The sequence below is a fragment of the Tenrec ecaudatus genome, chromosome 6 (genome assembly GCF_050624435.1).
Source record: "Tenrec ecaudatus isolate mTenEca1 chromosome 6, mTenEca1.hap1, whole genome shotgun sequence".
Classification (NCBI taxonomy): Eukaryota; Metazoa; Chordata; class Mammalia; order Afrosoricida; family Tenrecidae; genus Tenrec; species Tenrec ecaudatus.
In genome coordinates, this window is record NC_134535.1 from 66,492,909 (window position 1) to 66,637,087 (window position 144,179).

General features: G+C 46.0%; 1 protein-coding gene and 1 pseudogene across 1 annotated transcript; one reads left to right on the forward strand and one right to left on the reverse strand.

Annotated features, from left to right (window-relative positions):
- Positions 1-13,741: 13,741 nt before the first annotated feature.
- On the reverse strand, positions 13,742-101,182 carry RASSF3 (Ras association domain family member 3). The gene is made up of 5 exons (XM_075551338.1): positions 100,888-101,182; positions 25,584-25,691; positions 22,456-22,693; positions 19,392-19,501; positions 13,742-16,379 (listed from the first exon to the last, which is right to left on the reverse strand). Exons 1-5 carry the CDS (start codon positions 100,996-100,998, stop codon positions 16,230-16,232), a joined length of 717 nt encoding a protein of 238 aa, XP_075407453.1. The 5' UTR covers positions 100,999-101,182; the 3' UTR covers positions 13,742-16,229.
- On the forward strand, positions 17,590-17,816 carry LOC142450846 (dolichyl-diphosphooligosaccharide--protein glycosyltransferase subunit TMEM258 pseudogene; annotated as a pseudogene).
- Positions 101,183-144,179: the final 42,997 nt, after the last annotated feature.

A 144,179-nucleotide genomic window follows, 5' to 3' on the forward strand; every position in this document is an offset into this window, starting at 1 on the left:
TTTAATGGGCCCTCTTGGCAGGCAGGGTCCAGCCCCAAATCAAAGCCTTCTTGGTCAGTCGTCCTCCATAACTGGAGCAGCAGCAGCAGCGCGGCTGAGCGCGCGGGGCAGCTGCAACACGCCCAGATTCTGGCTGGGTGGTGAAGGCACCTGTTGCCCAAATCAGGACCATTAGTCACTGACTCCTTTCCTCCTCCCACACTGGGAAAGCAGCTCAGATGGCTGCTTGAGCGTCTAAGGAAGTGGCTGCTTTCCAGGCGTGTCTTTCCCAATCTCCCAGACGAAGCAAGCAACTTGTACCAGGCTTCAGATGAACGTGACCATTTAGAGTGTTTCCAGCAGCCCGGAGGGCAGCCTGGCCACAGACTACACTTCCACGTGGATGCCTCCACAGAGCATGCGCCCCTGGTGCCCGGTCTGGTCCTCTGCACAGCGAGTGAAAGTAAAGCGGGGCCCTGGGTATCCCGGGCCCTCCTCTCCTGCCGCGATGCTACCAGCGACCCTGCTTGCAAGGTTCGGCCAGCGGTGAACACGGAGGGGAAGCTGCTGCTCCGGACTTGCTGCTTCCTTCTCAGGGCCGCCGGAAGTGGCCCTTTACAGACCCCTCTGCGAAATGTTTAGTTCCGCCCGGGTTGTGCCTGCAGCTGGGGTGATACGAACAGCGTCTGAGACTTGAACATGTCTCCAAAGCTGAGGGGGGAGAGTCCGCATGCATGGAAACGACCAGAAGCCAAGGCCCTCAAGTGTGGCGCTCCTCGTGTAGAGGGAAGAAAGAGAATGCTTTTCGAGGGACTCATTGGAAACAAGGCACGGACTGGAGATCGCTTGGTTTGTCAGTAAACTGTGGAACTTGGGTGTTTCACTTTCAACGACGGTTCCTCCCCTCAGCATGACGTTAAGGGACTCTTAACAATAATGGAAGCCACTCGATGGCAGGGAGTTTTCGTTTTTAAGCAGACCAACAACAAACCCTGTTCGGCTGCTCAGGCCCCTCTTGGAAATGAGCATCGTCTTAGTTCCTAGCCCTGCGATAACAAAGACCACGTAACGAGCACATTTATTCGCTTGCAGTTTGGGAGGCTAGAAGGTCCATTTCGCGTGATGGCTTTTGCTGTTGGCTTACTTTTCTCCTATTAGCATCGGTGGGCCCTTAGAGAGGGCCACGAGTCTTGGCATCAATCTTGCTCTGGGCCTCGTGTAAGTTTTCAGGGCAGGGACCCTGGATCCAAAGGACACGCTCTGTTTCCAGCCTTTTCCTCCTCGGTGGTAGATCCCTCTCTCACTGCTTGCTTGTTGAGTCCTTTTTTCTATCTCAAGAGATTGGCTCCAAAGGCAACCTAATCCTGAAGATCGTTATCCCACGTCACAAACATAGCTGCTTCTAATCCTGCCACCTTAACATGGGAGAGGTGAGGATTTACAGTGCATTGTACACATACATCATGAGAAGAGCCAAATTGACTCATGTTTTGAGAGGGACACAATTCAAGCTTTAGATGAATTTTAGTGTCAACGTGATGCGTAGGCAGCTTGACCCATTAGGAAAGCCACCATACCGCCACGGTAGGAATAAGAGCTTGGAAAACAGGACTGTTCACCAGCCCCACAGAATTCCTTCCTACTTACTAGCTAATTTGGTCCTCAAAACACACCTGTGAAGCTAGCAAGCAAGTCATGTTATAACCTCAACTCCAATTCTCAGGATAGAAATTGGATTTGATCCAGAGTAACTGCCATTGTAAAATTCACCTTTATACTTGCCAAAGATGAGCTTTTAAAGTCAGAGCATACTTAGCCTGTTAAAGCTCTTTAATCATGAGGAAAATTAAAAAATCAAGAAGTGGCCCTGATAGATTACGGTGCCAGCACAAATTGGTGTCCTATCATGTCGAAAATTTTCACGTAGAGAAGCTATGAATTCTGCTGGGTAGAATCCACTTATCTTTACCAGGTTAGCGCTATGTTATTTTATTAAAGCCTCCTTGGGCTTCGTAGATCACACACTCTCCCAGCACCCTTAACTCTACACCTTCATGCCACTTGTCCGCTTGCATTCCTCACTGGGGCCTGAATTCCAAGAGCTCAAGGACCCATAATGTTTGTTCTCACCTTAATCTAGACAGTGCCTAACAGCTCTGGGTTGTTGCATTAATTCGGGCCCCTGAGTGGTACACAGAGTGAAGCACGACCTGCTGAAAGGAGAGTAGTTCACAGGCACCCAGAGGCCCGTTGGAAGACAGGCCTGGCATTCTGCCTCTGGAGTATAATGTCACAGCTCCACGGGGCACAGTGCACCAGTGACCTGCGTGAGCTTGCCGAGTCAGGGTGCTAGACATACAAACGGTTAAATATAATGTTCATGGGAATCACTAAGAAAATATTGTTAAACCATCCCCAAAAAGGAAAGAAAGGAACCCAAAAGGCTCCCTGCAACAAGCAAACAAAACACAACATCAAGCAGTGCAAACAGCAAAAGGCAGAAAGCAGCAATATGGAAGGTGTCACGTGAATATAAATGGACTACCTGCGCCCATCAAACAGCCACGAGTGGCACTGTGCATTAAAAACATGATCCAAGTCTAGCAGCAGTTCTCAACCTGTGGGTCGTGTCCCCTTTCTCAGAGGTCGCCTGATTCATAACAGTAGCAAAATGAGTTATGAAGTAGCAACAAAAATAATTTTATGGCTGGGGGGTCACATGAGGAGCTGTATGAAAGGGCTGCAGCATTCGGAAGGTTGACCTAGAGCATGGTGTTTCCAAGTGACACACCTTAAACCCAAGGGCAGTAGGAGGTTGAAAGTGAAAGGATGGAAGAATAATATTCCATACAAACTAACTAAGACCCGGGATGCAACCATTATATTAAACATATACACAGAATCTGTCAGAAGAGAGAAAGTAAAACAAAACCCAAAAAAGGATGAATTGGTGAAAAAGTTGTGTGATATATTTACATCAACAACCAAAATAAAGAGCTGCTGTACAGCCAAACCCCTTCTGGGAGTGGACTCCTAGCAGTGGACTCCTGGGAGTGGACTCCTAGCAGTGGACTCCTGGCAGTGGACTCCAGGGAGTGGGCTCCTGGCAGTGGACTCCAGCGAGTGGGCTCCTGGCAGTGAACTCCTAGGCTGTGGACTCCAGGGAGTGGGCTCCTGGCAGTGGACTCCTGGCAGTGGACTCCTAGCAGTGGACTCCTGGCAGTGGACTCCTAGCAGTGGACTCCTGGGCTGTGGACTCCTGGCAGTGGACTCCAGGGAGTGGACTCCTGGCAGTGGACTCCTGGCAGTGGACTCCTGGCAGTGGACTCCTGGGAGTGGACTCCTGGGCTGTGGACTCCTGGGAGTGGACTCCTGGGCTGTGGACTCCTGGGAGTGGACTCCTGGGCTGTGGCGGTTAAATTTTATGCACTTGGGGAGAGGTGGACTCCAACCTGTCAAACAGGTGACAGCCTGGTGATGCCTCCTGAGGTGTGGCCTTTTTATAACAGGGACACAGGTCCCTCCCCCCTCCCCTCTGCCCCTTCAACTTCCTGCTCGTGTTTTCACTGACCTTGAACCCACGTGACTCTGTGCCCAGCCCTGTGATCTTCCTGCATCCGCTTCCCCTTTCTGTGACATCAGCCTGCAGCTGTGTGAGTCTGAAGAAGGCTCTGGGTAGCATCGGACCCACAAACTTAAGTTGGGGTGGGCTGGGCTGCCTTCTTGACATAAGATGACGTCAGAATTTGAAGCTCTTTCTTCTATATACACGAGTATCACTGGTTTTGTTTCTCTAGACAACCCAGCCTATTACATGGGGTGTCACAGGTAATTGGTCTAATAACCTGTTCATTGCTTTTGTTCTACCTCCAATTTCACTGTGTAGCGTCTGGCATCTAAAAAACTTGTAAGAAGCCATTGAAGGTACAATTGGTCTCTAATCCACAGGAGTAGCAGAAGAGTCAAGAATGGGAGACTGGTATCGACCATATGACTCACTGCCTCCACGAACAACTCTCTCTTTGCCAGGAGACCCTCACTGAACACCGTTATTCATGATTCCATAGGACAATCCTGCCCAGAGGGTGGAAATACAAACACCAAATCTTCATGATCCCAACTTTCTGGAGCCATGTCAGACAGATGTAGCCCTGAAACTGTATCCGGGAGATCATTTTAAAACACATGACGTGGAAGTAACCGCTGAAAGTCATCTTAAAGAGTCACCTGAATAACTGAGCTTCACTATTAAAAGTCTTCCTTGAGTATTGTTTTTTTAAAATAACTACCTATGTGGGACCAAAGTGACTACAACTAAAAAAATTAAAGAGGCACCGTAGGGAAGCAGTGGACTGATGGTAGTGAAGGGGGGGCACTCCGAATAGGAAGCTGAGCATGGCCACTCATAGAACGTCACAAAACTGTGCACGTACAACTGGTGGACTGGTCGGTGTTGTGCTGTGTATATGTCTCCAGCCACAAAATACACTTTGGAAAACACTTTAAAAGTGTATGTGCATATAGCTATTAAAGAATCCCAGGGCATTATTCATCAGGATATCCTCATCCCTCGTATGATTACAACCAGTTTCCCCCAAATGTTGGCTGCCATACACTCTCCTAAAATATTATGTATCCATAATCATTTTAATAAATATAAATTTTACAGTTTAAAAAAAAAGAAAGAAAAAGACATGTGTAGCAGGAGAACAGGGCACTAACCCACCCAAGGGGAGGGTATTGTCTATATCTCCACAGGGAAAGAGGGACCAGACTTCAACCCAGTTCTCCAAGATGTGAATGCAACATGCTGGCGTGGAGTAGAGAACCAGTGGAGAGATTTGAGGGACCGGCCCCAATCCCAACTATGTGGACACCTGCCTCCCCGCAGAACAATTCACTTCAGATGACAGCACTGAAGCTACCGTTCAGGGAGAAGGACATGTCTAATCAGACCACAAGGGAGCAAATGAAGGCCTAAATATAGGCATGTACATATGTAAATATATATACATATAACAAGAGGGGAATAGAACTATGTACTCATATCTATATGTTAAGAATTAAGGTTGCAGATGAACATTGGGCCTCTACTCAAGTACTCCCATAACACAAGAACACTTTGTTCTAACAATCCAGCATTCCATGATGCTCACCTTCCCGACATGATCGCTGAAGATAAAGCAGGTGCATAAGCAAAAGTGGTGAAGAAAGCTGATGAAGCCCGGCTATCAAAAGATATAGTGTCTGGGGTCTTAAAGGCTTGAAGATAAACAAGCAGCCATCTAGCTTAGAAGCAACAAAGTCCACATAGAAGAAGCACACCAGCCTGTGCGATCATGAGGTGTCATTAGGATAGGCATTAGACCAAAAAGTCATTATCATTGTGAATAAGGGGGAGTGTGGAGTGGAGACCCAAAGCCCATTTGTAGGCAACTGGACATCCCTTTACAGAAGGGTCTCTGGGAGGAGACGAGCCAGTCATGATGCATATAGCACCAATGAAACATACAACTTTCCTCTAGTTCTTTAATGCTTCCTCCCCCACCACTTTCACGATCCCAATTCTACCTTACAAATCTGGCTAGACCAGAGGATATTACACCAGTACAGACAAGAGCTGCAAACACAGGGAATCCAGGACAGATAAACCCCTTAGGATCAATAGTGTGAGTAGAGATTCCAAGAGGGTAAGGGGAAGGTAGGGGAGAAAGGGGAACCAATCACAATGATCTACATATAACCTCCTCCTTGGGGGACTGACAACAGAAAAGTGGGTGAAACGAGATATTGGACAGTGTAAGACATGAAAAAATGATTAATTTATAAATTATCGAGGATTCGTGAGGGAGGGAGGGTAGGGGAAAAAATGAGGAGCCGATACCAAGGGCTCAAGTAGAAAGAAAATGTTTTGAAAATGATGGTGGCGACAAATGTACAAATATGCTTGACACAATGGATGGATGGATGGATGGATTGTGATCAGAGCTGTATGAGTCCCCAATAAAATGAATTTTTTAATTCTACAGTTTTCAATGATATAAAAAAGTGAGCTTATATGTCAAATGAGAATTGTATTGATCATTCGCATTAAAATCACACACCACAAACCATAAATCCCTATAAATCCCTGAAGAAAGCAGTAACATTAACACTTGTCATTTAGCAAGCTTTTCGGTAGGTAGGCAAAATTAAGACTGTTATAAAACCAAAGAGCTCATGTGGCGCCGTGGTCAAGTGCTCAGCAGCTAACCTAAAGTTTCTTGGTTCAAACCTACTAGCTGCTCGGCCTGAGAGAGATGTCGTAGTCTTGTCTGTAAAGATTTACCATCATGAAAAACCCAATGCTTGTCCTATTGTGTCCTATGCAGTCACTGTGAGTTGAAAGTGGATCCATGGTTTTGGTTCAGTAACTTCTTTGCACTAAAACAGCAGTAATTTTAAGGGAACTTCTTATAAGAACCTCAAATATGAACACATTAAACCAGTGGTTCTTGATCTTCCTAATGCCGCAACCCTTTAATACAGTTCATGCTGTGGTGACCCCCCAACCATAAAATTTTTGTTGCTACTTTCTAACTGTAATTTTCCTACTGCTTGAAGTGGGCAACTACTGTGAAAAGGTCGTTCAACCCCCAAAGGGGTCGCGACCCACAGGTTGAGAACCGCTGCATTAAATGTATCTGTAAAAATAAATAAATGTATCTGTATAGACTGTTGTGATGACTACTCATTTCTAATGAGAAATTTGCATCATTTCTTTCCTGATGAATTTTTCTAGAGGTTTATCAATTCCGCTAATCTTCTCAGAGATCCTGCGCTTTTGGTTTCATTGATTTCTACTATGTCTGTGATTTCCTTACTTTGTGTTTATATATATATGTGTGTGTGTGTGTGTGTGTGTGTGCGTATTTTTAATTTTGGGAGACAAAGCACTGACTTGAGACCTTTCATTCTTTCCCTAATACAGGTATTTTAACGATATAAATTTACTTTTAATTACTTCTTTAGCTATTAGCTCATGTTTTGATGTTTTTATTCAGTTAAGAAAACTTTATAATGTCCTTTCTGGCTTATTATTTTATCCATAGGTTATTAATAAGTATAAACAAAACAAAATAAGCTTGCTGTCATCAAGTTTATCCTGACTCACAGTAACCCCCTAAAACAAAGTAGAACTGCTCCTGTGGGTTTCCGAGACTTTATGGGAATAGAAAGCCTCATCTTTCTCCAGTGACGCCACTAGTAGTTTTGAACCTCTGACTTTGTAGTTAGAAACCCAACTCATACTCTACTATGCCACCAAGACTTTGCTTCTAAGTATACTCTCCAAATATTTTAGGATTTTTCTGTTATGAACTTTTTAATTTGTGGTCCGATTTAAATGTATGTGTGTGATTTAAATGTATTGATTTTGTTTTATATCCCAGAATGCGTCCTATAGTATTATGTGTTTTACATGCACTTGAAAGAATGTGTACAAGGCTAAGGGAAACAGTATTGCTCCTCCAGATTGAGCTCATACATTCATGGGTTTATTCCCAACGTTGGAAGATGGATGTCCTTAAAGTCTGTGGAGGGCTGCACGGTCTCTTGGGATGACATGTGTCTTAGACTCAGCAGGGTGCAGTGGGGACCGAGGGGAAGTCATGGCTAATGTCAAACTGTCACTCTCAGGTGGACATCTCCCCAAATAATCACAGCTTTGCAATATGTGAAGTGCCCCACATAAAGCAAGAGCTTTCAGATGGACCAAGTGTTTTAAAGAAGACATCAACGATGAGCCAAGAGCCCTGATCTAGCTCCTGCAGACTTTGGTCCTGAAACTCAAAAGAACATGATCTGAGTCCTTCAGGGAAGGCCCGATCTGCCATTTTGAAAGGGCGCAATCAAAGAGCGCCAAGAAGCCTTTGAAGATGGGCTACAGATAGCCACTCCAAGGCTACATCGAGGACCAGTCGTTTTCTTTACATGTTGATGCTTTCCTGAAGTCAAGGCTTCTACGTAGGATTTTGTGAGGGCAGCTTTTCACTCGCTCCCCGCTCTTCCGCTGCCTCTGGAAGGAGCGTTCTATGTCGATGAGGTTGAATTATTTACAAAGTGGTTCAAATCCTATTCTTTCTGATGTTCTGTCTACTATTTCTATAAAGCAGCAGTCAGCCAGGAGCAGTAATGGTGTGTTGCATTGGGCAAATCTGCTACAACAGACCTCTTTACTGTCTAAAACAACTAAGACATCGTTTTGAGGACCCAGGTGCACCTGGCCCAAGCTAGGGTATTTCCAATCACTTTGTATGCGTGCAATTAAGGACGATGGAGCATTAGTAAATGCATCATGAATTAATGTGCTGGTGAAAAATAGTAAAGTACCAGGGAGCACCGGAAGAACAAACAAAGCTGTCTTCAAGGAAGTATCGCCAGAACGCCCCTTAGGAAGCAGGCGTGCCAGGCTTCACCTCACTCACTTTGGACACGTTGTCAGGAGGGCACCAGGCTTGGTGCAGGGTCAGCAAGAAAAAAAATGAGACACAAGGTGAGTTGACATCGTTGCTGTCCACAGTGGGCTCAGAGATACCAGTAACTGAGGGTAGAGCGGGATTGGGAAGTGCCTCCCTGTCACACGAGGCCACAATGCGTCCAATCCCACTCAACAGCACCTAGCAACAACAATTCTATTAATCGCGGAGAGAATGGTGTTGAAATCACAATACTTGTGGAATGGCCCATTTCTCCATGCCGGTTTGCTTTCCATATCTGAAGCTCTATTATTAGGCGCATTAGCACGCTGAGTTATTCTGTCCGCTTAATGAATTGACCCCTTAATGAAATGACCTTTTTTATTCCTGGTGACATAATAGTCTTGCTTTGAAATCGAGCAGAAATTTGCCAAGCCATTCCAGCGTCCTTGTGATTTCTGCCACCTGAGGGCTCCTGCCGAAATGCTTTCATCTCTATGGTTGACTTTAACACGGCAGCAAACAGCTTTTACTGAGAGAGCTTTGATGGCCTGCCCACTTTTCCTTTGCTGCGAGCACACGTGGTACGGGGACTTCTTGCCATTGTAAAAAGGACACATGACTTATATTCTGCCATTAATACGAGGTTTTTAATGTAAGCTGTTGGCTCCCTGGGCTGCAATAGAAATTCAGCCCCCAAATCCAACTTTTGGCGAGATACCCGTGTTTGCCACTCCAGAATTCCGAGAACCAACGAACAAATGTCCTTGCACTTGCAACGGGGGAACACTCTCACAAACTTCTAAAGAGTGTGTATGTGTGTGTGTGTGTGTGTGTGTGTTGGGAGGGGGGTGTTCGAGAAAAACTTGGCAACAGTACAAGGTTTCTGAAAGCACAAGGACCGAAAAAGAATTAAAATCTCATGTAACAAACCCCAGGTGTTTCTGGCAGTACTTTGCCCATGTTGCAGGAGTCTCAAGTGGAAAAAAACAGTGCTGCCAACTCCACTGACCCCACGCCCCCACACCTGAACACTGCTCCCCAGAGGCAGCATCTGGCTCTTCCTGCGTCCCATGGAGAGAAGAGTGGCGCTGTCCGGCCAACGCACACCAGATACATGCCTTCAAATACCAAAGGGCACTGTCAGTTAAGATGCACAGCAAACTCACCTAGTTAATGTCCTCCCCAAACACAGCTAAATCCAAACTCGACATTTACAAAGTGTCCTAATGTTTGACTGTTTGTAAGCCCTGGAATGTTCCAATGCCGAATTTTCTCCACAATGTTAAGCCAAGCAATGGCCTCGGGGTTCCAATACTGCCAAGTGCTGCCTCAGCATAAGAATCAAGAGTATTCAAGTACTCCCTTAACACGAGAACACTTTGTTCTAACAATCCGGCATTCTGCGAGGCTCGCCTTCCCTCCACCATCACTGAAGACAAATGGGTGCATAAGCAAATGTGGTGAAGAAAGCTGATGGTGCCTGGCTATCAAAAGATATAGCATCTGGGGTCTTAAAGGCTTAAAGATAAAACAAGTGGCCATCTAGCTCAGAAGCAACAAAGCCCACATGGAAGAAGCACACCAGCCTGTGTGATCATGAGGTGTCAATGGGATCAGGTATCGGGCATCTAAGACCCAGAATAAAACCATACCCAAGGTGAACTGGATTGGGGGGGAAGGGCGGCATGGAGTGGAGACCCAATGTCCATCTGTAGATAATTGGACATCCCCTCAGAGTGGTCACAGGGAAGAGATGAGCCAGTCAGGGTGCAGTATAGCACCCATGAAACACACAACTTGCCTCTAGCTCTTTGGTGCTTCCTCCACCCCACTATCATCATCTCAATTCTACCTTACAAATCGGATTATCCCAGAACATGCACACCACTACAGATAAGAGCTTGCAACACAAGGAATCCAGGATCGATAAACCCCTCAGGGCCAAGAAGGAGAGTAGATAACAGGAGGATGAGGGGAGGGTAGGGGGGAGAAAGTGGAAATTGATCACAAGGATCAAACTAGAACCCCATCCCAGGGGAACGAATAACAGAAAAGTGTGTGAGGGGCAATGGAGGACGATGTAAGATATGGAAAAAATAATTTAACTAATCAAAGGTTCGTGATGGAGGACGGGCAGGGGAGGGGAGGGAGAAAAAATGGGGAGCTAAATGTCAGGGGTTCAAGCGGGAAGAAAATGCTTTGAAAACGATGATGGCATATGTACAAATGTGCTTGACACATTGGATGTATGGATTGTGATAAGACATGTAAGAGCCCCCAATAAAATTATTTTTTTTAAAGAATCAAGAGTATTAAAGGGCCTGCCCTCTACTCAGCCACCCTAACCTCTTAATCAGGAGTTACCATGAGAAAGCATAACAAAAAAATACAGGTGAAATGAATAGCATTTAACACAAAAGATGTGTTTGTTTTTTCCAAACTCTGCCCTGCCCTACCTCTTTCTAAGCTGTTTCGAGAGTGCCACCAGACAAGAGGTAAACTGCAGCCTTGAACACTCATCCCCTTTGGAGAGGGTGAAGCTTCATGGACAGAAATAAATGAGTCAAACCTTCGGCAGCATCTGGCGGCTCCGTCACTGCCTCCTCCCTTAATGAAGCTGGTCACCTTACTCGTCACCCTGGCTCCGTCTCAGCAGAGCGGTGCAAAGGCGGTGCTGACGCTCACGCAGCTGAGCCAGAGAGCACGCAGGGAGGCAGGCGTCTGTAACTTAGTATCATCACGGAAATGGAAAGGCAAATGGGCGGCCGTGAAAAGAACGCAGGGGAGGGTCCTGGGGGCATGAAGACGGTCCTCTCATTTCCCACGAATCCCAACTGTACCTGAACAGGTCCGCTTTCGGGAGGCCTGTTCGTCGGAGGCAATCTGCCCGGCCTTTAATTAGCAACGGATGTGAAAAACCTGATGCGAGCCTGGGAGAGTGGCCTTGGGCAGGTCATTGAATGTCACTGGGCTGTTCCCCCATCTACGAAAGGGGGACGTCCACACTGGTACCCCACAGGGAAGAACACTCATTGACCTCTGATGCGCGCTTCAGGGCGGGCCTCCTGCATGCTCAGCACTCCGCAGGTGCGCTGCCGAGTGCTGTTGATGCTGACCCATCACAGCCCCTTGTGTGCAGGAGGGAATTAACTAGTAAGCAACGTTGAGCACAGGTTTACTTGCGGTTCTTTATTAAACTGCACTGAATACCAAAAAAGCAAGTCCATTGCCACTGAGTCAAAGCCAAGTCATAGTGACCCTGTAGGGCAGGACAGAAGTCAAGTGCTCCTGTGGGTTCTTGAGACTAACTCTTTACAGGAGCAGAAAGCCTCCTCTTTCTCCGGATCAGTGGCTGCTGGTCTTGAACTGCTGACCTTATCGTTAGCAGCCCAAAGTACCAAACACATCACCAGGGCTCCAGCCAAGGTGACACACCACCTTAACCCTCACAGCCAGTATAGCTCTCCCATCACACCTGAGTTACTGCCAGGTGTATGCTGGCAAAGGACAAATTACTGGGATACTTTTACTATTGTCATTCGATGTCAGACTCGGGGATAACAGGTAAGGAGCAGGCGTACCTACATTTGCTATGTAGAATGCAGATGTGTCCCCTGTAAAAAAAAAATGAAAGCTTAGGATCATCTGACAGTATCCCAAATACAATTCAAAATTCCTACATGCAGTAAACTCCCTTTGCCAGACAAAAATCTGGGCAGTAACCCAAAGCTGAATTCCCTAATTGGGTTCTTCTGCATATTTCAAAGAATGCAAAGATTTTTCTAGAGCCATAATTCTCTAGCTTAATATTTTCACCGAAAAGCACTCACTGACTTGTAATGAGTTCCCTCCCCAGCTGCGGGCAGCCGTTTCCATTCCCTAGTCCCATTAGGGGGCAGTCTAGCGTAAGAGCCGCAGCAAAACTCCAGCCTGAGACTAAGGGGTCTCCTTCAGGCCAGGGAGGTTCACACCAAATACTCCCATCCCTAGTCAGTCAGGTGCATGGGCCAGAATGTTGAAAGCTGCCCATTGGGATGTGCAGGGGGCCCCAGGCCAATAACTGTGGGGTGGAGGTGGAGCAGATCCCTCAGGAATGGGCAATGCTGTTTTGGTAGGGCCCACGGGAGGTTCTCCTTGTAATAGTTCTGTAAGCTGTTTTCACATGTCTCTGGGTGGCCCGAACTATTCCTAACTGTAAGCCTGGTGACTGGAGCCCACCCAGAGGTGCCGGCGGAGATGGGCTTGGGCACCAGCTTCCAAAGAAGTCACAGCCCTGACACCCTCCTCCACATGCAGGGCATGAGGTGGCAGGACCCAGTCAACTCCAGGGGACGGAGCCACAATTCCTGGGCTTTATGTATATGCAAATGAGAGATACATACTTCACAATTAAAATAGCTATTCTCAAACTGAAAGGTGTCATGTGAGTAGACACTTGGCTAAGGTTATTAAGAAGACAACTAAAACTCACTGGTACTGAGTCCAGCGTATAGGGATTCTATATAGGGTCCCTGAGATTCTACATCTCTATGGGAGCAGTCTCATCTTTCTCCCAAGGAGCAGAGAATGGGTTGGAACCATCTACCTTGAGGCTAGCAGCTGAAGCCGCACCCACAGAGAATAAGACAGGTGCTAGAAATGACCTCTTGTTGTACACTGGCGCATATGGGAGCTGGAGGCACAGGGAATCCAGGGTAGACGATACCTCCAGGACCAGGCATATGAGGGGCGATGCTGGGAGAGTGGAGGGTGAGTGGGTTGGAAAAAGGAAACTGATTACAAGGATTCACATGTGACCTCCTCCCTGGGAGATGGACGGCAGAGAAGGGGGGAAGGGAGATTCCGGATAGGGCAAGATATGACAAAATAACAATCCATAAATTATCAAGGGCTCTTACGGAAGGGGGGAGCGGGGAGGGAGGGGGGAAAAAAGAGGACCTGATGCAAAGGGCTTAAGTGGAGAGCAAATGCTTTGAAAATGATCAGGGCAAAGAATGTATGATATGCTTTATACAATTAATGTATGTATATGTATGGATTGTGATAAGAGTTGTATGAGCCCGTAATAAAATGTAAAAAATAAATTAATTTTTAAAAAAAAGAAAAGACATGACCTCTTGGGGAATAGATGTGCCTCCTGGACCCCAAACTTGGTCCAAGAAGTCTCAACCTGGCACATGCCCCCTTGCCCGCCCCACCCCTCCTCCACCCCGGCCACGGAACTGCAAGAGCAGCTCAGTCTCCTTTCCGTGACCTCCTTGGATCGGAATATTGTTAGAAATGAAACACACCAGCACCAAGTAACAACTGCAGTTTTTAATGGAAACAATGTGACATTCCAGAAACAATTTGAAGGGGGGGAAAAAATCTTCCCTATAAAAATAAATCTCAGAAATTATAAATATTATAACTTTACTTCTGCGACTTAAAATGCTTACCCATCTCTCCCCATACCATCGCCTGTACCATCAAACTGAAACCAGCCACGCTTAAGTTTCATGGCACCCCAGAACTTGTAAACCCGATTCCAGCCCTCATTCTTGGCCTTCGTGCCCTCTTGCTGCTGTTTCCAAGCACTTAAGCATCTGCTACTACGGTGACTGGGGTCTGCGAGAGCTACCAGTTTTTAGAAGAACTATGAGCGGACAACTTCAGCACAGCAAATTCTCCGAACTGCCACTTGTAGTGCGTGTGACAGCGAAGTTCTGGATGATACACATGAGGAGGAGGATGCCTCCCACCTAGACCAGCTACTTCAAGTAAAAAAAAAAGAATTTTTTTTAAAATTCACAGATAGCTATCTGCTATGTCTTACAGTTTCTAACAGTGTCTTTATCTAAGAAACAGATGCTTCACACAATATAAGCTTACAGCTGAGCTGGGATGGGTTCTTAAAAAGACCAGGTGGTGGATAGCAGGATACTCAAACCCAAGCCTTAGTCTGGATCAGTAAAACCAGGATCAAAATCATGAAAGCATTCCCTGAACAATAAAAAGGAATATATTGGGTGACAGTGTCACCCAAAACTCATTGATACGCTAAAACCTTCCATGCAAAATTAAACAAAATGTGCCATAGATATATATATATACATTTTTTAATCGCTAGTTCTACTTTTCTTTTTCCAATTTTCCTTAAAAGCAAAGGAAGGTAAGATTGTCTCGGTAACTGCGTGGCCCTCAACAGCCAGCATGAGGAACTCTGCCTCCAACATGGTCAGCAGGGCCACCCAGGGAGAGCCTCAGAACTGCAATAAAAGGCACCATTCACTTATGAAGCAAAGAGCTGAAGCACCTTGGAATTTCAAAAAGAATCCATTAGGTGTCACCAAAGTGTTAATAATTCCTTGGGAATTCATAATCAAGAATTGCCTACCGCTCACTACGACCGGGCAGGCAGGCCTCCGGCACCAGCACACGTCTCCAGGCCCTGGGTACTGTGATCACCCATCAGGAGGGCACCGCGGTGCAACTGAAGGAAGGCGGCTGTTGTGCAGGCCTTTCTTTGGCTGGTAGCATAGGGCACTTCTGGGAAAAGATACTAGTTCCATGGAAAATAAAAACCTTGCCCTGTGGTACGACTTCCTCGCTGCCTTCTACTTCACAGTCCTGCAAACGAAGGACGTGGGAATGGATTGGGTTTTTAACCAATACCCCTGTGGTATATGATGTCGGATTTATAAATGAAAGCGAAGGAAAGGCGGTAGGAAGGGGAAAGGAAGGCTGGAGGGAAGGAAGGGGGAGAATGTAAAGAGGAGGAGGAAGACTCGTGGAAAAGGAAGAGAGGGAGGGGAGAAGTGGAGGGGAGAAAAGAGTGCCGGCCAGACATAGTCACACGGCCCTCTGCTGTGGGCCCTCTCCCAGATACATCACCTGGCCAGCAGCCAGAAGAACAGCTGCCCCACTACTCGCCCAAACCCCTTTTAATCTTGAAAACCATCTCTGGAAAAACTACAGCTGAACAGGTTGGGGACTGCCCCACCTCCCCCGAGAAACTCCACCAATTATACCTTCCACTCCAGGAGGACAGACTTGGGGACAAAAGGTCCCCTCTGACCAAGTTTCCACTTCTCCAGTCAGCTCCGGTCACAGGCCCTCTGCGGCTCCGTCCCTACATTCTGCCCAATCAATCCTACAATATGAGCGTTGCAAAGCCAGTTTACAAACGCACCTCGACACCACAAGCTTATTAACTAAGCCCCTTTCTGTCTCCCTTTCTCCACCCGCACCTCTACCCTTCTTCCAAACTTGCTCTTTGCGTTCTGTGCCCAACGCCTACAGTATCCTTCACAAACTCCACACTGTTCCTGGGCTCCTGGGCCTTTCCATTCTCATGGATAGTTTCCTTTGACATAAAAACCAAACCAAAAAAAAAAAAAGGTAGTTTCAACATAAAACAAGCATTCAGATTCCTAGTTGAGCTTAAAAAATCATTTGCACATCCTTAAGCTTAATATCATCATCGTGAACATCATCAACATAATTAAAATAACTACAAGAGGAAAAATAAAATAACCCAGAGTCCATGCCACAAAGCACTCTAGAATGCTGCCCGATGACCACTCTCAGAGCGTCACAGCTTGTCGAGAGGTAATGTCGCGGTGTGGACAGAACAAGCTTGCAGTGCCCCTTACGCAGGCCAAGGCAGGCACGGGGTGCGGTGTGAGAACTACGTCTGGAGATAAGGAGAGGGGGACACGCCGCTGGAGAAGGGCGCTCGCTGCTGTCCTGCGCAGGCTCCCCCCGCTCTGAGCAGCCCGCACGGTCCCTGAGTGGCTGTGGGCTCTCGTGCTAATCCGGCTTCCACACCTCCCTGAGGGCCTCCTCCAGCCTCTGCCTGTAGGCCGTGTAGCGCTTCTTCAGGTTCTGAAGCTGCTCATCCTCCTCCTTGTCCAAGATGCGCAGGAAATTCTGGAGTTCAGGAAGGCTGAAGGCTTCCCACTGTGGAGGAACACACGAGAGAGAAAACAAAAAGGCCAGGATCTTAGGCAGGGTCAGAACTCAGGGGTGCCAAGAGGGAGGCGAGGCTGCCCTCACCCTCCCTCCGCTCACAGCCCAGCACCTGAAAAGCAGTGTTTAAACGAGCAGGTTATTGATGAGCACGTTACCGGCGATACGTGGCTGTCAGGAGGCACCTCGTCTGTTGACGTGAAGCTGCCTGGGTACCAGAGAAGAAAACACCGCTGGGGTCTGCTTGAGCTCACTGCGCGGCATGGTGCCAATCCACCGGGTCGAGGGTCTTCCTGTGTCTCCCTGGACTTCTATTTAACTCTCTGGTTCCTTTGAACTCCCTCCCCCCCAACCCCTCAGCACATGGCAATCAGCCTTCAGTGCACAAGGTTCCTCTCTCGGGGCCTAAGACTCCCCGTCCCCAACGCCAGTGCACCTATCCCTTTCCTGACAGGAAGCTCAGCAGCCGCCCCAGCTCTTCCTTCCACTTGGATTCACCGGAGTCACCTTCTTCTACAATCAGCCGTCACTGCACTGGGTGAACACGAACCTTCAACGTTTCCGCAGCAGTTGAACAAACTGCACCACCCAGAGACACAATCTTAGCTCCTCTTCAAGTCTTCTAGTCCACCTTCTTCTCTTCACTGCCCTCTAGTGGCAGCAGCCACCATTGTATGATTTCTTCTGGACCCCCTTAAGACCCTCCCCACTTTGTTTTTCACATGTTAAGTTCTCCAAATAAACCATAACCCCACACCCACTGCCATAGAATCAATTCTGAATCGCAGTGTAGAGCTGCTCTTTGGGGTTTCTGAAACTGTATCTCCACAGGTGCAGATGGCCTCAGCCTTCTCCCTGGGAGCAGCTGGTGGGTTTGAACCACCAACCTTGTGGTTAGCAGCACAATGTGTAGCCCACAGCACTACTGGGGCCCCATTTTCAATAGAAAGACTTGGAAAACTCTGCTTCCACTCCGACAACCACAGAAGACTTGTGTTCAGTTAGCCTTTAGGCTTTGAAGGCAATGTAAGATTTGAAACTAGGTTGACAGGTTTGTGCCAATAGTTCAATAACAAAGAAAGTAAAACTTCAAGAACACTATGCTAACCTATTTGTTGACACTCAGGGGAAATGCTCCTCATATAAAGGGGCTTCAAAACGTTCACAGAAGAAATGGAATGGATGGTCAAAGTGTTCTTCCATGAGCAGGTATACCAGCTCCGTGAACCCGGCTGTCTTCCCCCATCTGACTGTGGTGCTGCTCCTGGCCATTGGCATGTTCTTCATCACCTGGTTCTTCGTTTACAAGGTGACCTCCACCAAGTGCGCTTGGGACATCTACAAAGAGCTCCTCATCTCCCTGGTGGCCTCATTTTGGGGGGCTTTGGGGTCCTCTTCCTGCTGCTCTGGGTGGGCATCTACATATGACAGTCAACCCCCACCCCCTCGGGGCACCAACCAGGGCTTCACTGGATCCCTCCTTTTGTAAGTTACACTTTGGGTCTTTTTTTACTCTTTCTGAAAGAGGTTCCCCTGTGCTCACAATAAAGGCAGAGGTGTGACCCCCCCCCCCAAAAAAAAAAAAAGGAATGGAAAAACCATGGGATTTTCCTTTTGGAAGCTGCCCCATAACACATTTCCAGCACCCAACCTCTCTTCCCAAAATGAGTTTGACTTTAAAAAAAAAACCAACTCCAAACATTGATAGTTAAAAAAAAAAACTTTCAGAAGTGTCTTTCCAAGATAGGTAGATTTATAGATAGTAACCAGATGGAGAACTGCCTGGTGGCGTGGGGATGGGGGAACATGAGGAGCTGAGGAGCTAACTACTACGAATCAGAAAATGTTCTGATTCTGATTGTAGTGATGATTATACAAATCTTAGTAATTATTCATATTAATTTATATAGTTAATCCATATTAATGACCGAAAGATTAAACTATAGGATGTGAAAAGTAGATGCCAATAAAACATGACGTGCATTTCACATTGTTGAGTCTAAACCACTCTTTAGCCTTTAGTCCCACTCTTTCCAGATTTTAAAGCTGAGAGCAGAGGGATTAGAAGCAAGAAGTTATACCATTTCCCGCTCCAGACGCACACTGGGACCCCCGCACACTGGGACCCCCCGGTGGAGAGATTTGCTCAAGAGGCGTCTAAAGCTGACATCGGATCTAGAGGCAGGGCTTCGAACTGCTTTGGTCCGACTGCCTGCTGAGACCCTCCCCATTCTGGGTATACTGAGCCAGAGTCTACATTTTAACATGGACTCGGATCTGTAAGAATTGCCTGGGAATCTCCCGGGTGGAAAGGGAAATTTTCAGCAGGGGGCCAAACCAGAAAGAATGGACTCCAAGCCCTGTCTAAAATGCCCTTTCCTGGAAACTGACAGGCCTAACACCCTCATCCCTGGAGAGAAACTGACATGTGATGCACATGTGAACAGTTTCATGCTCATCCAACCAGGCAAGGGGAGGTAACAAAATACACAGAGGGTCTTGCGAAGTAAGAAGACAGAATTTCTCTATTCCCCATTAGAACAGCTGGCTTGGAGACTTTTGTAAGGAGCAAGCACATGGAGGGTGTTGCCTCTCCCCCCTCCCCCCCCAGGTGGAAGCGCGAGACTGCCCTCTGGGTGGGATCAGTGTAAAAAAAAAAAAGGGGGGGGGGGTAAATTGTCTCACAACTCTGCAAATTACAGACCAGCATCATGCTGTAGGAGAATTATACTTAAGACTAACTTTGGGATCATTTCTGACCATTAAAAAACACACAATCCCAGCAGGGGCAAAAAATAAATAAATAAATAAATAAATGGATGGATGAATGAATAAATAAATAAATAAAAACACACAGGAAGCCATCTTCCACAGGACCGCCTCTCACAGCAGACAGACCCAGGCTCCCCACCGACACCCCCCCCCACCCCCCAGCGGCACCATCACCAGATGACAGCAATAAAGCTGGATCAGCTGCTCTGAAGGCAATCAATGAACACTCACCTCTCCGATTTCATGTTCACGAAGAACAAAACTAAGAGTGTCCGTCTTGGGCCCTGCCACCAAGCGCAGGTAGAGCGGATGTTCCCGATCCGAGAGCTTGCAGGCATAGACTGAGGAAGGAAACAAGGAGCCCATTACCTACGAGCAGGCACACCCTCCCCTCCCCACCCCACCAGACCAGGGTGTAGCCTGCTACACTCAGTCCAACTCCAATTCATAGGACCTCATGTGGCAGAGAACCTGTCCCAGGGGGTAATTCTGTAATCTTTATGGGACCAAATGGCCTGTTCTTCCTCTCAGAGCAGATGGTGGTTTTGAACCATTGACCTCTCCTCTTAGCAGCCACACTTGTAACCATTATGCTACAGGGCTCCCCTCTTATTCAGCATCCTGTCTCGTCTTTTCACTAGCTGTCCAAGGCGGGAAGAAATCGGCGCTATTTCTTTTCTACCTGGCCAGTATAAACTGTGCCTTTAGTAAGGACATAATGTTCAAGAATGGATTTAAATGGGCAGGTGTCCTTGAGTAGTGCCAACAATTCAGATGCTTGGCTGCTAACAAAGTGTAACGGTTTGAATCTGTCCAAAGGGGCCTCAGAAGAAAGGCCTGGCACGGATAAGAACTGGCAACACGAGAATCCAGGACAGATAAACCCTCAGGACCAATAATGAGAGTAGTGATTCCAGGAGTGGGAGGAGAAGGTGGGGGGGATCAAGGGGGGGAACGATCACAATGATTGAAATTTAACCTCCTCCCAGGGATTCTATGAACAATGGAAAAGTGGGTGAAGGGAGACAGTGGATGATGTAAGATATGAAAATAATAATAATTTATCAAGGATTCATGAGGGAGGGTGAGAGGGTGAGGAAGGGAGGGGGGAAATGAGGAGTTGATATCAAGGGGTTAAGTAGAAAGAAAATGTTTTGAAAATGATGGCAGCATATATACACATGTGCTTGACAGTGGATGGATGGGTAGATTGCGATAAGAGCTGTAAGAGCCCCCAATAAAATGATTTTTTAAATAAAGAAGAAAGGCCTGGCAAGTCCCTCCCACCCCCTGAAAAAATCAGCCACTGCCAATCCCAAGGAGACTGTCAATACACGGGATCACAAGGAGCCAGGGTCAACTCAACAGCCACCAGTTTGTCCCCAAACAAGCTTTTAATTAGTTCTATTCCTCCCTTTCAGAAAACAAGACAAGCAGCTAAATGTCAGCTCCTTTAATGAACGTATAAAGGCGCCTCTGCACAGCCTGAAAACAGAGCTCTGGGAGCCAATCTCTCCATTCGGATCCTCACACAAACTCGGCAAAGAGCTGGCCTCGCGAAGAGCTGTCTCCCCTGCTTGCTGCACACACACTGGGTACCGACCCCGCTGACGCCGGCGAAGGTTGGCCAGCCCAAAAGAAAGACGTCCCACTGTCGTGAAGTCAATTCTGACTCACGGTGACACCGGAGGAAAGCGCAGCACGCTCCACAGGGGGCTCCAAGGCTGGTGACCATCACGGAAGCCGACCGCCATGCCTTCCTCCCACAGCCGCTTCGGGGGTTAGAACTGCACACCTTCGGCTTGCAGCCGAGTGCTTAACTACCTGTGCCACTGGGGCTCCTGAGGGAGGGGTTCACTGGGACACAATTCCTGTCGGGGTGTGCAGCTGACATCCAGGAAGGGAGACAGAGAAGCTGGCGAGATGAACATGCCACTGGGGCATCTCGACATGCGGGTGTCGTTTCCAGCTACAAACACATACCTCTAGGGCCAGCTTGTCGGAGCTTCCCGGACCACACAAACTTCCCCACCCAGCTAAGCCCGTGGCCTCTTGGGGACAGGAGCGCTGGCCTCCTCATCTGTGCACTCCAGGATGAGGCGGACAGCAGCCTAAGGCAGGCTCTCCGTCAACGTCTGCAGGCTGGGTTCGTTCCGCAGTAACTGCAAGGGCATCGCCCTTGGTCGAGGGCAGCCTACCTTCTCCTCCAGCTACTTTAGCTCCAGACAGGAAAGCCAAGCACACTTAAAACGGCTTACTGCTCCCACGCAGATACCATCTCCACGCTGGCACATAAAGCACAGCCCCATCACTGCTACCTACCACTGGCGTCGACTTCTGCTCGACAGCCTGGCCTGCGGGAGAGAGCTGGGGCTTCAGGGGCAGCTAGTTCTAGGCTATCCTACCGAGCAGCTAGGGGTCCGCGCTGGCGTGACGGCACGGAGTTTGGTTGGCCTGGCCTGCAGGATCTTGGTTGGCAGCATGCCATAATCGGATTTTTTCTTTCTGAATGTGAGTATTCCATGCAGGCAGACAGAAAAGACTCCAGATGAACTTGTCATTCTCCCGCTGTAGGTGCCTCTGGGGGGTAAGGACCCAAGGGCCCCAAGGCAACACCATGCAAGATAAACTTTGGAAACAGAAGCACTTAGAGCTGTACCATTTACACAGGCAGTCTGAGACAGACACACGCATCTCCCATCTTTAAGAACTCATGTTTCCCCCATCCCCACACCAGGAACTGACACAGATCAAGTGTGCAACCTGCTCTTGGCAATGCCAAGCACACAGGCATTCATGTGCGCCACACTGAGACTTAAAATCAAAAAACTACACATACATACACACAAACACACACGAAACGACCCCCAGGTACACTTCCCCACACCTTCCATAACCGCCCACCACATGTGGATGCCTTTGCTGCCCGCAGCCCCACAGCTGTCCATCTCAAAGTGTGGACAGCCAGGAAGCACTCAGACCTGCGCTGTCAGATGGTGTCCCTGAGGCGCTGACTCAGTGGTCAGACACACCCACAAGTGGCCTTCTGTGAAGGACAAAGGGCGGAAGTAAAAGCAGAAAGCTGCAAACATTTTCAGCCCAGACCTAGAACAGCAGTTCTCAGGAGTCACCCGATTTGTAGCAGTAGCAAATGGCAGTTATGAGGTAGTAACGAAAATAACTTTATGGTTAGGGGGGGGGGTCACCACAACATGAGGAACTGTATGAAAGGGTCACAGCATCAGGAAGGTTGAGAGCCACTGACCTAGAAGGATGCCTTCTGCACCAAGCCTACCTTGATCTTCCCTGTGACAGCGCTTATAAAGTGCAAACTTGGCAGGGCTATCAGTCACCAGGAACTTCTTGAGCAGGGCCTCGATCACCTCCCCGGCCGTGTTTGTGCTGCTGATGTGGAGCGTATTCACGCAGCCATTGCCACCGGGCGCCAGTTTCCCGGGACTCTGAGAAGCCTGGGGAGGCTTGCAGAGCTCCATCTGAACTTTAATGAAACCAGTGTAAATCCCATTCGAATTCTGAAGTGGGAAGAAAAAGCACACACAGGTGGGGTGAGAGCGGCTCATCAGGGCAAGAGGGGGGCCTGCTTTTCTTGGTGCTACTGCAACCCCAATACCTCACATGGGTGGGGCTGTCATACATGGGGCCTTGTGTCCTCACAGCCGGGGAGGCTGGACATCCGAGTTCAGAAAGCATGCACTGTCAGCTCGGGAGCATCTTTGTGCCTCAGTTTCTCCAGCCCCTGTGTTTCTAGGTTCCTGGGTGGTCTCCAAGTGGCAATAACTCCCCCCAGTTGTGTTTCCTAGCTCCTCTCGGGGTCTAATCTGCTTTGTTCATATTTCAAAGGAGGGTAGGTTTAAGACTAAACCAAAGTCCCTACCAGCTGGTCAGCTGGGCTCACAGTGACTCTATAGGACAGGGTAGATCTGCCCCCATGGGTTTCCGAGACTGGAACTGGGAGTCGCACGCCTGGTCTTTGTCCCGAGGATCAGCTGGTGGTTTCGGACTGCTGAGTTCGTGGTTAGAAGCCTAACTACTCCACCACCAGGGCCCCTTCTAGGTTTAAGACACCCCAAGATTGAGATGGGTTCATTAACATAACAAAGAAAACCTGACTCCCCAATGGGGTACCACAGGGTTAGGGTTTTTAACACATATTAGGAGGTGGGGGGGGCACAGTTCAATCCATAACAGGGTGTTCGTATCAACACAAATTAGGAAGATTAAACTCTTCCCCAGGAATGAACTCAGATGGAGAGCGACACACCACAGCTGTGGTGACCCAAAGGACCCTCCCCCCCCCCCCCACGCCTGGTGGCAGCCTTGAAAGGCCAGGCCCTGTTGTGAAGGTCCAGCTCCTTGGAGCCCATGCCAGCCAAACCACAGCACCCAGTGAGGCTTGGGGACTCCTCATCCTCAGCTGATGCCCGGCTCTGACACAAAAAGGCAGGTCACAATTAGGACCTGAAATGCCTGCGTAATCAGTGAGCGGAAGGGCAGTAAGAAGGCAGGCTATGCTCATTTCCGGGGGGCTACTATGATGCACACTGGGTTGCAAGCTTGCCTTACACTTAAAGAGCAACCAAATGCACATCACAGACTGGGCTTCAAGATGTTAGTGAAAAAATGGAATGAAAAGATAAAGGATGTTTTGAAAATGATGACAGCAACATATGTACAAAGGTGCTGACAATTGACGTATGGATTGTTCTAAGAACCCCTAATAAAATGATTTTTTTAAAAAAGAAGATAATGGAATTTTCCCATAAACTTTTTGAGGTGACCTCATACAGCCCCCTGTATATGGTGGCAGAGTGGGTTGGTTACACACTGGGTTGCAAACTCCCAGGTTGGCAGTTCAAATGCACCAGGGAGCAAGAGGAGGCTTTGGGCTCCTATAAAAAGTTGCAGCCTCAGAAACCATAGGGAGCGGTTCAACTCTGCCTGATCCGGTTCTGAGAGTCAGAGTGGACTCCCATGGTCCTTATCGCATGGGATACATAATAATACATTTCAGGCATTGCAAACAACAGAATTTTTAAGGCTAACCCTTGCTACAATGTGAATCAGAGCTATCAAAAGCACTTGTCCTAACTGAAGATAGAACAAGAATTTTGAGAGTGCCAAAAGGCGCAATAAATGGTTCTGTTTTCACAGCCTCTCCCCCTTGCCCTCACGTCTCAGGTAGTCGGTGCGGTGGGAATCACTGCAGTGCTGGGTGAAAACAACTTCTCCTGGGCTCTAAGAGCCTGCGTTACAGAAGACCATGAAAGAGGGTTTTGGTCCCTTATTTCCCTTCTTTTCCAAAAGACCAGTTTACAATATTAATTCATTTGTCCAGTCATATAGGAAGTACTGTACAAATACTTCAACATTTCTCCGTGTTACACTATATGGAAATATGTGTCTGCTTCAATCTGTATGTGGGGGGTAGGGGCAGGTAGAGCAGGCAGCATTGTTCTCCTTGGATATAAAACGTAAGTCTGAAGAAAGAACTACCCCTGTGGAACAGTGGGGCACTGACGCCTGAGGAAGAAGTGGGTTATCCGGGCCCCGCCCACCTCGGGACGAGCCCCTCTGGGCAGGAAAGGGGCTTTCACCAGGTTTATACTGAACGGCTCTTCCCTGGAGAGTCATGGCATTCAGTAGAGCCTTTTTTAAACAGGCCGCCCTGCCAGTTCACAGAACACCAACTGAGCAGCAGCGGTTCGGGGCTCCTGGACACTCACACCAAGAGTGGGCTGGCACCACGTAGAAGGTCAGCAAGTGGGCGGACAAGGCACAAGCGCAGCTCAGTTCAGAGGGACATGAATACTCGATCTTTGTTGTCAGCTCTTGTTTCACTGTCCCCAAGGCCGGTCTCCTTCTCCCTCCTACACCTTCACTCCCCACGGTGCTTCCAACAGTGTGGTGGATTGTTGTGGAAACAGGTGGGCAGCTGCACATCACACACCTCAGCTTACAATGGCACCAGGCTGAGGAAAATCCCAGCCTGGCTGTATTTCAATCCACGGGCACAAAATCCCTCCAGAACACTCCCCAAGTTTTGCACAGACGAGATCAAAGGTCTCTGGGATCTGATGAGAATCTCTGAGTAACTCTAGATACATAGACCCATGCTTGCTAAATTGGCAGAGACTGCACTCAATACTAAAACTCTTCTGGGGTCCCAAATATGTTTCTAAATCCATTTGCAGGGAGTTATGCTTTTTAGGGCCAACCTAGCCACTGGGTATGAGATAAAGGTATTTGTAAACACAGGTTCCATTTTAATCATGCATTTTCCATCCTGCATACCTTGACCACTGCAAACGTTACTCGGAGATTTAACACCGCACAAGCCGTGGCGCCTGCAGCTCACAGCCGCCTTTCCACGAGAGTCAGCCCAACAGCACCGGGAGCGCTTACCAGGGTCATCTTCAATTTGTCTGTGACAGCTAAGTTGTACTCCTGAACCTTCTCTTTGATTTCCTCTTCGCTGAGGTAATTGTGGGTTGCCTTCTCCTTCTCTACATCCTAGAAGAAAAACAAGCCACGCCACACATGAGCAATCGTAGGAAAAAGAAGCGATAAGCCAGGTTCTTTTTACATTCCGCACAGGAGGGACCACGGTGCCTTTCACCTCCAAACACTCTCTCTCCCCGCCCCCAACTCTTCTCTTTCAAGATCTCTGAGCTCACCCTCAAATTACGGTTTCATTCAGGATTATACGCTTCCTGGGTGTGATGGGTAATGCTCTGTGTCCGAGTGGCTAGGCAATGGCTCCCTGGGGTTTGGCAGAGGCTGGATGGCTGCTTTTGCACAACATACTGTAAGGAGGCCACCCTCCACCTGTGATCCTGTGTGAGCAGTCTATCCATTGGGAAAAGCTAACCACAGCTGATATCTAACCTTGTTTCCTTGAAGATGTCCAATAGACAAGGGGGTTTCCAAAAGCTTTCGGGAAAATGAAACTAAAAGACAATGGGACTTTCCCATGAGCCTTTGAAGCCCATCCTAGATGGATGCTCTGGCAAAGCTCTCTCCCTACATATATGGGTTCCCCATCTGACTGCTCACCCTCCAATTGGAACTCTGCTCCTTAGGACACTGTCAGAAGCCTGCCATCTGACCTGACAATTTGGGGTCCATCAGTTCCTGTAATCATGAGTCAGAAGTCTGACCTATACATTTGGGACTTGAAGGTCTCCACAATCTTTGAAATAAGTCTCTATCAGAGGAGGCGGGACTTAAAAATGTTTATGCCAACAATCCATTATCTTTCAAAGTTATTTTTCCATGAACTATGTGAAGCCGTGTGTGTGTGTGTGTGTGTGTGTGTGTGTGTGTGTCTCTTCACTGGTTTTGCTCCTCTAAAGAAACTCTCGAGAAACAGGGACATAGCAAATAAATTTATCAGCAACTAAATGTAATGCTTTGTTAAATATCACTTTGGAAATCTCTCTGGCTAAATCTCCCTCCTGCAAAAACACCATTCCCACAGAATGCCTGCTCAGCTGACCATTTCTGCTTTAAGCAATATTTAGACACATACCAAAGGTTTTCACTTTCTACTAACTTTATGGTCTTTATAGCTTTACAATATCTATCAGCAGATAGTGGGGTTAAAAACGTTTTTGTTTTTTCCCCCATAGCTGTCAAGTTCGTTCTGACAGGGCAGCTCCATGGTCCCGGCTGGAGTAGAAGGGCATTCCACAGGCGCGGTAAATGGCCAAGTGCTCAACTATGAGCTGCAAGGGTGTCAGTTCAAACCCACGTGGATGGTAAGGCTCGCGATATTCTTTATTAAGGCCCCCGTGAATCTGAATAGACTACAGCAACTAGCCACAGTCTCATGGAAGAAGATGACCAGCCTTTCCTTCCACGGTGTCTCAACGTGGACTCAAACGACCGACCTTTGGGTCGTAGACAAATGGAAGCCATCTGCGCCACCCGGGGGTCCAAAAATTATGGCACAAAACCCAATCAAACCCATTGCCACCGAGTCAATACCCACTTGGCAACTCTATAGTACAGTAGTTCATAAAAGACATGGGACTGTAACTGACTACAGACCAAACCACACACACAAGTATCAGAGGGTCATTTTAGCTTCCAACCAACTCCCCATGTGAAAATGCCAGGAAATGCAGGTACATTGTCCCTACCTCTCCTCCTCCACACATACCCGGGCATTGTGTGGGCAGTGAGCTGGGGAGGTATTTCCTAAATGCTCTGTTAAAAAAATCATTTTATTGGGGGCTCATACAACTCTTATCACAATGCATACATACATCAATTGCATAAAGAACATTTGTACATTCGTTGCCCTCATTATTCTCAAAACATTTGCTTTCTACTTGAGCCCTTGGCATCAGCTCCTCGTTTTTCCCCCTCCCTCCCCTAAATACTCTTTTCGTGGTGCAGAATCCACTGGTCATTTACTATCTAGCACTCACCGAGACGAACCAGCTATGGCTAGCCTGGGACCACAGTGGCCGGGGTGCCAGGAGGGGCATCCTGATAATCACAAGTACACACATTTAATCACCCAACAGCACAGCCAACTGGGAATTGTTGCTCCAAGTTTCCGAAAGAGAAGATCAACTTCTAAGGAGTAGTACAAAGAAACTTCGCTGTTAGGGGGTAGTTATGGAAGTTCACTGCAATCTGACCCCCACAGCCCACGTGCCCTCACAAACCAACCCTCACCACAATGAGCTAATCAGCACCCCCAATTCACAGGTGGGGTTGCTGCGCTTTACAGAGGCCCAGTGGCTTCTCCAAGGACAACCTAAGTAGCTCAAAACCTCAAACTCCATGTTAATTCAGACCCTGTATGTTCTTTCCACTAAATCAATGAAGTCGCCAAGGTTGTGGGTATGGAAGGGTGTCGGAAAACTGAGATAAGTAAGATTAGAATCTGAGTGGAAACTCCGAGAAGGGTCTTTTCCATATCTTGAAGAGCAAGTGAGGAAGCGAGATTACAATCTGATGATGTACGTTCCCAGCTCCCAGCCCCAAGTAAAACTCTTTAAAGCAGCGGTTCTCGATCTGTGAGTCAAGACTCCTTTGGGGGGGTTGAACAACCCTTTCACAGGGGTCACCAGATTCATAACAGTAGCAAAAGTACAGTAATGAAGTGCAGAAAATGATTTTATGGTTGGGGGTCACCACAATCTGAGGAAGTGTATTAAAGGGTCGCGGCGTTGGGAAGGTGGAGAACCACTGAAGCATTCCTCCTCTGGCCCGACACACCATACCCCATCCTCCCAGCTGCTCATTATCCAAGTCAGCATGGGTCCCACTACCTTACCACTGCGGCCTGAAGTAGAAATACACACAGAATGGCTACTTCTGAACCTGCAAGCGCACCACATGGAGTATAAAACCGCTCTTGATCCTCTAAGTGTCTGGTATATTGAGCTTAGACTCTGAGGAGGGTGTACTGATTATGAATGTTTTCGTTTGTGATGTTTTTGTTTCAGTCTTGTCCTGGGAAGTCTGTCAGGTCAGTTTATAAAGTAATCCCGGAGGGACGTCAGCACAAACTAAGAAGTGTGTCTGCTGGCTATGGGGCAGGACTTCAAGTCCTTTGTCCATCCTGCCAATGTAAACCCCCAGATGAATCTATTTTTTTATGTCACTGGTTTAGGGAGGCGGGGGGGGGGGAGGGGGAACCCAACATGAAAGAAAAGCTGTGGATTAAAATAATCTGTCAGAAGCCTCAATGACTATTTTCAAAGGAACCTGAAATATACACTGCATCCCTCTGCGTGCCCTGCTCTTTTCTAATCTACAATTAGCCAGCTAGCAGCCACACCGAGAGACAAAGATGAGGTAGTTTCTGTTTTCATGTTCAAGTATTAATTGTCCGAAGACTATATGCTAAACACCCACAAGAAGAGACTTGGGAGTTCACAGATGTGCAATGTGAAGAAAGTAGCAGGGCCAAAGGGTGCTTGAAACACCCCTTGTAAGACTCAGGCCCTGTTCCTCAAGTCTCACCACTCACCCTGTGCCCTGGAGCTTACGAACCTTCCTCACTTCCTGCACTAAAACCCAAACCCACCATCACCCAGTCATTTCCAACTCACAGTACCCCTAAGGACAGAGCACAGCTGCTCCTTAGGGCTTCTGAGACTGAAGTCCTCTTGGGAGCAGACAACCTTGTCTTACCCACAAGGAGCAGCTGGTGGTTTTGAACCATCGACCTTGCTATTAGCAACCCAAGCTGTTATTCCACTGTGTCAGTGCTTCCTGTCTAAGAGGATCTGGCTGCAAAGGGCCAGATCCTTTCACTGTTGTGAAGGAAGAAAAGCCTGGAGACTGACTTCCCCAAACTAGCTAATGAAAACCTTAGAGATCACAAGAGAAGGCTGCCCAGCTTGCTTGCGTTGGACACATCACTGGGAGACAAACAGCTGACCAACAAAGGCTAAGGAGCCCCTGGGTGAGTCGGGTGGGCAGAATCATGTAGGACCAGCCAACATCCCTTTCTGTTGTACTAAATGTCACCAGGAGTCTAGACACAACCATTCTTCCACCCCTCTCAGCAGTAGGCCAGACACAATAGTTCCAGAGACTCGGAGGCAAATCAAGACAGCGGCTTTCCCTGGATCCCTCTTAAGTAACCATGGCAGGTTACCTAGCAGTGATGCTTCCACCTGGGGCTGAAACCCAAGGAAGCGGGAGCAGAAAAGCGGTGAACCCCAGGCTCTACAAAGACCCCTTTCTGAGCCGAACATGTCCTTATTAAGAGAGCAAATAAAGAACGACCTTCCAGAGAGGCACTGAAACCCTAGGGGCTGTGATCCTGCATTTCTCAGTCAATTAATTAGTCATCCCACACCAGGCCACAGACCACGGTCTGTTCATTCCACAACGAACAATTCCTGCTGAGCTCCTGCAGCACGCCAGGCAGGTGTTATCCAAAGCAGGGATTCAAGATCTAGCAAGGCAGCTGTCACCCCACCCTCCTAGTGCTTCCTGTCTAACACAGGTTGAGTATGCATGAGCACCAAGACCAAACTCCCGGCCCTGGAGCCGATGCCAACTCATAGCAACTCTACCGGACAGGGTAGAAATGCCCCCAGTGAGCTTCCGAGACTCCTCCTTGCCTTTCTCCAACTACACTGGGTGAAAATGGAAACCAGGGTGGTGAGGTTTTCGAGCACCTCCAACTCTTGCTGACCCTGCGCACAAGTGAACAAACCACTGCCCGGTTCTGCCCTGACCCTGTGATTGGTTGCAGATCAAATCGTTGCACTCCATGGAATTTTCATGACTGATTTCCGAAGCAGGTTGCCAAGTGTTTCTTCCTAGCCTGTCTCAGTCTGGAGACTGCACGGAAACCTGTTGGGCACCCTTAACAATGTACAAGCCCCCAATGGCAGGCGGGTGGTAGCTGTTTGGGGGTGCACCACCGGGAATCAGCTCTCCACACATGGAAGACGAGGCTTCTATCCATGAACCACTGCTGTCCCCCACAAGGGAGCCATGGCCTTTGGGGGCTTGGTTGTATGACCTGGAAGAAAGGGGAATGCAGAAGGCGTGATACTTCGGTTGAAGGGGAAAAGCAGAGACGACAGGTGCCGAGGGTGAAAAAGCCAGAAGAGCTCGGTTATCAAAACTGTGCGGTGGGCGTGGAAGAGATAAAGCCGAGTATAAATATGCCTCTTTGGCTGTGCCAGTGGGTGGCACAAGGTGCAGCAGCTGGCGAGTGACACACACGGTATTGTTCTTAGAGGCCAGTGAGGGTGCAAGGCCTCGCCCAAGAGTGTCTGTCCCTTGGGAAAGTGTGTTAGTCTGGTTTGCCTAGAGAAACAAACTCATAGACACTTGTGTGTACCAGAAAGCGCTTTATGTAAAAGAGCAATTGTATATTGAGAAAACACCCCAGTCAAATCCAGGTCAAGTCCCTAAGTCTTATATTAGCCCACCTATCCAAAACTATTCCACATGTCTCCTCTAGCTCTCCGAGTGTCAACGGGAAGAAAGGGAAGGCACAGACTGGGTCTGGCCTCCAGTGAGCTATTTATCTCTGTGGCACCTCCAAATGAGGTCATCAAGCTGCAACTTGAAAGGCTGGACTCCGCCCCTTTGCCCAAGTTTCAGGCTATTATGTAAATGCCACAGTAAGCTACAAGTCACTTTCCTTTGATATTGCCCATACTCTCAAATTTCTCAGTGGGAACGTTCTTCCAGGCACAATTATAAACCCTATACTCTTCTCCCATATTTTCATGCAGCAAGCCGCTGAGAGATGCTGGTGGGGAGCAGTGGTTCCTGGGTGGGTCCTGTGTCTGCCCTCCTCCCCTGTGACCCTCCCCTAGAGCAAAGGCACATTAGTCCTCGAGTCTTGTGAACGGGGCATGGTCTGACCCCCTCACACAAATCAAACTCTCCAAGGACAGATCCCTGCCCTTCAGGGTCAAAGGAGCGAGAGGAGCAGAGGAGGTATGGTTAAGCGTCTGGCTGCTACCAGAAGAGGGTGGGTGGCACCTGGGCATCTTCTCCTGCAGGACCACGGACGGAGCAGCAAGCCCTACTCCACAGGGCCAGTTCCGGTCTGTCGTATAGGGTGCCTACGAGCAGGGCCCCACCCGACGGGCACACCCAGCAGTAATCTGAGAGTACAGTTATCAGTGTCTGCGTTATTTTTGCAACTTTTCTGTAATTCTGAAGTTATACAGAATACACACTCCATGGAGTCCTGATGATACACGGGTTATGCACTGATTGGACTGCTAACCGAAAGGTTAACATTTTGGGGAAAATAAAAAAACAAAACAGGTGCTCCAGGGAGAAAAGGTTAGTATCTCAGAAACAGGGATGGCGCAGCTCTACCCTGTCCTATACGGTCTGCACGAGTCGGCATCCCCTTGATGGTAGTGAGGGTTTTTGGTTTATTCTGCTTGGTGTTAGTGTAAGCAGGAGGGCCACTAATCACAAGGGGGGTGGTCCAGCGCCTCTCTGAGGAAGTGAGATGAAGCTGTCTGCTCCCATAACGAGTGACAGGCTCAAAACCCTCTTCAGGGCCACTCCGACTCAGTGATAATGGGAGGTCTGAGTCACCTTCTAGCTGCGGGACCAGAGGCAGCTATTAACCCGTCTCCATTTCCTCATATCTGTAAAATGTGCAAAACAATACCCTTTAACGGGCTGCTACAAGCCATTACTCACCAGCCATTTATTGAGCGCCAACTGGTACCAAGCTCTATGCCAAGTACTAAGGCTACGAGAGACCACCAGGGTCCAGGGTCCCTGCCTCCCCACTTTCCTTGGCTGACAGCCTAGTAATCTTTACTCCCCATAGGTGGGGACCTGTGCCGGGCCATCACATCGCAGCCTCCCTAGGAAACAAGCTATGTGCTCAGTAGGGGCACACATGCACCGTGCCTGAGACCAGGGTGTGACAGACAGGAAACTGTCTTCATCCCTCTCTGCTGAGGGGAGGCCCAGGCTTTCAAGCACAGCTGCTTTGCCCCCTGGCCAGTTGGGGTCCAGTCTGTGTCAGAGAAAAGTCAACTGACCAAGGCAAATGGTGCCTTTTCCAGGTGAAGGTGGACTCTGTGAGTCTAACTTTTCTAAAAAGTCTCATCTCCCTTCAGCCCAGCCTTGTCCTGCATACAGAATAAGGCTCCCACTGCCATGAGTGCATTCTGACTCACAGAGACGCCATGTAGGATTTCTGAGACTAGAAATCTCAGGAGCAGGGCTAGTGGATTTGAACCCCTGACCAGTAGTTCCCAGCCCCCTGCTTATCCCTCAGTGGCATCAGGTCGTCAGGTGCTCCAAAGCCAGCGTAAAATAAGTGGGGGAGGGGGTGGGGAGGTAGACGGCTCTGTGATTTCTTTGGGGGATGCAGTGTGGACAGCCTCTCTGATGAAGACCAAGGTGAAAAGGCTCAACCTGTGAAGCCCCACTGGGTGTCCGCCTTGCTCAACTCTAGCCAATGCACTTAACCTCTGGGGGCAGAGGCTTATTTACACTGAACAGCTAACATTCACTCACCCTCTCAGATGTTGAGTCAGGTGGTGACTAGCACCTGAAATGAAGAACTGAATTCTTTACCTGTAGCAAGCCACAGGTGGTCCTGTACTGGGCGGTGCAAACCCAGACTGTGATGTAACTGTCAAGAAGTCCATTCCACACCACACCCCAAACTCATGCACAATGGAACATATTGCTGCCTGGGCTGCCCCACCCACTGCGCTAGGGGCTACAGATCAGACCAATACTGGTCACAGGGTTTGCATTGGCTGTTTGAGTAGATAAATCACCAGTCTTTCTTCCGGATCCATCCGTGAGCCTGTGGGTCTCTGAAATCCTCAGAGGTGGCTGTGCCTGTGCGTGACGTCTATTTGTTCCAGAAGCAGGGAAGGTGAGGGGACAGGAGGGGAGGGAAGTTCCCCGATGGAAGCAAGAATGCTGTCAGAATCACCAAGGTCACAGTCCTGTGCCCTGGCGTGCATGAAGACTAAGGGCGAGAACCCCCGCAAGGAAACCATTTTAAACACAATGTTAAAAGTGAAAACACAACTAACTGTTCTAGAACCCACAAGAACACATCCTGGGGGCTCATAGTTGATGGCTCAGGCTCCACCTTGCTGGCTCTCCCAGCCCAGCGCTGACGAGTCGCTGGGTGCCACGTCTGGACACTGCGCACTACTCTTGGTGTGATTCACCCTGAACTGGTCACTCAGGGGTGGGGGATTCCCCCCACAGGCAGGAGAATATTTTTAAATGGCAGGATACGTGCTGAGGCTTTCTTTCCACTGATGTGGGAGTGCTGAGGTTTGTCTTGGCCATGTGCAGGGCGAGGCATGTCTTCAAATGCAGTCTCACCAGTGGCCATTCAGTTGGTGTGCCCACTGGCAGAGGCAGAGAAGCCCCTTTGGTCCCCGTGCACCAACAGGCTCATCATTGCTATCTCAGGCAGAAAAGTAAGAGGATGAGTGTGGGGCATCGGGAGGGCACGAGGCCTAGGGCAGGGCATCGCTGAGCAACAGTGCCCTGTAGGAGACTCCTCCTCCTCCCCCAGCTTCCTTTGGAGATTCCAATGCTCCTTAAAATACAAGAAGCCTGCCATTTGGAAACCTGGATGAGCAGAGCCAGGACACCCTAACAGATTCCTATTGTCACAAACGTGACTTCATTAATTATGAGCAAATGAGTACATGTGCACAAAGGCTATTTTTTCCCGCCTATTAATGATTTACCCAAGGAGTGCATTCTGTATTCGTTTAGGGGATATCGGAATACCCAGCCCCCCTCTGCGGGACTCAATGGCTTTAAAGCACCTCTTCCTTCCCAAGGCTCCGTGTGAAGTGATGAAAAGAACCGCAGAGGGAGAGTCACCTCCTCCAGGGCACCTTGGAAGAAAGGCCGGATGATCTTCTCCCAAAAATTCTGCCACTGAAAACTCCACGGCCTACAGTTCTACTCGGACACACACGGGGTTGCCGTGAGTTAGAATCAACCTGACAGCAGCTGGTACTGTTTAAAAAAAAAAAAAGGGGGGGGGGAGAACACACTCCAAAAATAGAACTCAGAAGCAGCCTTATAAGGTCGAAGCACTGCACTAGCCCTCTCTTAAATGCACTTGTAAGACGGGGCGGGGCGAGGAGAAGGCCTAGCACGCCGTCCACACCCTCTTCTCACAGCCCCTCCAAGAAGCCCTGGTGGCACGGCCATCACGAGCTGGGCATCTGGAACCCACCGAGGCTTTCTGCCACGTAGCTACAGTGTCCAAGACCCACAGGGGCCGTTCTTCCCTGTCCCACAGGGTCGGTGAGTCGCCCTCGGCTCTATGGCAGCAAGTTCAGAACCTTACCTCCCACCACTGTTCCACCCTGCCAGCACCCCCAGGCAGTGTGTTCACCTCTCACCCTGCTGCTCACTGCCTCCCCTTCACTTAGAACATTTCACCCCCTTTCCATCAGTCCTGTGTACTTTCAGATCCACCCCACCCAGGAAGCCGGCCTGCCCACAACAGCCCTCACTCACCTCCCTGTGCATGGTTGGCCATTTTCTGAATTTCCATTGGCCCTCAACCACCCCCGGTTCCACAATCCTTCACAGAGACACTGTGCTGGCACTAGCCTGCTGCTGGGCTCTGAGCAGGGGCAGCTCTGTTCCTATTCGCCACAACCTGGGGACAGCACTGTGACTGTCCTCTTCCGTGCCTCTCATCCATCCACGGAAGCTCTCTGATCACTTCTCAAAACTGAGTCCCTCTGCAGAGCGCCTCATAATGCCAGACTCAAGGCTATACACGCTTCTGTGATTTATCTGCATCATCAAAGAAGCAGAGTCCTTCAAAGCAGGCCCAAAGACCCTGGCCCACCCAGGGGCAGTGAGCACAGGCCCAGGCCCGGCACATTAATGAGATTGATTGCACTGGTGATGCACAGTTAAAGAGCTGCATCTGGGCCTACCATGACCTCACTTTTTAAACTGCCTGCCTACCAATCCGCCCTACCCTATATGGATGTACTTTTAAAAACTGGGTCACAGGCCAATAGTCTAGCAGCCACTCTGTTTGGAGCCAGAAAACACATTCAGAGGGGGACCAGTTTCCCCAGAGCACCCCTGCTCCAGGTCCCAACAGTGCGATGTACCAGGTTACACAGGGACTTAAAATCTCCCTTTGACATGTTTTCAAAGGGGCCAATTAAGATGCTATTCGTTTCTGAAAGGTGATACATTTCACACGTGGCTTAACTCTGAGGATTCTAGGGAAGCTAGGTGAGAGATTACCAAAGGTCTCAGAGTGATGCCCATCCAAACCCAGCTCACCTGTTTGATTCGAAAAAGAATGTGGCTGCAGGTGAGTCAGTACTCTTGCCCAGCCTGAATGAATGGCAGAGGCAGGTGGTACTTCCTTAGGGGTTCCCAAAGGAAGGGCAGTACTCAAGTTTCCCCAATTAGTGACTGTGGGTTGGACACTCACTCATTGCCCTGAGTCGATGCTGACTCTAGAGCAGGGCAGAACTTCCCCTGTGAGTTTCCGAGACTGTAATGGTTTACAGGAAGATAAAAAATCCTGTCTACCATGGAGCGGCGGGTGGTTTTGAACTGCAGACCTTGTGGGTCACAGGCCACAGGTAACCACTATGTCACCAGGACTCTTGAACACTGGTTCCTGCTAATAGCTTATAACCCACCGCTGGCAAGTGGGTTCTGGGTCAGAGCAACTCTAGAGGGCACACTAGAACTACCCCACAGGGTCTGCAACGCTGTAGGTATTTATGGAAGCCGCTGGTATCATCCAATGCTCTGGCTAGCAATCCAGCTCACTGTGCGATCAGGACTCCCTTCGGTGGCATAGCCCTTCTACCAAACCTGTTGCCGTTGCATTGGCTGGAACACATGGTGGCCCACGTGTGTCACAGCAGACCCACGTTCCATAGGGTTTCCAGTAGTTGTTCTCCAGGCCTTCCTTCCAACTCGCCCCTGGGTGAACTAGAACCTCTGACTTTATGGTTACCACTGAAGGGTTCTTATCTATCAATGCCATGGAATCAAGTCTGAGTCCCAATGACCCCATATCGTTCCCAAGGCCGTGAATCATTATGGAAGCAGAGAGCCTCATCTTTCTGGTTGGCAGTACCCTAAACCAAGTACCTACAAAAAGAAATTCACTGGACATTGGGGAAATTAGTGAAAAAGAAATACATACGTAAGAGATCACTGAATGCCAAGAAGGAAGTAAGACTGGCAGGCCGAGTGTAACACAACCTGACTCCAAATTCCAGACCAGAACATCTGCCGATGGCGCTCTATGGGCCACTCAGCAGCCTCCACGACCACAGCAAGGAGTGTGGCTTCGGAGCTGTACCAGAGGCCTATCCATGGGATTGGCAGGAAGGGCATGTGCCCTGGACGCCACTTGATGAGAGGGGGCGCCAGCGAGCAGTTTCTATCAGCCATTGCAGTTTCCTCTGCCAGCTAGGACAGCCAACACTTTCATACTGGAGAGCCTCCCCGGGGCAAGGCAGGCTGTGATCCTGCTCTGCTGAGAACAAACAGAAAAGGAACTTTGGGGGGTGGGGAGACTTTGATCACATCACATCACAGACCCATTTTCATCTGTGAACGCTGAGAAAGTGCCTTTGTAACTTTCACGCAGTGCCATCATGTGTAAGTAAAAAATTAACAAAGCTGACGTATCTTTTTCTGACCTCTTGAGCTGCTACTGTGGTGGCGTTGTCTAACAGGTGGGTGCCGGGGGCGCACAGGGCACAATTTCAGTGCTTGCTCGGAGGTGCTGGGTAGACCTGCCTCTGGCTCGGTCAAGGATAAGGCGATTTGAATCTTGGCACAGGGGCAGCTCCAGAGACAGGAACTGAGGTGGCTGGTTTGGAGTACAGCCAAGCAGGAAGCAGGGAGGAGTGCAGCAGCAACCAGGGCAGGTGGAGCCCCATCTGGGAGACGCAGCAGCAGCCTCCAGGCCAGCCCTCCAACCCCACCAGCTGGAACCTCGCAGATTGGGGTAGAGGCTTGCAAACAAGCCTCACCGACTGAAACCTAATTGGAACACAGAACAGAGCCTGGAGAAAAGCAGACATTTCAGTGGACCCGAAAAATTGAAGCAAGCTCATCGGAATGACGCTTGGTGTCTTCCCCCTGGCTTATGGTTATAACATAGCCACCATGTGATAAAGGATACAGAGTCCCGGTGGGGCTGTGGCCAAGTGCTCAGTGGCTCTGCAGGTGCTCACCCAACTCAGACTAATGTTTTCAGGCAACACAAATCCCTCTGTTGACAGCGTGGGGCAGAGAGTTTAAGGAGCAGGTGGTAACAAAGACAATGTTCAGGAGGAAAGTCGTGTTTAACTCCTGTGAGGCCCAGATTCAGAAATCCTCCACTCTTATTTATTGCAGCCTTACGAATACACTCGTCCAAACATGTTTGCACAGCTACCATCTGACACACGGAGAGGCCACCACGAGCTTGGAGAACTGACAGCCCCTCCATGGCCGACTACAGGATCAACGTCACAAGGGGCCTGGCCAAACCAAGCCGGTTGCCTTCTAGTCAATTCCCACGCTAGGCGACGTAACAGGGCACAGAGCTTCAAAATTTGTGAGCGTTACTGAAGTAGACTCTCAGGTCTTTCTCCTGCAGACGGCTGCAACCAAGTACTTAAGCCACTCCTCTACCAGGGCGCCAATCCAAAAAACCAAACTCCTGCCATCAAGTCAATACTGAGTTGTAGCGACCCTCAGACAGGGAAGAACTGCAACCTTTTATGGAGGTACAAAGTCTGGTCTTTGCATGGAGCTGGCTGCTGGTTTTATATCACTTTTTGTTCCTGTTAATTGAATGCATCGCATCTTTCTGAATTCTCCTCCCCTCTGCCCCATATTCAAGATGGTTCCTTTGATAAGTGTTCATAACCCTTAAAAGGCACGGCTGAAGAATGGATCAAATGTGCAAGGAAGGACTCGTGCTTCTGACACTAAACACCCCACGTGGTACTCCCATCTGCCGGCCTTCTCACAAAGACGCTGACTGAGACGTACAGGGCACCGGGCATCTACCCATCAGCTCTGCCTTACCACCATTTCCTTTGGGACTGCAGCTCCAGGTGTAAATTTTAACAGAGCCCTCACCACCCTCCTCCTACCAAGGAGATAATAGTCTGGAGTAATTAACATAAGTTCGAGCCATTCAAATTAAACTCAGGCAACCTGCTGCCTTGAAGAGCCTCACATCAGCAACTACTAAAAGCTTTTCTACCAAAATCCTTCCTTGTCTTCCGGCTTAGAAAGGGATGAGAAACACATGGATCACTGGGAGAATGTCAGGAACACAAGGCGGGGTTGAGTCAAGCTGGTTTGGAGTGAGACCATAGAAGTTCATAGAAAACAGAAAACCTCTCTCCCACCTCACTGACCCTGGTCAGAGTTCAGGTACTGCCTGATACACTTAAATTTTCTCAGTACCTCCAAGGAAAAACAGTATGTCTCCTCAACTAAGCCTCCTCCGATTCTGGGTCCCTTTCCTTTCTGGTCCTGATTTAAAACCACACCAGGCAGCGTTAGCTGGACTCAGTCCCTGGGAAGGGTTAGGGTGGGGAGAGGACAATGGCAGCAAGCCCTTGCTAAGTGCCCGTTGCCACCAGGTCCTTCCCAGTCAGCCCGAGTGGGGTAACAGTTCTATAATCGGGTGCTGCCATGATCCAATTTGGCAAATGAGTACCTGGTGGAGGGGCTAGTCCACTGCTCAAGGCAAGGTGGGCAGTTGGAACCCACCAGCCACTCTACACGCTTGGGAGAAGGACATGGCGTCGGTTTCTGTACCAAGCAAAGCCCTGGAGGCCCTCTGGGGCACGTCTGCAGACACTCCACACTCCGCATTTGGTTTCCCGACTTACTCTTGCCAGGACGAATCCCTGGGGGAGCCATGCCAACGGAAAGGTCGGTGGTTCAAACCCCTCACCATCTACAGGAGAAAAGGCCTGGTGCTGTGCTTCCACCAATCCAATGCCACCCAGTCGCTCCCACTTACGGCCGCCCTGTAAGGCAGCAGAACAGCTTCCTAGGGCTTCGGAGGGTTGACGTCTTCATGGAAGCTAGCTGCCTCCTCTCTCTCTGACAGAGCGTCTTCTGGGCCGGAGCCACCTTTCGGGGCCCAGCCCAACACTGACCCTCCCTCTGCCCCATCACAGCGTAGGAAACACCATGGCCCACTTCCATTCTTGCCCCCAGAACCACGATGAAGTGGAATCGACTCGGGCATGCACTAACACCAACAGCAAATCTGGCCAAGACCACAGAGAACTCGTTTGACATTTAGGACAGCGAAAGAGACCCCTTCCTACCACCAGAGGCGCATCAGGTGCTGCTGATATGAAGCCCCCTGCGTGTTGGTGGGAGTGGGGAAGAAACACGGAGTAGAAACTCTTCATCCAAGGAGGTCCGGTCAAGAGGTACCTGGAGCCCACTTGGGATGGAAATATGCGGAACTGCTTACAGTGTGGCAGGTGGGCGTGGTGGGATTTGGGATGCTTTTGGAAATTGCTGCCCCCTCTCTTTTCTTTCTCAAATTCTAATAACACCCCCCCCCACACACACACACACACACGTTTAAGCTTCTCTATGAGGTCCACATGATTTTAATCCCTCGGGAACAAAAGGTAAAACGCAGGGCTGAGAGGGATTTGCTAAAAAGAATGAGGGAAGGGGGGAAAAGCCTTGGAAACAAAAATAAAACTCAAAGCAAATCAGTCGGTTGCCAGCCTCAGGGGGCACGGCTTTGATGTGCTCACAGGCCGGCGGGCCCCCTGCAAATAAAGCACCCTAACTATGAGAGAGGTGCCCCAGCTCACAGGGCCCCCTGTGCAGCAGAGAGCAGCACGGAGGCTGCCCCCAAAAGTGAGATTGGGCCTTGTGAGCTGGGAGGAAAGATCAAACTACTTTTTTACTTCATCCGATCTGTGGACTGATTCCTACAGGAAACCTACCCATTGCTTAGGCTAGAACCTGGACTGGGGGGAGGAGGTTTATTCACAGGCAGGGTGTGTCTAGCCCAGGCAGGGTTCACAAGCCCGCCCTGCCAGGGGCGCTTTCCTCCGGCTGCGTGAAGCAGGAAGGGGAGGCCGGCAGAGGAAGCACCCTGACACCCCACCTTTCCTCCGAGCAGGCTCATCAGCCCGTCCTGTAGGGGGGGAGGGGAGCGGAGAGCAGCAGTGCCCTGAGGAATCTGGACAGGAAATGGACTCCAAGCAGAACGCCCATTTCAAAGTGGGAATTAAAGAAAGCGAATGCCGCCCAGTGAGCCGCAGGGAGGGTTCTGAGGCAGCCCGTGGGCACAGCGGGCGCGGGTCACATGGCACTTCGTCTGGGAGGAAAGCACTGGACAGGAAGCTCTGGACCAGACACAGGAGGAGGTCACTGTGCCCCGCACTAAACACAGGATATGCGTCTGCCTGGAGGACATCCTCATCCCCACGTGTAGCATCGCCTGAAACAACAGTGTCCCAGGGGGCCTGGGCCTGGGGCGCTGCTTTTATCCAGCACAAGGAAGGACACACCCGCAGAAGAAGGACAATGTCACAGTGACCACTTCTGGGGCCAGATAATTAATACAAAGATGGGAATGGTTTATCTTTTTCACTCCTTGACCTAAGGCATCAATCACACCCCCAAGAACACTTTCATAGGCCTCTAAAATAGAGAGGAAATAAAGAAAACAAAAATATTTTCAAACAGGCCTTTAACTGACCCCAGAAATGGGAATATTAGAATCAAAAGGCATTTGTTCCCCAAGGCTAGACAGGAGGAGGCAGCGTTGTTCAACTCCTGGCAACAAAACTAACTCCAGGCATGACTCGAGCTGGTCTAGAGTGTGTATTCTTTTGATTCATGACTTTTATTTCCTAACAAAACAAAAACAAAACTTACAAACCATCACCTTTCAAGTCCCGCTCTGCTGAAACTCCCCAGCCCTGGGTTCCGGAGCGCAGGCCAGAGTGAAGACACAGAATAAAGGAAGGGCACCCGCCTGGCAGGGGTCGTTTACATGACTCACTGAGGAAATGGCAGGCCAAGCTCTGGCCAGGTGCTTTCTAAGCTCCATGTGTCGGCCCCCCAGGAGCCCCATTGCAGGAGTGCTTTGAAGCAGCCCGAGCAGCGCACAGGTTCTGACCTGGGGTGCCAGTTCAGCGCCACTGCACAAGAGGAAGATAGGGCGGTGGACTGCTTCTGTACAGACCGCAGCCTTGGAAACCTTTGTAAAAGGGCAGCACCACTATCTGCCCTCCAGGGTCACTCACGATGAGCTGGCATCGACGTGTTAGCTACAGATTTGGTGTATTAGCCAAGGCTGAGAAGGCCACAGAAGCAGGATGTGAACCCCAAGCCTGGCCTGCTCCAAACCCTGCCCTTTGGACTTTCTCAGGAGAGAACACTGTTGCCAACTGGCTGTGGAACCCTGACCAAGTATATAACCTCTTCATTCTCTTCCATCCTGAGGAAGAGTGGCTTCCTCTCCATCCCCCCTCCCCCCTTCCCATTCATGGGAGAACTAACAATACAGATGGAGTCTGCAAGGCGCAAGTAGGCATTCAGGAACAGTTGGCCAGGTCTGTCTTGGGAGGTGGGGGGGCAGCACTGTGGTCTGCCCTGGGGTGGGGGGTGTTTCTGTCCCTTGCCCAGCACCTCAGCAAAGCTCTCCATCAGCTTCGTCTATTATATAATGAATGCCTCCATCTATCTGCCTGACTACTCTCTTCCATCCACCAGTGACTGCAGAATGTAGGCAGGGAAGAACCGTGGGGGTCTGCTTTCAGGACCTTGACTCTTAAAGGTAGGAAACGCCCCAAGGCAGTTTCCAAGGTAGACTAAATCTGTTAACCTAAAGTAAAAATATGGCCTCTTTCTCCACCAAACTGCAAACCAAACGTACTCATGGCAATCCCCATAGGTCAAGGCAGCACTGCCCTGGTGGGCTTCCAGGGCTGTAACTCTACGGGAGCAGAAGGCCTCATCTTTCCTCCCAGGTGAGGCTCGGGGTTTCTAACCGCCGGCCTTGCGGATGGCAGCCCAGCAAGTGAGTAACCGCTACTCGGCCAGAGTGCCCCTGCTTTCTCCACAGATGGGCACTAACTGAGGAAGAACACAAACAGAAATGAGCCACAGGAAACCGCTGACGAGCTGTGCTTACACTCGCAAAAGAAGCGTGTTCCCCAGTTGTAAATATTAACCACATGTTTGAAAACACGGGCACTGTTTTAAAAATAAAAACCCACCTCAGAGTCGTGGGTGCCAACCACACAGAGCGGTGGAGCCCCCCTCCTTACCTCCCCCTTCTTCATGTCCTCCAGATGGGTCCCTGCCCCCACCCCACCCCCACCCGTGGTGGAGTATCCCCCCTCAGAGGCCCCTTATCTGGCTCTCTGTGCACAGAAACCAGCCTCTCCCACACCCTGCATGTCAACACTTCAGAACTCCAGGCCACTCCAATCTCAAATGGTTTCTCTTCCACTTCCTGGCTTCTCTCTCTCCACTCACCTCTGAATTTCCATGGGGAAAGACCAGCAACGCTTTCCCCCCTTTTTCTCTTTCTGCGTAGTACATGGACTGATTTGGGCATTCATTCAGCTAATAGTTGGGTGGGGTGCTGGCACACCCCAGTGGACAGAGCACGGGTGGGTGCTTCACGGACACAGCGTGGGGCTAGCAGAGGAAGACAAGCGGCAGGTGGCATTAGGAGGAGCACAGGAAGGAAGCACACTGAGAAGGGCTTGTGGAGCTGGGAGGCTGGAGTTGGAGCTGCTTCCCCATCAAAGGCTCCTGGCTGACTAGAAAGAGAGGTCGCTCGAGCATCCAAGGGAGCTTTGGGAAGCCCACAGGCAGCTGGAACCTGCTCATTTCAGAAGGCACTGCGGCACAGGGAAGGGTATTTTTAGAATCTGTTTTAGTAAACTTTCAGGGCAGCAGAAGAGAAAGTCTGGGGAAAGAGAGAGAGGAGAAAAGAAACAGACTCCTTAGGAAAATGACTAACCTATCACGTGTAAAAACCCAACCCTTTTCTTTCTCTGTACCTCATTCCATCTGAAAATACAAATGGAATAGCATCCTGTATTAGTTCTGCTCTATGCCTAATTATAAAAAAAACGTATACAACTCTTCTTGATGTGACTGAACCATTGAATTATATGTGAATAATAAGCCAATAAAACCATTGGGAAAAGGTGGGGGGTGGGGAGGTGGGGGGAGGTGCGGGCTCAATCAATCCCCACTCATCACAACCCTCCCAGACACAGCAGAACTGTCCTTGAGGGCTTCTGCTGGGATGAATCTCCATGGGGGCGGCAGCCTCGTCTTTCTCCCACAGAGCAGTGGTGGGTTCAAACTGCTGACCTTGTGGTTAGCAGCCCAACTCATAACCCACCAGGGCTCCTTACTTTATGCCTAAATATTGTAAATATTTGCTTATTAGTAGAAGGTGGGGGGACTACGGCTGTTATTTTTGCTGCATTATTTTGAGAAACACTAAACCCTGTAACACTAAACACTAAAGCCATAACTAATAATTAAGCACAGAATGTTGTTTTCTCACCCTTCACAATACTGTCTGTCAACGAACCATATTTTACAAACTGAGCATAGTCATGCCATGCCTGCTTTGGCCTTTTAAAACCACTCTCTGTTGGCAAGACCGGGACCAAACCAAATTCCAATGTTAGGGCTGGACGTTCCAGGGCGTCTGGCATCTGTCTTGGTGGCTCTCGCTGTGTATGCATCCTGGCACCACCTGCTTATTTGCTGCAGACATCTGTTTGGGGAGATTTCAGCAGGCCTGTCCAGTGTCCCTCCTCTCCTTTTCTAGATCTGTTACTAACTCAACTCATGGTCCCATGGAACAAGCCAGGCACCCCCTCATCCTTGGCTGTCAGCCAGCCAGTCTGCACCAAAATGACACAAAGTCACACATTCCCAAAATAACACAAATTCACACAATCCCTGCTATCATGACAGCTGTGCTGTTCGGTTTTCCCATTGAGTCAACAGAGATGGATGAATAACCAGGAGACTTTGTAGGGTAGCGTATTATATGTTGGGCTGCTAACCAAAACATCTCTAGTTCGAACCCACCAGCTGCTGCACAGGAGAAAGATGATGCTTTCTATTCTCTCAAGAGTTCATGTAAACTCCTAGGGGCAGCTCCACCCTGTCCTACAGGTTATGAGTCGGAGCCAACTCCAGGGCAGTGAATAGGGTGTTTGATTTTTACACTGTGTAAGGTGTTTTGGGGTAGGTAGAGATGAGAGCTGGAAACACTGGGAATCCAGGACAGATAACCCCTCAGGACCAATAATGAGAGTAATGATACCAGGAGAGGAAGGTGGGAGGAGAGAGGGTGAACCGATCACAACCCCCTCCCTGGGGGACAGACAGCAGAAAAGTGGGTGAACAGAAACATCAGTCAGTGTAAGACATGAAAAAATAATCATTTATAAATTATCAAGGACTCATGAGGGAGGGAAGGTGGGGGAAGGAGGGGTGGGGGAAAAATGAGGAGACCATACCAAGGGTTCAAGTTGAAAGAAAATGTTTTAAAAATGATGATGGCAACAAATGTAAAAATGTGCTTGACACAATGGATGGATGTATGGATGGATGTATAAGAGCTATATGAGACCCTAATAAAATGATTTTAAAAAATAAAAACATAAGATGCTATGGGAAGATTCAAAGATAAACCCTGGCCTCTTGAGGAACTCACTCTAGGGAGTGGAGGAATGGGGTGGGGTGGGGGGCAGTGTCAGGGTTTGGAGCAAAAACAAAACCAGACTCACTGCCATGAGGTGACGCTGGCTCGTGGTGCCCCTACAGGACAGGGCAGAAGTGCCCCTGCGAGTGTCCAAGACGGTCACTCTCTCCAAGGCACAGAAAACACCAGCCTTCTCCCTCAGGGCGGCTGGTGGTTTTGAACTGCTGGTCTTGTAATTAGCAGCCCAAGAAGAAGAAACAGGCAATGTTGCACTGTAGCATTCTTTTCATTTCCAGGTAACTGGAGTACTAGTATATCAAATGTTTTAAACCACTAAGCATAAAAACTGCCAGCTGCTGATCCAGAGCAAGGTAACAGCTGCCTGCGTGGCTCCGACACCAGGAATTCCGAAAGGACGAGTGAGTGTGATACAAATCCCAGTCTTGCCAGGGTGTCTGGGGACAAGCATATATGCGGGGGGCTTTCCAGCCTGGCTTCTCATTCCTGTGGGGACTAACAGTAATCAGTAGTGACCAGTTGTTGCTCAAGTAAACAGATCAACTAAGAAGGCAGAGAAGTTAGGAACTTCCTAGGAATGTTCTTGCAGACTAAGCAGACACATCAGATGTGCAAGCCATTTCAGTTAGCATGTGTGAGCTGGAACTATGGCCGGGAGTGGGGGGAGAGGGGGGAAGCAAAGAAGGAACAGACCAAAAGTGCATCCAGCGACCTGGGAAGAAGTGCCTGGAGGTATGTTTCTAAAAAGCAGCCAAGGAAAATGCGACAGAACCCAGCTCTGCTGGCAACACATAGTATGGCATGAGTCCGAATATTTGCCATGAGTCAGAATTAACTCAGCCACCAACGGCTAAATCCCTTTATTCAAATATACCTTTGAACACCTGCCTATGTCCTCAAAGACCTACAGACCCGACAATCCCACTCCTAGGTAGATGCCCCAAAGTCTTGAGAGCAGAGACTCAAACACAGCAGTTCACAAAAGCCAAGAGGTAGAAACAACCAAAGTGGCCACCAAGAGATGAATGAACAGCCAGATGTGTGACATACATACATACATACATACATACCGTGGGCCAGGAGAAGAAACGTTCTTGATCCATGGACAGAGCTGGAAGTCATGTTGAGTGAAAGACAAAGATACTTCCAAAAGTTAACAGAGGAAAAAAATGTCTCTTAATTTGATTTTCCTACAAACTTCTTGAAGCCAATCATGAAAGGACAGGTGTCTGTCGGATGAAAAGCCAAGAAAGAGTCAATGTAAGATAGACGTGGAATGGCGTTTATGAGAGGCTACCAGGAGCTGGGAAGGAGGAAAGAGAGGGTGACATGAACACTGTGTTGATTAAGGGTAGAGGTTGTATGCTAGGTATCGTAACTGTTGTTAGTAACTTACACACCTGTAAAAAGTGGAACTGGCAAAAGTCGTGTGATAGATGTATTCACAACCCCAAAGAAGAAACGCAAGGGGGAGAGAGCAGCTCCTGAGGCTGCTTACGTGCAACTAAAAACCTCCTCGGATTTGGTTCCGGTTTGGAAATCAAGGATCATAGTTACGTGGCTATCCTAGTTACTCTATTGCGCTCTACTTTCTAATTCATTGCATAGTACCTAAGGGTCTTAAAAGCTTGCAAGCTGCTGCCCAGGACACAACAATTGCTCTCTGGTCACCTGGCGCAACAGAGGAAGAAAGAGAAGCAAGAACAGGAAGACAGAATGTGTGGCCAATTGCCTAAACAAACCACGGCCAAAGTATTGGAAGAAGGGGATGGTGCCCGGCTTCTTCTACAGAACATTTGAATAAGAAATTCCACAGACGAATCCTAATCAAAAGGAGGAAGATGTAGAACAGATTTTCAAATCCGCATAAACTTGAAACTGTCAAACACAACGGAGGGTTCAAACCCTGGAACGATTCCTCCAAGATCATCTTTAAACCTTCAACCAAAAATATCCCCTGAAATCTTAAAACTAAAAATAGCTGAACAAGTTAAAAAGATCTGCCATGAACAATATTCCCTTTTACGAACAATCTATATAGGATTGAGTTGACAAGAGGATGTTACACAACTGTCTTGTAAAATCAAGGTCACTAAATTATGTATGTAAAAACTATTGAATTGGTTTTTCAGTGCATATTCAATCAGAGCAAGATAAATGTAACTTTTTTAAAGGCAATGTTTCAAGAATATTATTTCTTCTTTGCTAGTGATTCATAGACAGTCACTTTTAAAAAGTCTGTTTTTAAAACTGTGGTTTCTGCCTTAAAACCTAGTCCTCCAAGTTGGGGATAGAAATGGGGAGGGGAAAAGAAGGGGAATTTAAAGAGAGCCGGACTGGGAAATTTGGGCATGGGTAGGGGTCTCAACTTGATGCCTGCCTATGTGCCAAATTTGGTGGGCTGAGCAAACTGCTGTTTCTGACACTGGGAGAAGTGGTCCCTCTGGCTTCTTTTTAAAGCTTTTTGGGTTTCTTATCACAGAAAATGCTACAAGGTACGAAGTACTTTGGCGCTGTTCTAAGCCTTCTTCATCTATCGTATATACTTGAGTATAGGCCCACCCGAAAATCAGCCAAGGCACCTAATTTTACCACAATAACTGCATTAAAAATGTGCTGGAAAACTCGGCGTAGACACGAGTGTATACGGTATACCACGGTTAACATTCAACATAAAGCTCCTCCTGTGCTTGGGGGAGGGAGGTAAAAAGGCAGAGAGATCATTAAGTGGGGAGGAAAACCCAGACGACTCCCGACTGCCCCTGACAAGCCTTCCACAGCTGGTCCTCCAAGAGGCTGAAGGCTGAGATACGGGACCCACGTCCGCAGGTCCAATGTTTGCTTCTCCTTTCAAAGCATAACCAACAGTTATCTTGGGAAAGATGGCCTAAACTGTTTTTGTTTCTTCTTTAGTTCTCCATTCCTTCTCAATTCCAAGTTTCCGCATTGCCTCTGTATTGTTTTAGGCCTTGGAGGGGGCGGGGGAGGAAAATAAACATGTTTTTAAAAATATTTATTTACTTTGAATAAGGAAAAAGTAAGTATGGGGGTCATCACTGCCCGCCACCACCAAAAAAAACAAAGATGCATGACTGTCTACGTAAGGGCAAAGAGCCCAACACCAAACCGCTGCCATCAAGCCAATTCTGACTCACAGCAACTCACCATGTTGTTTTGTTTTCACGTCCCTATTACAATAGCTCTGAAATGCACTGGTTATGTGCATAATAAAATTGTGAGCAGGTGGGGAAAAAGAAGCATCACTTTTTGCAGAATAATTTCTGGGTTTCCTTTTCTTGTTGAAAAACCCCACCAAAAAAGAAAACACTTCTTTGCAGCTACATTCTGTTAATTCATTCTTCCTGTTTTGACGTTTATAAACTTCATCTCAAAACGACCTGTGTCAAGAACTGCCACAGCCCCTCAGTGTTGTAGACAGCTACAGCAGAGTAAGGACCGGTTTACTGTACAAAATTCACCAACAAACCTCAACCGTACCCCAGGGTTCTCCTGACACTGAAGGCCCAGTTTTCGGAGTGTGCTTTGGACCCAGTCTCGGAATTCAATACAAGAGCTAGGAGCTCAGTTCTTCCAAGTCTGTCCAGTTTGCTGGGACTTTTTTGGTTTTTGTTTTTCCATTAGTAAGAGAATGCTCTCAGTCCTAGCTTCACTTAGGAGGAAACTAATCTAATCAGGAAATTACTTTGAATCTAAAACTGCTCCAAAAATATCACATCTTTACCTCATTTCACCTCTACTCCATCTGCTCACCTCTTCTTCAGCTGTAAGAAAGTTTATTTAACAGAGGGAGACTGCCTCTGAGAAAGGGCCCTTTCTAAGCAGTCTCAACCAGTACTGACCATGGAGTTTTTGAAACTGAAAATGCTGGGGGGCTTGCTACCTTCTCTTCCACGACTTTCATTGGTTCATTTGTACTTGTTCGGTAGGCATCCACTGGGCGACAGCAACAACAATGTGAAGCGTCACGTTTTTGTCTGGTCCCGTCTACTTATGTTGCCTCAGCCAAGGGAGCCAGACGATCCTTCCTGCTGGTGGCTCCTTAGGAAATGTGCACATTCCTCTGGCACCCTGTGGATTTCTTCCCCCCCCCCCCTCCCGTTTTAGGTTCTAGGTAAGTCTCAGTTCTTCTAGAGCAGGTGTCCTCAAACTACGGCCCGCGGGCCACATGTGGCCCACCGAGGACATTTATCCGGCCCACCGGGTGTTTTTGCCCCATTTGTTTTTTTTTACTTCAAAATAAGATATGTGCCGTGTGCATGGGAATTTGCTCATAGTTTGTTTTTTTTTTTAAACTATAGTCCGGCCCTCCAACAGGTCTGAGGGACCGTGAACTGGCCCCCTGTTTAAAAAGTTTGAGGACCGCTATTCTAGAGACACCATATCTTTTAGAGAATACTTTCCAGGGCATCAAATTTCCCCACACAGTGATTGGACTAGAAATTGGGTTTCCAGACATCTCACCATCAACCCCAAGCTACCTAAACAGTGCCACCCGTACTTCTACCACAGATGGGCAACAAAGCAACGTGTCTACTCTTTTTAAAAAGTAAGTCCATCTCCTCCAGCCTCCCCTGTTATAAATGCCTCGGGGTACGTTTTTATCCTCACATCCTGAGATCAGTGATTGGCATTGGCACCGCGGGTGGAAGGGCGGCACACCCCACACTTCCACACCGCGGGTGGAAGATGATGCCATCTCCTGCCCCAGACTGCCGCTCTTCAGCCACAGGCAGCCTGCTCCGTATGTACATATGGCTCTGAAGTAAAACCGAAAATGATCATAAAACTATCACAGTTGCATTTATAACATTTTTAAAAGATATGACTCAGACGATGGTGATTTCATCTGCTCGTAAAAATATACTTATGGCTCTTGAACATTTTTAAATAGTTGAGGGACAGGATTGGTGATCTCAAAAGTTTGCCAACCCCGCCCCACACCATTGCGCACACATGGGGCAATGGAGAGGCAAGCCATCAAGGGAGGGCTCATCTCTTTCCCCGAGTGATTTCACCTTAGAACATTAGCTTGTTTGGGATCTAAAATGGTCTATAAACTAAGGGTTCAAATCGGGAAATCCTAGATTTCCCATCAAATGGACAGGCCTAGGCTGTGCTTGAGTGGGCCTATAGCATGGAATTCTCTTATCTCTGAGCTTACAGACTCAGGCTCATGTAAACAACTTTCACTGCACAAATTAAGGGTCACCGGGCATTTCCCCACCACCGAGAGATTAATGCGTTTGCTGTTCTTTATCTTTCTTTGCAAATGCTTCGAGAGATCTGGGGAAAGAAGCGAAGGAAGCAGAAAATCACAAGCAACTTTGAAAACTTTCTTTCCTTAGTATCAGATCATGCTTCTTGAGATTGTACGACCCTTTTTAATAATTTAAACCATTGAATGTATGGCATGTGAATTATATGTCAATAAAACTGTTAAAAATGTGCTTACTGAGACATGATTCATACACCAGGAGATGTATTCTTTTAAAGTATACAATTCAATGGTTTCAGTATATTCAGCCTCATGCAACCATCCCCATCATCTAAATTTAGACCATTTTAAACAGCCCCACAAGAAACTCCATATCCATTAGTAGTCACCCCCATGCCATTAATGAGATCTCATACTGTTGAATTGTGGTGCTGGCCAAGAATATGGAAAGTACCATGGGCTGCCAGAGGAACAAGCAAACCTGACTTTGAGGAAGTACAGCAGAATGTGCCTTAGAAGACAAGACAGCGAGACTTCCTCTCACACACTCAGGCAGGTCAGTCCCTGGGGGGAAAGATCATGCTTAGTAAAGTGGGGGGACAGCGAAAAAGATGATGACCCTCAATGAGAACGACTGGCACCATGGCTGCAAGAATGGGCTCAGATATCGAGGTGGCTTCATGGCCCCTGTAGACCCGGCAGCTGCACATGGAGTTGCTATGTAGAACTTGGAATTAATTCATCACAGTTAACCACTAGGCTTATATACCAGCTGAAGAACAGTCTCTCTCCTCTAGATCTCAGCAAGGACCTGGGAGTCTAATACATACTTCCACTGTCACCAAATGCATGCATACAAATATAGCAGAGGACCTTGAAAATAATTTCTTCCAGTAAACATGTTCAGAAACTCTGCTCCTAGCCTATCCCAAGAGCTCCTCCTCAACCAATAATTTAAGATTCCAGTTAAAATTAGGAAAAATTAGGATACTTTAGAAATAAGAGGTATGGTCCAAAAAGCAGTAACATTTTGCAGTTATTGTCTTGAAGTTTGGGTTGTTTTACAATAAAAAAATCTTTTAAAAATAGCGACTCCTCTCTTCGCCTGCCTCACCGCCCCTGTGATCAGACTAGATCTTCCCACCTGCTTATCCACAAAACATCACTCAGTTAAACAACTAGTTGAACCCATCACTGTCCCAAAGGAAGTCCTCTCCAAAGTGAATTAAGTGTATGGGAGGTCTTTAATATTCAAAACTGTCTCATAGATGAAGCCAGTAAATCATAACAAGAAGAAATTTTTAATAGCATTCACAAATGTTAATTCAATGACCAAAGGAGACAACAACAGAAACCATTTACTGGGGAGATGAGAGGACTAGTTCTAGAGGAAACAGAGTTTTATTAGGAGGCTGGCAAAGAATACTGAAAGTATCTTGGACTGCCTAAAGAATCAACAAATCTCTCTTGGAAGAAGTACAGCCAAAATGATCTTTGGAGGCATGGATGGCAAGATTTGGTCTCACCGATTTTGGACATGCGGTCAGAAGAGAGTGATCCCTGGAGAAGGACATCCTGCTTGGTAAAGAGGAGAGGCAGCAAAATAAGGATGCTCCTTGACAAGATGGACTGACGGCAGTGGCTGCACAATGATGGGCTCGGGGCTGACAAGGGCTGTGAGGATGGTGCCTCCTTTCTGTTGTCAGCTGACACCTGAGAGGGAGTGTGGGCAGACGCACAGCCTGAGAGCCTCTTCTTCTATTGTTAGATTATTATTATTAATGTGTCTGAAATCCAGTGACACCGCTTCGATAAATAAGTTCAGTACATGGTTATATGCCTTTTTCGAAGTCGTTAAGCATTCCATTGCTAAGAGAAAGGTCAGCTTGTTCCACCAACAAGTCATTCCTTGGGAGAGGGGTAGCAGCAGGTTTCCGTAGAGAGGGCAGTTGTAGGGAGCAGTTCAGAGTAGACTTCAAACTTGGATTTAAGAGTTAGGGGATGATGGGAAAGAGTGTGTATGTGGGAAAGCATTGAATTGGGAGGGAGGGCACGAAAAAGATGAAATGTGTGGATTACATTGAGTTCAAAAATGTGTAGTCAATCCTAATCTTTATGCCTATGGTTATAATCCCATTTGGAAGCAGTTGTCTTTGTTATATTAATGAGGCAGGATTCGTGTAGGGTGTGTCTGGGATCCATCTCTTCTGATACACAAATAAGATTAACCAAGTAAGTGAACTAGCAGAGATGGGAGAAGAGACTTAGCAACTCACGTGGAATCTCCAAAGAACCTGGAAAGAGAAGATGAAGAAGAGAGACTTTCCTCCAAACCCCACCAAACTCAATATCCCTGTGAATCTCCAAGACTGTGTACGGGAGTAGAAAGCCCGGTCTCTCTTCCTGGGAGAGGCTGGCGGTTGAGAACTGCAGACCTAGATCATTGCAGTCTAATGCGTAACCACTACACCACCAGGCTCCCGTGAGGGAAGCCTTACCCAAAGCCAGCACCCTGACTTTAAACTTCTGGCCTTCTCAACTGAGAGAAAATACTTATTTGAAGCCACTGGCTTGCGGTAATTTTACTAGAGCAATGCTAGAGAAATTATGTATGTGTGTAACCGCGATCCTAATCTATTTACGTCAAACAGCAAAGCATATCTAGCAAAATAACATCTTGGCAACCATAATATAAGGATATAAGTCAGAGCTACTAACAGTAGAGGTAAAAACCCAAGAGAATCTGCCACACAATCTCACAAATCATCACGCTGACAGGGCAGTGTGATAAAGTAATTAGGCAGTGCAGGTACCTGTCACTGAATGGAATATAGTTTAAGCAAATGAAGTAAAAAATGTGTAAGAATCAATATGAAAAAAAGTCACAACTGCAGATCACTTTGGTGAGCCCAAAGCAAACTCACTGATGGGTTGTGAAAACCGTGTTTGCAACCATAGAGAGTCCTATGTGGGATGAATCTACCTTGTGCTCCCTGCAAGACCTAGTGGGTGAAAGCTGTGTAGGTAACAGTTGGGTTTATTTCACACACACAAAAATGTTCTGATCTACAAAACATCCAGCAAGTGCTTCCTTGGAAGTGGGCAGGCTCTTTATTCTATAACATTTGTTAGTCCGGGTTGACTAGAAAATAAAATTCATAGACTCATATAGGTATAAGAAAGAGCTTTATATAAAAGAGCAATTGCATATTGAGAAAATGCCCCAGCCCAGTCCAGATCAAGTCTGCTATTAGCCCATATGTCTGATACCAATCTATAAATTCCTCTTCAGACTCACGAAACACATGCAATGGCACCGCTGAATGCAGGAAGAGCACAGGCCAGTAGGTGGAAAGTCTTGTGGATCCATTGGTGATGGAAGCATCTCAGCGCTGGCAGGGGTCTCCTTGTGGCTCCTCCAGCTCCAGGGCACTAGGGTAGTTCCATGTGTCTGGTCAGCAGGAATGTCTCTCAGTGACTGAGCTTGTGTCCTGCCTCCAGCGAGCTATTTAATCTCCTTCATGCCTCAACATGAGGTCATCAAACCGTGTGACCTGACTTACAAGCTCAAGTGCACTCTTAATAGTCTCGAATTGACAACAGATGATATAACGACCACAGCATTTAAACAGAAACAGCATGATCACTTTGAAAACAAGACCTGCTCAAGGCAATTAGCACTGCTGTCTGGGGAGTGAAAATGCTTCTGATTCTACTGGCCCTGAGATGTGAATCTCTCTCCTAGATAAGGTTACCAGATTTTAACATTGGTAACGCGGGACACCATTGATAAAACTCATATCCTGGCGAAATAGCCACATGGCAGCCGAAAACCGTGTACCCTAGCTTGTCGTGCATTCTTTCCAAAAATCGGGACTTTTTAAAAATGCTGCGGGACATGGGAAAAATTGTTAAAAAGCGGGACGTCTGGTCACCTTATCCTAGGAGGATGCTCTGGACCTTTTTCTTCATTGCTTCTTATCTTTGGAATGGGGAGGGACTATATGCTAAATAAATGGAGGTGCTTTTAAAATCCTGATGTCTGGAACAGGACCACTGATCAGAAACTTTAAGGTCAGGCTCTGCCTGGTACTTTCCAGTACTTTTGATAAGCAATTCTGAAACCCACATTTGGCTTCCATTCGAGCTGTACCAAAGAGGCCCTGTCCACTCCCAGTTCCCATACCAGTTCTACAGCTCACACGTTTGTTGTCTTCAGCTCACCCCTCCTCCTACTCATCCACCGCCTCTCCTCCTCTTCCCAAAGCATGAAAAGCCTCAAAAGTGGGACAGCCGGTGATTAGACAGCCTCTTTGATCTGCTCAGCATCTGGGGACCACCTATTTGCCAAGTTTTTGCTTGTCACATATCCCAAACTCAAGTACCGGCGATTTGGAGCAGAGTCCAAACTTCCTGGACTAGCCCATCCTCCCATGTCCACAGGCCCGTGGTCCAGCCACAGTGCAAAAGACAGTTCCAGGAGGGGGAAGGGAGCACTAGAACTGACCGTGACTACACAACTCATTTTAAAGGTGTCTTAACCATGGGAGTTGGGAGGATGTTCTAAACCTGATATGGTCATGATTGCACAATTCTCCTTGATATGATTGAACGCCTGAAGTGTATGACACGTAAATTATATGCCAATAAAACTTTAAGAGTAAAATCATCATAAAAAAAGACAATTCAAATATGAGAGGGCTTCAAAAAGTTTAAGCAAAGATTTCAGTATCTTTTCATTCCACTTTTTCAAGCCTCCTCTTCCACGCAGAGCCTCGTGCCTCGGCTAGTCAGAGCCATCTGTGGCTTTCCCTGCTGTGTAAGTCACGCTTGGCCTTGCACATTTCCAAGTCATGTGGACTACGTGCTGTTCTCCAGAAGATGGGGCCTGTTTTCCATTCATTCCGTTTCATGCCCTTTGAAGGGTCTCGGGGACCTTCTCTGAAGTCACAATTAAAAACAACCTTGGGAGTAAAACATGGACTTCATTTCTCTTTTGCCGTGGAGGAGAGAGACGTTCAGTTAAAAAAAAAATCAAAAGAAATCAGTTTGGTAAATCTAAACTATGTAGAGATTAAACATTGGGTTACTTACTGACAAACTAATAATCATGAGAAGGTAACTAATTTTATCCTTTACAATTAGGGAGCTCTAGATTAAAATTCCAGTCTCCTCACTACTTGCTGAAAGAAATTAGGCAAAGTATTTACCCTCTCAGAGCTTGATCTTCCTCATCTATAAAATGGGAATCATATAACACACATGCACCCGGAGGAGCTCTGGTGGCACGTGGGTTCCGAGCTGGGCTACTGATTGCAGGCCTGCTGGAAACCAACAGCCCTGCCGGAGAACGATGAGGCTTTCTGTAAACATGGAGAGTTACAGCCTCTGAAATCCCCAGGGGCAGCTCTGCCATCCTATCAGGTGGCTGTGAGTCAAAAGCAACTCAACAACAGTAAATACCTCATTGGATTAGGATGAAGTGTCAATGAGCTGTAGGTTGGTGCAGAAGCCTTCATGATTTCTAAAGGTTCTAAAGGTTCAAAGCCTTCATGATTTCTAAAGGCGGCTGGTGCAGCAAGTGACAGTGACTGTGACAGAGACTGTTAAGAGGAAGGGGTTACAGACCTGCCTTTCCGTTCTGGCTAGACCGGCTGTACACACGTACAGCCAAGAGCTCACAACACACGGAATCCAGGTCAGATAAACCCCTCAGGTACAGAGATGGGACACTGAACTCTCAGACACCATAGGTAGGCATGTAAAACTTTTTTTTAAGAGTCAAATCAATCATTAAAAACAAAAAACAACTCAAATAGAAGGCTTCAAAAAGTTTATGGGAAGATTCCACGCATGCAAATTAGTTCATCTTTACGAGAAATGTGTTGTCTCTGCGAAAGCTGAAAGTATGCCTACTTTATGGCGTGGCAATTCTACTCCCAAATATATAAACCAAATAAATGAGGATGTAGGCCCACCAAAAGAGGTGTACGATAAGAATCTCAAAGCATCTGGAGACCATTCAAATGTTCATCGAACAAATGGACACACTGGTACATTCGCACAATGGGATACTGCCCAGTACTAAGAGAGCCCTGGTGGTGGGTTGTTAACCACAGCCGCTCCTTGGGGGAAGGATGAAGTTTGCTACTCCTCTAAGCACTACAGACAAAGAAACCCACAAGGGCAGTTCTGCCCTGTCTGACAGGGTGACTATGAGTCGGAATGGACTCTCTGGCAGTGGGTGATTTGGGGGGTGGGTACTCAGAAACAAAGAAGTGCTGACACATGAAACATGTAGGGCTCACATGACGCCGCTCTGAGGAAAAGGCGTGGACTGTGAAAGAGTCCGGACGGAATGCCTCCACTGACGTGAGGTTGAAGAACAGGCAGAATTAACTTATGATGACAGGAGTCAGTAGGGATGGAGAAATTACTGGATAGCAAAGAGCACAGGAAATGTTCGGGGTGACAAGTGTACACTTGTGATGTGTGCCTTTTACTGCATGTAAGTTATATTTCAATTTGTAAATTTCAAACGCCTACACAAACAAAGATGCCCGAGTCTGAAGACACAATGTGCCGTTCTTCACTCAAGAAATCAATGATTTTCTTTTCCCTTGATATGAAGGTTTAGAAGTGGGCCTATGTGGAGAGGGGGCAATTTTGAATGCATTAGCAATAGAGAATTTAAAATATTTAAAATATTTCTGGCTCCTTTAAGTTATTGTAAACACTAATCAAAGTGCTCCTGTCTTTTTGTTGTTGTTGTTTTCAAATGTGCTGGTTTTAATGGAAGCTGTGTACAAGATATTTATTTTACTCTTGCATCTTCTCAAATGATTCTTCCTTGTATTTACCCTTTTCCTTTCCTACTTGGAGAGATTTGGCTTTCCGCTCCAGGATCTTTTTGCGGTCTTTGTCCAGTTTTAACCTCGTAATCACCACCTTGCTGGGGGGAATGCCCACATGGACAGTGGTGCCGTTAGCTTGATCTTGCCGCAGGCACTCAGGGTAGATGACGTATTTCTTCCGGCAAACCTGGACCACTTTGCCAATCTGCTGACCTTTGTAGCGTCCTCGCACAACCTGAATTTCATCATCCTTGCGGACAGGCATGGACCGAACATGGTGTTTCTGTCTCAGTTCCTTGGAAAGAACGGAAGAAGACATAATCTTCCTGCATACCTGGGAAGGTGCATTGAAATGCCTTTTCCAGTTTTTGCTCTGGTCAGAAGTCACAAAGGGATTGAACTTCATTTTGGCTCTTCCAGTTCTCGCTCCTGTCTTTTAACACAAGTTTTACTGTTGGAAGTTGAGGCTACTTCCTCGAATTATAAACACTCTCCACCTTGCCTACTAACCTAGGCAAGTAAAACATTTGTTTTCAGCAATGTTGACACACAAAAGCAACAGAACAGGAAGCAGTAGTTGAGAAAAACAGAACCCCACAATAAGATTAACAAGCTACACACAATTTTTAAGAGCGCCCTTAGGAATTTCCCTTTCTCTGACATGTGTTTTCAACACAACTGTATACATGCCACCATGAGTTTTTATTTTATTTACATAACTAGTCAAGAGCCAAGGGGGAAATGAAACTGAGATGAAATCTTAGCTTATCCGTTTAAAGATTAACCTGTAGGTGTAACCTCTGGGCATTTTTACAGAGCCACGAAAAACCTCAGAATAAAATCTGTACGCATTTTTTTTTTCAATTTTAAAAGCAAAACGAAACAGATAATGGGTGCATGTGTGTATATGGGATGGGGGAGAAGGTGAGGCTGGAGTATTACACAAGAATCCTTCTTTAACCAGGGAAATCCTTCCAGGTTTTTTAATCGTATGTTATACATACTGCTTGGCCATTTAAAAATATTTTGTGGATATCTGGGCATCAAATAAGGAGCCCTGGTGGTTATAAACATGTCACCCATTGGCCGCTGTCAGAGGTTCAAAACCACTGAAAAGATAAGGCTTTCTGCTCTCATAAAGATTTATAGCCTGGAAATCCAAAGAGGCAGTGCTAATATATCCTACAGTGTCGCTATGAGTCAGAACCGACTAGATGGCAATGAGTGTGTGTGTGTGTACACAAATGCCCACGAGCATGATGAACTTTAGTAACAATAATGACTAATATTTATTGAGCATCTGCTATGAACTTTGTAGTATGAAGCATTTTGCATGCATCAACTTATTTCTATTCCAAATAATCCAAGAACTATTAACAGTTACAATCATCAGCTCCATTTAAGAAAATTCCCTTAGGTCACACAGCTCTAAGTTGCAATAGGAAGATTACAGGCTATACGGTCTGGGATCCAGAAATCATATTTTTAACCACTGTACTCTACAAGTAATTCTGAATACTTGAATGCCTATTCATCTGGCCTTACGTTACATGTAGGTTTAAAGCTGTACCTTTAAATTATTTCCAAATGTTCCACTACTAAAAACAATGCTTTGAAGAAAATGAAAATAAATAAATAAATAGATAGGCGCTGGGGTGCTTTGATAAGTTTTTTGTGAGATTTTCCCCAAACACTCTAAATTTCTTTGGCCCTTAGGATAAATTTTTTTAAGTAGAATTGCTAGGTCGGAAGAAATAGTAAACAGTTCGAATAACCAGATAAACTGTCAACTAGAATATATTTTCATCCGCTTCTAAGGGGGCCCTAACACAGTAGAAAAGACAATACGCCAGAGGTCACTGTACGTAAGTAGCTCCATGTATAGGAATAAGAATCGCTAGGTGCATCTGAGAGTGAAAAGAAAGGTTAGACATGACTAAAGAAATACTGATAATTCAAGAACAGATGGCCTGTTTGTAAGTGTCTCTTGAAGCCCATGATTCCTCAAGTCCGGTCTGAACAACTGTATAGACTCACAAGTCCCCACAGTCATGCAGTTATTCGTTTGCTTTCAGCTTTTATATGTTATAGGCTCTAATGTCCTAGTGACAATTAGCAGGAGAGGAGAGAAGATCTACCTATACTAAGTCTGCATGCATGAAAAGTTTATTCTTTATTCCTCTGTCATCACTCCCTGCCATCAAGTAAATTCTGATAACCCTGTGGGGCAGAGTAGAACTCGGAAACAAGAGAGAGAATGCCTACAGAACTCAGAATAAAATCAATGTCACTGGCCCTACTCGGTGCTCACCCTCATGAAGAAATCACTGAAGATCTGGGTGTGCTATAGCAAAGTGTGGTGGTGGTGGGGGGGGACAACAGATAGTGCCTAACTACCATACAGAATAGCAGTCAGGGTCTTAAAGGCTTGTGCTCAAACCAGCAGCCATCTAAAGGAGGTATCCACTAAGTCCACATGGAAGAAGCACACTAGCCTGTGGGATCCAAGGGCTGCAAATAAAATCAAAATCTGAAAGAGGGAACGGTGTCAGAGCATAAATTCTCAACACCTGGTTTTGCTAAGGATGACAGCGGAAGTCCAAAGTCCATTTGTAGGCCCCGCCTGGTAAAACCCTTTCGACCAGTCCAGGATATGAAAGCCTATCTATCAGGCGGACTCTGTGGATAATGGCAAATGCAGTGAGGTTAAAATCTAACACCGTATCATTTGCTCTCCCTATTGCCCCTTCTTAAAGTTGTTTCAGTTTCTAATATTTTCTGCTTTCTTTTCTATTGAGATTTTTTCCCTCTGTTTTGTCAATGTTGTTGGCTTTTTGTTTGCTTGTTTGCTTCCTGTTTGTGTGTTAAGTGATTTTCTCTGTATGAAATCCAAGATAGGTAACTCTAGAGCTAGCACCGGGACACCACAGAGGAGGTTGGGGAAAAGGGGAGCTAACAACAACGAGCAGACAAAGGAAATGCTCTGAAAATGATTGTGGTTTTGACTGCACAACTATCCTTAATGGGAACAAACAATTAAATGATGTGATATGTGGATATATACCAGTAAAATTACTTTTAAAAATAAAAGTTAAAAAATTAATGTCACACATATATAGTTAAACATGTAGAAACGAATTGATGTATGCTTTGCTTTGTATATTCCCCAAAACAAAATAAAGTTTGGGGGCAGGAGGGAGATTCCTATTTAGGAAGCTCTGTGAGGCAACTCTACTTTATCATATGGAGTCATTTTGTGACGGAATTGACTCAACAGAATATAACTAATAGAATAAACAGTGACATAAAATTTAAATGACCATGAATGTCTTGTTTTTTGACCTGCCCCCTTACAGAAGGCAGGTTTCCATTTCCTTGTGACAGAATTTTAAGGGTCAGTCAGTCATCTTGCTAGTTTAATGACCATAGCACCATAGCTTTAGCTTAACTTTGTATGAAAGCATAATATAAATTAAAATGTACCTTTTAAAAATAGGGCAGAAAAACTAATGTAATTCCATCACCTAACAACTACATATGATAGAATAGAACTGACCCATGGCGCTTTCTTAATACGAATCTCCCTCCAGCCCCCAAATTCTATGTATTTTGTTGATGTATGCAAAATATACATCAGAAGTCTCCAAAGAATCCACTATTGGCTTTCCCCCCATCATCTGGTGTCACCAGCAATCCTTGGCTTGTAGACAGTATCACTCGGATCCCTGCCTCTGCTGTCATGTGGCATTCTCCACGTGAGTCTCTCTTCTTACACTGAATTAGATGACCTCGCTTTAACTTGATTACATCTGCAAAGGTCCTGTTTCCAATAAGGTCACATTCACAAGTCCTGGCATATATCCTTTAAGGGGAGGGAAGTGAACCCACAAAAGATGGCAAGGAGATTTTCCATGTTGGCATTCTCTTAACAGATCTTTGCCAAGGACACATCACAGAGCTTGTGTCCGAGTCCCAGGAAAAGTGGCTCCTTTATTGATTTCTGCCAGTAGGTAATGAAACCTGCGCTTATCAAAACATGGCTGTGTTTGGAGAAGCAACTCCACCATAATAGTAAATTGTTTAAGACCTTTTTGAAGATGTTTTAAAGAAGATATGGAGGAAATGTGAAGGAACTGACATTATTGGTCTAAAGCAAATCCAACGGGTATCTTGGAAACCACAAATGAAACCAGGGCAACTTGGGCAGAGGGAGAGGACGATAAGGAGACAGAACCCTCTTGCACCGGAAAGGAGCAGCCGAGGCCATTTCAGAAACACCTGTGTCAGGGTTTAGGCCATGCCTCACAATTCATACACACTTTTCCTTCTGTTTCATTACTGTGAGACTTCATGAGCGTTGCCAGAGATTTGAAAAGAAACTGTATAAATCGAAAATGCTACAATATCACATCACACGCTCCAAAGCCTCGTCTGTCCACCAAGCCACGCTTACAGTAAGAAGTAATTCAGAGAGTGTGGGAAAATTACATTAATTTTTAATTCCATTTTCCCAACTTTTTGCAGCCTCCCTTACAATGTCAAGTTTCCAGTGGGCCCTGCGATGACCAAAAAATGAGTTTAGGAGTTTCTTCTTTTTTAGCAGTTTCTTGTTGTGGTCTTAGGAGAAGCTAAGCAACAAAGTATTATTCAGTTAAAGGGTGCCGTTTTCTGTTCCTTGCTGTCAAGTTGATTCCAACTCATACAACTCAGTGTGCACCTGAGTAAAATTTAAAAATTGCTCCAATGATTTTTCAGGCTTTCAGGGCCTACTGCCAGGCCTGTCTGGGTGCAAAGATCAGACGGCTGTTGAGTACTTCACCAACTGCAGTGCCCTGGGACTCATCAATCAAACGGTACTGGCTGCGGAGTGGTTACACATTGGGCTGCAATCCTCAAGGTCTGCAGTTCAAACACCACACCTCCTTGGGAGAAAGATGGGGTTTGCTACTCACGTAAATAGCTACAGTCTCAGAAACTCACAGGGGCAGTATCACCCTGTCCTATAGGGTCACTATGAGTCAGGCCAAGACTCGATGGCAAGGGAATTTTTACATAAATGTGAGACATTAAAAATACTTACAAAAGATATTACCAATTCTGTATTCCCCTTTTTCCAAACCCATAATTTCTTCGAGTTCCATTATAGTTTCAATAAAACACTAGAATACTATATTAAAAAATAACTCATTTCTAAATGCATGTTACCCATTTCAGAGTCAAAACAGAAGACCCTACCTAAGGCAGTAGCCAATGAACACAATGATGTGCATTCTCTTCCCATGAGTGAGCAACTCTACTTCTAGGATAATAAGTCGCTCTCGCACATAAGGCCACGTAGAGATGTTTACTGCAGTATACTTTATTGTTGAGGAAAATGGATACACTGGCATGTTCAACAGGTAAAAAGAATGAAGGAGAACAAGAATTAATCTCACAAAAAACGAGGAGCAACAAGAAACAACCTTCAGTGTAGGTAATAAGTCACTTGTACAACTTTTTAAAATGCATGGCACTATCAATATATGCATAAGAACCCCGAGTGAAAGTACGTAATACATGAGTGGCAATGATAAAAATGAAAACTCCTAATAGTGGCGAGCACTGGAGAAAAAGAGGGTGGGTAGTGGGTAGAGAGCGGGAAGTGAGCTTCAAGGGCTTCAACTTTTATGTTTTATCTCTTAAGGTGAGTGGTGGCTAAAAAGGTAGTAAAAGCTTGTCATAATTTCTGTACATATAAATTACTTTGTAATAAGAAAAAGTCTTACCGATTTTCACCTGCTTCAAGAAATGTATCTGTTCTGACAATACAACAATCGAAAATTAACGGAATTCCTATTGCAATCTTAAATTCTCCAGTGTAAGCACTGAATGTGATCCTAGAGAGTAGTGTAAAGGGATCTCCTAGGTGTAGAGCTACCCCAGTCTTATGGATATACTTTGCAAAGCTTCTAAAAAGTAGCTGAATAGAACTTGGCTGGTTGTGTGGCCACAAGGTGCTGAAGGGATCAGTTATCAGGCATCAAAGAACAAAAAAATCATAATTATTTTGGGTTCACCTCCCTGATACAATCGCTGAAGACAAATGGGTGCATAAGCAAATGTGGCGAAGAAAGCTGATGGTGCCCGGCTATCAAAAGATATATCGTCTGGGGTCTTAGAGGCTTGAAGGTAAACAAGTGGCCATCTAGCTCAGAAGCAACAAAGCCCACATGGAAGAAGCACACCAGCCTGTGTGATCACAAGGTGTCAAGGGATCAGGTATCAGGCATCATCAGAACAAAAATCTTACCATAGTGAATGAGCGGGGGAGTGCGGAGTGGAGACCCAAAGCCCACTTGAAGGTCATTGGACATCCCCTTACAGAAGGGTCTTGGGGAGGAGACGAGACAGTCAGGGTGCCATATAGCAACTATGAAAAATACAACTTTCCTCTAGTTCCTAAATGCTTCCTCCGCCCCCTCCCACTGTCATGATCCGAATCCTACCTTGCAAGTCTGGCTACACCAGAGGATGTACACTGGTACAGATGGGAACTGGAAACACAGGGAACCAGGGCAGATGATCTCTTCAGTACCAGTGGCAATACTGGAGGGCATAGGGAGGGTGGGTTGGAAAGGGGGAACCTATTTCAAGGATCTACATGTGACCTCCTCCCTGGGGGACATACAACAGAAAAGTGGGGGAAGGGAGACGTGGGACAGGGCAAGATATGAGAAAATAATAATTTATAAATTATCAAGGGTTCATGAGGGAGGGGGGAGTGAGGAAGGAGGGGCAAAAATGAGGACCTGATGCCAGGGGCTTGGGTGGCGAGCAAATGTTTTGAGAATGATGATGGCAACAAACACACAATTGTGCTTGATACATGGATGTATATATAGATTGTGATAAGAGTTGTATGAGCCCCCAATAAAATGATTGGGGGGGAAAAATGAAAGAACTTGGCTGTTTGTTTTCCTCTCAGATGAGAAAGGAAATTTAATGGACCTGGAAGAGTTCCAAAAATTAAAATAGGTCACACCCACCCTCACTGGCACACGAGGATTACTCAACTGTTGCAGTAAGCATTACTGAGCATAGACCATAAGCAGAGGCTTTGTGCTACTTACAATTGGGTTATTACCAAAGAATCCTGCTTCCTCCCCGTGGGGAGTTCTCTTGGTTTAAGTCAGAACACCAACATAATTTGATACAACCTGATAACAGCTATCAAAAGCTGCATAAAACAACTCAGAAGTTAAATTAAATTAGGTAAATTTAGTGGATCCATAATAATACTGTGAAGTGTCATTGAGTTAGCTTTGGCTCCTAGTGGCCCCATGGGCAAAGGCGTGAGACCCTGCCAGGCTCTGTACAGTTCTCCTAATTGTCGCTAGGCTTGGGTCTACTGTTGCAGTCATTGTGCCAATCCGTCTCGTTGAGAGCTTTCCTCTCTTTCAGTGACCCTCTGCTTTACCAAACATGCTGTCCTCCAAGGGCTGGCCCTCCTGCTGAGTCCGTGTTGCTGCGCCCATGAATAACCTCCATCCCTGTGACCATGTCCACTTTGTTCATGTGCCCCATTGGTCAGTGAAAGGAGTGGCAGAGGAAAGAAGAGAACTAGTCTCCACAGCATGTGTCATCTTATCCACTTCATTGTTAAAGTCCTCCTCTTCAGAGGTAACCCTTTGGTGAGGATTCACAGAGACCCGAGTCTCTTTACTTTTGTGGTCTATTCAGAGAGGTGTATCCACATACCTCTTCCCCACACCTCCATGCCACCAATTTTCCAGTCATGTTCCTTCCAATTCCCTGGCCATCCAGCCAAACCATTAGCCACAGTCCTTGAATCAGTATACATTTACACATTTGGCCATTGATCCTTCCAGGCAAACTGACCAAACAGATGGATGCACTGCTTGAAGTTCTGCCCATTGGGAGGATTTCCCTTCACCACTGTCCTACAAGGAGATCCCAGAATGGGGCTGTAAAGCTGCTGCTGTCCACTTATGAGTGGGAACTGCAAATTGTGCAGAGCCATCAGTAAACCAAGCATTTTCTGTTGGTCAGTTAAATTATCATAAGGAACTCTCCAGGAGGCCATAGGTGCAGAAGGAAGGTACTGTGACAGGAGTGGAGACCGCGGGCATTTGGGCCCTTCTTCATGAAGCTTACTGGTATCTTCAGGTCCTGCTCTAGACCGATCTCATATATATGCTTCCATTTAACAATGGAGTACTGCTGGGCACGTCCAACTTCATGACTCTGTGGGTCAGACAATACCCAGTAATGATGGCCTGGTGGCCCATGGTGACGGCGTTCAGTCTCCCACAAGGCTCAGTAACAGGCTAAAAGCTGTTTTTCAAAAGGGGAATAGTTGTTTGTAGAGGATGGCATGACTTTACTCCAAAATTCCTAGGGTCTATCCTGCGATTCGCCAATAAGGGCCTGCTCAAGACTCCACACTGCATCTCTATCTACAACTGACACCTCTAGCACCATCAGGTCAGCTGGATCACATGGTCCCAGTGGCAAAGCAGATTGCACGGCAGCCTGAACCTGTTGCAGAGCCTTTTCTTGTTCTGGGCCCCATTCAAAATTGGCTGCCCTTCACATCACTTGATAAATAGGTTGGAGTAAAACACCCAAATGAGGATATGTTGACCACAAAATCCCAGGGCAGGTAGGGGAGGGAGGGGGAAGAAATGGGGAGCTAATATCAGGGACTCAAGTGGGAAGAGAATGCTTTGAAAATGATGACAGTGGCATATGTGAAAATGTGCTTGAGACACTAGAGAAATGTGTGGATTGTAATAAGAAATGTAAGAGCCCCCAATGAAAGTTTTTTTTAAAAAAATCCGGAAAGGTCCACTAGGTGTTGTGCCTCCAGTAGTTGTTGGGGTGGGGGTGGGGCAGATGCAACAGCTTATGCTTCACATCTTGGCATGCCCCACAGCACTTGGCATGCCCCACAGCACCCCTAGAAATTTTATTGAGGTGGAGGGTGCCTGAATCTTTGTTGGGTTGATTTCCCACCATCTTGCACTCAGACATTGTACCAATGAATCTAGCTAGAGTCTGATACATCTTCCTCAATGGGTCCAATCAGCATAATGTCATCAATATAATGGACCAGTATGACATTCTGTGGAAGAGACAGGCAATCGAGGTCCCTTTGGACTAACTTATGGCACAGGGCCAAAGAGATGATATACTCCTGGGGGAGAATTGTAAGAGTGTATTGTTGTCCCTGTCAGTTGAAGGCAAACTGTTTCTGGTGGCCCTTCGATACTGGTATTGAGAAGGCAATGGCTAGATCAATAGCTGCGTACCAAGTACCAGGAGAAGGTATTAATTTTCTCAAGCAGTGAGACCACGTCTGGAACAGCAGCTGCAATTGGAGTCACCACCTGGTTAAGTTTACAATAATCTACCATCATTCTCCAAGATCCATCTGTTTTGTTGGGTTTTTTTAACGTGAATGGGGTGTAGGAGTTACCACCCTTTAACCTTCCAGTTTTGTTTTTGATGGCGGCACTGATCTCTGCAACCTTTCCAGGAACGCGGTATTGCACCTTAACTAAGCCCTGGTGGTGTAGTGGTTATGCACTGGGCTGCATTTCACATGGTAGCAGTTAGAAACCACCAGCAGCAACACCAAGGGCTCAAACAGAAAGGAAATGTTTTGAAACCAATGATGGCAACACGTGTACAAATGTGCTTGACATGATGGATGGATGGATGGATGGATGGATGGATGGATGATAAGAGCTGTATGAGCCCCCAATATAATGATTTTTTAAAAGAAGAAAGAAAGAATCCACCAGCAGCTCCCAGGAAGACTGGCTTTCTACTCCCACAGCAGCTAAAGCCTCAGAATTCCACAGTGAGTTGCTATCTGCTGACTCAGTGACAGAGCGTGTGGTTTGGGTTTGGAACTTCACCTGAAGAACCTGTCACAAGGTTATTATGTGGATGAGTCAATGGAGCTTTGTACAAGGCACTGTGTATGTGCCGAATCTGTGAACCTTGACTGTTATCAACTGTGTGCTTCTGATGGGTACATCCATCCAGGGTCTGTATCTGGCTCCATCTTTCTACTACACTGCATGCCCTTGAGAGTAGGGAAACCGGCTTATTCCTTTTTTAATTGCCTGCACCAAGCATCGCACTGGGGGCAAAGCAGGTATTCACAATAAGTGCTGGCTGAACTGATACCCTAACCACACAAGTGATAAACTCTATAGCAGTCATTCAAAACAAAGTACTGCAGAGGGTTCAACTGAGTCGCCTGGAGTAGAGAACAAACTACATCACTCCCATCACGGCACAGATTCTAGAACGCCCACCACACTGTGGAGGATTCCAGAATTTGAGGAATTTACTTCTGTTTTCATATTTCCACATAATAGTAGTACTATTGCTTGTGCATTCTAGGAAGGAAGGGAGGGACGAGAAATGTAGATTTTAAGGCAGATCCACGGCAAAGTTCTGAAAATTAGTACTTAGATAAATATAAACTGTAATCAGCCTATTTCTCCAAAAGAGATACAAACCACTTAGGTTTGTGGTTGTTTTTTAAATCCCCCTCGAGACATTGCATTAGATTACTGCACTATTAGGAATCTGTTGTGCCAAAGGCAGAGGACTACATTACGATGTCCCCCTTGTGAACGAGTCAATTCTGACTCATAGTGGCCCTGCATACGATTAGAGATGTTATAAATCTTTACGGAAGCAGATACTCATCTATGCCCTGTGAAGAGGCTGGGGGTTTGAACCACAGGCCTAGAGTCAGCAGCTCAATGCTTACAGACAGTGCCACACTTAAAATAGCGTGCTTCATCCTCAAAGATGTTCAGAAATGCAACCAGCTAATCCTCATCAGCCTGTGAAAGCCTCCACAGCATAAACAAGAAGGATTTTGACCCAAGACGAAAAAGAACTAACCAAAAATAAATATAGATAAATAAATAGATAGCACTTTTTAAAAATAAAAAGAACAAAGCCAAATCAAGATATTGGCATTTTTACTGAAAATTTCTACTGAAAATTTTATTTCCTAATTTATTCTTGGGTCAGTTTTTTTAGATATCTGGGATGGGATGGGGTGGGGTCTATTGTGGTCATCAAAGGCTTTTCTTAGAAAGTTAAAAATATACTCAAATGGTGTGCAGAGTTTCTTTTTTTTTCATGACAATGGGTTTATTAAGGATGTAAAAGATTGCAATTCAGAGCAGGGAGGACTTAGGATGCACAGAACAGACTCTTAGCCATGCCCATAAGCAAGCCGATCACTGACCCTTGGTCTCTTGGCCCAAAGCCCCTGGGGCCTCTTGAACCATCTGGGTCTCCGGCCTGCTTGAGAAGTCTTACAAAGCCCCTTGGCTCCACTTTGCCAGCAAGCCTCCTGCTCAAAGGCACTGGGCATTTTTACTCTCTGGATAGTGCCTTCCTGCACTGGTCTCTTGCTTCTGCAGCTCTCTCTGCCTCTGCTTCTTGCCATCTTTAGAGTTTATTCTTATACTCCATGGCCACATCAAGATTCTTCTCTCTTATCCCTTCACAGAAATCTTAACCTTACCCAGTTCAAGGACGATAATCTTTTGCTTCAAGATCTTTATCTCCAGCCTTGACTTGTGTCCTGGGCGCCAGACCCCAGATTCTACCTGCTGGCTGGATGTTACACAAACACTCTGTAAATGTGTCTAATGTACTGTTTCACACATTCCACCTATGTACTCTCTCTGCACGATGGCATCGCCGCCATCTTAGCCAACTTCCTCACCTTTTTTACCACTTTTCCTGTCTGTCTCTACCTCAGCCTGATCTAGCAGGTGCTTATGTGCCCAGTCAGCTTCCCCCATGTCTATCCCTAATGTCCTTCCCCAGGTTACTGCAATGACCTCCCCCACCCATTGTCTTGCCTTGCTCTCTCTAAACCATGCCATATACTGCTCGATCTCAACATCATCAATTTACCCACATTACTTATTCCTAAATAGCCCCTCCTTAGGCACAAAATAAAATTCAAAGTCCTCAGGCTGGTGGGCCAGGCTTCTGAAACCTGCCTAAACACCCTCCCTCCCTTTCTAGTCTACTCTCCCAGCACCCCCACAGGGTGACACCCTGTGCTCCCAAGGACTCTCCTGGTCCACGAGCAATTCCTCCTCACCCGTGCCTTTGTGGGTTTCTCTCCACAAACGCTTAACACATCTGCGTATCCACTTCAATATCCAGTCGGCCACCAGCTCCTCAAAACCCAAAATCACACGCACTGCCATCAAGTCAATGCTGACTCTTGGCGACCCTCGGTGGGTATCCGAGACTGTTTACAGGAGTAGAAAGCCCAGTTTTTCTCCTGTGGAGCTGCTGGTGGTTGTGAACTGTTGACCATGCGGATCACAGCCCAATGTGTAACCACTACACCACCAGGGCTCCACATCACCAACTCCTACAACTCAACATCTGGGTATTCAAGCTATGCCTGTCCCACACACTCCCAACTCTCCCCTCCTGTAGTATGGCCCTGCTTCCAGGCTGAAGTGCTCCTCTGCTCTCTACCACGGGCCCTTCTTGGCAGCTAGGAGCCAGATGCCAGCACTGCCACTATGATGGTGGCATCTCCTCCCTTCACATGCCAATCTCGTCATCAGAGGGAAAATGATGAGACAACCCCACGAGCTCCCTCAATGTTACAGCGTCTTCATTTCACTGCACCACCCTTTCCTTCCCAGCCAAACTACATAGAACAGTTTATACTCAGTTTCCCCATTACCTCATCTTGCCCCTCCTTCAACTCACCAAAGAGGCTCTCCCCAAGGTCTCCAGAAACCTCCTGACCGCTCAACCCCAATTCTTACCAGTACTCATCCCAACTGATCAGCGCTAGATTCTTGAGGTGAACCTCAGCCTCTACCACCCAGGATGCAGCCCGCTTGATTGTCCTCCTACCGCTCCAGCCATTCCGCTTGGGCTCCCTCCATGGCTGCATCCTTCTTTGCCTACTCCCTAATGCAGGTACTTCTGTCTGAAGATGCTCCTTGCTTCACACACACTCCAGGTAGCTGCATCCCAAAACTATCAAGGCCATATCTTCTCTCACTTCTAGCCAAGTCCAGCACACTTTGGCATCACAAGATTGATGCATTAATTCAACATCTGCGTGCCTCTGGATGTATCTTTGAATAAACCTTTTAAAGACTGTGTGCGAAGGATGTGGCATGAATGGATGTCATTTGGTCAAGCCCGACTAACAAAAGGAGGAAATCTCATGAAGCCTGCCTGACATAGAGTTAATAGCAAAGTGGGTTCGAGATGCATGGGAAGACATTCCAGAAGACATGGTGTGACGTGCCTTCCAGAAATGTAGTATTAGTAATGCTATGGATGGCAGTGAAGACTGCGCTTTGTATGAAGATGACAGCAGTGATGGTGATGACGGCGATCTCAGTGAGGACAGCGTCTATGATGACCTCACACCAGCTGAAGCTCTGCATTGGGATACGGATGAGGAGGAATCCAATTTTGAAGGATTTTAACTCTTTATATTTTAGCTTGGTTGCTGATTGAGCTCAGGGAATAGTACTCTTAAGGGAGCAGTGTTGATACCTTATTGTTTTTATTGAACCTATTTTCCACTTACTGTGTTTGTTTACTAATGTTAAATGACTTGTTGTCCTTTTATTTATTTTATTTTAAATAAATATTTAAATACATTACCCCACCGATGTCTCAATTTTTAGTAATTTTATTTTCATTTGTTTTGATTATTGAAACTCACCAATAGCTTCTGCATTTTCCACCCTAGGCTTATACTCGAGTCAATCAGTTTTTTCTGGTTTCGCACATAATAATTAGGTACCTCGACTTATACTCAGGTCGGCTTATATTCGAGCGTATATGGTACTCCTTCCTTCCTTGCTCGCTTCAACGGCTACCCTCCCAGGAGGCACCCGAACACCCAGTCCTTAGCAGCTGAAAAACTGGGGTTCAGCTTATACATGGGTCAGTGGTACCCCAGCAAGGTGTAACATCTCCTGGGCATCCTGGGAGACCCCCCCCGAAGGGAACGAGCGTCCATTATCTCGCGGGTGATTGCCGTTTTTCCACCATTCCATTCAAAGCCTCGCAATGGACGGCTTCAATTCACAGAAGCACCTGTAGTGATTCACTTACGCCAGCAGCTGAACTGGTAAGGATGTATCTGTGACTGCGCTCCATCTCTCCCCTCTGGTCTCTGTTAATTCATATCCTGCATCCCCTGCCTGCACGGACTCCCCCCCCTTCTCCCAGCTGACACGTCCTGGGGGGGGCGGGGGGGGGGCATTACCATCAAAGTTCTTTTTTCAACATCTTGTTTTTTTATCCTATTGTAAATGGATACTCTTGAACCAAAACAAAAACGCCTGTCATATAAGGCTGGTTTCAAAATGAAGGTTGTGTCAAGAGCAGAAGAGAGCAATAACAGTATTGCAAGTAGGGAATTCTGTGTTGATGAAAAGCAAGTGAGGGAGTGGCAGAAAATGAAGGCTGACTGAGAACAGATTCCAAAAGGTAAAAAAACTCATAGTAGTTTAACGTCTTTTTATGGGGCTCTAGAGAGTGAATTGCATAAATGGGCTATAGAGTGTCGTCAAAATGGTTACTGCGTAACACGCATGGGAATCCACACATGTGCTCTACAAATGGCTAAGGATGACAACTATAAAGCACCAGGCATTGAAAAATTTGCTGCGTCAGCAGGATGGTGTACCTGCTTCATGAATAGGTTTGGCATACTATGTTTGAGACAAAGAACAAAGATTTCCCAGAAATTGCCACAAGACCTTGAAGGAAAATTATGTCATTCCAGTCATTTATTACAAAACAAAGAAGGATTTATAATTATGACCTGGCAGATATTGGGAATATGGATGAAACTGCTATGACTTTTGATCTTCCAAGCAACAGAACTGTGGCAAGTTTAGGAGAAAAAAACATTTTTCTCAAAACCACAGAAGATGAAAAAAAAAACACTTTACAGTTGTTCTATCATGTTTGGCTAATGGAACGAAGCTATGTCCTGTCATTATTTTAAAAAAAAGAAACCTTGTCTAAAAAGATCAATTTCCCACCAAGAATTACTGTGCATGCACATGTTAAAGGCTGGATGGATGAAGATGGAACAAAATAATGGATGGAAGAAATTTGGAGCCAACGACCAGGAGCAGCCTTAAAGAAAAAGCCATTGTTACTTGTTTGGGATATGTTCAGAGCCCACCTATCAGATGACATAAAAACAATTGGCAAAATTTAGTAAAGTTAATTTAGCCGTTATTCCAGGTGGGCTTACATCTATACTGCAGCCTCTGGATGTATTGCTGAATAAGCCTTTTAAAGATCATGTGCGAAGGATGTGGCATGAATGGATGTCATCTGGTCAAGCCCAACTAACAAAAGGAGGAAATCTCATGAAGCCTGACATAGAGTTAATAGCAAAGTGGGTTCGAGATGCATGGAAAGACATTCCAGAAGACATGGTGCGACGTGCCTTCCAGAAATATAGTATTAGTAATACTATGGATGGCAGTGAAGACTGCGCTTTGTATGAAGATGACAGCAGTGATGGTGATGACGGCGATCTCAGTGAGGACAGCGTCTATGATGACCTCACACCAGCTGAAGCTCTGCATTGGGATACGGATGAGGAGGAATCCAATTTTGAAGGATTTTAACTCTTTATATTTTAGCTTGGTTGCTGATTGAGCTCAGGGAATAGTACTCTTAAGGGAGCAGTGTTGATACCTTATTGTTTTTATTGAACCTATTTTCCACTTACTGTGTTTGTTTACTAATGTTAAATGACTTGTTGTCCTTTTATTTATTTTATTTTAAATAAATATTTAAATACATTACCCCACCGATGTCTCAATTTTTAGTAATTTTATTTTCATTTGTTTTGATTATTGAAACTCACCAATAGCTTCTGCATTTTCCACCCTAGGCTTATACTCGAGTCAATCAGTTTTTTCTGGTTTCGCACATAATAATTAGGTACCTCGACTTATACTCAGGTCGGCTTATATTCGAGCGTATATGGTACTCCTTCCTTCCTTGCTCGCTTCAACGGCTACCCTCCCAGGAGGCACCCGAACACCCAGTCCTTAGCAGCTGAAAAACTGGGGTTCAGCTTATACATGGGTCAGTGGTACCCCAGCAAGGTGTAACATCTCCTGGGCATCCTGGGAGACCCCCCCCGAAGGGAACGAGCGTCCATTATCTCGCGGGTGATTGCCGTTTTTCCACCATTCCATTCAAAGCCTCGCAATGGACGGCTTCAATTCACAGAAGCACCTGTAGTGATTCACTTACGCCAGCAGCTGAACTGGTAAGGATGTATCTGTGACTGCGCTCCATCTCTCCCCTCTGGTCTCTGTTAATTCATATCCTGCATCCCCTGCCTGCACGGACTCCCCCCCCTTCTCCCAGCTGACACGTCCTGGGGGGGGCGGGGGGGGGCATTACCATCAAAGTTCTTTTTTCAACATCTTGTTTTTTTATCCTATTGTAAATGGATACTCTTGAACCAAAACAAAAACGCCTGTCATATAAGGCTGGTTTCAAAATGAAGGTTGTGTCAAGAGCAGAAGAGAGCAATAACAGTATTGCAAGTAGGGAATTCTGTGTTGATGAAAAGCAAGTGAGGGAGTGGCAGAAAATGAAGGCTGACTGAGAACAGATTCCAAAAGGTAAAAAAACTCATAGTAGTTTAACGTCTTTTTATGGGGCTCTAGAGAGTGAATTGCATAAATGGGCTATAGAGTGTCGTCAAAATGGTTACTGCGTAACACGCATGGGAATCCACACATGTGCTCTACAAATGGCTAAGGATGACAACTATAAAGCACCAGGCATTGAAAAATTTGCTGCGTCAGCAGGATGGTGTACCTGCTTCATGAATAGGTTTGGCATACTATGTTTGAGACAAAGAACAAAGATTTCCCAGAAATTGCCACAAGACCTTGAAGGAAAATTATGTCATTCCAGTCATTTATTACAAAACAAAGAAGGATTTATAATTATGACCTGGCAGATATTGGGAATATGGATGAAACTGCTATGACTTTTGATCTTCCAAGCAACAGAACTGTGGCAAGTTTAGGAGAAAAAAACATTTTTCTCAAAACCACAGAAGATGAAAAAAAAAACACTTTACAGTTGTTCTATCATGTTTGGCTAATGGAACGAAGCTATGTCCTGTCATTATTTTAAAAAAAAGAAACCTTGTCTAAAAAGATCAATTTCCCACCAAGAATTACTGTGCATGCACATGTTAAAGGCTGGATGGATGAAGATGGAACAAAATAATGGATGGAAGAAATTTGGAGCCAACGACCAGGAGCAGCCTTAAAGAAAAAGCCATTGTTACTTGTTTGGGATATGTTCAGAGCCCACCTATCAGATGACATAAAAACAATTGGCAAAATTTAGTAAAGTTAATTTAGCCGTTATTCCAGGTGGGCTTACATCTATACTGCAGCCTCTGGATGTATTGCTGAATAAGCCTTTTAAAGATCATGTGCGAAGGATGTGGCATGAATGGATGTCATCTGGTCAAGCCCAACTAACAAAAGGAGGAAATCTCATGAAGCCTGACATAGAGTTAATAGCAAAGTGGGTTCGAGATGCATGGAAAGACATTCCAGAAGACATGGTGCGACGTGCCTTCCAGAAATATAGTATTAGTAATACTATGGATGGCAGTGAAGACTGCGCTTTGTATGAAGATGACAGCAGTGATGGTGATGACGGCGATCTCAGTGAGGACAGCGTCTATGATGACCTCACACCAGCTGAAGCTCTGCATTGGGATACGGATGAGGAGGAATCCAATTTTGAAGGATTTTAACTCTTTATATTTTAGCTTGGTTGCTGATTGAGCTCAGGGAATAGTACTCTTAAGGGAGCAGTGTTGATACCTTATTGTTTTTATTGAACCTATTTTCCACTTACTGTGTTTGTTTACTAATGTTAAATGACTTGTTGTCCTTTTATTTATTTTATTTTAAATAAATATTTAAATACATTACCCCACCGATGTCTCAATTTTTAGTAATTTTATTTTCATTTGTTTTGATTATTGAAACTCACCAATAGCTTCTGCATTTTCCACCCTAGGCTTATACTCGAGTCAATCAGTTTTTTCTGGTTTCGCACATAATAATTAGGTACCTCGACTTATACTCAGGTCGGCTTATATTCGAGCGTATATGGTACTCCTTCCTTCCTTGCTCGCTTCAACGGCTACCCTCCCAGGAGGCACCCGAACACCCAGTCCTTAGCAGCTCTGCCAGCAGCCATGACAAGGACACTGCACGTGGACTCTCCTAGAGCTCAAACTGGTGTTCGCACGGTGTCCACATCACATAAGAGCCAAGGGCTCAAGTAGAAAGGAAATGTTTTGAAAATGATGCTGGCAACATATGTACAAACATGTTTGAATACAATGGATGTATGGGATTGTTACAAGAGCTGTAAGAGCCCCCAGTAAAATGATTTCTAAAAAGTAAAATAACTTGTTTTATTTTAAATCACATACTATGCTATTTCACAGACCATATTGTGGGTGTTACACTAAGTATACCAGCACTTCAAAAAATGTTTGCTAATCATTATATCCAGGCTTTGGAAACCTGGGGCTATGCTTTCCACTTAAGGGCTAGCATCAGAGTTTAGCTCCCATAAGACCACGTTAACACAGTACTCATTGTCTCACTGCCAACATTTAAACTGAAAATGAACACAATGTGAGGGCAGCTAGCTTATCAGCCGTCTCTTCCCACTTATCTCTCCATTTTGCCAAATCCAAAATACCCCACAGTATTCCAGAGATACTGGGATGTCTTCAATGAAAAGAGGAAGCGAGAAAGGGAATCCTGGGCTCTTCAGATTAACAGGAACCAGTCTCTGAGCATTCATTTCTTTGCAATTATATTGTTTCCCAGAATAAATAATCTCACAAATGTCTAAAATATCAATTCCAAAATACTGCCTTTCTCCATAGGTTCTTGCTGAAACAACTCCTAGTGTTACAATGGGCAGGGAGGAAATTCTCAGTAAATTATTCAGAGTAAAAATAATCTTCCTCTGGAAAAACAATGTCTCAATGAATCAAGTTAAGCGTGGCATCCATGAAACATCTGACGTACTGGGGAAAAACCTCACCCGATGGACTCATGCCCTCTGTACATAAAGCGAAAGTCCTTAGCCTCAAAGCCCCTTTCGGAACAGAAAGGAACACTGGCCTACATCTGTACCAGTCAGAGGACAGGACAGTGTAAGACATGGGCCTGGAACTGGGTATTCCTGAGGTTTGGAACAAGTGTTCGCTTTGGCTTGCATGAGGCCCGCTGTTGTTGGTACTACATAGGGTTTAATTAAACTTATCATTATGACCTCCTCGATTTCTTTTCTGCATCATTAGCTCCTTGGAGTGGGGGTGAGGGCTCTACAAAACTCATTTCTCAAACCCTAATAACCGCAAGGTCAGCAACTCCAGTCTACCAGCCCCTCTAAAGAAGAACGATGAGGCTGCCTTTCTTTTCTCATTAAGAGTTACAGACCTGGAAACCAATAGGGGCGGTTCTTTCTACTCTACAGGGGTCCTTATGAGTCAGAATTGACTCTAGGCAGTGTCTTTGGTATGGGAATTAACTAATCAAAGCACTTAAATAGTCTCTACCCAAGTGTGTATGGCCTCATATAGCTGTTTCAAAACTAATTCATTCAGCACCTCAATCCCCTTCAATGAAATCCCTTTCCAAGTACTACAGTCACTTTCCCACCAATCAGTAATTCAGCTCCAGAATCAAGGAATCATGGGTCAAAGAACAGCTCGAAGGGAACGAAACCCAAAGTGGTTCAGTAATTCACACGACGTGACCACGGCTGAGTTAACAAAGGATAAGGGCAAGAACCCAGGTCCCCACATGTCCAGTCCAGTCCACTTTTCATTTCTCTCAATGTCTCACTTCCACATAAATACAGGAACTAGTACCATGGCTTACTTGTATTATCATTCTCTCTGAAACCAAAAGAACTCACATCAACGCTCCAACCCAACTTCTCTGTCTCTAATAGAATTCTGCCGCTCATCGATGCAGATGAAAACCAGCTGGTCAGTTAACAAACATGGACGGGGCACCCCTGTGTGCCAAGCACAGTGCTAGCACTGAAGCCATGATGAGCAAGGTGCATATGGTCTGTTCTCATAAGCTCACAGGCGGCACAATCAGCAAGGCACGGAGTTAAATTTACTGATCCCCCAGCAATGAGCTAGATAATGCCCCTTTCTCGAAAGCATCGGCTTGCCTCCAAAACACCACCATCAATTCAAAGAGCAACTTAAACTTGCTGCAGAGATACGAATTGCTCAGGCCCTCAAGCACAAGTTGCCACTTGGCACATAATATAATTAGACATCTATTGAAGAGATGGGGGGCAAACTCATTTCCTGACAGCTATATGTCAAGTGTCACCTCCAAAACTGTGATGGGCTTAGAAATGGTAATCAACTTACAAGAACCAAGACACACACTGAAAACGAAAGAACATACATTTATAGTATTTAAACCATTTAGAGTTTAAACCTCTAAACACACCTTCTGAGCCCTGGTGGCATACTGGATTATGTGTTGGGCTGCAAACTATATGGTCAGTAGTTTGAAAGCACCAGCTGCTCCAAGAGAGAAGGTGAGGCTTTCTACTCCCCCAAACAGTCACAGTCTTGGAAACTCATAGGGGCAGCTCTACCTGTCCTATACGGTCACTGTATGTCAAAACTGACTCAATGCCAGTGAGTTTGATTTTGGAAACACACCTTGCAACTGTGAAGCAATTTCTAATCTAGAAATAATTTCCACAAAGATCTTCATTTAAACCTCGTATAATATCTGTTTTAAAGACGAACAAGGTGATATTCAAGGAAGTTAAGGAATATGCTCAAGTGCCCTGCACTGGTAAGTAACTTCCTTCTATGTCCCCACTGCTGTCTGCTACACCACCATACTACTATCTAGTAGAAGCTCCCACAAAGTTGTTTTTCTTTAATAATACAAATACCACTAAAAATTACAACCTTTATTTAACATTGACCTATATGCTACGTGCTGTTTCAATTCTTTTACACAGCTAGTTAATTCATATGCTTGTTAAAGTTGGAAAATGAATAAAGAATACAGAAGAATTTTTATACGTGAATTACGGTGCTGGCAAAGAATAGTAAAAGGTGCCCTGGCCTTCAAGAAGAAAAAACAAATCTGTCTTGTATAAAGCACAGTCAGAATGCCCCGTGGAAGGAAGGCAAGACTTCCTCTCATGTATGTTAGACATGTTATCAGAAGAGACTAGACCCTGGAAAAGGGCATCAGGCTTGGTAAAGTGGAGGGGCAGTTAAAGAGGAAAACTTTCCATGAGACAGACTGACATCGTGGCTGCAACAAGGGGCTCCAACATCAAAGCCGCGGTAAGGATGGCATGAGACTGGGCGGTGCTGCATTCATCCTGCGGTGCAGGGTTGCTATGAGTCACAACCAAGTGGATGGCAGCCAACAACCAATTGATTCATAACACAATTTACATCGGCATACATTAGTAATACTGCTGTTAAGTAGGTTGAGGCTGGCAAAGGGAGAAGAGGTGGTGATGGCAAGAATCTGGCAGAAATTGTAACCAAAGGGAGTAAGATCCATTTCTTGTACATACCTTTCCAACACAAAGGAAGGTGACGGGAAGATAAGACACATCTCCTTATCGATAGAAGAGACCAGAGAAGGGAATGGCTAGGTGCTGAAAGACAAGTATTCAAACTACTCTCCCCTCTCCCCGACCCCTACTGACCCCCCCAATGACTAGATTCCAAAAATAAGTCACTGTTGTCGGGTCATGCCAACTCAACGTGACTCTAAAGGACAGGGTGGAACTGCCGCTGTGAGTTTCTGAAGCTGTAACTCTTTACAGGGGTAGAAAGGCCGTGTGCTTCCAGAAGAGCAGCTGGTAGGTTTGAACTGCAGGTCTTGTGGAGAGCAGCCAGACTACATATCCACTTTGCTAGCAGAGCTCCCTATGACTGGAGAGACTCTTGGATTTAGAATCGGAGAGAAGGGCACAGCATGAGGTCTGGAGTGACCTGAGGAGGATCCACCAATAAGAACCACTGGAAAGCCAGCCTATGGCGGGAAGCCCACATTAGCTCAATATAACGTTTGACTCTACATTCTGCTGGGTCTTTTAGACTAGGTAAGGGGCCCTTTGGTCTTCTTTTCCAAAGTATCCCCTTCAATGAACTCACCCTTTCCGTTCAAACCTTTTCTCTGACTCTGGTCTATATTTTGTCCCTTGCCTGAAATCTGAAAGGTGTGAAACTCTAAGCCTCCTTCAGGTAACATTACCTTGAGTATTATTAGTAATACTACATTGAGTTGACCTTGATTCATAGCAATCCATGTGTATCAGACTGACACATATCCCATAGTTTTCGATGGCTCACTTTCGGGTCTAGATCACCAGGCCTTTCTTCCCAGGCAACTCTAGGTAAATGCAAACCTCCAACCTTTCAACTCATTTGAACTATAGCTCAAACCAAAAACATTCTTGAAAGTAGTTAAAAGGACTCATAAAAGCATTTGAATTCATATAAATGCTAAAGCCAGTTTTAGGCACACGATTTACTTTAATGCAACCAAGGGAAGAAGAAATTAGGAAGCTCATTTTATCCACGGGCAGAGATTTCCCATCAGATTCCAAAACTAACGTAAGTTTGTATAATTATCAGCAAACTCTAAAGAGTTAATCAATCAAATCACATGACTCAATGTGTCTCTAATGCCTACATTCCAATTCTGCACCAGCAAGCTTGTCCCCAAAGTGTCCCGCACCCTAAAATCCCTTACAGTGAGACAGACCTTCTAGGTAGGAAGCCAGCGTTGGGGATCCCAGGCCACACAGGGGCCACATGAAGGAACTGGATCCTAAAGGGAGCAGGTTATACAAGTCATACATACATGGTGCCCCTTACCAGTAACCTGACCTTTTGACTAGACACCAGCCCCTGAAGGAAACAGGAAAACCCCCTGGGAAGAAGCAAAACCGGTCCAGGAAGCAGCCCTGGGCAAAACCATCCAGCCAGATTCCTGCAGTCAGAGGCAGATAAGAGAATGCCAAAGTAACTATTTGTTTACACAAGTCCTCTAAAACCTGGGACACAAGGTAACTTCAACATAGACTTATTTTTATTATTATTAATTGGTATTAATGCATATATCAAACCATACCATAGTTTAATCATGTCCAGCAGAATTGTATATTTGCTACCACACTGTTTCCAAACATTCTTTTTCTATATGGACCCCTTGACGTCATCACCCCTTCACTCCACCATTGCCTCTGTGTGGCCCCTCCGCAAAAACAAAACAAAAAAACCCTTATTCCACTTTCTAATTCTATGGGTTCATCAGTCCTGGTTTTCATACTCCCCTCCAAAAATGAAAAAACATAGACCAGAACTTCAAGAGGGTAACCCCAATGATATAACTCTCCCAAGATACCCTTTAGTATGTACAATCAAAATCCAAACAAAACAATGCAACCCCCAAATATGTAAGATTTTGGAAACCAGATCAGGTCCAGCATGCATGCTAGGGGGAATCTGTTGACACAAGTTTTAACTATTCAAGTCAGGCTTCTGCCTTTGACGTTCTATATTCAACTTATCAATGCACTCCACTTAGTGAGCACTTCCCTCCTACCCCTCAATTGTGGGTGGAGGGAGTGCACCGGAGGTTTGTTTCCTGTGTAGCTCCACTAATGACTCTTTGGCTCCCACCGTCATCCATCCCCTTATGCAAACCAGATTCTCAGACTTCAGGGTCTGACACTAAGCCCTCCCTCCAACTTCGTATTATATGCTTCCTAATCCTTCGGTGACTAATGATGGTGTGCTTCTTCCATGTGGACTTAGTTGACATCTCACTTAGATAGCTGCTTGTTCAGAGACAAGCCTTTAAGACCCAGATTCTATTTGATCCGATAGCCGCACACCATCTAATTCCTTCACCACATTTTGTATAGCACCTGTCTCCTCTGCGTTCCCTTCCTGGAAGTGAGTACAGAGCGGGGCCAAACTTACTGTTTTTACATTGGACCTGGGATTTAGTGAGTCCCAAACCCATTCCTGGATCTATGTTTGTTTGGTCTTTCAACTTATTCTAACTTGGGAATTAACCCAAATGCCCTATCACTGCATCGTTCAATTTTGTCCAGCAGAATTGCTTCCAAAATCAGTTCCCAAACATCTTATTTCTTCCTGGGTATCTTGACATCTTCTCCCTTTTATTGCACCCCTTCCTGGCCACCTTGTTCTAAACAATGAACTCTTGAGCAAAACAATCCCACATTCTAAGGGCTTGCTCATCCTCTTTCAGCAGGGATGAAAAACTTAGAAGCAAAGGCTTGTTTGTGATAGGTGGCCTGGGGCTGGGTCAGGAGGAAACTTCACTGAAACAAAGGAGGCACAGTGATGTGGCAAGCATTAAAAAAAAGAGCCAAGCCTCTCTGAATAACTGAAGAGTCTTCCTAATCCAGTGGTTCTCAACCTTCCTAATGCCACGACCCTTTAATCAGTTCCTCAAATTGTGGTGTCCCCCAACCATAAAATTATTTCCATTGCTACTTCATAGCTGTAACTGTGCTACTGTTATGAATTGGGTGACCCCTGTGAAAGGGTCATTCGACCCCCAAAGGGGTCATGACCCACAGGTTGAGAACTGCTATCCTAATCAATTCCACGGAGATGACCAGTTCCTCCCAGTTCCTTTGGGTCAACAAAGCCTTCAAAGAGTCACAGCTCATTTCCTACCATCTTTCACTCTTTGGCAGAATGATTACCAAAACCAAACCAGATGCCTCCTGTGCACCCTGACTCAAGGGCCACTTCTTCAAAGGATGATCACCAGCTCTTTCTTCTGAGGTTCCTCCTGGGGGGGAGACTTGAACCTCCAGCCTTCATCAGCGGCAAAACTCTTAACCATTTTCACCATTCAAGGCCTTCTGACTTCATGATTGTTGTTGTTAGGTGCTGTGGGGTTGGTTCTTATCCTTAGTGACCCTATGAACAACAGAACACAGCACTGCCTGGTCCTGACCATCTTCACAATTGTTGTAATTGAGGCCATTGTTTCAGCCACTGAGTCAATCAATTACATCAAAGGTCTTCCTTTTCTCCCTGCCCCTTTACTTTACCAAACATGATGTTCTTCAACCACTGTCAGTTCCCCATGCTGTCCAGGGCCCTCCAATGCACAGAGGACCATGATTGTCTAGCGTGTAATCTTTTTTTTCCTTTAAATCATTTTATTGGGGGGGGTTGTACAACCCTTATCACAATCTATACATGCATCCATTGTGTCAAGCACATTTGTACATATGTTGGCATTATCACTCTCAAAACATTTTCCGACTTAAGCCCTTAATATCTGCTCATCTTTCCCCTCCCTCTCGCCCCCACTCCCTCATGAACCCTTAATAATTTATAAATTATTATCTTGTTATGTCTTATAATGTCCGACATCTCCCTTCACCCACTTTTCTGTTGTCCATCATTCAGGGAGGGGGTTACATATAGATCCTTGTGATAAGTTCCCCCTTTCTACCCCACCTTCCCCTTAGCCTCCTAGTATCACTACTCTCATTAGTCCTGAGGAGTTTATCTGTCCTGGATTCCCTGTGTTTCCAGTTCTTATCTGTACCAGTGTACATCCTCTGGTCTAGCTGGATTTGTAAGTTAGGATTGGGATCATGATAGTGGGACGGGAGAAGAGGAAGCATTTAACAAGTAGAGGAAAGTTATATGTTTCATAGTTGCTACAATGCACCCCGACTGGCTTGTCTCCTCCCTGAGACCCTTCTGTAAGAGAATGTCCAGTTGCCTTAAGATGGGCTTTGGGTCCCCACTCTGCACTCCCCCTCATTCACAATGGTAAGATTTTTTGTTCTTTGATACCTGATCCTATCAACACCTTGTGATCAGAAGGCTGGTGTGCTTATTCCATGTGGGCTTTGTTGCTTCTCAGCTAGATGGCCACTTGTTTACCTTCAAGCGTTTAAGACCCCAGACACTACATCTTTTGATCAGCTTTCTTCACCACTTTTGCTTATGCACCCGCTTTGTCTTCAGCAATCATGTCGGGAAGGTGAGCCTCATGGAATGCCAGGTTAATAGAACAAAGTGTTTTTACATAGAGGGAGAACTTAAGTAGAGGCCCAATGTCCATCTGCTACCTTAATACTAAGCCTATAAATATATGTACATAGATCTATTTCCCCATCCTTATATATAAACATATTTACATAAGTACATGCCTGTATTTAGACCTCTATAAAATGCCCTTTGCCTCCTAGTTCTTTCCTCTACTTCCTTTTACTTTCCTCTTTTCCCACTATCATGTTCAGCATTCATTTTAGCAATTCCTCTTAGTTACATTGCCCTTGATCAAGCCCTACCAGGCCTCTTACACTTTCCTCCCTTGGATCACTTGTTTTCCCTTCGCCCTGAGTTTGTTAACACCCTATAGTGGAATCTCTTAAAGGCAACCATTAAGCCTTTGTTTGTTACAAGCCAGGCTTGCAGATAAATCACAGATGAGGAAAAATAAGCTTTCGATTTCTTTTTAAAAAGTGTACTTTACAAAGTTGCTTGAAATCAATCAAGACCATGTAGACCAGTGGTTCTCAACCTTCCTAATGCCATGACCCTTTAACAGTTACTCATGTTATGGTGACCCCAACCATACAATTATTTTCATTGCTACTTCATAACTGTGACTTTGCTACGGTTATGAATCGGGCGACCTCTTTGAAAGGGTCATTTGACCTCCAAAGGGGTCGTGACCCACAGGCTGAGAACTCCTAGCTTACCTCAAAATATTCTGACCCATGTGATATTGTTTACACTAACACAACAGAGATCTACCTCCACTGGTGTGGACTGTATATTGTTGTCCATTTGAAAAGTAACCCTCTCTTGCCCTACATGACCCAGCGACTCAGCACTGATTACAGTCCGGGAAACAGCCACAGAACAAAACTCCCACAGCAGCGTCTACCAGCAGCCCAGCCTCAGCAGAGGTGACCACAGCTAGTCATTACCAAAAGCAAGAAAGCCACCTTCCACCAATTTCAGAAAGATCCTAGAGGGCAGTACTTCTCCTAAAGGGAAACTGGTAAGATGAGGGGAAGGGGAAGGTGGGGTTGAAAGGGGGAACTGAACGCAATGATTGACGTATGACCCTCCCCACCCCCCACCCAAAATGAACAACAGAAACATGGGTGAAGGGAGACAGCGGATGGTATAAGATATGAAAATAATAATAATTTATATTTTATCAAGGGTTCATGAGGGTGGGTGGGGGGAATGAGGAGCTGATACCAAGAGCTCAAGTAGAAAGAAAATGTTTTGAAAAGGATGATGGCAACATATACACAATGTGCTTTGTACAATGGATGTATGGGTTGATATAAGAGCTGTAAGAGTCCCCAATAAAACAATTTTTTAAAAGAGAGAAACTGTTAAGAAAAAGCAAGTCCTAAGCCTGTTGAATCTAACAGAAACCAGCCTAAAATGACAAGTCATATGACTGCTTCTTAAAGCCAGCTACACAACATGAGGGTGTGTCCTAAAGTACACTTACAACATCACAGAAACCCGTATTAAACAAAAATAACAAAATGTGAAGTGATTATTAATCGACATATCCTCCACCCGGGTCCACACACCTCTGAAAGTGGTGTTCCATCTCTTCAATCCTGGAAGGCCTCCGTGCTCTTCAACTTGCAGCCACGTCAAAACAGCAGTTTTTACATCCTCCAGGGACCCCATGGGGGGCTCTTTTGAGTTTGGAGAACCAAAAGGAGTGTGAAGGGGATGAGACGAGGGCTGTAGGGTGGATGGGGTGAAATCTCCCACAGAACTGTTTCTAGGACAACCCGGGCTAGCCTTGTAGAACGAGCAGATGCACTGCAATGATGGGGGCCAGGCCTTGGCACAACTTTCCTGCCCTTTTCCTCACGGATGCAATGTTGGTTTTCCGAATCCTTTGAGAAAGTCCATCAGGACGACTGACCCCTCTGGAATCCAAAAGGACAGTTGCCACAACCTTCTGAGCTGACCTCTCGGCCTTGGATTTAACTGGCCACCCTCTGCCCTGAACAGCCACTATTTTTGACTGGATTTTTTTTTTTTTTCTTGAAGACACCTTAGTTAGACTCAGAGAAGTATTCTACTCAGAGAACTTCTCTGCAGCCATCTGCTGACGGGAGAGACAGTTTAAACTCATTTTATTTGGAATAAACCTGTGCGTGTATGAACTAGAAACCTAGTAGCGATCCATTTTGACTTACCCTCCCTTTTTACACCTCTACCAGGCCATTAAACCTGGATCTGCTAAAGGTCGAAACCTAGAAAAACGTTTGCTAGGTTGACCTCACGGAATGCTGACCTTCGCTTCTGTACTGGCACTTTTCTTCCTCTGTAAGACAACTGTACGTAGCTGGGTCAATTTCTAGTTTCATCTTTTGTTTGTTTAATTTGCAGTTTGGGAATTATACACACATTCTATGACTTCATAAGCAAAATATCAAGAAAACGATTCCTTAATTCAAGCATCTGTAGGAAGTTTGCATTTGCACACTTGACTGGGTTGTCCAAAAAATTGGGGGATCTGGGAGGGATTTTACATGATTTCTTATCGAAACAGAAGGTAACTCTTCACATCTTTCTGAAAGATTCACTTGATAAAAACCATTAGGATAAATAAATTAAAGCAGAGTTGATAAGCTAGAAATCACAGTATAAGGTTAATCAACAATTTGTAACAAAGATGCCAACAAGGCTTAAAGCGATGCCCGTTTTACTCTAGCTGCAATTTCCCAACTGTTAAGCTTATAAGTAAACAGCACAAAGATACTCTTTGGAGGGTGGAGTTTCGGGCAGTTTGTTCAAGCAGCTGTTTTTCCACCACCTACTTTATTTTTCAAGAAGCCTTGGCGGCCCAGCAGGGTAAGCAGATAATTGCAAGACCCAGGGCCGCAACCCACTGGCAGTTCCACACAAGAAAGACGAGGCTGTCTGTTCCTGCAGAGCAGCGGCTCTCAACCTTCCTCACGCCACCACCCTTTCCTACAGGTCCTCCTGTGGTGACCACCAACCATAAAATCATTTTCGTTGCAACTTCCTGTCATTTTGCTACTGCTATGATTCGGGGGACCCCGTGAAAGGATCGTTCGACCCCCAAAGGCGCCGTGCCCCCAGGATGAGAACCGTGCCCCCAGGATGAGAACCGTGGCTGTAAGACTTACCCTTTTGGAGACCTTTTGCAACAGTGCTACTCTGCTCTAGGGCCACTGGGAGCCGGATTCTACTTAATGAGAGTGGGTTTAGTTTAGTCTATTTTCAAGTTTACGTAAGATTCCTCTGAAGTCTTCAGATTCTAAGATTCCTCTGAAGTCTACTGGGGTAATTAGAAAACTAAACTCAGGAGAGAAAAAAAATCAAAGATAAACAGGAACTTCCAGTCACACACCCCCCCACCCCACCTTTTTTGTGTGTGTTTTAAGCACAGTTTACTCCGCAGCTTGTTCACAGGACGGACGGTTGTGCGTCTCAGCAATGCCTTTCCTATGTCGTAATGAGAGGAGTAACAAGTATTTTGCCACAGGGTTTCAGTGATGTCAGCCTGAAACACATTCTAAAGTATTCCAAAATACCAGGGGAATATGTAATGTCCCTTTAGAACAAACAGTAAGTCAAAAAATAACCTGATGCTCAGCCGACCACAAAAAAGGGGAAGCATCTGCCCCACTCGCTATGTTTGGGGCCCACAAGGAGCCCGCCCACTCAAGGGCATTACCTAAGAGGCAAAGGGCCAAAGGTCAGGAGCAACGGCCACACAAAGAGGAAGCGGCACACACAAGTGTAGGAAAACACTGTGACCTGCAGAAATGTAACTTAAAGGACAACAAAGCATAGCTGTTTTCCTCCTTCTGTTTTAATTAATACCTGTACTCCGATGAGGCGCAGAGTACCATGAGACTAATGTTAAAACTTGGCAGTGTCACCAGTGCTGTTAAAATAGTTACAAGCCTCGTACTCAGCAACATTCCATCCCCCCAAATTAATCAACAATGGAAAAGGCTTTGTGTTCAAACATTGACAACAATGCTATTTGCAGTGGCAAAATTAGAAAATTCCACATTTTCCAATAATGGGTAAACAAAAGTATTCCTAAGCAATAAAATACTCCGGAGATGTCAAAATGAGTACGACGGTCATGTGGCAATACCCCACAGCTCAAGGTTTAGATGGCACAGAGTCAGACTGGTAAGCTGCTGTTAGGTGAGCAGGTTGGCCCAGCGCACAGCAACCCTATCTCCGTAGAACAGAAGAAAACACGGTCCCATCCTACGCCATCCTCGCGGGGTTGTTAGGTCCGACTCCACGGTTGCAGCCACTCTGGCAATGCATCTCGTTAAGAGTCTTCCTTGTATTCACCGACCCTCTACCAAGCATGATGGGCCGTTTCCAGGGTCTGGTCCAAGCCTCGACATCCTAGCTTCTAAAGAGCATTCATGATAGCTGAACCTTTCCCGAGACAGATTTGTTTGTTCCTCTGGCTCTTTAACATCTTAAATCTGGCTTGTGTGGCAGATCTGCTCGATGCAATATGTCATTAGATTTCCTGATTGCAGCGTTCATGAGCATAATTGTGGATCCAAGTAAAGCGACATCCATGGCATCTTTTCTCCATCTATCGTGATGATGCCCATTGGTCCAGTTGGGAGGATTTTTGTTTTCTTTAAAAGGAGCCCTGGTGGCAGTGTGGGTTAGCCACCAGGCTGCTGTCAGCAGGTCACTAGTTCAAATCTTCTGCCAGCCGTTCCTCAGGGGAAAATTCAGGTTGCTCTAATAAAGATTTACTCTTGAAAACCCTACGTACAGGGGTTGCTATGAGTTGGAATTGACTCATGGGCAGTGGGTAAAGTAAGTTTCTTGGGTACACTGAGCTATAATCCATAAGGGAGTATAGACTATATGTACCATATATACAAGTATAAGCTGACCCTGACTATCAGCCAAGTCACCTAATTTTACCATAAAGACTACATTAAAAATGTGCTGAAAAACTCAGCTTATACACAAGTATATAAAGTATGTATATCAGAGCTTAATTTCTGAGCACCCCAGTTTGCAGATGGCTATGGATGGCAGTGACAGCTCAAAATCCACTTGTAAGGTCCCTACATAGACTCAACTTCCACTGAATCTGATCATTAACTAGGCATGGAGATAAGCTTGCCCTCGGAGTGAGAGCCTTGGAAAGTAGATTACTGCCAGCTTCTCTCTTTGGGGTTTGCCTGGGTGTGTCCTTGATGGAGGTCATTGTACTGGGGACAGTCTCCCCTTCTCCCACCCCCCACCCCACACACACAAAAACTCACTGCCATCGAGTCAACCCCAACTCATAGCAACTCTAACGGGCAGGGTAGAAACGCCCCTGTGGGTTTCTTAACCGGTGACTACATAGAAGTAGAAAGCCTCATCTTTCTCCCTTGGGGTAGCTGGTGGTTTTGAATTACCATTCTAGTGATTAGCAGATTAGCAATATAAACAACAGGCTGCCAGGGAACAGTACAAAGGATCCCAAAATCATGAATCATGGTCCATCAGTCACACCCTGACTGCCGAGGGTGGAGAGCCTGGTCCTGTCTTGCAAGCCCTTTTATCAAACATGTGTTCCAATTAGGGTCCCATTGCTGCTTCTGTAGTCCCACCAATAACTGTGATGCATTGATCTGACACCCATTCTGAATCTGTGGCCGTTCCCTGCGTTCCCTGTTTTATCTACTGTGATTCCTCAAACGCCACTCTGATCTCCTGCTAATGGGCTCCCTTGGGTCTCTTTGGCACCCTAAAACAACGCAAAGCAGACAAAGTAAAAAATTCTCAGAAACAGTTAAACAAATATACAAATGTGCTTGACACAATGGATGGATGGATGGATTGTGGTAAGAGCTGTACCAGCCCCCAATAAAATGATTTTTTAAAAACAATTCAGCAATATGATCATTATACTAGCAGTTTCAGTCCAGTGGAGCTTAACTCATGGTGACATCCCCACCCCTCCCCAACCCCTTGGATCAGAAAACTGCTCCACAGCTTCTCCATTGGCCGCTTGTTTTTATTTTTCAGTTGACCCCCAGGCCTTCCTTCAAGCTATCTCAGGCTAGCTGACCCTATATCAGCTAGTTGCATTAATTGTCTGCTTGCACCACCCCCAGAGGCTCCCACAACTGTAAATAATCTAAAAGAAAACACACTAACTGTTACTGAGTGATTCTAACTCATAGTGACCCTATACGACTGGAAAATACTACCCCCATGTGTTTCTCAGGCTGTCAATTTCCACAGGAGTAGGAAGTCTCATCTTTCTTCCAAGGAGTAGTTTGAACCACCAACTAGCAACAAGAAGTCCAACAATAACCCATTACACAGCCAAACGCAAACACTCCAACTCACGGCCATCAAGTCAATGCTGACTCAGCAACCCAATAGGGCAGGGTAGGCTTCCCCTGTGGGCCCCTTACTACACCAATAATAGTGTAGTAATAGCTCCTTATAATAGTAAATGCCAACCAGCCAGCTGTCATCTGGTCAATTCTGACGTGAGAGAGGCGAGGAGAGAGTAGAACTACTCCCTGGAGTTTCTGTAACCCTTCTATAAAAGCTATAGATATATTTTTTCTTTCTTTTTTAAACTCATTTTATTGGGGCTCACACAATTCTTTTCACAATCCATACATACATCCATTGTGTCAAGCACATTTGTACATTTGTTGCCCTCATCATTCTCAAAACATTTGCTTTCTACTTGAACTCTTGGTATCAGCTCATTTTTTTTTAAGCTATAAATAATCAACAGTTGCTGAAAACCTCTTCTTTCTCCCTTGGAGTGGCTGATGGATTTGAACCATTTTTAGTAGCTCAGGAGCCCTGGTGGTATAGCAGTTATGAGTTGGGTTGCAATCCAAATGGTCAGCAGTTCAAAACCACCAGCAGCTCCTTAGGAGAAAGCCTGGGCTTTCTATTCTCCTCAAGAGCTGCAGCCTCAGCATTGGCACACTAGCAATGAGTTTGGCTTTTTTTTTTTAAGAGTTAGCAGCCTCCTCTATCAGTAAATTACTTCCTATTCACTGCCATCAGGTCCATTCTGATTTGTGGCAAACCTACGGGACAGGGTAGAACTGTGTGTCCTGTGATTCTTGACGGGAGTAGAAAGCCTCATCTTTTCCCCAAGGAGCAACTAACTGGTGGTTTCGAACTGTTATTCTCTTGATCAGCAGCCCAGCACGTAAACCACTACACCACCAGAGCTCCTAAAATAGTAAACAGAAGAGTAAAGTTATTTTCCCCAAACTTACTTCATGTTATGTTTCATGGCACGGCTCTTACTGGTTAAAAATGAAAGAAAATACGACTTTAGCAATCCACAAAACCCAAAGCTTAAAATCTTCCCGGTAAATAATGGCCTGCTGATGAGAAAGTGATGATTCTTCTACAAGCTACTTGGCAAAGCTGGAGCCGACTTTTGAACTAAGATCCTGCACAGTGAGAGAAGCCCCATAGAGACTTACACAGGAGCCACGAGGGCAAGTTTCACCTGTTTTCTTCACCCACGAATCCCTAGCACCTAGGAGTTCTCAGGATACCATCAATACTCAATAAACATGTGAGGACTCAATGCAGAAAACTGCACTCACCAACACTAAAATACACTTTGCGCAAACTGCATTGATTTCACATAAACACGCTGATTACATTCTATCATTCTTAAATCAAGATCGGCTCCCTCCATTCTTTGAGTCACCCCTTCCCAAATCTATCCTTCTCCTACCCCTCTAATTATCTCCATCTGTCTCACATCTGGAAAAAGGCCCCAAAGTGCTGCAATACATAATTAGTAAACTGTTCTAGCTGACTGAAGCATGGAGCAGCAGTCAGCAATTACAGTCCATAAAATGTGTATTAACTTATTGTTTTCATAGTCTATGAAATAACGAGCCCTATTATCTCTCCAGGTGGGAGGCAGGAGGTACCGTTTGAATGCCATCAGGGCAGTTTTCAACCTATCAGCTGGCATGTGAAGATAAAAAGAGGGAAGTTCCCCACACACACATTTCACAACCCCAAAATGCTGATCCCCGTAACCAAGGGTAGGCTGAGAAGGAGGACTGACAACAGTGAGGGGTGATTTCCCTTAAGGATGGAAAATCTCCCCAGTGTGGGGGCTGCTTACCCAATCAGCCAATCTGTAACCCCCACAGGATAGAGACCCAAACCAAACCCTGGTGCGGGCTCCCAGCTCAGCTTTACCATGGCCCTAGGTGAGCCACATTCCATTACCTTCCCGTCCCTTTCTGACTAGGAAAATTTGAAGCTTACAGTTATGTAATTCTTAATTTTCCAACAGCCATGTTAAAAACAGGTTAAAATTGTTTAATTAATTATTTTTACGAAACCAGGCAGATGAGAACATTATGCTCTTTTAAAGAACTCTCCATGCAACTGAACTGACAAGAGCAACAGGGAGAGAGAAGCACAGGGAGGGACTATGTCAAAGAGCATGAGAGGTGGTATGACTTGAATGGGAGCGATATTCACTAAACTGTACACATAGAAATCGTCAGATTGGTATATGTTCTATTTTAAATATTTTCAGTAATAGGGATATAAATTATTTTTTTTAAACCTGACAATGTTATTTACCCCAATGTGTACCATATATTGTCACTTCTGTAAGTGAAGTAAAATATGATGAGATTTAAGGCTTCCTGGTGGCACGGCTGGATGAAACACTGAGCCAAGCGCTCTGTGGGGGCAAGATGAGGCAGCCTGCTCCCAGGAAGATTTACAGCCTCGGAAACCCTCCCCGCGGTCTGAGTCAGAATTGACTTGAGAGCAGTGGATGAGATAGTTTACTTTTTTTTCTCCCATACCCCACAAAACTAAACCCACTGCCACTGAGTCAATTCTGACTCATAGCAACCCTTGAAAGCATTTCCAAGACTATACATCTTCCTGGATGCAGAGAGCCTCATCTTTCTCCAAGAAGCAGCTGGTGGATTTGAATTGCCAATCTTGCAGTTGGGAGTCTAAAGCGTACCCGACAGCACTGTGCCCAAGACCGAGTATGCGCTTCACACTTGCGGCATCTTGATATCCCCACTAGCCACACTGCAGTGCTCAGTAGTCACGGTTGGCTAGTCACTAGCGTACTGGGCAGTGTGGCTCTAGAGCAGTGGGTCTCAACCTTCCTAATGCCGTGACCCTTTCATACATTTCCTCATGTTGTGGTGACCCCCCCCCAGCCATAAAATTATTTTCGTTGCTAGTTCATAACTGTAATATTGCTACTGTTATGAACCGAGCAACCCCTATGAAAGGGTCATTCGACACCTGCCCTAAAGGGATCGTGACCCACAGGTTGAGAACCACTGCTTTAAGCACTTCTTAGTCAACGATGTAGGTAGCTTCTTAGTCAAATAGATGTAGGTAGCTTTCCCACACTTTACACGATATATGTGTTCCCAAAAAGCCGTAATCAAGTAGACATTTCCTTTAAATACGCTAAGGAAGCAAGTTTTTCAAAGGAAATTATGTTCTCCTCTGTCCACTTAGTAAACTTTATTGGGGGGAGTGGGGCTAAAGACTGTTCCGTTCACTGTTGGGTTCTCAGAGCCTAGAACCGTGTCAGGCAGCAAGTGGCTGCTGCTGTTCTGATTAGTGCCCTTCAAGTCATTCCAACTCATGGCGACCCTCCAGTGCAGAACTGCTCCATCGAGTTGTTTTGTTTCTTTTTTAGCTTTTTATTGTGACTTGGAGGAAGGTTACAGAGCAGATCTCAACTCTACATTTCCAGAAAGTGTTCAAGGCTGTGTGTGACCATCAGAAGATCACTAGGCTTGTTTTCCAACGTACCTCTCTGAGTGGTCAGCACTCAATCAATTGTTGAATTAATGAATAAGTAGTTATGAAGAAAGAAATGAAAGTTCACTGCTACCGAATCGATTTCTATTCATGGGGACCCAAGAGGAGAGAGCAGAACTGCCCTCGTGAGTTTCTAAGGCTAAATCTTTACTGGAGTAGAAAGTCTCATCTTTCTCCCCAGGATTGGCTAGTGGTTTTGAACTATGGATCTTGCTGTTAGTAGCTCAAAGCATAAACCATTACACCATCAAGGTTCCTGGAATGAATGATAGGCGGGGAGTGAATTACACCTATCTACTTGCTAACCCAAAGGTAACATTTCTAACCCACCAAGTCACACAGTTCTTACTGCTCCGTGGAAGGAAGAGGAGGTACCCTGTGTCTGGGAATAGTCGCAGTCTTAGTAACACTATGGGACACTTACACAGTCTTTGGGGGGCTCTAGGAGTCAGAATCACACAACATCTCCACCTAGTTAGTAAAAACATATCACTATCGCTCATTTTTAAAGTTTATAAGTGTTAAGTCATTGTGAAGGCTTAAGGTTTGGTTGGAGGGAGAGAAAAAACGTGTATACTTATATATAATAGAAACCAACAGCACAAGGTATTAGGATATCTGTCCAAAATGAGCAGATTTTTATTCATTCAACAAACTTCAGTGAGTGTCTACTATGCGCTGGACATTGGGTTGGGTAAATAGCAGTGAATACAATGAGCCCAGCCATTCTCTGTTCATGTCTCCTGAGAAAGATATGACATTACACGAAATATTATTACAACTTGTAATTACTGTTTTGAAGAGAAAGAACAGAAAGCTTTAGGAGGGTAGAGACTGACTACTTTAGACTGAAGAAACGTTTGGAAGATGATTCTGAAAAAGTGAGAGTAGTTTGCATATGAGGAAGACCAGAAGGAGGCAGTCCCCTGAAAAGGTGCAGAATGGTGGATCACTTGGCCCCCAGGGAAGGATAAGGTGACTAGAGCCCTAGTCAGATTCTACTCTCTAAAGCAGAGGTTCTCAACCTTCTTAATACTGTGACCCTTTCACACAGTTCCTCATGTTGTAGTGATCCCAACCATAAAATTATTTTCATTGTTACTTCATAACTATAATTTTGCGACTGTTATGAATCGGGAGACCTCTGTGAAAGGGTCCTTCGAGCCACAAAGGGACTGTGACCCACAGGTTGAGAACTGCTGCTCTAAAGGTTGTTATATCAGAGGGTGAACAGTATGCTGGCCTTCTAAGACAAGTTTGATTAACCACATTTAGAATAAAAAGTTCTTAGTAGGCAATGCAGATGGCTTTGGTGGTCCTTGCATTAAGCATTAGGCTGCTAAATGCAGGGTGAGTGGTTCAAATCCAGCAGCTGCCCCTTAAGGGAAAGGTGAGGCTGTCTGCTCCCATAAAGATGTGTACACTTGGAAATCCCATATGGGGACATTATGAGTCTGAAAAAACTCGGTGACAGTGGGCTTACTTTAGGGGTTCAGTAGATACTGTACACACACACACAGTAGGTACTGTACACACACACACACAAAACTTTTCAATGAGACAACAAAACAAGCAGTCTACATTAAGTAAGCTATGGGGCAGTTTCAAAAAGTTAATGGAAAATATACATTGTCTTTCAATTCCACTTTTTCTTGAACTTTTGAAGCCCTCGTGTAAATCAAATAACTCTGGTAAGCACCCACTGCCAACTGAAAAACTGGAACTCTGAACCCAACTCTCATACTCATCGTGTTTGGAGGGACAGCAAAGAGGAAGGCCCTTGATGGGATGGATTGACACAGCGACTACATGGATGGGCTCGGCAATAGGAACAATTGTGATGATGGCACAGGACCATGCAGTACTTCATTGTGCACAGGGTCGCTACGGGTCAGAGTCCACTCGATGGCACCTAGCAACATCACACTCACAGGGCCCTTATTTTGCCATTTCACCATCCTCTTGGAAGGGCTGCCTAGCTACAATGGCCTTAGGCCAAGGTAGGAGTGAACTCAAAATGTGCGCTCAAACTGGGGGCTTTATCAAAAGGAGGCAACTAATGGGGGATGGTGGAAGGGGATAGCTGGGGAGGACACAGACTGATGCTCAGGGCTGAGTTGGTAATGAAGCCACACTAAAAAGCATTTGGTCAGTTTCTTTTTTTTTTCTTCCAGAAAAAGAATGTTTACAGTATGACATGCACTGACTGCCAAAGGAAGTCTAAAAAGAATAACCACATTATTGGATATTTTTAGCCTTTCTTTTCATAAATGTTTTGTGTCAGTGCTTTCCAAATAATTCCAAATCTTGCAAGCTAACCAGAAGGAGGAATTGGGGTAAAGAGTATATTGTTCAGATATGAGGGTATATAAGATCAGTAGCTAATTTCCTTTTGAAATTCAGTTGATGGAATATGACTCTGAGTTCTCACTACTCACACAAAATCCCAAAGAATCAGTACTGTATAAAAAGAAGAGATGTGCAAATTATCTTTAAAAACCAATAATAACCAAACCCTTCTGACTCATAGCGACCCTCCAGCAACCCAAATCACCCTAAGAGGGGTAATAGAAGATTGAATCCAATAACGTAAGGATTCGAAGTTAATCCTTTGTGAATATTTGTCCCCGGTGACCTGCACCCAAAATTTCTAATGGAAATACTGAGCCACACAGTACAACTCACGGCTATCGATCCCAACAGTAAGACGGAACCGGAGAGTCATAAAAAATATCTATGCTAAGGAGAAAACCCCAAGGACAAAGCTTGAGGCCCATTACACGGACTCCCGCAGGCTTGCCTTACGAAACAGTTCCTCAATAAAATAAAACAAACCCAGTGCATGGCTCACACAATTACTTCAAACTTCTCAACCACTGTGCTTTACATCAAAATTATTGTCTCACGTCTTTATTCTCAGTAACTACCAGCGGCTCAGGAAGAAAAGGCTGTGGGACAAGACATGTTCCAATAGATTACATGAATAATTCTCGACTGTTTCCATGTGTGTGCTCAGTTATTTGCAGTTTGCCTTTATGAGAAAATCATAATATGCAAGTCATGCTGAGTTACGGAACTCTTACCTGTGATTCTCTTCTATTACAGACGCTTCTGTAATTGCTTCAAAAAGAAAATGGATGTCTTAAACGCTTTGCAAACCACTTTAAAGATGGTGTTTAAATCTGAAGACCGGAGTTCTGTCACCTTAAATGTGGGCCTTTTATGGCAGATAGGTACCTCACCTTTCAATAGATTGTTACTGAGGATAATTGGAAGAACCTTGAGATTTTTTTTAAAACAATAAAGAGCCAATTATTAGCAAGCCAGGAAAGCAGGAATTCATTCACTAGGTTCCATGGAGCAACTCCAGTGCTTCAGCTACAGACCCAGGCCCTCAGGACACAACTGACAAATGTGGCATTCAACCTGCTACACAAAGGCCATGTATCCACTCACCGATATAGCCTTGAAGGACTATTTGCTTTCCTTTTTGTTTTTTCAAAGACCAAAATATGAAAGAAAAGGATAATGTTTTCTTTACTTCTGAATTATATGATGATTTTTTTTAATTGTTGGAGACAGACAGAAGTTGGATGCGTTTCTTGGCCTGGCAAGACAAGAGAGAAGTTTCTCATGCCCTCAACCTGTCTCCCCAGCCTGTATTTACCACAAACAGCTTGCCCTCTCTAGAGTTTCAAGAGTTCCTTAAAAAAAAAAAAAATCACATTTTCATAGCTTTTCCTCCAGATGGTAAAGCACACACCACCACCAAACAAACCACTGAAGCACAAGGATGGTGAGACTTTGTCTCATATACTTTGGACTTCTGATCAGTAGAGACTAGACTCTGAAAAAGGGCATATGCTTGGTGAAGTGGACAAAAAAGTGGACAGCCCTCAAGAGATGAATTGACAACAGGCTGAAACCTAACCATTGTAAAGATGGGGCCGGGCTTGGCGGTGTTTCTTCTGCTGTACATAGACTGGATGAGTCAGAGCCAAGTGCACAACGCCTAGCATTAGCAGTAACAGCTCCTATGACAATTCTCTCCATCTCTCTCGAGAAAAGACAGGAAGTCAGGCACGCTTATCTCTCATCATCACCAGCATAAAATACCTAACCTTCCACCGCCCACTGCCATAGAGTTGATGCCGATTCATGGCGACCCTACAGGACAAGGTAGAACTGCCCCTGTGGGTTTCTGAGACTGTAACAAAAGTAGAAAGGCACATCTTTCTTCAGAGAAGCAACTAATGGTTTTGAACTGCTGAAACTGCAGCTAGCAGCCCAACACAGGCATAACTACTACACCATCATGGCTCCCTTTACCGAACCTTAGGAGAAATAAATGCTCTACATCACAGGTTCCAAAACTTATTTGACCTATTTGCTCTTTTTCAGGAAAATAAAAAAATTACTCAGTGCCCTCTTGCCAATTAAAAACCTTGTATCATAGCCCACAATCCAAGATAAAGTATAGATATTTGTGTTAGTCCAGGTAGACTAGAGAAACAAATTCATAGAGACCAGTATGTGTATAAAAAAGAGGCTTCTATACAAGAGCAACTGTACATTAAGTATCCCAACCCAGTCCAGTCCAAGCCCATAAGCCCAATATTAGCCTCTATGTCTGATACCAATCTAGAAAGTCCTCTTCAGACTCAAGAAGCACATGCAATGTGCTGCCAATGATGCCGAATGCAGAACGATACAGGTCAGTGGGTAGAAAGTCTTTGGATCCAGTGGTATTGTAAGCATCTCAGCGCTGGCAGGGAGACGTCTCTACGTGGCTTCTCCGGCTTCAGAGGTCTGGTTGCATCAGGGTAGGTCCATGTGGCTTCTCCAGCTCAGGGCACTAACGCAGTTCCTCTGTCTTGCCAGCCGCAATGTCTCCGAGAAGTGAGCCAAGAGAGAAACAGTGTCTCCGCCTCCAAGAAGGAAAACAGGATTTCCCAGAATTCTCAGGAGAAGGCCACACCCACATAGAGGTCTCATTGGCTATGATCCAATTGAAAGAGTAGACTCCACCTCTTCGCTCTTAATCCTCAATTTGACAAATGACCATACAATTACCACATTATCTGTTTAAGCAGACACACACACACACACACACACACACACGACCCAGGGCCCCCCAGCAAGAGCAACACCACTCTGGGAAACTGCTATGAAGAGTGCCTGGCTGGAGGAATGGGACCAGGAAAGGCAGGGGAGTGTTATTAGCATGTGACAAGTGCACTCGGCGCCATGAAACAAACTGTATGAACTGTTGAATGGAAACATGATTTGATCTGTAAACTTGCACCAGCATCACAATGAAGAATTTTTTACAGTGACTTGCTTTGTATTTATGATGTTTGAGCTCACAAATTTTATAAGGAATTTTGCAGAGTCCGTCACTTCTAAGAAACCAAAATTCCCAGCTAAGGTGCAAAACTGAAAACCCTGTCTTCACCTGCCAAATCCTGCATCTGTGCAGTTTGAATGTGTTATGTTAAAAAGGGAAGTAAAACAAAGGGTGTTGTTTTTTTTCTTTAAAATGAAAGGGGGGCAAAGGGCAACAGAGCTTTAAGGTACCTGTACTTCTACTTGATTTTCAGAACGCTTGAAAATACTTGTTAACGTAGATGAGTTCTAAATGCTAGATGAATAATAGTACGTGAATACATATGTTAAATGAATGTTACAGGTAACTTAAGGACACTCTTGTGCGTATCTTAAAGCACTGAAGAATATTCCAAAGGTTCAAACCTGGCCACTGGCCCTGGGACGCTGCATGTCTTCCAGCAGCCACTAGCTACTTCTAGAAATCAACTTCACACCAGTATCATTCCTCTCTGACATATGGTAACAGCGAAAACAGCAGGAAAAGGATGGGAACCAATGGGCAAGCAATGCAATTTTTCTACAAGCAACAGGGGTCTGAGGTGGGGAAAGGGTAGTGGTCGTTTCTGACTTCCAAACTTCAAGGCAACGTCATGCCATTAGAATAAGACATCACTCAAAGTGACACAGCGTGAGGCCAAAACAATGAAGGCAGGGAAGCTACCACAGCAGAATGTCACGTAGGATTAACTGCTGTTACAGGAGTGAGCGCACTTGACAATGCACTCTGCCCTTCTCCCTGTCCTTCTGGTTTGGAACTTAAGAGGCTGAAAAGACTAGAACTTCCGAATCCTGAAGCGAAATCTGAGCTCAGAATGTAGTTAAATAAACTTAAAAGGTCTGGCAAGGAAACGCTCCTAGATTACTGCCTCCCCATGCGCGGAAACCCATCACCCGGGCCCCTGCACGATTTCTCTCCTCATCTTCCAGAACTAAGTCTGTTAGAAACGTTTGGTGCACGCCTGCTGTTTTTGAAAAGCAACGAATTTGTTCCATTCCAGACTTCTCTAATCTGATGTGAGAGAGGCTGGGTTGGCAGGGTTCCCGGGTGCGGCTCCCAGGGCCGGGAGGGCACGGATGGGGTCAAGCGCCACACTGGCTCAGGAGTCCAGCCGAAGTGCTCCGTTTGGGGGAAAGCCTCTCGGAGAAAACACGGTCACGGTCAGCGAAACCGGCCCCAGTTCCCTTGCCATCTTCTCCCAAGTCGTGCTTCCCAAGACACGCTTCCTCCAAAAATGGAAGAAACCGCGGAAAGCTTCGCGAGCGCGCACTGCCATTTACCTGGCACCAGAACTTGTTTGCAAAACATTCTAGGCACACCTACAAACACTCTAGGCACACCTACAAACCTGACTCCACAGAACACGCAGCAGCCCGGACCCCGCTAACGAAATGTAAGAGCGCCTACTGCGTCCGGCCCCGCAAGTGCCAGTGCCAGCACCAAGAAGCTGGGGCGGCCAGGTCACCGCGGCCACCCAGCTATCCCCGTCGGCCCCTTCCCCAGGCCCCAGCCGTCCGAGGGGTCACCGCCACGGATAAGATCGACTGCAGGAGGGAGGGGGCTAGAGTTCAACTTCATCCCGGGGATCGCAAAGGGCGTTCCCCGCGCGCAGGGCACGCCGCGCGAGCGGCCGGGGGTCCCACACTCCCGCTCGGCACGGCTCCCCCGCAGCCAGCCCGGCGCACAGGCTCCGCGGGGAGGGCGGCGGCCACCGGCAGCCCGAGGCGGAGCCGCAGCGGCCATCTGGCGCGGGCGCCTCAGCCGCCACGCTTCCTCCTCCGGCCCGGGCGCGGGGGGCCGCAGGCAATCCCCCAAATGAACGCGTCCCCATGCCAGCCGGCAGCAGCTACTCTGGGGAGGCCTCCTCCTAGGCGGCCAGGGTCTCCCCGCTCGGCCCGGCGCAGCCACGTGGAGACGCCGGGACCCCCGGGGTGACGGGGCGAGCGCCACTCACTTGCTGGCCGGCGCGGGGCTTGCCCTGGGGCGCTCTCCTGAAGAAGGAGGTCCTGGCAGTGAAGAAGAAGTCCTCCGCGTCCTCCTCCAGGCTGCTGTAGCCGCTGCTCATGCTGCTGGTCCCGTCGCGCGCGGGCAGCCTCCCCGGGGCGCAGGCGGCCAAGCCGGGGGCGCCGCGCCCTCCCGCCCCGCGAGGCTCCCGCCGCGCGGCCCCCAAGCGCCGGCGGGCCGTCCTGCTCCAGCTGCGGCCGCCGCTCAGCCCGGCCGTCCGGCCCCTCCCGCCGCCTCGCCGCCCGGCTCCAGGCGCGCCCGGGACCTCGGTGCGGCCGCCGCCCCGCCCCCAGGGCCCCGCCCCCGGCCCCGCCCCCACCGGCGGCCCGGCCGACCCCGCCCCTCGGGCCGCAGGTGGAGGGAGCACCCCGCCCCGCTGGGCGCGTAGCTCTTGCTTAACCGTTGCGTTCTGTTTTGTTTAAATGTTTTCACCGTTTTGTTGACCTAGAATTCACATATCATGTACGTCAGTGGTTCAAATGCATCAAAAACACTTGTGCAATCGTTGCCAAAATCAATATTTTTCTTTTTTTTTCTTTCTTTCAGTTTTGGTAAGTATTTGGACCGGGGAAAACGGGTCGCAGAGCTGTATTTGGTGGGGCGGTGCCCCTCCTCCTGGCTTCCCCAACCGCCCGGAAACTGCCCAGGCTGCTCTCCCGCGGCCGCTGCTCGCCTGGCACCGGATTTGGGGAAGGCAGGAGCACAACTCTCTCCGGGCCCCAGCGCTGCACGCCCCGAGGCGGCGGTGAACGCTGCCTGGCTGAGCGGGGCCTGGACTTCGGGCATCCCCTAAAATGCCCTGAGCCCCAACTGATCGCCCTTTCTGGTGGATTAGGAGTTAACAGAGGTGGCCGGGGATTCCCATATGGGTGAAATGTATTCCTCTCAGCTTTCTAATTCAGGAGCCTCGGTGGCAGCATGACTAAACATTGGATTAACCGCAAGGTGGGCCGTTCAAACCCGAATGAGAGATGAAGCTGTATGTTTCCTAAAGATGTATAGTCTCTCTCGGAAGCCCTGGGGAGCAGTTCCACTGTGCCCTTTAGGGCTCACAAGGATTGGGAACCTACTTATAACTCAATTGCGCTAGAGGGCTTCCCTCTCTCTCTAGCCTGGGGTCTTTCCCAGGTGGAGAGCGACAAGGTCATTATGAGATGAACTAGTTCTAAAATGGAGGAATTTAAAAAATAATAAAATAAATAAATAAATTAAATGGAGGAATTTTTACATTTTACGAAGTCGTATCCTTAGGAGCTGCTGACAATGATGACTGTATAATGTCACGCGATGGGATGGAACAGCAGAATGGAATATAAGTGGATATATTGGATTATGTAAGATATTGACACTTGGAGGTCATCAAGAATAGATCAGGGGCCATTCTCCTCAAGAGCTATCAGCCATCTAGAGCAAGTGGACACCACTGTTTATCCCACAACAAGTAAGGCTCACTCCCTTGGGCATTTATAGAGGTCTACACACAGACATGTACATGCAAATATATATATATGGATGGGGAAATAGATCTATGTGCCTATATTTATAGGTTTAGAATTAAGGTGGCGGAAGGACCTTGGGCCTCTACTCAAGCACTCCCACAATGCATGAATACTTTCTTCTATTAAATTGGCATTGTATGATGCTCACCCTCCCGACACAACTGCTGAAGCCAAAGCGGGTGAACAAGTAAATGTGGTGAAGAAAGCTGATGATGCCCGGTTATCAAAAGAGATAGCATCTGGGGTCTTAAGGCTTGAAGATAAACAAGCGGCCATCTAGCTCAGAAGCAACAAAGCCCACATGGAAGAACACACCAGCCTGTGTGATCGCATGGTTCCAAAGGGATCTGTTATCAGGCATCAAAGAACAAAAAATCATATCATTGGGTGCACACCTCCATTATACGATCGCTGAGGACAAACGGGTGCATAAGCAAATGTGGCGAAGAAAGCTGATGGTGCCCGGCTATCAAAAGAGATAGTGTCTGGGGTCTTAAAGGCTTGAAGGTGAACAAGCGGCCATCTAGTTCAGAAGCAACAAAGCCCACATGGAAGAAGCACACCAGCCTGTGCGATCACAAGGTGTCAAGGGATCAGGTATCAGGCATCATAAAAAAAAAAATCTTACCATAGTGAATGAAGGGGGAAGTGTAGAGTGGAGACCCAAAGCCCATTTGTCGGTCACTGGAGATCCCCTCACAGAGGGGTCTAGAGGAGAAGATGAGTCAGTCAGGGTGCGACGTAGCACCAATGAAGAATACAGCTTTCCTCCAGTTCCTAAATGCTTCCTCCCCACTCCCACTACCATGATCCGAATTCTACCTTGCAAGTCTGGATAGAACAGAGGTTGTACACTGGTGCAGATAGGAGTTGGAGGCACAGGGAATCCAGGGTGGATGATACCTTCAGGACCAGGGGTGTGAGGGGCGATACTAGGAGGGTAGAGGGTGAGTAGGTTGGAAAGGGGAAACCGATTATAAGGATCTATATGTGACCTCCTCCCTGGGGGACAGACAATAGAAAAGGGGTGAAGGGAGACGCCGGATAGGGCAAGATATGACAAAATAATAATTTATAAATTAACAAGGGCTCATGAGGGAGGGGGGAGCGGGGAGGGAGGGGAAAAAAGAGGACTTGATGTAAAGGGCTTAAGTGGAGAGCAAATGCTTTGAAAATTATTAGGGCAAAGAATGTACAGATGCGCTTTATACAATTGATGTATGTATATGTATGGATTGTGATAAGAGTTGTATGAGTCCCTAATAAAATGTTTTTTAAAAAAAAGAATAGTAGTTGTCTGTTTCCTTGCAGGAGACACCAGAGAGGTCAAACCCACCCAAGGATGACCAAGGCTAGGCTGCCATCATGAATTTAGGGTCCGCCCATTTTGTCACATGTATACCCCTAGACCTTCCCATTCCTATGGGCACACCCCTAGCTCATCCCCTTCTTGTCATGTTTATGCCTATCATACATCCCCTTCCTACGATGTGTATGCCTATTGTACTGTCCCTTCCTGTGACATGTGGTTACCTGTAATCATGTCCCCCTAATGAGATATAACCCTTGGTTAGCAATAAAGTAATATCTTTCCCCCTCTTCCCCCCCACACCTTCCCTTTATCCTCGTGGTATCTCTAGTCTCATTATTGGTCCTGAGGGGTTTATCTGTCCTGGATTCCCTGTGTTGCAGGCAAGAAAACTTTTGTTTTTAAAGTAAGCCATGAATCAGGAGATATGCTTTGATTACATGTGAGTAAATATAATTGTAGGTAAATGCTCTTCCAGTGCTAGGGACAGAGGTGCTCTATCAGAGAGATTTAGTATAAATTGACAGTAAAGGCCAGCTCAACAGACAACTGAAAGCCTATGTGATTGGAAAAAGCCTGGCGGTGGAGGTCAGACAGCCCTGAGTTTGGAAGGTGAACTATCTTAATGTGACCTTTCACTAATCAGCTTCTTAGAGTCTTGGGGATTAATGTAAGGATTAAATGAGGGCATCTAAGTAAAACCCTTGTCACAATGTGAATAAGTAAATATCAGTCTTCCTTGTCTCAAACATTAGACCTTCCTGCATACTCAAATCTAATATCGACTTCTTTCTTGTTAAGCAAATGATTTAGCTCAGGAACCCTCCGCTCAAGGGTAAGTTGTGATTTCCAGAGCCAGTTGTAGGGTCCCCTCCCCCCTGGCCAGGTTTGTATTAAGGATGGGCCAATCAGGTCACTCCTGGTCCCTAAGATAAGAGAGACTGTCAGCTAGGGGACTTTCGGGGAATGTTTCCACACCTTGAAAAGAGCCCCATAGAAAGAGATCCACTTTTCTTCCATTGGACCTCGTCATACCTGATGATCGTGGCACCTGGAACTCCTGTAGTCGACACACTGAAGAACGATGGAAACAGCCTGTCTGGGTCCCTGAATTCTCCAAAGCTGGCCCAAGGAGGTCTTCTTGTCATTAGCTTTAAACGTCGCATTTTCTTTCTTGTTTAGGCCAGTGACTCCTTTTTTTTCCTCCTCGAAGGCCATTATTGTTCTAGCATACACTCCCACTCTGTCCTTTATTACTTATTCTTTCTTCTAGGAGAGTTCCTCTTATTATATTTCTGCCAAATCCTGTTCTTGTCCTCCACCCCACCCCTGTTCAACACTGAAGTCAATCAGTTGAGACACTGCTAAAATCAGAAATAAGATTTTTTTCAAAATGGTTATTCAAATTGTTCCCCTTGAGAATAATTTAGAAAGGCCATTCTTCCACATTAGAAGAAGAAGATAAAATAAAATAACTATAATCCAGCATAAAGGATTGGTCTTTAAAATGACTTTGAAAAAGTGGAAAAATCATGTGCTAAAATTTCTCTCAAAAAGTCGACAGCCCTGAAACGCACAGGAGATGAAAGTTGGTTCCTTCTAGTGGTGTGACACGAAAGGATGCACACCAGGACAATCAGCAGCTCTCCTGCCTGGTTAGTGCTGGTGGTTACTTATATTTCGTTCATTACAATAGCCAAAATGCCAAGTGTGATAACTGGAAGACAGGGAGTCTGACGGCCAAGTGTGGGGACTCAGAAATCAAGACTTCTTGTTGTTTCATTGAGTTGACGTCAACTCATGGCAACCACACGTGTGCAGAGTAGAGCAATGCTCCAGAGGGTTTTCAAGGTTGTGACCATTTGGAAGCAGATGACCAAGCCTGCCTTCTGGTCACTTCTGGGTGGGTTCCTGCCACCCACCTTTCAGTTCATAGCTTCACACTTACCCATTTTCCTCATGAGAGCTCCTTCCATTAGGTCTCCAAACAACAACAAAGCATACTGTTTGGGCCGGGTCCGGACCACGTATTGCTTCCCCCCAGCTCTCCCGAAATATAGCCTGCTGGACTGTGTGCCCCTTCTTCCTGCCTCTCAAGACCAGAGCTGGATTGTGCAGTCCCTGTCTCCAGCGTAACAAGGAGTTTATCTCTCCAGGCAGGGTCTGTACAGCCCCTTCCCTCAGTGTTCCAGGATGATTGACTCACAGACCACATCCTGACTCAGACCCTGCAACAGCAGCACCAGAAGACCTTCCTTCCCCTTAGCAGTACATATGTCCTTGGCTCAAGCCCTACATATGTCCCACTGCCTCACTGCCAGGAGCGGTTTCCCTGACCTAACTCGTTGGGTCTCAGAACTCGTCCAGGGGCTCAAGATGGCCCCATCCTGGAGGGCTCTCCCTTCCCTCCCGGGAGTTCTTTCCCTGGCTCAATAAAATCTTTCCCAACTTCACATTCCTGGCTAAATTCTATCTCTGTTCCGCGCCTCCATCTCCAACCTCTCATCTTGGTGCCGAAAGACCTGGGACTGACAGGAGGGGCCTCTGCACTGCCCTGGCCTTCCTCTGGCTGATGCACACCCGGTCCTCCGTTTTCAAACTCTCATCTTGGTGCCGAAACCCGAGAGGAGTAAGAGGTGTCTTGATGTGCCCCTGCCCACCTTTGGGTGAGTGCAGCGCCCCTCTCTCCTCCATCCCCCCTTCCCTTTGACCAGGACCTCTCAGCTGCCATGGAAAGCTCACTCTCTAAGCCTCCCAGGCACAATCCCTTGGGATGCCTCCTGACCAATCTCGCTGAACTGGGCCTGGCTCCGGATATTCGTGCTAAGCATCCAGTTTTTTTCTGTAACCAAGTGTGGCCAGAATCCCAATTGGACAATGAGTCACACTGGCCAGGACTTTTGATTCCAAAATTCTCTGCAACTTTGACAATTTTTGTCACCAGACTCAAAAATGGTCTGAGGTTCCATATATTCGGGCCTTTTTCTTAATTTGCTCCCATCCCTCTCTATGTCCTGCCTGCCACCCTGCTCAAGTTCTCTTAACCAAACACTCTCTTTATCAGTCCCTGACAGTACTCCCCCTCGTCTTTCTCTGAACCCCCCACCCCTTGTCTGCACCCCCAGTAAGGCCTTCTCCATATTCTGGGTGGCCATCACCACCAACCTCCGCTCTCCGAGGCGACACCCGCAGCTTTCCAAACCCCACAGTCACCCTCTACCTTCTCAGGCTTACAAGCCATCTCTCATAAAGCAGTAAACTTTGGCAAACTGTAGGAACTTACCCAGCAAACTAGTGAGAACCCCACAGCTTTTCTTTCGTGCTTAACTGAAGCCTTGACCCAGTACACTAGATTGGACCCCGCCTCTCCAGCCAGGGCCACTGTTTTAGCCACTCATTTTATAACGCAGTCAGCCACTGATATAAAAAGAAACCTCAGAAAACTGAGGATGGCCCTCAGACCCCCCATCCATGACCTGGCAAACATGGCATTTAATGCCCGAGAACAGGCTGAGGCAGCTTACAAATCCCCAGCCCACCAAGGGCCAAGCTGGCAAGCCTAAGTCTTGATGGCCGCCCTGAGGCCAGCTGGAAGGAGGGGTCAGTAGACTTCAGGAAACAGCAACTTCAACGGTAACTAACCGTCTGCCGCTGGGATCCTGCTTCACATGTGGCCAGGAAGGGCACTGGGCTAAGCATTGCCCACATTCCAGGACACCCACTAAGCCATGCTCATTGTGTGGTCAGCAGGGCCACTGGAGAAGTGACTGCCCCTCGGTGCCTAGCCACGGAGGGTCAGTCCCTCCGAACCTTGAACTGCCATTAACACTGCTTGACCTGGCCACCAACGACGATCGACGAAGGAGCCCCTCACTCAGCAACCTCAGTGACCCACCCTACACCGTGTCCAGGGTAGCGATTGGGGCAGCAGCTCCTGGACTCTCCAGAACCTAGCAGTCACTCCCGCCCACAAGCAATTGGAGAACTAACAGTACCTCGACCTAAATTTTTAAATCAGCCCTCTCCTAATCCAGATCTAACTTTGATTGTTGATAACAGTTCTGTGGTAGACACCCAAGGACAGCGACGAGCTGCCTATACTGTAGTTTCACTTGATCAGGTCTGGGAAGCTGCACGTCTCCCAGAAGGAACCACTTCTGAGAAAGCAGAACTCATTGCTCTCACTCGAGCACTCTACTTAGCTAAAGAAGATTCCTAACAACTAAAGTGTCCCCCATCATAAACAGTAAGTGAATAGTTCTTCCCGCCAACCAAGCCAAAGAGCTGATCCATCAAGTCCATCATTCCCTGCATATAGGGCCCTGTGCTTTTCTTCACTTCTTCAGCTCCTACAACGTATGCTTTGTGTCTCAAATCACACACATGCCATTCTCACTAGACATTAAGTGGCACTTACATAGCCCGTACAGGTCTCAGTCCTCTACAAAAGTTAAACAGATGAATAAAATTATAAAAGGCCATCTGTCTGAGTAGCCCTTCAAAACCGTTGTGTATTAACTCTGTTAACAGCTGGCAAAAAGGTACATACACTATATCAATAAGTCAAAAGTAGTTAAATAAAATGTTAAAGTGCACCGCAACATGGCCGAGGGAATCAGGAAATGTCAGTGGGATACCACCAGCCGCTCTTCATGGTTTCAAAGTTCTATCATGTCACAGATTATGCCCTTTGTTGGGCCTTTGGCAATAATTTTTGTACTGTTACTATTGGCGCCTTCTGTGTTTAAATTCTTGCAGGACTGAATGAAAGCCATCTCCATCCTGACCTTCAACCGACCCTTGCTTTGCCCTGACTGACCCGAGCCCTGAACCTTCCAACTCTTAATCATCCCTTCTTTGCCCTATCTCAGCAGGAAGTAGTTAAGACAAAACTCTAGGCCCATTGCCACTATTAAGAGTTTGAAAAGTTTGGGCTGGGTCTGGACCATGTAGCTGCTTCCCCCAGCTCTCCCGAAAGATAGCCTGCTGGACTATGTGCCCCTTCCGCCTGCCTCTCGAGGCCAGAGCTGGACTGTGCAGTCTCTGCCTCCAGCGTAACAAGGAGCTTATCTCTCCAGGCAGGGTCTGTACAGCCCCTTCCCTCAGTGTTCCAGGATGATTGACTCACAGACCACGTCCTGACTCAGACCCTGCAACTGCAGCACCAGTTGGCCTTTCTTCCCCTTAGCAGTACATACGTCCTTGGCTCAAGCCCTATATATGTCCCACTGCCTCACTGCCAGGAGCGGTTTCCCTCACCTAACTCGTTGGGTCTCAGAACTCGCCTGGGGGCTCAAGATGTCCCTGTCCTTCTCTGCTTTCCCTTCCCTCCCGGGAGTTCTTTCCCTGGCTCAATAAAATCTTTCCCAACTCCACATTCCTGGCTAAATTCTATCTCTGTTCTGTGCCTCCATCTCCAACATCTCATCTTGGTACCGAAAGACCTGGGACTGACAGAAGAGGCCTCTGCACAGCCCCGCCCTCCATTTTCAACCTCTCACATACCCCTTTCCTTGAATCCATTTCCACTCACAGTGACCCTTAGGACTGACTACCGTTCCTTAGCGTTTCCCAGACAGTCTCTCTGTTGGAGCAGCAGGGTTTAAAACACTGACTTAACCCACAGTGCCACCAGACACTCTCAGTAACTCGATGGGGCAGTTTCCAACGTCATAAGTCTGGATGGAAACAAAACTACCACATCTGGTGAAATCAAACCACCAACCTGTTAACAGTCAAGTGCTTAATCATGGTGCCCAGGCCTCCTCTGATTTTAGTTGGGCTAAAGAGCTGGATGGGAGAGCTCTACGTACGTTGAAAGTGGTGAGCAGGAAATATTATTTTGGCAAAGATACAGTACTCCCCCAAAGTAAATTTGAAACTAAAACTTAATTAGGTGAGTTCTTCCTCAACGATTTGGAAATTTTACTGAGTAAACATACTTTGACTCGTAGAGGTACTGGCTTATTTACGTCCCATAATAAGGTATTATTCTAAGTTACTATTGCTGAAGAAGGACCCCTAAGGTAAGAGGAAAAAAATAACTCAATGAACATTGATTGTATTCTTTCCATGTGCCAGGCACTATGCTAAGGGCTGAGTGTGCATTAACTCAGTTAAGCCTTTCAACAGCCTCACTGTCCCCCGAGGAAATGGGAGCGTGGAGTAGAAGTTACCTTTCCTTGGGTAGCCGGATACGCCGTGGCGGAGCAGGCCTCCTTAGCTCTTGATCTCATCCTCTTAACCACTGGGCTACACTGCTCGGAAAAGTCAAAAGGTTTGTACCAGCCAGGAGTGATATGCAGTGAGTTCAGTGGAGTGTGAGAGACACGCCTTATTGAAGCTTTTTAGATGAGAGAAGGTTGTTTGATTAAATAACCAGGACATTAAAACCACTCATATCCATTCATTCATCATTTACTATAATATTAGGAACCCTGATGGGGTAGTTATTACGGGTGGGGCTGCAATGTTCTTGATTGGCAGTTCAAAAGCACCAGCAGCTCCAAGGAAGAAAGGCTGGGTTTTCTACTCTTGTACAGAGTTACAGTCTCAGAGAAGACCACATGGCCGGCCCCACCATGAGACACGACATCCCTCACTGACCCATAGCCCTACAGGGGACCACACTGGAGACACGGTGTCGGAATTCCACCCGATCTGATTCCACCACACCAAGGCAAAACACTAAGGGTGTGCAACAGAACAGCAAGAGGAACAGAGCAATGATGTCTCCAGGAAATACCAAAAATAGACTTTGGGGCCAGGGCTTGGCGCCCCAACAGACTTGACCAGAAAACACTCCTAAAGGACGACAAACAGTCCTCAAACTAACTACAAGCTTTTAATTTTTTTGTTGTTGTTATTGTGTTGTGGTTTTTTATTTTGTTTCATTTTGTTTTTGTCATTGGATTGTTGTTGTTTTGTTTTCTTTTGTCGCTTGGTTTTGCTCTATCTTGTTTCTGTGCATGTTATTATCTCCGCAGGTCTGTCTAAATAAGATAGGCTGGATGAACAATCTGGAGGAGAAAACAATGGGACCCACAGTTCTAGAGGGATATGGGAGAGGGGAAGGTGGGGGAGAAGGAAGTGGTGTTAACAAACCCAGGGACAAGGGAACAACAAGTGATCCAAATCAGTGATGAGGAGGGTGTAGGAGGCCTGGTAGGGCATGATCAAGGGTAATGTAACCAAGAGGAATTACTATAACCCAAATGAAGGCTGAGCATCATAGTGGGACAGAGGAAAGTAAAAGGAAAGAGAGGAAAGAGTTAGGAGGCAAAGGGCATTTATAGAGGTCTAAATAAAGGCATGTACATATGTAAATATATTTATTTATGAGGATGGGGAAATAGATTTATGTGCATATATTTATAGGTTTAGCATTACGGTAGCAGATGGACATTGGGCCTCCACTCAAGTACTCCCTCAATGCAAGAATACTTTGTTCTATTAAATTGGATTTCCATGATGCTCACTTTCCCGACATGATCACTGAAGATAAAGTGGGTGTATAGGCAAATATGGTGAGGAAAGGTCATGGTGCCCGACTATCAAAAGATATAGCATCTGGGTTTTAAAGGCTTGAAGGTAAACAAGCAACCACCTAGCTCAGAAAAAACAAAGCCCACATGGAAGAAGCACACCAGCCTGTGTGATCACGAGTTGTAAACGGGATGAGGTATCAGGCATCAAAGAACAAAAAATCATATCATTGTGAATGAGGGGGAATGCGGAGTGGGGACCCAAAGCCCATCTGTAGGCATCTGGACATCCCCTTACAGAAGGGTCTCAGGGAGGAGATGAGCCAGTCAGGGTGTAGTGTAGTAACGATGGAACATACAACTGTCCTCTAGTTCCTAAATGCTTCCTCCCCTCTTCCCCTCCCCCTCCAACTATCATGATCCCAATTCTACCTTATAAATCTGGCTAGACCAGAGGATGTACACTGGTACATATAGGAACTGGAAACACAGGGAATCTAGGACGGATGATCCCTTCAGGACCAGTGGTGAGAGTGGTGATACCTGGAAGGTGGAGGGAGGGTGGGGTTGAAAGAGGGAAGTGATTATAAGAATCTACATATAACCTCCTCCCTGGGGGACAGACAACAGAAAAGTGGGTGAAAGGAGACGTCGGAGAGTGTAACATATGACAAAATAATAATTTATAAATTATCAAGGGTTCATGAGGGAGGAGGGAGCAGGGAGGGAGGGGAAAAATGAGGAGCTGATGCCAGGGGCTTATGTGGAGAGAGCAAATATTTTGAGAATGATCAGGGTAACGAATGTACAAATGTGCTTTATACAATAGATGGATGTATGGATTGTGATGAGTTAGTTGTATGAGCCCCCAATAAAATGTTATTTTTAAAAAGTTACAGTCTCAGAAACCCATAGAGTATCACTATGAGTCAGCATTGACTCAATGATGTGAGTGGAGTTCATAATACCTATTAACCCCTAGTGACACTGTACCTAAATTTATGCTTTCTTAAAAAAATTATTGACATGTAATTCATGAGCTATACAATTCATTGATTTAAGTATATCCAAAAGAGTTTGTGGTGCTGATTGCACCAATATATATATTGATCTATCCATCCAACTCATATCTCTCTCTCTCTCTCTCTCGGGCCACTACAAGTCTCTGAACAGCAGAGTTGAGACCTGTTTCCGGGTGCAAAATGTCAATTATCATTTTAGGAAAATATTTATTGAGTCTTAAGAGGACAAAGAGCACACCAAACCCCAGACCATGAGGGATGCGGGAGGGCCTTAGCACGAGGGCAAAATGGTCTGAGGAGCCATAGTCAGGAAGCTCGCTACAAGAGGCAGGGAGCGATGGGAAGTACCACAAATTCATGGTTGGTGGCAGACCAGTACATCACCATTACTGGTGAGACTGCAGAAGCAGGTACAGGGTCATGATTTGGACTCGTACATTATGTTAGAGAGAAGAGCTGACAAGATTGGTTCAGGGCCTTCCAACAGAAGCCCTCAGAGCATGACTGACAGGGCATGACTCATGACGATGCAACCCCCTATTCTGTCTCCTGTATGGTGATTTCCATGAAGGACACATTCAAGCACGCCCTTTCGGGAGACAAACCCTCTGGGAGTTGACTGGAGAGGGGTGGAGGTCATCCACTTCCCAATGCATTCTGCCTTAGGGCAAGACTATCTACATCCTTGGTTAATGATCAGATGGAACTCAATGGAGGCTTAATCCACGATGAGATTCAGCAAATGGATTTGAGGCGTTCACTGTCAACCATTGCCTTCTGTCAATGGGGTGCTAGAATTTAACCTTTAATACAGCCCCGCCCCTATTCTCCTGCTAAGGGCTCTTAGCTCTCTAGCCTTTGACTGGACAACAGGACAAGAACCTGAACTACGTAAGGCAGTGTTCCCCGTGGCTATGCCCATGCCCAGTGGCATTCTAGCTCGCAGAGCCCTGAAAGCAGAGCTGTAGTTGGGAGATTAGTGCTGTCCTTTGAAGTGAAGACTCGGCAGCCAGTGCCAGCCTGGGGCCCACTTGTTTATTTTGGAAGACTAAAAGGACATTTTCTGATAATTTTGCTTAAAATTTAACTAATCGCAGAGGGCCAGAGGTTTGAAGGGAGAATGGAGAAACAGAACATGTTCTGTGGTTAAGGATTTATCACACAAGGCAGCCATCTGATGGATGCTTCCCCATAAATGGTGCCTGTGTACAGAGCCTGTAATACCTGGTTTTGAAATCTGGTTCCTACGTGTATGGCTTTCGATAAACAGAAATGCACTCTTGTTCAGGAGAGGCATCGCAGGAAGATACTGATCCCTCCGAACACAACCAAATGATGGTGGCTTCAGAGATTCTGGGAGGAGACTTGAGGGGCGGTTTAAACTGGGCTGCACAAGTCCTCCATTCGAAGGGGAGACAGAGTGCCTAAAGGGAGTTAAAACACCCCAGTTCCCCTAGATAATTTTCTTTTCCACTTTATGTGTGTGATTCAGCATATGAAGAGGGTCTCCCTCCCCCCAGTGCTTGGGACTTTTGTCTGATAAGCATTGGACTGCTAATAACAATGTTGGTGGTTCAAACCCACTAGCTGTTCCTGGGGAGAAAGGTGAGGCTGTTTCACGAAGGAGAGCAGTAAATACCCTGTGTAAGGGGCTATGAGCCAGCATCAACGCGAGAGCAGTGAACGCTCACCTTTAGATCTACTCCTTAGCAACACCATGGCAGCACCCATGCTTTCATTGTCTCAAGTACTGCACTGAGACCTTACTACTGCTTCAGTAAAGTTGGGGGGGAAATGAACTGAAGTGGAAGGAAAAGATCATGGAGTGTCCCCACACACTTGTTGAAGCCCTTTGTGCATCCATAGCATATGGAAACTGGATACGCCGTAAAAGAAATAAGTATGTGAGGTTTGTCCCAGGACTTGGAAGATCTAGTTGGTGAGCTCATCGGGCCTTGTGGAACAGCTTGATCAGAACGAAGGTTTGATTAGGCAATTGATAAATATGTAAAGACTGTGTCAAAGGTAAAGCACAAGAATTAGAAGCAAAGTCCTGAGCAAAAGTATAAGCACAGCCTGTTCATATGATGAACTACATATTTAAGGTGGAGAAGAAAATGAACGAGGTAGGTCAGGATCGAAATCTTGAAAGATAATTGAGGAATTATGACTTGATGTGTCCTGCATTTGGAGGCTCTCAAATATGACTTGAAGAAAGGAGTGTTGGGTGCAGATGAAGGCTATGTTGTAATTCTAAACTCAAGAGAAATAGACAAACAAAGCCTGACCAGTTCTTGTGAAACTTCCTTTGTTTAGGGGGCAGGGGGTTGAGCACTTGCTGGGCATTGCAAAATATCACTCCAAACCCTTAAACTTTGCTAATCATTGATTTCTGTGGTCAAAAACAATCAAACAAGATTCAGTCTCCTAATAACCTCCCATGATTCATGAGTATATGTGTGTGTTGGGCGGGGGGGTGGGGGATGTCCGGTACCTTCATACCTCCCACTGCCAGAAGGGCAAGCAAACCTGTTGGGGAAGAAGTCCAGCCAGAGTGCTCCTTAGAGGCAAGGAAGGTGAGACTCTGTCTTACTACTTTGGACATGTTGCCGGGAGAGACCAGTCCCTGGAGCAGACATCTTGCTTGTTAAGCAGGGGACAGTGAGACAGAAGAAGGGCCTCACAGAGATGGGTTGACACAGTGGCTGCAACCATGGGCTCAAACATAGGGACAATTGTGAGCATGGCGCAGGCTGGACAGTGTTTTGTTTGTGTATAGCATCTCTGTGGGTTGGAATCAACTTGACGGCACCTAACAGCAATGGTTGACTTTGAGTGACTCTCAGTTCTTAGTCCTTCCACGTGTGTCAGAGCAGAACTGGGCTCCACCAGGTTTTCAGGGTATATTTGGATGTGGGGGTCTCTGGGGGGTTCACCCTCCACCCTTTGGGTGAGCAGCTGAGCATGCTAACTAATTGCACCATCCAACGACTCACGCCTATGTTTTGAGTAGCATTTTGGAAACAGTCAAACTACCAAAGACAGGGGAAGCAAGCACTACAAATGTAACCCAGTTAAAAATAAATGAATTTCATGGCTTTTTCTTATGATTCAGAGCTGACTTGTCAGTAGTGAAGTTTTGAGAATTGAGTGTCTGGTGTCAGACATGTACAGTGAGTGTTCAAAGGCATTCGGAACATTGCTTCAAATGACTGTGAAATAGGATCTTTGTGAACAATCGCCAAATAATCTTAAACTGGAATCCGGTGACAACCAACCAACAACCAACTAGCCAATCACCCACCCAACTAACCAACCAGCCAGCCAACCAACCAACTAACCAATGTGACTCTGGTAAATGGGAGACTGTTAACCACAGGTCGGTTCAACCCCACCAGCCCTTTCCTAGAAGGAACAGGAGGCTTTTGACGCCCATACACATTGTATAGCCTGGTAAACCCTATATAGGGTTGATATGAGTCAGACTAACTCAACGGCAGTGAGTCTGGTTTGCGGTTTAATCTTAAACTGCATTTCTTGTTAATTGAGTCTTACTATTGAAATAATTATAGGTATATTGCTGGATGAATTAGATCATAATGGTGGCATTATTGCTTTCCATGGTCATGCTTTTCAGAGAGATATGTGTCGGTATGGATGGATGGCCTACACGGTGTCTGGGATTTGCTTCAGCAAAGCAGTAAAGGCAGGGACAAAACAAATGTGGCAAATTTTTATCGTTGTTGAATTTGAGTGGTTGGTATATGGGGTTCATTATACTATTCTTTCTCAAGTCCATTTTTATAATAAAAATTGAAAAGAAGCACAAGCTTTCTGTTTACAGTCACTCCTCTGGAACACGTCGCCACCCCTTACTCTATTTAATGGCCACTCCCATGGGGTCAGAGCTGAACTCTGGTGGTGAAATCTCTTAGAGTCCTTTCATCTTCAAAGCTCTTGAAAAGTCTTAGAAATAGGAGGCCGGACAACAGAAAGTGGGTGAAGGGAGATGTCGGACTGTGTAAGATATGACAATAATAATTTATACATTATCAAGGATTCATGAGGGCGTGGAGCTGATGACAGGGGATTAAGTGGAGAGCAGAAGTTTTGAGAATGATGAGGATACACAATTGATGTAAGTATGCATTGTGATGAGAGTCGTATGAGCCCCTAATGAAACGATTTTTTTAAAAAGTCTTAGAGCTAGAACAGTATTGTGTCGTTGAGTGGTATTGCAGCTAATAGCTGTACCTCTACATGAAGAAATTAAGAAAGAGGAAGGTAGTCATAATAGCTTGATGTGGGCCAAGCTATTTTAAATGCTCACAGCAGTTTCTATGTTGTTATCGCAACTTCACCTAAAGGGTCTGTAATTATTGTGCAGTCTCTCTGGATTTAATTCAACAGTTAATCACAGTTGAGCTGACATTGAGACTCAGATTTCCTATCATCCAATTCAATTCTTTTTAAAAAAATCTTTTTATTGGGGCTCATATAACTCTTATCACAATCCATACACACGTTAATTGTATAAAGCACACTTATACATAATTCAATTCTTTCATATGAGACATTAAGAAATGAGGTTAAAAAAGAAAGTCCTCACTGCCATCAAGTCAGTCCTGACTCATAGAGACCCCACACACTGTTGCTGAGGCTGTTAATCTTTACAGGAGCAGACAGCCTTATCTTTCTCCTGCAAACAACTGGTTGGCTTGAACCACCAACATTACGCTTAGCAGTCTAACACATACCCCACACTGCCACCAGGGCTCCTTCAGAAGTCATAATACTCTAGCTTTTGCTCTAGCACCGTGATTAAATGGTACACATGTGTTGGAAAGGTCCCCTCAAAACCGAGATTTCATATAGTCCTAGAGGAAAAAGGAGGCCCCAAATTCAAATATAATTAAGTCTTAAACAGGGCAAAGATAAGACAAAGACAAATCAGATGGAGGAAACCATCATTTGGAGGCCATAGTAGTGTCCAAGAATTCATAGAAATGTGGCCACTAAACAGGAGGTGGAGAACAAAGGAAACTCACAGAATCATGTAGGCAGCAGATCATTTCATCATAGTTGCAGGCTGATACAGAAATGGGAATTGGACTGTGATTGAGATGTGTATCCTATTGCAGATTAGAAAAGCCTACAAGCTTGTTACAGGGTCCTCTGACTAAAGTAGTTGGGGTATGACTTTGCAACCAACCACCCATCCACCCAATAACCACCCAACAACCAACCAACCACTTAACCACCTTCCCACCCAACAACCAACCAACCAACCAACCAACCAACAACCAACCACCCACCCAACAACCAACCACCCACCAACCCAACTAACCAACCAACCAGCCAATCACCCATCCAACTAGCCAACTAACCAGCCAGCCAACCAACAACCAACCAACCGACTGCCATCAAGTCCATTTAGTTTCATAGTACCCTTTTTGGGGCAGATTAAAATTGTTTTCTAGAGTTTCCAAATCTGTAAATGTTTACAGGAGGAGATGGCCTCATCTTTCTCCTGCAGAGCAGCTAGTGGAGTCAAACTGCTGACCTTTCAGTTAGCAATCCAGTGTAAAACCCTGTAGTCACCAGAGCTCCCTTAGTGCCCCAATGTCTATCAAGGGTAGTCCCTGAGGGTGAGCTTGACCCTCAGTGAGCCGATAGGAGAGTGGTCCACATTCACTTTCAACACACTCTGCCTGAAGGCAAAGCTTTTCATGTTGCTGCTCTGGGTTCAGAAAGAACTCAATGGAGAAGAAATGTTTGTGGAGACTCAAAAACAGATTTAAAGTTCCTACTGTAAACCGCAGCCTTGTGCAAATCTAGTGCTCAGAAGGTAAGCTTTGATGCAATTTGTAATGCCTCACCTACTGCTAGTTAAAAGCCTGCATCTGCTCCTTTCTCAAGCCCACTGTAAAATCAGGGGGCTTCCTTTCTCTTTAGTTGATCAAATCCAGTACAGGGGCTGTGTCTAAAAAGAACCCATGGTAGAGCACCTTGTCTATTGAATACACTTATGCTGTCCTCCTTTCCTATAGAGACGAACTAGTAAAGTAACATGCAATAGTCAAATACTCAAAAATGCACCATTCCAGGGAAAAGCTAAGCCTTGAATATCTTGTCTATATGGGGAAAAAAGTTGTTTATTTAAAACAACACCTCTAAATGTTTTAAAATCATGCTCATGTAACTTATAGAACACTCCCCTTTCATCTGTAATGGTGGACTGTTTGATTATCCTGATATTTTCTATGTGAAAATGAGAATTGATTTCCAACCTAAACGCCTGTGTTGTGCTTTTTCTTTGGTTTAGAAGGACATCCTGTTTGGTAAAGTGGAGGGGCAGCAGGCAGCCGGGAAGAGGGAGGCCCTCGAGGGAGGCCCTCGACAAGACGGAAGGACGCTGTGACGGACTGCAGCAACGGACTGCAGCAACAGGCCCAGACGTAGGAACCACTGTGAGGCTGGCGCAGGGCCAGCAAGTTTCGTTCTTGGGCTTGGGGTCACTATGGGTAGAGCCCACTCAATGGCCCCTAACAACAGCAGCATTTTTAAAACGATGTGATTATCCTGATATTTCCATTGTGAAAAAAACGACTGATTGCCCACCCCGACTCCTGTTTTGCTTGTTCTTTGGCTTAGGCACCACACGTGCAATTATCTGAGCATTTGTTTTATTATTTTTTAATCATTTTATTAGGGGCTCATACAACTCTTACCACAATCCATACATACATCAATTGTGTCAAGCACATCTGTACATTCATTGCCCTCATCATTTTCAAAGCATTTGCTCTCCACTTAAGCCCTTGGCATCAGCTCCTCTTTTTTCCCCTCCTTCCCCGCTTCCCCCTTGTTTTATTATTTTTGGAAAGGCACTGTAATGTATTTGACAAGAGGGAGAAGAGGAAAAACTTTGGAGAAGTGGGGTTCAGAGCAAGCTATTAGGAGGTTTGGTAAGTAATTTGTGTTGTTGAATAAAAAGTTAATGAGCTGAAATGTAAACCTCCACCTAATTCACAATAAAAAGCTGGGTTTTTTTTAAAAGGCAGACTAATAATTTTTGTTTTCTTTTTAGGTTTTCTTGTCATATTGGTCATAAGAGCTTTTATAAATTACAAAAGGAAACAAAAGGAATTTATAGGAATTAAAAACTATCCATTTTGACCCTTTTACAAATCCTCAAGCACTTTAAAATTTACATTTTAAAAGGTTTCTATGTTTATATCATAGTCACTGAAACTGTCCTATTTGAAGCTATTTAATATCATGATAAAATATTCATGGCTTAATAATAAGTTTTTTTAAATAGGATCTACAACCAAAGTAGTGTCCCCAATTTGTCTAAAAATAATATATACACAGAAAAAAGCCTAGAGAGAAATACACTGTAATGCTCACAAATGCCATTTTCATCAGGTGGAATTACAGGTGTATTTTTTTCTCTTTCTGCACCTAAAATCAATTTTATATAATAGACACAAGTTACTTTCATCATAAAAAAAATATATCTTTTAAAAGGCTTTTCTATGCCATGTTTTCACTTGCGTTAATCAATACCTTAAACGGTGATTAGACACAGCCCCCAACAACTCTGTGGCACATAGAAATGAACAATAAAATATAAAGTTGGTTAGACAACTTAGTAAATCACTTTTCTTAATTTCCCATCTCTTACTGGTAGCACAAGCCCGGTTGCAAACAGTTCCTTGTGATATTGCCATTCTGATTCCCATTTTTACTCTTAGAAACCATGCGAGCAAATATTGAAATACGTTGCTCTGTCTTGATTGACCAGCTTAGTAAACAGACGTGGGTAAACATGTAAACCTCGAAGGTACAGCTAGGGGTGGTGTTCCGTTAGCAATTGCTACCATGAAACAACCAGGTAAGATCTGAAGAAAACACGGCATGGAGATGCCATTGTCTGTGCTGATATATGTTTAACTAGGACAAAAAGAGAGCTACTGAAGCTTCTCTTTTCTTCAGTTACACGTCGGAAGTGGTTTGGATGATAAACACCAACTGAGAAAGCTCAGCTGCCTGGCAAATCCCAGTGGATTACTGCCCTCTGCTCTAGACACATCGGTCCCTATCCTACAAGAGCAAAGCAGGGAAGACTCGACACCATCAAGCTTCATACACACTACTCCTGTGGATAAACCAAACCAAACTCACGGTCATCAAGTCCCCACTCTGGCTCACAGCGACCCTCCAGGACAGGGTAGAACCACTCCTGTAAGTTTTCGAGGTTTCAAGACTAACTGTTTTCCGGAGTGGAAATCACCATCTTTCCCCTGTGGAGCAGCTGGTGGTTTCCGACTGCTCATCTTGCGGACCACAGCCCAACTCAATAACACCATACACCATCAGGCCTCCCAGTCTTATGGATAGCAAGCCATCATTTAACAAATCAAAGGCTTTTTCATTAAATTATATCTTTTACTGTCCATGTGAAAATACAGGATGGACAATCTAAGAGGCTGTAGGCAATATAGCTACCCTGAGTTCTCAAACTATTCATTCTTGTTAGGTGTAGCTGCCATTGAGTGGAGTCCAACTTGCAATCAGTGGCAGAACAAAAACACTTATGCCATCCTTACAAACGCTGCTCTTTGCGCCCATTGTTGCATTCACGGCGTCCATCCATCTTGCTCAGAGTGTGAACTTCTAAATCACCAATGCAGTGTCCTTCTTCAGGGACTAGTCCCTCCTGGTGCTATGCCCAACGTACGTGAGACAGGGCCTCACCATCCTCCCGGCCTATACTTCCTTCCAACGCAGAATTGTTCCTTCTACTAGCAGTCCCTGGCACATTTAATAATTATTCCCAACACCATCACTCCCATGGATCAATCAACCTTTGATATTCCATATGCATTGTCTACCTCACATGCATATAATTATGAATTGCTTCATAATTATAAATGTGACTCGAGGCAGGCTCACCCTTGTGTTAAAAGTCACATCTTTAAGTTTAAACATTCAACAGTGGAATAGATCATCTGCGTTCATGACTGCTACTTTCAAGGATGCAGGAACCCTGGTGGCAGAGTGGGCTATGTGTGGGGTTGGTAACCACAAGGATAATAGTTCAGGAGTAAGATGAGGTTTTGGGGGAACCAATCACAATGGTTTACATATAACCCCCTCCCAGGGGGAAGGACAACAGAAAAGTGGGTGAAGGGAGACAGCAGTCGGTATTAAGACATGGAAAAAAACCTTATTTATCAAGGGTTCATGAGGGAGGGAGGATTGTTGGAGGCGGGGGAGGAATGAGTTGATACCAAGGGAAAGTAGAAAGAAAATGTTTTTTAAATGTTGATAGCAACATATGTGCAAACTGGCTGTAATTGAATCTCTTCTGACTCATAGTTACACTATAGCATATGGTAGAACTGCCTCTGTGGGTTTCTGAGACTGACTCTTTATGGAAATAGAAAGCCTCACCTTTCTCCCAAGGAGTGACTGGTGGTTTCAAACTGATGACGTTGTGATTAGCAGCACAATGAGTAACCACTATGTCACCAACTCCATGAGGGGTGGTGGTAGAAATGAACTATAAAAAAAAGTAGTCTTATAAAGCATAAGAATGAGAAGACCTCTTTTTTTTTTTTTAAGTGGAGAGCAAATGCTTTGAGAATGATTGGGGCAGGGAATATATGAATGTGCTTTATACGATTGATGTATGTATATGTATGGATTGTGATAAGAGTTGTATGAGTCCCTAATAAAATGTAAAAAAAGAAAAGAGGAGAAAAAAAAGAAAATGATTAGGACAAAGACTGTACAGATGTGCTTTATACAATTGATGTATGTATATGTATGAACTGTGATAAGAATTGTATGAGCCCCTAATAAATTGTTTTTAAAAAAAAGAATGAGAAGACATGGCATTTTACTTACTTTTAATTTACACATTATGTAGGATGGGGTAAGTTGGTTTCTTATTCTGGAGTCTTAGCATTCTTCCCTGTAAATGCACGTACCATACTAATAACACTCTTGTTGTCGTTAGGTGCCGTCCAGTAGTTCCAACTCATAGTGACCCTACAGACAACAGAGTGGAGCACTGCCCAGCCCTGGGTCATTCTCACAATTGTGATGTTGGAGCCGGTTGTTGCAGTCCCTGTGTCGGTCCATCTCATCAAGGGTCTTCTCTTTTTCACTGGCCCTCCACTCTTCCACGAATGATGTGCTTCTCCAGGGAACAGTCTCTCCTGATGACAAGTCCAAAGTACATGAGATGAAGTCTCATTTTCCTTGCCTGTAAGTAGCATTCTGGCTGTACTTCTTCCAAGTCAGATGTGTTCCTTGGTTTGTTTGGTTTGGGTTGTCCATGGTACTTTCAATATTCTTTGTCAGGACCATAATTCAAATGCATTGCTATTTCTTCGGTGTTCCTTATTCAATGCCTAACTTTCATATGCATATGAGGTGACTGAAAACGCCATGGATTGGGTCAGGTGTACCCCAGTCCTCAAAGGGATACATGGTCGATATGAATTGGAGTCATCTCAAGGGCAGTGAGTTTGAGAATAACACTTACATGATATATAACAGTGATGCCCCCTGAAGAGTCCAGGTGACATAGTGGTGTCTTCTGCTAACCGCTAACATTGAGCTGCTAACTGCAAGGTCAGCAGTTGAAACCACCAACTGATATGCAGGAGAAAGACGAGACTTTCTACTCCTGTAAAAAGTTAGTCTCAGAAACTCATCAGAGCTGTTCCACCCTGCCCTATGGGGTCGCTGTGAGCTGTCATGGACTTGATGGCAGTGAGAATGATTCTCCTTAGAGAGTAGGTTACGGGGATTTCATTTCCTAAAAAGTTGTTGTTTTTTTCCTGCAGGAGAATAAAAAATGCTTATTTCATAAGGGCTCCAAAGAAGACCAGAAAAACAATGAATTAAAAATTTTGGGAAAAAAATTTTATAGACACACTTTGTAGGAGCTGATCTGTCAAATCTCAGTGCTTAAGAAAAGGCACTACATCCCCAGAGTTCTCTCCTCCACCTGCTGCTCAGCAGGGAAGGACATTTTTATGGTCTCGATTTTTCACTGGTCACCCAGCCAATCCCCACTATGTCCCTAGGGTGAGGGTGGCCTCAATTGTGCTACAGGGGAGCGAGCCTTTGGTGTGTCTCCTTTTCAGCATTTCCAGGGATCTCCAAATCAAAAAACCAAACTCACTGCCACCAACTTGATATTCTAGGAGTTTCTGAGACTGTAACTCTTTCTGGAGTAGAAACACCCATGTTTCTCCCATGGAGCAGCTGATGGTTTCAAACTGCTGAGCTGGCAGGTAGTCTGGGTTGAGTCGAGAAACAAATCCAGAGACCTTCATATGTGTGTAAGAAAGAGTTTTGAATATTGTAGATTATGAAAACATCCCAGCCCAGTCCAGATCAAATCCATACGTCAGATAATAGCCCACAAGTCTGATACCAGTCTATAAATTCCTCTTCAGACTCACACAACACATGCAATGATGCCAAATGCAGGAAATGGGTGGGAAGTCTTGTGGATCCAGTGGTGGTGGAAGCATCTCAGCGCTTGGGTCTCCACATGGATCTTCCAGCCCCAGGGCTCTGGCACCATCAGCAAAGCTCCATCTGGCTTGTCAACAGGAATGTCTTGCAGGGAGAGAAGTGTGTACCTGGCCTCTAATGTGTTATTTATCTGCATGGCACCTCCAAATGAGGTCATCAAGCTGCGACCTGATGAACAGTCTAGACTCCACCCCTTTGCAAGTTGACAGGAGATTAAGTAACTGCCACACAACCCACCAACACCACTAAAGCTTCCATGGGGATATGCAGCAGAAAACTATTGCTAGGGAATTAGTGAGACTACATAAGCTTCTAGCCAATCCAACTTCCCTTCCCCCGCGGGCTTGTGAAGGGCTTGCGGCTTTCCATTAGAAATCCAGCCTCTTTAAATAAGGCTATTTGGTACCATTCTTTAAGTGTACTTCTAAAAGCGACAATATACCCTTTGTTGGCATTTCAATGTGAATGTATTTCTTGCATGCATTGTTGTGAACAACACAACATGCCAGTTCCTGTACTATCTTACAACTATTACCAAGTTTGAGTCCGTTATTCAATCTACCTCCTGCAGGGTCTGCCTTTTCCTACTGCCCCTCTGTTCTACCACACATTGTGTACAATAATTTCCAAGAAAGAAGTATGGAAAATGGGAAATGTGCAGTCTTCGGGGCAAACTTTTTTTTTTTTTTTGTAAATCTGCCCAACTTCATAAACAAAAGTCCCTCTTCCCTTTTTAGGCCAAAGGGAGAAATTGTTATAATTAATTGCGCCGGGTTTGTTCGATGTCAAGGACCTGCCTTTCTTCAGAGAAAAAGAACTGTTACACCAAGTGGGGAGTTCTCTGCTTACATGGCCTGCAGAAAGCAAGCTGGCACTAAAGTCTGCTCTGTCTAGCTGCAACCCCTAAGTTATAATCAGAGGAAGGAAACGGCTGAGAGATCTGAAGGGTTTAATTGTTGTAGAGTGCAGATGGTTTGGATTACCACACAGTATCCTAGCTCAAGGTCAGGCTCTCGTGCTGGAATCAGCAGCGCTGGTGTATGATTTTAGTTAGACAACACCATTCTGGGCAAGACCTCTGCAGCCACATGCAAACAGTGTTAGTGTTGGAACACTGGCTGCCAGACCTGGAAACATATGCTTATCAGAAATTGATAGCACATATATATATGGGCCCCATCTTTTTCATGTAAAACAAAACTTGGCCAGTGAACTTTAAAACAGGAAGTGGAACTGATTGGAGGACTCGAAGCCCTTGTTTATTCTAATCTAGTGAGGTGGGAATTGACCAGAGGGAGGAGCTAGAGGAAATGGGAGGGGTGGTTGCCACTTGGCTGGTGACTGAAAGGTTTTTGTTTGGTTTTGTTTTAAGTAATAAAGTTAGGTGAGTTAGATGCGGGTTTACACAGAAAATTAGGTTCCCCTCTAACAATTTTTATAGAAATTGTTTTGTACCATTAGCTACAATTTTTTTAGCTACAATTTTTACAACGTGTCAGTATCTCATTATTTTCCATTCTATTTGTTCTGTTTCCATTGATCCAAAGTCTCTTTCCCCCACTTCGCTTCCCCCTCCCCCCTCATCCCCACCAACCACTTACTTTCTCATGTTTGCTTCTGGGTAGACATTGACCATCTGGCTTCGTGTAGTGCACTGTTTAAGGGAACACATTATTCATGGGCGATGTTGTTTATTTTCTAAGTCAATCTGTGATTTGGCTGGAAGGTGGCTTCTTTGAGTGGCGCCAGCTCCAGGTTAAAAGGCTATCTGTCTTAACGGTGCTTAGGAGTCCTGGTGAGCGCAGTGGTGACCCATTGGGCTGTGATAGGCAGTTTGAAATTATCAGTTGCTCTGATGGAGAAAGATGGGGCATCTGATTCCCATAAAACAGTTATAGTCTCAGAAACCCAAGGCATTTCTACCTTGTCCTAACAGGTCACTATGAGCTGGCATTGACTCGATAGCAATGAGTTTAGTTTTTGAGCGTTAGGGCCATAGTCTATGAAGTCCCACCAGGCTGAGAACCCATATCTGGCCCCTTTTAGGAATTCAACTTCTGTTGGGCCCTTTTCTCCTGTTCTGTATGGATGCTTTGATTGTGTCCTTGATCAGAGCGGTAGTCAGATACCATCTAGTGCATCGCAACCTTCCTAATGCTGCGACCCTTTCATATACTTCCTCATGTTGTGGTGACCCCCCAGCCATAAGATTATTTTTGTTGCTACTTCATAACTGTAGGTTTGCTACTGTTATGAATTGAGTGAACCCCATGAAAGGGTTTTTGACCCTCAGAGGGGTCATGACCCACAGGTTGGGAACCCCTGATCTACTGCTTCCAATGGTTTCAGGCCAGAGAAGCCTGTGGTTTATATGGGCTATTAGTCCCATGGACTCATTTCTTTCTTTTTAAAAAAAATAATTTTATTGGGGCCTCGTACAGCTCTTATCACAATCCATACATATATCCATTGTGTCAAGCACATTTGTACATTTGTTGCCATCATCATTCTCAAAACATTTGCTTTCTACTTGAGCCCTTAATATCAGCTCCTCATTTCTCCCTCCTTCCCCCACCCTCTCTCCCTAATTAACCCTTGATAATTTATAAATTATTATTTTTTTCATGGCTGAAACTGTCTGATGTCTCTCTCCACCCACTTTTCTGTTGTACATCCCCCAGGGACAGGGTTATATGTAGATCCTTGTGATCGGTTTCCCCTTTCTACCTCACCTTCCCCATAGCTTCCTGGTATGGCTACTCTCATTATTGGTCATGAGGAGTTTATCTGTCCTGGATGTCCTGTGTTTCCAGCTCTTATGTGTACCATCCTCTGGTCTAGCTGGACCTGTAAGGTAGAATTGAGGTCATGATAGTGGTGGTGGGGGGAGGAAGCATTAAAGAACTAGAGGAAAGTTGTATGTTTCCTTGGTGCTATACTGCACCCCGACTGGCTCATCTCTTCCTTGAGACCCTTCTGTGAGGGGATGTCCAGTTGCCTACAGATGGGCTTTGGGTCTCTGCTATTCACTCCCCCTCATTCACAATGATATGATTTTTGTTCTTTGATACCTGATACCTGATCCTATCGACACCTCATGATCACACAGGCTGGTGTGCTTTTTCCATGTAGGCTTTGTTGCTTCTCAGCTAGTTGGTCACCTGTTTACCTTCAAGCCTTCAAGACCCCAGATGATATATTTTTTGATAGCCGGGCACCATCAGCTTTCTTCACTACGTTTGCTTTATGCACCTGCTTTGCCTTCAGCGATCATGTTGGGAAGGTAAGCATAATAAATAAACTGGAATGCCAGTTTATTTATTTTTTATTTTATTAAAAAAATAATTTTATTGGTGGCTCAGCAACTCATCACAATCCATCCATCCATCCATTGTGTCAAGCACATTTGTACATTTCTGGACATCATCATTCTCAAAACATTTGCTTTCTACTTGAGCCCTTGGTATCAGCTCCTCATTTTCCCCCTCCCTCCCTGCCCAACTTGGAATGCCAGTTTAATAGAACAAAATGTTTCTTCTTTGGGTCTTTAATTACCTTACTTCTCTTTTGTTCCACAGGAGTGGAGACCAATAGTATGTTAGATGGCTGCTCAGAAGCTTTTAAGACTTCAGATGCTACTCATCTATCTAGGACACAGAACACCATCTTTGCAAATTATGTTATGCCAATCGACTAAGGTGTCCTCCAAGACTATGGTTCTGAGCCTTCTAACCTGGTAAACCCATCTGGGTGTGTGTTCTCCAGCTTGACTAGCAAGCTCCTGTCAGTGTGCTTCCTGTGTGCTTGGGCATGTATGTGGGTGTGTATGCAGCACACATAAATGTGCATGTACAAGAGGAAGTAACAAAGGATTGCAACAAAATCTGCGATCTTATTGAACAAACCTGTCAGGAGGTGAAGCTGTTGTTTCTCAACAGCCTGTATGTAGGTCGATGTGCATTTCCATCTCTCAAACACTTCCCTGGTAGAAGAAAGAGGGGGTTGTTTATTTCTATAAATATTTATAGGCTCAGAAACCCTATATAGGGTCACTATGAGTTGGAATCCACTTCATGGCAGGGAGTTGAGTTGAGTGCTTCCCTGAAGAATTCTGTCCTCCTAGCTGTTTACCCTGTTGAACAGCAGTTTGGGCATCCTCGAGCAATTCAAATCAACTTCGTTTGAAACACTCTGAGTTTGGGGAGCAAAAAGGAGTCTGGAAGGCCATGATCAGGGATGTAGGATTGAGGGAGTATGATTTTCCAAGGAAATTCTTCTAGGATAGTCCTTGCTACACTCAATAAATGAGCAGGTATATTGTCGTGATGGAGGGGGAAAAATTTCTCCAATACATTTTCTGACCTTTTTTCACTAAGGTCATGTTCCAATTTTAAGAAAACTTCTAAGCCCATTGTAGTAATTACATAATATGTTGTCAATTTGAGACTTAAGAGTGAAGGGATGGGGTTTAGCCTATCAATCAGGCCGCAGCTTAATGGCCTCATTTGGAGGCACCAAGAAGATAAATAGCTCACTGGAGGCAGGACACATGCTCACTCCCTGAGATGACTGACAATGAGCCTCATGGAGCTATGCTGATGCACCCATAACCCAGGGCTGGAGGAGCCACGTGGAAACCCACCCCAGCGCTGAATGCTTACTGATCCACCACTGGATCCATAAGACTCGCCACCCATTGGCCTGTGATCTTCTTGCATTCAGCATCATTGCATGTGTTGCATGAGTCTGAAGAGGAATTTATAGGTTGGTACTGGACCTATGGGATAATATCTGATTTATGGACTTGATCTGGACTGGGCTGGAATGTTTTCTCAATATTCAACTGCTTGTGTACATAAAGCTCTTTCTTTTTATTTTTTTTTCATAAAGCTCTTTCTTATGCACATGAGTCTCCCTGGATTTGTTTCTCTAGTCCACCCAGACTAAAACACCAGTCATTGCCTGCGTTCTTTGAGAAAAATCTATTCAGATTATAGCCCTTTTGGAATTACCAAAAACAGTCAGCATAATCTTCTGAGCTGACTTCTCCACTTTGAATGGAAAGGCTCAGCTGATCTCCTCTGATGCCACCTTATTGACAGGCTCTTTCTTTTATAGGCACCTCACCAAGACTAAGACAAGTGTGTTACCAAGAGAACTTGTCTGTCATCATCCTCCACTCAGGGAGACATAGTGAAACAGGTTTTGATTGGAATAAACCTGTGCGTGTATGAACTAGAACCCTAATAGTAATATGTTTTGACTTACCCTGATACACATGCCTACAAATACACCCATATATGCCTGTGAAATGTTGACTTTATGTGAAACACAAATCTTATTTCCCCTACCTGTCAAGGAACACTTGAACTGTTCATTCCATTAGCAGATTAAAAACGAAGAAGGAAATTCTTTTTAATTTCAAAAAGAATCCAAATAAAGCAACTGCATTAACTGTGCCAGAGGGCGGAGATCAGCTTGTTCCTGCTCAGGGAGGAAACCATAATATGTTGTACTTGCCAGTGTCTGCTTCTGGAGTCCCTCCCTGTTGCCCTGGGTAGACAGTGGGGTGGAAGTGGGGTGAAGGCTCTCTCTAGGGGGACCTTTAGCAGGGGAACAAAAGATAGAAGAGTTTTGTTTGTTTGTTTGTTTCTAAGGTTTTTTATTAGTTTATGTATTTTTTCCAGTTTCACATATCCTACATCTCACTAGTCCAATCACATTCATAAGGTCTGTGCAACCTTCACAGCGATCAATTCCAGGGTGTTTCTTCTTCCTCGTACCTGTTGTTAGCTCTGCATTTCCCACCACCTCCCCTGCCAAGTCCCTTGGAAACTAGTAGTCCGGTTGTTTTCTCTCTAAGATTACCTATCCTGGGTTCCACACACAGAAAAACATACACAATTAACACAAAACAAAGTCAACAGTAATGGCAGAATGAGTCAGAGAAAAACCTCAATCGAAAACAAAGTAGAAAATATTAAAAACTGGAATAATTGTATGTTGGATCAAAAACAATCAAATAACTAAGGGTCACATTTTGATCTAACTATGACTGCAGTCATCGCCCTACAGTGCACTCTGTCTGGGCCTTTCCCACCCCTGGTCTGTCGTCAGAGGGGAGTCACCTGAGGCTTAATTGGAGTGGGGGCCCTGCGAATGGATTTTGGACTTTCACTGTCATCCAGAGTCTTCTGCTAATCGGGTGTTCAGAATTTATCCACTACCAACATTCCTTCCTCTTGCTTTGGATGTTATTATTCACAACTCTTGGATCACAGAGGCTGGTGTGCTTCTTCCATGTGGACTTAGATGATGCCTCACTTAGGTGGCTGCTGTTTTAAGACAAGTCTTAAAGTCCCCAGAAGCTATTCTTTCGGTTCGTAGAGGGTTCTTTTTGTAATGTGCACCTAGAGGCCTAGAGTTGATGGACTAGGATTGATCGAGTTTTCAAAATGCGAAGTGGTGTCTCGGAGCTCCATTCACACTTCCAAGAGAGATGACAGACGACCATGTAAGCAGAAGACAATCAATGTTGTTGCTGAGTCCGTTCCATCTCATAGCGACCCCATGGGGCAGAGGGAGGATTGGGTTTTCTAGGCTGCACTCTTCATGGAAGCAAGTTGCCAGGAACACCTGATAAGTCTGAACGGCCAACCTTTTGCTAAGTAGCCAAATGTTTATCTTCTGAATTCTAATACAACCAACCCTCCTGAGTTCCTTGAAATGTGGGCTCTGAAGCACAGCCAGGAGTTAGGAAAGGCTCCAGATCTTTTTCATCCTCAAAGAAACAGGATATTAAAAACAAAATGAAACCAAAACAATTACCAGCCTGTAAGGTCTTAAAGGTTCACCAGGCCCATGCAGTCAGTTCTGACTCACAGTGGTCCTAGAGGGCAGGGGAGAACTGCTCCTGCGCAGTTCTGAGACGCTAACTCTTTCTGGGAGTAGGAAGCCTCATCTTTCTTCTGAGGTTTGCCTCATGGTCTTGAACTGCTGACCTGGCAGTAAGCGGCCCAACGCTATAACCCACCTGACCACCACAGCTCCCTCTTTGAGGGCAGAAACTATGCTTTATACACCTTTGTAAATACCGTATAACTTTGCCCATACCAAATACAAGTACACACAGTCAGTATGTCATATATGTTGGCTGAATTCAATCTCTAGCAAAACAGACTCTTACGGTTTTGGGTTTCTTTATTGCCCTTCCTCCACAGACAACACTGAATCCTCAAAGAAACCCTATCACTTTAAATGGCTAATGAACTGAACTGCATGGGCATCAAGTCTACCTCATTAATCTTTAAAATATATGGTGCTAAATGGCAGCCGCAAGTAGAACTGTTTCCAGCTTCAAAGGTGGGCAGAGCTGAAAGGGCGTGTGTGAGGCCCTTCATCAGTCTGTCCGCAGGGCTAGAAATAGAAGCCAGAATTCTGGGCATGGCCCCCTTCAGGGGTGGGGGTGGGGTGGGCAGGGTCCAGGCAGTCCCCTTGAAAGAACTCTATCAGAGTAGAACTTAAACGTTCTATATTCCATTTCTGGGGAAAATGGGATATTCAAAAAGAGGATGGTTTTTTTCCTTTTTTAGTTTATAACTTATGAAAAGATCACGGAAATATTTTAGATTTAATGCAGTGATAATTTTCAGAAAGGGGAAAATCCACTATGCTAATCCAGTTATTGATATTTTTGCAAATATATTGGTCAGGTGGGTTAATAGCATATACAGTTGCCATTATAAGTGCGTGCGTCTGAGCGACCTGCGTGATATACACCGATCACGGCTTCACAGATGGCGCTCCAGCCCACAGAATGGGCCACAGGGCTGGAAGTTTTGGAGGGGCCCTGGTGGTGCGGTGGTTATGCGGTGGGCTGCGATCCACGTGGCGGTCAGTTGGAAACCACCAGCAGCTCCGCAGGAGACATAGTGGGCTTTTTACTCCTGCCAACAGTTCTAGTCTCAGAAACACTTCGGGGTCCCTGTGAGTCAGCATTGACGGGGTGTTTCGTTCTGATTCTGGTAAAGATTACAATCTCAAAAACCCTGCTACTCTGTCATCCGGGGCCATTGTGAGTCAAAATCTTCTTCAAAGACACCTCATGCATGATGACAGCCAAACTTCATCACAGAGCACCTGCGGCTGACTGCCACAGGATCACGCCACTCTCTAAGAAACCACCCCGCACCTTTGGTGTGTCAATTAGCTTTCAGAACGATTTGTTCTCCTGTGAAAGCATGTGTTGAGAAATGAATCCTCTCTCTGTGTGGGCAGAAGGAAGAAGCTCGTGTCCATTAAAGATGCTAGACTGACTGGCAAACAGGAAAAGGCTCACTGGCCCACAAGTTATTTTCTGTCTACTCACTTCTCGCCATTAAAGCAGCGTTTCCACTCACTGCACAGATTGCCTCCCTCGGAAGATTCAATTTCGCTTTAAAGCTGTTGTGCAACTTACATACAGACGCAGAGGGTACCAGTTTTTCACAGGTGTTGTGAAAGGCCCCTGACAGAACTAAAATGATGGACACTTGTCTGCACTGTGCTCCATTTTGTCCTAGACCCCCGCTTCTGCTGTTTGCAGTATACGACCCATAACTCATAGGGCAGTGGTTCTCAACCTGTGGGTCGTGACCCCTTTGGGGGTTGAATGATCCTTTCACAGGGGTCACCCGATTCATAACAGTAGCAAAATTACAGTGATGAAGTAGCAATGAAAATCATGTTATGGTTAGGGGATCTGTATTAAAGGGTCGCAGCATTAGGAAGGTTGAGAAGCACTGTCATGGGGTCACTAGGAGCCACATCAACCCAAAGGCAGTGAGTGGATTGGGCTTTTGACCCATGGCTGCTTGACTGAGCTAACTCGCTCTGTGACATTCTGAGCTGGCCCTCCCAGATTGCTGCAGGAAGCAGCTCTAGAACATAGGAGATGAGGTTAAGGCTGACTACCCAGCAGCAGGATGTCTTGGTAAATGAGGCTTAAAGAGGAGCCCTGGTGGCAGAGGCAACGGGCTGCAACCTGAAAGATCAGCAATTCGAAAACAGCAGCTGCTGCCTCTTGGAAGAAAGGCAGGGCTTTCTGCTGCCATAGTTACCGTCTTGGAAACTCCCAAGGCAGCTCAACACTGTCCTATACGGTCACTGTCAGTGGGCATTGACTCAACGGCAGTGAATTTGGTGTGCTTTATCATGTTTTAAAGTCTTACAGAGCTGAATATGAACCAAATCTCCCTCCATACTCTTTCTCAACTCTGCCCTGAGTTCTGCAAAGTCAATGCTGTGAGTACCCGCTTAGGCACCTCTCTGGACTGTTTTCGACTGGCCTTTTGGCACTTTCCAAATCAGTAAATCTGGACTTTGGGGTTTTCCTGAACCACACAAAGCCAGTTGCCCAGTGAATATCAGCTAGGGCAACCCCAAGTGTGTCAGAGTAGAAATGTGCTCATAAAGTTTGCAATAAGTGATTTTGAAGAAATATTCACGAGGCCTTTCTCCTGAAGTGGATTCAGAACCCCCATTCTCTCCGTTAGCAGTCCCGCACTTGAACCGATTGTACCACCCAAGGAGTCCCCAACCACTCCACGTTCTTATTGGGAAGCAGCCTTGAGGAATTGACCCCAGCCCATGCAGCTGGTCCTCATTAGTCTTAAATGATTTGTTTTAAAACAAAGAATGATATCAGAGGGCACAGAAACCCTCTCTGTGGGACAAGTCTATAGGTATTTAGAGCTGATCGGGCTAGGGAAGCTGTGGGACCATTGTTCATAACTGAAGAATCTCACTCCCAAAATGCTAAGGGCACTGCTGGCAAAAAGAAAACTAAGAGATTCTCTCAACCCTTGTACCAGTGATTAGTTGGGGTATATGATTTAGGCCACTTAGATCTTATCATTCCCTTGAGCACAGTCCTAGCAACTCAAAATTGAATGCACACACACACACACACACACACACTTTAAATAGAGCTATAACTTACATGCATAAAAGTGCTTACCTCAAGAGTATAGGCCTATGAATTATCACAAAATAAACACACTCACGCAACCATCACCGAGATTTACAAAAAGAGAACATAGGCAGCATTAATGCCCCCAACTCCTTTTCCATTCTGATTTCTTCTCTTTCTTAAAAAAATGTTTTATTGTGGTTTTGGTGAAAGTTTACACTGCAAATTAGATTCTTGTTTGATTATTTCCACACAAATTACCTCTATTCCTGCAACCCTAACAGAAACCACAGATTCATTTTGGTTTTGAATTTTATTTAACTGTTAAGTATGGTACGTGTTCTTTTGAGTCTGGTTTGTCTCACTCAGTGCTCTGTGAAATGTGCCCATATTGGCGAGTGTAATGATAGCTCATTTTTATTGTTGCATAATCGTCCATTGCATGACTACCATAATATTTTTACTCATTGGGATAATAATGGACATGTTTTCTGCTGTTATAAACTGAACCATAATCAGAAGGACATTGGGCCTCCACTCAAGTACTCCTTCAATGCAAGAATATTTTCTTCTATTAAATTGGCATTCTATGATGCTCACCTTCCCGACACAACCTCTGGGAGCATAAGCAAATGTGGTGAAGAAAGCTATCATTGTGTGCTCACCTCCATGACACGATCGCTGAAGACAAACGGGTGCATAAGCAAATGTGGTGAAGAAAGCTGATGGTGCCCGGCTATCAAAAGATATAGCATCTGGGGTCTTAAAGGCTTGAAGGTAAACAAGCAGCCATCTAGCTCAGAAACAACAAAGCCCACATGGAAGAAGCACACCAACCTGTGTGATCACGAGGTATCGAAGGGATCAGGTATAAGGCATCATCAGAACAAAAAATCTTAGCATAGTGAATGAGTTGGGGAGTGTGGAATGGAGACCCAAAGCCCATTTGTAGGCCCTGGAGATCCCCTTGCAGAGAGGTCTCTGGGAGGAGACAAGTCAGACAGGGTGTGATGTAGCAACGATGAAAAATACAACTTTCCTCTAGTTCCTAAATGCTTCTCCCCACCCCCCACCCCCAACTATCATGATCCCAATTCTATCTTGCAAGTCTAGCTAGACCAGAGGATGGACACTGGTACAGATAGGAACTGGAAACACAGGGAATCCAGGGTAATGATCCCTTCAGGACCAGTGGTGTGAGTGGCAATATTGGGAATGTAGAAGGAGAGTGAGTTGGAAAGGGGGAACCGATTACAAGGATCTACATGTGACCTCCTCCCTGGGGGACAGACAAAAGAAAAGTGGTGAAGGGAGGCGTCGGACAGGGCAAGATATGACAAAATAATAATTTATAAATTATCAAGGGCTCCTGAGGGAGGGGGAGTGGGGAGGGAGGAGTAAAAATGAGGAGCTGATGCCAGGGGCTTAAGTGGAGAGCAAATATTTTGAGAATGATGAGGGCAGTGAATGTGCAAATGTGCTTTACACAATTGACGTATGTATGGATTGTGATAAGAGTTGTATGAGCCCCTAATAAAAAAAACTTTAAAAGTATACTATAATGAACATTCTTGTGCATGTATGTCCTTCGGTGAAAGTGCACTTAGCTGTGGGGTGTGTATCTGTAGGAGGAGGAAGGGGTATGAACATGTTCAGCTTTAGTAGTGATGACGATGCGTACTTTGACCAGCAGTTTATGAATTGCTACATTTTTGTCATTTCTTGGTATTTTCTTTGTTTTTAATTTTAGTGTGCAGTCGTATCTCTGTATAGTTTTAGTTTGCACTCTCCTGATGAGGAGTCTGATTGAGCATGTCTCAATATAGTTGTGAATCACATTGATTTATTCAATCATTAAACAAGTCTCACTAACGTAAAAGACCACTAAAACTCCCCTCTACCCTCATGGCCCCTGTTACTTCTATTGATGCCCTGGTGTAATCCCCTCTCTTTCCATCTCTCTCTTTCTGAGTCCTTGCTCTGGGGAAAGCAGGCTGCCGTGTTGTGAAGACAAGGATGGCTGGCTTTGTCTCATGAACTTCTGGATGTGTTGTCAGGAGAGAAGTCCCTGGAGAAAGACATCATGCTTGGTAAAGTAGAGGGGCAGCGCCAGAGAGGAAGGCCCTTGCGGACGGAGATGGACGGACACAGTGGCTGCAACAATGGGCTCAAACATCAGAACAGTTGTGAGGGAGGCGCAGGACCTGGAGGTGTTTTGTTCTGTTGCACACGGGGTTGTGGTGAGTCAGATCCAACCCGATGGCACCCGACAACAACAACAACAAGCTGTGAGTATCACTATGGTTATGCACACACAGCAAGAAATGGATGTCTCCAGCCACCAGCTGGGGGTGGGGGGGAACCTGTGTCCTGAATCAGTTTGGAAGTGACTCCTTCCCCACAAGTCTTGAAGATTAAACGAGTGTAAAAGTATAGGTACAATCTTTTTAAAAATTGTTTAGGAATATTGGCAAAGCCAGCAAATCTTAATTTTCAAGCTAATCTTAATTTTCAGAATGTATGTGTGGTGGTAGGAAAGGAAATAAAACAGCAATTTAAATCACAATGTCCTCTCCTCTGGGTGATGAAGCTTGTGAAGTCACGAGTCCTCCACCACCTGTGGAGCACTAGTAGGTACAATCTTGAACAGTGCTGTCATTTAGCGAAAGCCCAATATAATTTAACAATATTATCCTTAGTTTGTCTTCCATACTTGTTAAACAGGGATAATAAGGCCTATCTCACAGGACTGCTGGGAGGATCAGGGCTGCTGGAGGATCTCAACCTGGGGGTCGCACAACCCTTTCACTAAGACCATATTTCCGATGGTCTTAGGAACTGAGACTCCGCTCCTCTATCCGTCTCCAGGCGGGTCTGCTCACATGCAGATCTGCTCACATGCAGATAAGCCCACATACAGGGTCACCACAACATAAGGAACTGTAGTAAAGGGTCACGGCATGAGGAAGGTTGAAAACCACTGCTTGAGGAAATAGAAAGCCTCATCTTTCTCCTGAAGAGGGGCTGGTGGTCTGGAACTGCTGACCTGGCTGGTTAGCAGTCCAAGGGATAACCAGCCCTATCAGGGCTCCTTGCTGTTCACTGAGCACTTTCTAATACATCATTTCATCCAGTCCTCACAACACACCCACAAAACCCACAGCCACCAAGTCCACACCAACACAGTGACCCTCTGCAGCCGTGGTTCTCAACCTTCACAGCTAGGAAAACCATCGGGTTTCGGAGCTGTGGCCTTCGCTCAAGGGGAAAGCCCGACCTTCCGTTTACGATGCTTTGCAGTCAGCAGTCCAGCAATTAGCTCCGTCGGCACCACTGTGGGATGGGCTCAACCGGGCAGCTTGGGAGTTAGTGGGGACCTACAGGAGTAAAGGGAAGCTTATGAGCATCATCTAAACCAAGCTGTGCATTTGAGCATGATGGAAAGCCCTCTGGCCCTCCGCTGTCAGAAGGAGTCGAGTCGGTGTGGCCGAGTGAAATCACTCCTGTGGCCCTGGGCCCGGCTCAGGCGGACTCAGCCCAGCCCTAGGCAAGCAGGGGAAGGAGAGAAAAGACGCCCTTTGGGCAGAATCTACCTCCCAGTTTCGACGGTGTGCTTTGGAAACGCACAAAGTGTCACACATCTCTCCACAGAACATCCATGACAAGGAGGTAATTGCTGGGAATGACGGGATGAGGCCATTAATGGCAAATCAAAGGAGCTGCCAAGAACCGGGTTTCTTTCCCCCTCGTGGCAGCCAAAAAGCACAGGTGTCTTAAAGAAAAGAAAGCGCACTCGGGAGTGCTGAATGATCTGAAAGCTCATTGAAGCCTCTGCCGGCCCAGCGGATCTCCAGACAAAACTGTGCGAGGTCCCTTCCGTTGCTAGGGCTTCACAGTCGCCTTTGCTGGCTCGGGGTGGAGGCAGGTGTTCCGCATTTCCTGCTCTCAGGTGGCCTCCCAGTCCTGGAAGCCTCCCCCATCCCCCCACCCCTACCCCACCCCCACCCCCGCCGTCTTGAAAACTTGAGAGCCCCTTTCCTCTGCTTGGGGGTCTCAGAGATTTCAATTGTGTGTCATAATAAAGACGGCAAAGAGCAGGACTCGCTCGGGGACAAACTGTCCTCATGACACCCCCCACGGGCCCTGGGCCACTTGCCAACATGCAGCCGTGAGTGCGGCTGCGCAGACAGAGAGGCTTGACTGTCCACATACCAGCTGGAAACCTAACTTTCAGGTACTGCTTGTTTCACACCCACCCCCTTTTCTTCCTGTGTGTCCTTGCTGTGTGGACATTTCTCTGCTGGGTTAGGACTGTCACTGGGATTCAGCGTTGTTAGGTGTCATGGAGTTGGTTCCAATTCATATCCACTCTACAGACAGCAGAAGGAAACCCTACCTGATCCTTCGAGTACATAACACAATTGTTGAACATGAACCCATTGTTGCCGCCACTGTGTCAATCCATCTTCGTGGAAGTTGTCCTCTTTTCCGCTGACCCTTTACTTTACCCAGCCTTTCCTGGGACTGGTCTCCCCTGATAACATATCCAAAATTCGAGAGACAGAATCTTACCATCCTTGCTTCTAAAGGACATTCTGGGTGCTCTTTGTCCCAGACAGATTTGTTTGTTCTCTGATAGTCCCTGGCACTCTCAGTATTCTTCACCAACATTATCATTCAAATACATCAATCTCCACTTCTTCGGTCTTCCTTACTCATTGTCCAGATTTTACATGCATATGAGGGGGTACCCTCCATCCCCCAAATTGAAACAAGCTCCAGTGGATGAAGCTTTCGTAGCCTGCATTTTTCCACCTAGGTGAGCATCAAGCATCTCACTGAGTTAGTGCACCCAGTGGCGTCACCTGGGAAGGTTTTCTGTGGTCACAGTGACTTTTTTCGTAAAAGTAGTTTTGCTCAAACCTTGTTTTTTGTGATGACTGATTTAAGAAAACAATTTGTGACTGTGAAATTTTGTTTCCTGCTCAGGAAAAATGCCGCAGAAACTGTTGTGATGTCGAACACAGCTTACAAGAACAGCATTGTGGGAAAAACTCAAATGTTTTTCTCATTTCCTAAAAGGTAAAATGTCCATTGATGACAAACTTCATTCTGGACATCTGTCAACTTCCCAAATGGAATAAAGCATCGACTCATAGTGCATTTGGAGTCTGACCACCCGATCAGACTGTTAATCAAGCTTTCTATTTAGATGTTCTGAAAAGATTGTGTAACAGTGTGCAACAAAAAGGCCTGGTTTGTGGCAGTCAGGGGACTGGTTTTGCCACCACGACAATGCACCTGGTTATACAGCCATCCCAGTGCACTAGTTTTTGGCAAAAACAGCATGCCCCTCTTGCTCCACGCACCTTACTTACCTGACCTCGCTCCTTGCAACTTTTAAAAAATTTCCTTGAATGAAGAGGGACATGAATGGACAGCAGTTTGATAACCCAGAAAAGGTGATGAAAAAAATGAGGGAGGTGCTGTCAGCCATCCAAACAGATGAGTTTGAAAAATGTTTCCAAGAATGGAATCACAGATTTGACAAATGTATTATGAATAATGGTTAGTACTTTGAAGGTGATAAGATTGCTCTCTCTATATATATATATTCATAACTTTGGATAAAAAGAAAAAAATCTGAGTTTTATTTTTGGTACCTCTTTGTATAGTAGATTTACCCAAATGCAATCCATCATTTGATTTTTTTTTTTGTAGCATGCTCACCTCAGCCCTGCTAGGTGGTCCATGTGAGGATGTGGAAGGTGGGAATTGCAGGAGCATGCGAGAGAGGTTTATATTTTTATTTTACTAAAATCTTTTTTTTAGGGGCTCATACAACTTCTATCACAATGCATACGTACATCAATTGTGTAAAGCACATTTGTACATTCATTGCCCTCATCATTCTCAAAACATTTGCTCTGCACTTAAACCCCTGGCATCAAGTCCTCATTTTTTCCTTCCCTGCCCACTCTCCCCTCACTCATGAGCCCTTGATAATCTATAAATTATTATTTTGTCATATGTTGCCCTATCCGACGTCTCCCTTCACCCATTTTTCTGTTGTCCGTCCAAAGTTTATATATCTTTTGGGGGCGTGCAAGCTCCCTAATTACAGGTAAAGGCACGGGAAGAGGTTGTACTATAGGTAGTAGAGTAATGAGGGGGACAACCTAGGGGTGTGCACACTATAGGAAGAGGAGGGATTAAAGGTACACATGTGACAAGATGGGCGGATCCTAGATTCATGATGACAGCCTAACCTTGATTGTCCTTGAGCTGGAGACTTGATTTAGCTTAAGCTTTCAGGGGAAGTAATCCATTGTCCTTAACAGCAGGGAGTGAGCCCACCAGGTATTAGTCTGATGGTGGATTGTTTTCAGGGAGGATGTCTCCAAGCTTCTGACTTCCCACCATGTGCTGGCAAACAGCCTCTCATGTTTGGCATATCCTGGGGGACACAAAGCTGGGGGGAAGTCTGTTCACATCCTACAATTACCCCTTTTGTTTTATATATAAAATTCAAAAGAGCCACCCATCATTTGATTTCTTGACTGTTATTTCCATAAGCATTGATTTTGGATCTAAACAAAATGAAGTCCTTGACAACTTCAACATTTTCTGTTTATCATAGTGTTTTCTACTGGTTCCGTTTTGAGGATTTGGGTTTACTTTCCTTTGCACGGTCAATGAAATATAAGTAAACATCTTTCTAGTATTCTCTGCTTTCAGCCAAGATGCATTGGATGTCAGTACTGATATCCTTGGTGTCACGTCCTCTTCTGAATCTGCCCTGGGTTTCTGGCAGTTCCCCACTGATGTACAGCTACAGCTATTTTTGCGTTATCTTCAGCCAAATTTAACTTGCATGGGTTATTAATGACATCATTTGATAATTTCGGCATTCTTTGGGGTGATTTTTTTTGGTATTGGTACATATATGAATCTCCTCCAGTCAGTTGGCCAGATAGCTGTTTCCCAACTTTCTTAGAGTAGGATTGTGAGGGCTTCCGGCGTTTCATCAGCTTGGCCTCTTTCCTTCAGCGCCAGTGGTTCTTGATCATATGCTCCCTCTCGAAATGCTTGAATGTTGACAAGTTGGTTTTGGTACAATAACTCCTGCATCGTTCAATATTTTGCCCAAAGCTTCCTTCAGTACTTTACGATGAGGTTCGGGGTTTTTCCTTCCATTCTTTCAGCTGATAGAGGATGCTGAGCCGGGTCTTCTTTTTTGGCTTTCTAACTTGAGGCCTCCGCACATTGCGTTATCATGCTCCGCTCTGTCTTTACTTGCCCTGTGAAACTTTCTGTTCGGCTCTGTACGCCATCATTGCTTCCATTTGCAAAGCAAGGGAAGTTTCCCAGGTTTTTCTGACATCTACTTTGATCTTTCTCTCATTTGTTTGATGACCTTTTGCTTTCTTCCTGTGTGATGCCATGCTGACGGTTGCTCAGGTCTTCTCCCATCAGCAAATTGTCTCATAGATGAGGTGAAACAGGTAGCTTAGCCTAGGGAATTGGGAAGTCCATTGACGCATGCCCAGGAGAGCCAGCAAAGGACAAAGCTGGATTTTCCCGCCGGTGGGCGCAGATGGGCGTTACACCTGGAGCAGCCCACCTGGGCCAGGTGACTGCAATTCAGCCAATGGGAGCGACCTGGGGTCATTCACCATGCCTCCCCCAGGAACCCTTGAAAAGGCAGGGACTGGAAAAGGGAGAGGAGCTTTTGGTCTGGTCGTCTTCTTGGGAGGAGAGAGATCCTTGTGTGAGGCAGTCTCTGCCTGGCCGCATGGTCAAAGGAATCTTATGAGTACCGCGTAAAACCTGAAACTTCTTTTAACTCTCATTAAATTCACTTGGATCACGAGCCCGGCTTCGGCGTGAAATCTTTCTCGCGTGGAGCCAAGGACCGAGGCTGAGATCTAGCCTGGAGAGAGAGACCTTACAAAACCTGGGCTCTCCTGAGTGGTCCTGTGGGTACTGCTTCATCTCCAGCGAGCTCACACTGATGCGAGCTTTTCTAGGGTGCGTCTCGCCTCCTGGGGTGCCAATGTTCACATATTTCAGGGAAATGCTCCCAGGTGAGGTCACTGTTGATTCCTTGAAACACACCTGATGGGCTTCCGTGGAACAAGGAAGCAGGCAGAACTTAAAGGGCAGAGCCCGCACCCTGCCCAGGCTTCTAGGTGCTTCATAGCCCCCCCATCCGGCTCTTCTGAAGCAGAGTGAAGCACTTCACAAAGCTGTGGGGAACCTCGCTGAAATGGCTGACCGCTTACTCATCCATTCTACACAAGAGCTCGATGCTAAATGCCAAGACGGGCCTTGTTTCAGACACATCTTAGACTCTAGGAGGGGGTGTTCAGATAAGAGAGGGATCTGGGAGGTGGGGGTAGAGGGGGTGGAGTAATGCCGGCAGCTAAATGGCTCTTTAGAATGACAATTTTTCCCTTTGTTTCTGGCTGCCGGCTAAGAGTATGTTTCAATTCTCTACTCAGCAAGTTCAGCCAGATGTACACATGGTAGTTTCCCAAAGACAGAGGCCAGTGGGAAAAGATATGAAAATTCAAAACACGCTTCCGAGACGGCTCTTCCCCTCAAATTGCATAGCCACAGTGAATTCATAAATCCGAGTGAGGCCAGTGGATGGTGTTGAGTTCAGCTTCCTTTGTCCCTTGGTATTATTGGCATGCCCAGATGAGAAATCTCCATGAGAGACGGCTGCGCCAAAGCATCTGTCCTCCAAGCCCAGCCGGCACGCCACCTCCGCCAGGCCGGCACCAAAGGAGCCTTCTAGGTGAAGGAGAAAGTCGCAGAATGGGCATCTGCCCACTTTCTAACTCACCAATCAGTGACAAAGACTCAATCTTTCCTTCAGGCTCAGGTTTCAAATGAAATGCTCTCCGGGAGTCTATTTGCCAAAGCTTGTGCACATTATAGGCCAACGTCTGAGAACACCAAGGTCAAACCTCAGCCAGCTACAGCCAAAGTTGGAGGGAGCCCAGGATCTTCACTTGCCTAAGGGGTTAGAATGAAATAAATACTTTATAGACAGATCCTATACTTTTTTTTAAATCCTGTACTTTTTTATGGGCACAATGAACCCTAAAGTCTTATTGGTTATTTATTTTACAGAAATTAACCCATTTATTACAGGCAAGAGATGTTTCAAGTGGTGGAGCTTCTACTGGTCTTTCAATTCCTCCCGTCTTCTGATGGCGGACGGTACTGTGCCAGCAGAGGGGGTGCTGGAGGTGGAGGCCCCACCAGCGACTGTTCTCAGGCAGAAGCCACACCGGCAGAGCCCCACAGCTTGGCTCTTTGTTTGGGTTTTGCCGCAGCAGGAGCAAGTGGACTTGGCCTGTTGGTTGATTTCACTCTTCTTTACCATTTTCCTGAGGGAGGCACCGTAATGGGTCCCATATTGACGCATGATCCCGACCTTCTTGGTGCATTTGGCCATCTTGCCTCAAATTAGCTACAAGCCCAGAGAGCCTGGAGTCTTATTTTAGCATGGTGTTTGAAAAGACCTGGGAAGATATTTTCCTATAAGAACAATAATAAGACAGCTGCTTTCTCCAGTCGTTCACAAAGTTCTGCTCGGAACACTGCCTCTGGACCACGAGTCTGTCCCTTCGAGCCCTTAGGGCAATAGTGAGGAGTTGGAGGGAAGGGGAACTAGGTATGCATGATGGCTGTGTTGTGGGGAAGACTTCAGCAGCCAGCTGGGAAGGGGCCAGCACGGTAGGTGCACGGAGACACTAGGCTGGAGCCCAAGCAGAGCCTGAAGTCCAGCCTGCACTGCACTCGCCCAGCTGGGTGTCCTGGTGAGGGACCACGCCCGTTAGAGGAGCAGCCCTTCCTTTCTTGGTGCTCACAAAGCTGTACCCCAAGGGTACAGAAGCGCCAACTGTACCTGCAAAGGAAGACATTTCTAGAGGAAGTTATCAACGCTGGGGAGTAATTTTGCAGAGAGAACACTCGTGCGAGAAATTCCTCGGTAGAAAGGCCTGGGAGAAGCAGCCCTTGATGTGCCCTGACTCATCGTGACCCGATCCACGACAGAACGAAACACTGCCCACTCCTGTATCATCCTCACAATTGTCATGTGTGAGCCCACTGCTGCCGCCTCTGTGTCCTTCCCTCTCCAGGGACTGCCTCGTGGTTGCTGTCCTTCTACTTTCAGCATGACAGCCTGTGCCAGGAGCATGTAAAAAACGCCCGAGATGAGGTCTCACCAGCCTCAGCCCTAGGGAGCATTCGGACTGCACCTTTTTCGAGGCGGATCTGTTCATTCTCTTGGTCAGCGTCCCTTCGTTACCCCTCGCCAGCACCATAATTCAAATGTCGCCATTGAGATATGCAGAGAGATGGCCTAGATAAAAGGTGTGTAACAGTTGTTTATTTA

Bases quoted from the DNA above. Each gene is read 5' to 3' on its own strand.
- RASSF3 (XM_075551338.1), bottom strand. From the start codon at position 100,998: ATGAGCAGCGGCTACAGCAGCCTGGAGGAGGACGCGGAGGACTTCTTC. The intron at 25,692-100,887 runs GTGAGTGGCGCT...TTTTTCTTCTAG, and splicing joins AGCCCCGCGCCGGCCAGCAA to GATGTAGAGAAGGAGAAGGC. The intron at 16,380-19,391 runs GTGAGTGTTCAT...GTTCCTCCACAG, and splicing joins GTGAACATGAAATCGGAGAG to TGGGAAGCCTTCAGCCTTCC.